Raw genomic sequence first — 144,179 nt, forward strand, 5'->3', positions numbered from 1 at the left:
TGGAGGTATAACTGTCTAAAGCATACATGAGAGTTAAAGGTCTTTGAGAGCAGGAGTCCAATTAGAGTAATCAATAATAGACTCTGAAAAAGCATCTGTTTAATTAATGAATTAATACATGCCTCCATCTGGGCAGTGCTTTGCATATTCTTCCTTATCTAACCAATTCTCAAGGAAAGTTCAGAAACTTTGTTAGGTTCTCCAGTGAGATAGTTGAATTTTAACAAGGGAATATAGTCACTAATTTTTATTGATATATTCATTTTAATCCCATTCACATTCCTGTTCTTGTTCACCCACCTAGGTAATCATACTCTGTTGCCACTTGGACCACTTTTACATGAAAGTGATGGGAATCGAGGTCAAGAGATGTAATGAGGGATTGAGCCTCATAGACTATGGTAAAGGCTTCAGAATCCCAAGCATCAGTGAGTCTGAAAAAAGCCTGATGGGCAGGAGTCTTAAAAATCACAACAACCCTATTGTAGGATTACCAGATGAAGCATTTTCAGCCAAAGACTAGAAGCACAGATATAAGAGCATGATTTAGTCTGTATGTCAAATACAAAGTTTCTGACCCCTGTAGGTTAAAACAACAACAACCACAACAACAACTGTGCCTCATTGGACCCCCTTGTTGCCTGTTGAATCAGTTTTACCTAGCTAACACTCCCAGGCCACACCTACACCTACGAGAAGCTTAGGGAGCAATAGTGAATGTGTTTTAGAACTTTCATAAGGTCTTTGGTCCCAAAGCATAGTATTTAAGACACTTCAAACAAGAATTTTAAATATTAGATAGGTTTCCCCTTGTACTGACTCTCTGCTGTGCTAAGAATTATGGAATTCTTGAGCATTTACTAGTGTGCACATAAATCACTTTGCAGAGGAAAGAGAGGTTGAAAGTTCACACAAGACTTACATGCTCTATGACCAAGTCATACCCGAATGAGCCAATTTGGCCCATGGGCTTTTGAGAATGAGAGAGAGCCGACTGTTTGCCTAAGATGGGACATCCAGGGGAGGTCATTTTCTTGTCCATTTATGTATAAATCTTTAAAATTCTGAAGCCATACACTAGTCTAACTGAAGGAAATAGCCAAGAATTTTTCTTACCATGTAGCAGAGATGACAGACTTAAAATCCGATGGCTCTTTTGATAGCTTCTAAAAGAACTAGAACTTGTCTGGCTCCATTTGTCTGACCAAGAACTATTTCCATGATGTACCCCTGAGGGTTCCTAGCAGAACCTCACACTTACTGTCTAAAATAATGATTCTCCTTTCTTCTGCCATGACACAAACCACTCTACGCTATACACATGATGTTAAAGATTTTGTTTTTATTTTAGCATGTGGACATATTCTGTAAAAGCATTTTCAGTTTCATCATGTAGACAAGCTGCTTCCATTAAATCACCCACCATCATCATGTTCACTTTTTTCTTTTTTGAAAAGTTAGAAAACAGTGAGCATCTCTGAGTTTTTGAGGCATTCACTTTGGCAAAAATAAATCTAGAAAAACATGAGCCTATTCCTTGAAATGGAAAAAAAGATGAGTTATGTCATTCTTCTCATTGACCCTGCTCTTGAATATCTTAAAGATAAGGAAGAAGGCTAGGTCTTTTTTATTTTTTCTAGTAAAATGAGATGTTAAAAAAAATTCTGGATAGAAATCAAACTTCTCTACCTCAGTATTTATTATGTATTATTTGTTATTTAAAATAGAAACTTCAGTAAGTTGAATGAATAACATGAAAGTGTTTAATTCAAGCATTTTTGAGCATTTCTACACCCTCTGATAAAATGTTATTGAGGTCATATTTTAGGTTACACTGGTGTTTTGAATTAGAGATATACCCTAGCTCTCCCATTACTATACTGTTTTTTCTTTTTCTTTCTTTTTTTTTTTTTTTTGAGAAGAAAAAAAATCATCTGATCCTGCTACTGCTGGGTCATTTAAAGCACTGAATGGATGTGTGAAATGAGGGGAAAAACCCACTCAGTATGGGGTTAATTAGCTCTGTGGAGTTGTGGGTGGGTCACTTCCTCAGGACCAAATCACAGAAGAGGCACCACACACACATGTGCAGACTTACAAAATTAAAAGAAAGCTATGAACCCTCAGACTCTGGGACACAAATTGATGATTGCCTTTGGAGACAAGAAAGGAATCCTTATGCAGCACGAGTACATTGGGCTTTATTGGTCAGAGACGAATGGACTTCCCTTGAAGTATCTGGTGCAGGCCACTGTCAGATACTGAAAATGAAGCTGCAGTTGAGAAAGCCCTGGCCAATCTGCACTTTTTGAAATTTACCTCTGCTGGACTCTTTAAAATCATATTATCTTGTGTGGTTTCTTTAACGTGCCTTATTTTCTAGGTCTCATCTTAAAAACAACATAACATCTTCTTGAAAGTATGGACGAACCCTTTCTATTTTCATAATTGTGTTTCACGAACTGCCACAGGTTCCCTGCCTGCTGAGATTAGCTCAGCCCTAGTTTGGCCTGGAGGATCCCTACAAGGATATTTACGGTCTAATCCTTTCATGAACTAGGAGGTGAAAGAGCAGGCAGGAAACATCCTCAATTACTAGATCAGTATTAGGTGAATCTGAGACTTCAGGTATTTACAGGGAAATTTCATAGGCAGGTTTCCTAGGGAAGAAAGATAATGTGAAAAAGGCTCCTTGAGCATATGGTAACAAAGAGCCATGAACCTGTGGTGGAGGTTAACTGTGAGGAAATCACCACTGAAGAACATGCTAGTGAAGTTGCAGTGCAAAACATTTCTGTTTTTTCCTACTTCCATGTAAATTACTCTGGCATTAATAGAAACAACACTCCATGGAGTATATGAACAGAAAAATCCCCAAATATTTCTTATAACTTTTTAGAGGAAAAAAATATATATGATGTAGGCAACTATATGTACATATCTTTATTTGCAATTAAACTATAAGCAACATTGGCTTCTGGAATTGGGGAAGGAGTGAAATTGAAAAATTTGAAAAGTCCAAATCAGAATCCACCACCACCACCACCACATACAAACATAATTGTCATACTTCCTTAATTGCCTCTGCAAACACCTCAATCTAGATCTTGTAAAGACAGTTAAGGAAATGCAGATTCCCCTGAGAGGAAGTATTTAAACAATTAAATTGATAGATTTTTAGATAAGTGAGCGCAAATTGGAGTTGAGGAGGATGGAGAACTGAATGAGAGTGTCCCCACAGAGGCAGTTCCAGTCACATTTGTTTCTTTTTCTTCAACTGTCTGATAGCATATGGATATGGAAATATGGGAATAATAAAAGATGGAGGGAGGGATGCCATAAGTAAGACTTTGATTTTTTTAAAAGAAAGTACATCCATAACCTAATGAAAAAACAACTTCATCACTAGTGAAGTTATTCACTTTGAACTTTTCATTGTTTAATTAATTAATTATTCATTTATTTTGAGAGAGAGAGAGAGAAGGGGATGGGCAGAGAGAGAGGGAGAGAGATTTTTTTTTTTTTTTTTTTTAGGGAGGCTTCATGCCCAGCATGGAGCCTGACTCAGAACTATGAGATCATGATCTGAGCCTAAATCAAGAATCAGATGCTTAACCAACTGAGCCATCCAGGTGCCCTATTTCTTACCATTTTGAAAAGCAGCCATTCTAGTAGGTTTGAGGTGGTAGCTCATTTGGTTTTGATTTGCGTTCCTTGATGATAGTGACGTTGAACATCTTTTCATGTGCCTGTTGGCCACCTGCATGTCTTCTTTAGAAAAATGTCTATTCAAACCCTCTACCCATTTTTAATCAGATTTTTTGCTATTAAATTGTATTAGTCTTTATATATTTATGTATATCTACTAACCCCTTATTGCATATATATTTCTCTAAGTTGCCTTTTCATTTTGTTGATGCTTTGCTGCACAGAAGCTTTTTAGTTTGATGTAGTCCTACTTGTTTATTTTAGCTTTTGTTGCCTTTGGTCTTGGTATCAAATTGAAAAAATTGTTACTAAGACAAATGTCAAGTTTTCTTCTAAGAGTTTTAAGGTTTCGTGTCTTACGTTCAAGTCTGTAATCTAGTTTGAATTAATATTGTATATAGTATAAGATAGCAGCCAGTTTCATTCTTTTGTGTATGGCTATCCAGTCTATCCAGTTTTCCCAACACTATCTGTTGAAGTGACTATCCTTTCCCCATTGCATATTCTTGGCTTCTTTGTCATGAATTACTTGACCATATATGTATGGGTTTATGTCTGGCATCTCTAGTCTGTTCTATCAATCTACATGTCTGTTTTAATGCAATACTGTTTTGATTATGATAATTTTGCAATAGAGTTGGAAATAAGAGAGCATGATGCCTCAAGCTTTGTTCTTCTCTCTCCAGATTTCTTTGGATATTTGGGGTGTTACATATTCCCATACAGATTTTAGAAATCTTTGTTCTATTTCTATTTCTGTGAAAATTGCCATTAGAAATTTGCTGGGATTGCACTGAATCTGTAGATTGCTTTGGGTAGTATGGACATTTTAACAATTTTAATTATTACAATCCACAAGCACAGAGTATCTTACCATTTATCTGTGTCTTCAGTTTCTTTTATCAATATCTTATAGTTTTCAATGTACAGGTCTTTTACTTCCTTAGTTCAACTTATTCCTAGGTATTTTATTCTTTTTGATGCAACTGTACATCAAATTATTTCCTAACTTTCTCTTTCTGATAGTATGTTTTTAGTGTATAGAAATGCAACTGATTTCTGTGTATTGATTTTGCATCCTGCAATTTTTCTGACCTCATTATTAGTTCTGTCAGATTTGTAGGGTTTTTTGGTGGAATATTTAGGATTTTCTTTTTGTTTTTTTAATGTTTATGTATTTCTTTTTGAGAGAGAAAGTGTACAAGTAGAGAGGAAAGGCAGATAGAGAGGGAGAGAAAATTCCAATCAGGCACTGTGCTGTCAACACAGATCCTAACGTGGGCTTAAACTCACAGACTGTGAGATCATGACCTGAGCTGAAATCAACAGTTGGATGTTTAACTGACTGAGCCACCCAGGTACCCCTAGGATTTTCTATATATGGTATCATGTCATTGGCAAACAGTGACAGTTTTACTCCTTCCTCTCTAACAGACTTGCCTTCTATTTCTTTTTCTTGACTAATTGCTATGGCTAGTATTTCCAATACTATGTTGAATAAAAGTGACAAAGTGGACATCCTTGTTTTATTCCTGATCCTAGAGGAAAAGCTTTCAGGTGCATCTATTGAGATGATTATACAATTTTTATCCTTAATTTTTTAATGTGGTGTATGAAACTGATTTGCATATGTTGAACCATTCTTGCATCCCTGAAATAAATCCTACCTGGTTATGGTGTGTGAACCTTTTAATGTACTGTGGAGTTAGATTTGCTAATATTTTGTTGAGAAAAATTTTGTGTCTACGTTCTTCAGGGATACTGGGCTGTAATTTTCTTTTCTTGTGAGATCTTTGTCTGGTTTTGGTATCAGAATAAATCTGGTCTCATAAAATTAGTTGGGAAATCTTCCCTCCTCTTCTATTTTCTTTGAATGTTTGGTAGAATTTACCAGTGAAGCTGTCTGGCTTTAGACTTTTGTTTGTAGGAAGTTCTTAAATTACTGATTTAATCTCCTTTCTCGTAATTGGTCTGTTCAGACCTTCTGTTTCTTCATGATCCAGGTTTCATGTCTCCAGAAATTTATCCATTTTTTCTAGGTTGTCTAATCTGTTGAAATATAATTGTTCACTGTAGCCACCTAGATCCTTTGTATTTCTGTGGTATCAATTTTAATGCCTCCTTTTTCATTTCTGATTTTATTTATCTGAGCCCTCTTTTTTTTCTTGCTGAATCTAGCTAAACATTGTCAATTTTGTTTATCATTTTGAAGAACGAGCTCTTGGTTTTATTGTCTTTTCTGTTTTTGTCTCTATTTCATTTATTCCTGCTTTGATCTTTGTTATTTCCTTTAATCTACTAATTTTGGTCTTTGTTCTTTTTCTAGTTCCTTAAGGTTAGGTCATTTATTTGAGACTTTTCTTATTTTGGATTTTTTTGTATTTCTTTAGATAGGCATTTATTACTATGAACTTTTTCTTAGCTGCTTTTATTAGATCACTTATTTGAGATTTTTTCTTATTTATTTGAGATTTTTTTCTTATTTCTTTAGGTAGGCATTTATTGCTATGGATTTTTCTCTGAGAACTGCTTTTGCTGCATCCATAAGTTTTGGTGTAAGTTTTATTAAGTCTAACAACTGATGTTATTGCTTATTGTACTATAACTTTTCAAAATTCAAGTCGGTAGTTAGCTTGACACCTTTGCTTTACATTTCATTCTCATCATTTGAAACAGCATAAGCAATAGCTACATGCAATGACCATTTTTCTAGTTAGGTTGTCAAAGTTAGCTTAATGTGTTTTTTTGTTTTTTTGGTTTTTTTTTTTCTGTAGTGATAGAAAACCAAAAAAAAAAAAAAAAAAAAGTTTCTTTTAAAAGGTCTTAGATTTCTATCCTTCCAAAGCCTAATCACAGCATAACCAACCTCAAGAAGTCATTAGTAAAGACTAGAACAATATCCTATAACAATTCAGCTATGAAAAAAAATTGGCATAGCTTATCTCTTTGATTTATGTTCTTTTGAAAATAATGTGTTGCAAAATGAAACTATACTTCTTTCTCTCAATTTTTTTAACCAGATTATTACAAGTTACATTGGGACTGATTTTTTTTCCTAACAAAGGTTGAATAACACTCAAAGGCTTTCGTAGCCAAAATTCATCTTTAGAAATAGCTTTCATCTATAATGTACTGCCAATTTCCTATGTGTGTGTATTTTGACCTTCCTGATGCCTCTGCTATGGGCTGCTTGTTGATTGGTACATGTTAGTGCTTTGCTTATAAGAGTTGGGCAATAGTTCAGTGATCCAGTCCAAATGTGGGCCATAGATAGAATAGGCTCATCTTCTATTTAAGAAATGTAGCAAACTGCTTTAAATGAATTTGGTTCAGACAAGGTCATTGGAACTGTTCATCTAACCCTGTGTGCTGTAGGTAGTGGACACTTCTGCTGAGCTCCAAAACTGCAAGGTAAATAGACAAGAAAGTCAGTAACTTGCCACCCCTGTGAGAGATTTCCTTAAGCCTGTTATTAGATTTACATTCTTAATCATATGGGGCCCATTTTGGTCATTTAAAAGGACTTGTTCACTGGTTCTCCTGATGTTTTTGAAGATAGTCCTGGGAACAAAAATAGTGAGTTCTTATATTATTTCCTGGTCTTTTCTAACTTTTTTTTTAATTGGAGATTGAGTTTATATGCATATTCATACCAGGTTTATGAAATATTCAGCTAAATTGCTTAGACATGAAAGAATTAATTGTTAGAATGTTTTAATCTAGCTAATCATTATGTTTAAACTATAGTAGGTTCAAGTACATTTTCCTCAATTCTATTTGTGACATATACACTTGGCAAATTGAATTGAGTGGTAAGTATTGTATATACTATTTTGAATTTAGTAATTTACAGATTTTTTATTGCCTAATCCTCTTCAACTGTATAATGTATTTTACTCGACTGTGTTGTGATTCTGTACAATTTTTAGGACCAACATGTTATAGGATTTTGTAGTCACATAGAGCCAAACATGATGAGAGAAGTTATTGAATCCATCTCCTGACTGGAGGCAGAGCTGCATTTAATCCATCCAAAATAGATGAAGATCTTTCCTATTTTTAAATAGCCACAAAAATAGAAATTTTGTAACTGCTTTTAGCAATCTATTTGATTATTTACTACTTGCACCTTTAGGATGTTCATCTTTAAGTCTTAACTTAAATTCTTTGCTGGACAGTTTAATATCATTATGCCCTAGGACAAAACTGTCGATCATTATCTTCTTTATAACAACTCTTAGAGTCAGAAAGCTGTGAAGATATACCTCAGCATTTTCTTTCTGAAGCAAAATTATCCCAGTGTTTTTTTTAAACATTCACTTTTGTTTTTATAGCTCTTTCTGTATGAGAGTGGCAAAGGGGACTATTTTAAAAAGTTCTGTCATATATGATGCCTCTGAAAAAGACACTGCATATTTTAATTTCACTGTGCTGATGTGGAAATAGCCACAGCTTTTTCATTATATGCTGATGGACGGAGCATTTGTGTTCATTTAACCTTGAGGTTGAAACTTGTTCCCAAAAAAGTAACTGACTCATAGCATTGGCTAGACCCAAGAATAAAGAGCATCAGTTTTCCTAATCTTAAAGCTTATCTTGCCCCCACTCCTAAAACACACTAAAATTAACTTTTCCTTGACCTCTCTGTTGTGCTATTTATTTACTGATTTAACAACTTTTTTCTATCATCTTTGTCTCCTAAAATAGACAGTATTTCTTCAACAAATGTTGGAGTGTCGTGCTGTGTTTAGGACACTACGCTAGGCTTGGGAGATTCAAGTGTGAACTGTTAGCAAAGACTCAAACACAAAAACTGAAAACTAGGCATGTTCAGGGAGGAGTCAATAGCCTGTCACAGTATATAAGGAAGCAGCAGTGGGGGTAATAAAAACAGAAACAACAAACAAAAAACAGGAGAGGTGGACTGGGGCCAGATTGTGAAAGATCTTGGATTCCCTTTAGCAAATAGTTGATGGTGACAAGGACAAAAGTAACATTTTTTCAGTCTATATTGTGGAAAGCTCTTTCCAAGTCTTTAAAACACATACTGTATGCATGCTGTCTTCTTGGTTTAGTATCTAAAAGACCATTGGGTATAAGTACCTGCTTGATTTATATCTTTTGGTAGAAGCTTTATGTCATGATTTTTTTTCCTTTGAATTAAGAAAAAAAAAACATTTGAGGGAACCATTTGAGTAAAGACAGCCTTCTGTTCACACTGATCTGGATGTTTCTTTCTCCTGCTGTGCCCGTATTTATTCCAAAGCCCTCTGTACCACTAACATGTTACTTTCTGTGCTTACACACTGAGCATTCTCAAGACAAGTTTCCCCTGTATTAGGCACAACCTTTTTGTGCCAAGTGTCATTAATGGTGGTCTGTGAGCAGCATTAACCAAGTATTTCTAGTTGATAACAATGCCAGACCTTTCTAGTATCCGCTAAGGGATATCAGTGTACTATATACAGTGAAGGTTCCTGGTATAGCAATCTGCATGGGATCCATGAAGCTAACTTCAGGAGTTTGAGATACAGAAGGAAAAGTTGTTTGGGATCAGATTGTAGGGAGCTCTTGACTGTCATCATGACGGAGTTCAGTCTATTTTAGGAGCTGTAAGAAATCATACTAATCGTATTAAACAAATTCAGTCCTTGACACTGCATCTTGCCCTGCCTTGCACCCTATCTGGCTCCCTGGCTTTTAATTCATTCTTGTCTTTCAGATCCCTCTACCTGTAAAACTCAGGAGGATTTGTATGGGGTGGGGTAGAATGTCGAGTTATATCTTAGCAATGTCTCAGGCCTAGAAACAGTCCTAGACCTAAATGCTGAACTTCAGTTTTTAAATCCTCTCTTTTTATTGATCATTATTTCATCACCTAAATTTTTTAAAGGTAGACATGATTCATTCAGAGTTATAGTAACTCATTTAGAGTTAATATAACATATTGAGGGAGGTAAAGCATTGTTGATTTCCTTTTCATTCTTCTCAAGATGGATCCAAAAAATGAATGGTCTTGAAAATCAGCAGACCCTAAGATACAAATGACCATTTGTGGCATTTATGGTCTTCTTTGGACTGACCAAAAGGAATGAAAATACTTGGAGAGATTTGTCTTCGGGAAACCCCAAAGTACCTAGCGGGAGACTGTGTGCACTCTGAATTACCCTTCCCTCTGACCAGATAGAAAATAGAGAATTAAAAACCTCCGAATTCAGGGTGCATGAAGTGTCATTAAATCTAGCATAAAATTTCTTGAATCTGTCAGATAAAGGAAATCATGTATCCATAGAGAAGATGGAATATCAATTGACAGGAACCTATGAAGCTGGCACTTATTCTGAGAGACATATGAATCTAAAAATACAATAGCTCCTCGGCCTTTGAAAACACAGGAGCCATAGAGGTATTAGGAAAATCAATAAGGTAAAAATCTTCATCCTACTATTTGGAATGACTCCCACATAAGAATTAATTAACACAATGCTTCGAGAACATGAAGGGGATGTTAAAATGTTATCTGTACCCAGAGAAAACAAAGATATAAACCCACCTAACTTCTAGAGAGAAGGTTGAAGAGAAAACACTAGAAAGATGAATGGCACATGTAAGAGGTCATCTCTGCCCTGTTGTCACACCATTTACCCTCTTCATATAGAAGGATAAGTGTTGAACTTCAGTTTGTCTGAATTCCTCAGCTCTGTCATCAATGCTGTGACACATTCTAATTTTCTGATGCATTTATGATGAATAAGCTCTCTCTTTTCTATTCACAGCACTAAAAGTAACCATTTTTTTGTGAGTGAGTTATGATTACCTATTTTCCATTTTTGTATTGCACTATTATTTTCCCTTTTCAAAGTTTCTCTCACTCTTTCTCAGCCGGTGTGAATCCCATGCACAAAAAGCCCTCAGACAGGACTGCAGCCTCGGCTTCAGTCAGTCGAGAAGAATGAAAGACTGACAACCCTATTCCGTTTTTAACCCAGCCAGATACCTCAGCTGGCAAGTGGCTCAGCTTCCGCACCATAAAATGGGTATAATAATAGCTTTCCCTTACCACTGTGAAATATTTAGAATACAAATCAAGCCAAACCTGTCTCCTTCCAAAGGAGAAGCTTAAACTAGCCTACAAAATCCTGAATGAGCCCAGATTTCAAGGGGAAGCATAAAATGGGAAATACCTAGATGGAGTGTAGTTTAGTGGTTAAAAATATGTAGACTTTGGAATGGCGCAGACTTATTCACATCCCAGAAGCTGTGGGATTTAGGGTAAGTTTCCTAATTTCTCAAATCTTTTTTTCTATAATAAATTGGAAGTTAATGGTATTTACTCTTCTTAGTTGGGACTAAATGATATACTGCTAATGCTGCCTTTCAAACTCTTCCACATAGGTGATCCTCAGGTTTGAGCGAGTGATCCAGTACTCAGGGTGCTGGGCCATTGCCTGAAGCAATCTGCCACAAATGAGGCTTTTCAGTGATGGCTGAGTAAATAGTAATTCTTATGTCTCTGCTCACTACTCCTCTATCACACTGTTCCTAAGCCTCTATGGAAATTGTAAGGAACTAGGGAAGTCAGAGACTGGGAGGCCTTTAGAGGAGTCTATGTGCCTCTAGCCACACACACCTGTGCAGAGCTCTATTTTCTAAACATTTTGTCTGCTTCTGGCTTCGGCTTAGAGCAACATGTTAAGCTTCCTAGAGGTGATAAGCAGTGGGAATGTATGAGTAGTTTCTCCCCTCTCTCCCTAGGCCAAGGGCGAGGAACCTGGAATTCCTGACTGACCTTCATGGGGTCTGGAAGATTTTTGAAACTTGGTGTTTCTTAAGAGTTTCTTTGGGAGAGGATTCTCATTGGGATCCGTATCACCTTGAAATGTTGAAAACCATTACCCTTGAATGTTACATAATATAAACTGAAATCAGAATTGATTAATCTTTATTAACAGTCCATTTAAATAATTACACTTAGTTCCTTAGAGATTGACACTATATAATAATTTCTACTAGGATATCACAAAACACAATCAGAGTTCACCACAAAACACCCTTTTCCCCACTCTCTACTCTTGCCTCCCCTACCATGTTTTAAGACCCTGATTCATTTGGGCTTTACAGTTATATATTCTTTGCTAGATGTTTATGCTTTGAGCTTAGCATGCTTAATGCAAATGTTTTCATCATATGCGAAACTATTATAGATAATTCTTTGCATTTCAGATGAAAACAACTTACAGACATATAAGGTAAATATCACTTAGGCAGAAAGGGCACATATCAATAAAATAACAATTTGAACTGAACAGAAATAAACCTATGTAGATTAATACATATTCTCAAAATTGCAGATTGTAATTCAGTCAAGAAGTAGGGGCCTTTTGACGTTTATGAACATTTATATCTTATATAAGAACTCTGAGATTAAATTTTTAGCCTTAATATTAAATTTGGGATAGGTATTATTGTTTTTCATTAATATATAAAGACAACAATTATATCCAGTAAAATCTTCAGTTTAACTTGGCTTTAATTTGTCTTAGACTGTGACATATACACTGTGATTTTTCTCTCCATCTTGGATTCCTGTCATTGACAGCCTGTGTGTCACTTGACATCCAGGAAAGATATTTCTTCTTCATTCCAGACCTTGGATTTATTAGTCAATCTGAGTACAATTTGCATTGATCTCTTTTGATCACATCAAAAATTTAATTTTGACTGATTAACTTTTATGAATAAATGCTCCTTGAAATTTGAAAAGGAAAAGTTATGTGCTTAGATATAAGAACATAAATGCTAAGTGTCATTTTTAAAAAGCATAATGTATTATTGAGAGTTATTGGGTTTAAGTGTGCAACAGAGAAATGATAAGTGAGCATGTTTCATAGATAACCACTAATCATTTTTCTCCTTTTTCTCAAAGGCTGGAGGGGAAAAAAAGCAAGCTCAAAAAAGTTGGGAGGGAAGGAAGAAAGGAAGGAAGGAAGGAGGGAGGGAGGAAGGAAAGAAGGAAAGATAAGAGGAAGGAGGAGGGAGAAAGGGAGGGAGGAAAGGAAGGAGAGAGAGAGGGAAGGAGGGAAGGAAGGAAGAAGATTTAAAAAATAGACTGGTACAATTGTCTTAGGATTTGGGCTTATAGAAGTGACTAGAATGTAGCAAAACTTAGAACTTTAAAGTCTTTGAAGACTAGTCAATCTTTATATATATTTCAAGTTTGTATGTACTTCCAATGAATCATACATAATCTAATTATATTGCTTAAAGTTTTCATTAAACTCATCAATTTTGTGAAATAATTTGAAAGCATTGGAGACTTCCAGCCTTTCTCATATTAGCATACATTATGATCTAGGCTGCAGATTTTCATCTTAACTCTTCTTATTCAAGGAGGAACACCATCCTTCACACTTACATGTGCATTGACGGGGTTTCACCTCAGCCGTAAAGAGGAAACTTTTCCTTTGGAGGAATCTCTATGATAGTGCACTTGTGTAGAAAACTTATTGAGAAATGAAATCTTTTTAATTGACAGGGTTTTTCTTGCTTTTAGCCTTATTCTATGCTAAAGTATATACTCAGATCCCTGTACTTGATCTCTTTTAGTATAATTTGTTTTGCATATTTCTAGAGGCCTTATATATAAGTGGTTAAAATCATAGTGTCACAGAGGCAAGAATTCAATCAGCATATATTAAACCCTTGATATATTTGCATGGGGTGCGGGTAGAGAGACCTGCTTTGTTTCAGTATCCCTGTTTGGTTTATTAATTTCTCATAGATCTTCTGTTATTTCGGCTTTATTTTTCCATAAGAGAAGCTGTCAAAACAGTAGTGTGAGCAGGCCAGTCCCATCATAGCTCATTTGGCTTGTAAGCTGAAGATTACAAAGGAGAATTATCTGATTTGAAATACAGATGGAGAAACTGTTAAGATCAACTCCCTACAAACCTGAGATTTTCATTCTTAAAGCCATGTTTTCGGAGACAGATGCTTTCATTTAAAATCATTTTGTCAGCAGGGACATTCCTAGGCTGGAGATGGCAAATGAGGCAGTTTATGGTCCTCAGTGGGCACCAAGCCAACACGAGACAACATTACACCCAGTCCTCAGCTGAGGGCTGACGATTCATGTACATGTTGAATTTGTCCAGAGGGTCTTCTGTGCATTAAACTTACTGTATTTACTCTTAAAAGTGCCAGCGTTTATCAGTTTTATTCATCTTTATCAAAACTAGCTAAAATTTGCCCTGTGCTATGCAGGACAGCCTTAACTTATTCTCATCAGTGCTGCCCAGTAGATACTTATGGAGCGATAGAAATGTTCCTCCTAGAAGGCAGCCAGTCACAGGTGGCTATTGAGCACTTGAAATGTGGCTAGTGTGACCAAGGAACAAACCATTTAGTTTTTTATTAAATTTTAACTAATTCAAATAGATAAGTGTAGGTAGTGGCTCCTGTTCTGAAGAGCACAGCTCTAGAAAATACCCATACCATTCGGATCAGAACAAAGTTGGTGAAGAAGGAGATTGACACTTCTTGCACTGGGAATGCTGTGTTGGTCATATAGCAGGAGGTCACACCTTTGAAAAACTGTATGGGGATGGATCTTTTTTTTGAGGCGGGGGGGATTCCAGTTAATAAAATAGGCTCCTACTGTTCACCCTTAGGAGTAACCAGTTCTATCTGCAACTTAGATTCGTTCTCCTTCACCTCACTGGGTTTAATTTTAATTCCATGTTTTTGTTTTTCAGTTCCTTGACCATCAGTCTGTGGCCTGCCCCTTGTCTTTATGTAAGTAAAAGTGTTTTTTTTTACTTTTGCAAACAGTGTCATATTTGGGAAATTCGGATCTTTATTGGCATGGTTTCTGGTTGACTTTGTTGTGGTTTCCAGCACTTCTTTGCTATGTATTAGCTTCCTCTGGGTTTGGAATTGATGCTGTTGGTGGTGGTAATAGTTGCCATCCATGGGGGAGTTGAAAAGCCCAGGGTCCCTGGCATTGGATTTACATAAAGACTGTCTTTTACGCAGCTGCAGCTGCTGTTTGCAGAAGTCACTGGTCCTCTAAACCATAGCTTACATTCTTCAGTCAGATATCAGCAATAGCTGGGCCTTTGCTCCACTGTCAATCAATGGGCAATTATTTATTCATCAGCTATACACCCATGTCTACATCCAATAGTTTTTAATTTTAACTTCTGGGTCACAGCTTTCATTTATGAACAAAATTCCATACCCTTTTACTAAGAAATATAAGAGTGAACTATAAGGCTTGACCCATTTAGGCTAAAATTGTGTGTGTAATCAAAAGTCTGGGATGGGGAGGGGGAGAAAAATCCAGGATTACATCTGCTGAGAGGTTTATAGAAGGTACCATTCTTTTCCAAAAAAGACGGGGAGTCATTTGAAAGAGGAGAAAAAAAGAGAGAGAAAACTTGATTTCAGATGAAAAGAGAGAACATTTATTATTTAAAGCCCAAATCAGACTGCACTGAATGCATTGGATAAGTTTTTCCTTTGGGCTGCTTGAAAGAGATTCTGTGGCAGTGAACCCAAATAACCGTAGTCACTCACTGCATGAGACACCGCCCAAGACATGCTACAGGTGGTGGCAGTCACCTTATGTGATAAATAAGCATCAGATCTTCCCAGCTGCTTCTCCCTCTCTGGTGAACATTGTCCCTGATTCATAACATTCTATCCTACCTCACTGACTTCCCTGAGGTATTTCTTGGGTGGTCATCATTTGCACAGAAGGAGGGTTCCCATGGCTCTCTTGCATGTGTGTGGCTTCCACTAACGTTCCTAGAGGCTTGTTGCAAATACACTTAAGGGAGCAGAATCCCCCCAAGGACGAACACTAAGGCTGAAGTCCAAAGTGACAGCCATTTGACAAAGAAGGAGATTGGTTAAACTCCCCAAGGACGACGGGTGCTGTGTGTAATGCATTTATACAGCAGGGGTGGATCCTCCCTGCCCCTGACAGGTCTTGTTATTCCTTATTCTCTGTGTTGATAGAGCGGGTCTGTCAATGCATTGGAGAGTGTAAATGTACATGCTTCTGGTTACCACTTTATGTTTCCATATCCCTCCTTCAGTTACCTAGCACTGCATATTTCTAGTCCTCTAACTGGCAAATCATTTTTGTTGCAGTTCTTTTGTGTAAAAACAGTTCACATAATAGCTCCGTGTTAGACAAGGCATTAATCCTCACATCACCGAGGATGAGTCAGCACAGTGCACTCCTGCCCGCACAGCTCAGCTATTATGACGTCACCACTGTAGGGCAAGCCTCAGACACAAGCAGTACAGGGGACTGGAGACCTGTGTCACAGATTAGAAATCGAGGGAGAGACCTTTGAGATAAAAACATAATTGAAAGGCTGTTTCTGGCTCATAGGAAAATGTGAATCAGGCAGCTTCCAGAGAGATCCTAGTTTTTAACCAGAGATAAAGCTGGGAGAATGACCTGTAATGGGCTGATAGCCTACTCCTGTACCCGCTAACCTTGTCCCACCCCTGGGCCAGGCTTCATGCTTGCTTGGATTGTTCCAAATCATGTGGCTGCTTTTCTTTCAAGGGTGACAGGGCCTGTGACAGCCCTGCTGTCCTCAAGTGACCCACAGACACAGCTGATGGCTCCAGGGGTGGTGCCCCAGATACCTATCAAAGGGAAAAGAAAAGTTCCTTGGGATCAAATCAGAACATTATCTCCCCAGCGCTTCTAGCTCTTCAATGGCCTTCTCAGGACAGGTGCAGAATTCTGCCTTCTCTCTTTGGCACTGCATTTAGTCCAAAGTCCCAGTCTGGATTTGACACAGATTTCAGTAGGAGCTGAATAGCTTCCAGATGTTTCCCCCAAGAGTTTTCCATTCCGTTACTCTTTAGCAGAAACAAAGAGGAGCCCGCCGTAACCTGCCATGCTGCCTTGAAGTAGGTAGCACAGACTTAGCCTATTTGAGAAACCAGGTTATTATAAATTAGACCTCTCCATGATTCAGACTCATATTCATTCTCAGAACAAAACCTTCCAGTACTGAAAACTCAGTGTTGAAAAGGCTGCAAGTTCACTACCTCAGTGACATTCTCTGCTAACAAGACATTCCTCCACCACACCCTCTATCCCTCATTCTTCCTTTCACCCTGTGAGAACTGCCAGAAAGTGCCTTACTGCTGCGATCTTCTGCCTTCCTTAGATTGCTAATAGGCTCCATGCTTAGCTTATAGAAGCTAATGCAACTGCTCAACTTCATTTTGATTAATCATCATGTACAGCTCTTTATTCAGTTTTCAGTCAACAAACATTTATGGAAAGCTAGTTACTGTGCTTCATTCCTGGAACTCCAAGATAAATAAGAAATGTTCCCTGTTGCTAAGAATCTCAGTCTGGTAGGGGTGATAAATAGTAAATAAAGGCTATAGCGTGTGATGGGCACTGGAATGGAGGCATGAACAAGATGTAGCAAGAGGAACAAGAAAGGAGTGCCCACCTGCAAGCTAGATCTAAAAGTCTACAGAATGAATTGCAGTTTGCCAAGTCAGTGTAGGGGATGGAAAAGCAAGGGGCATTATCATCACAAAAAAAAGCAAGAACATTTACAAAGTCAAGAGTGTTGAGCAGCAGCAAGCTCCAGAGGATTCATGTGGTATGATTGGAACATGGTGGTTGAAAGGGGAGCCTGGGAGATGAGGCTGGAGAATTGATAGGAGGCAGATCTCCGAGGGTCTTGTCAGCCATGCAGGGGAGTTTGGATGTGATGCAGGCTTGAGGAAGCTCTGAAGAATTTTAACCAAAGAGGGCTCTGGCTATGTAGAGATGGCTGATTGGGAAAAGGGAGACTGGGTCAAAAGTAAAAACAAAGGGCCCAGACTGTGCAGTGGGGGTGGGAGCAGAGAAGTGAGGCTATCTGGTAGTGTTGACATAGACACTGACATCTACATAATGCCAGCATATCTTGGCCCAGTGCACGGTCCCTGCCTTCTAGGAGAAAGGTTGATGTGTTATGTGGGGCCAAATTTCAGACCAAAACACTCTATACAATAACTTCAAAGGAGACCTGAATTTTAATCTGACCTCACTCTGAGCTGCTGCCTGCTGGTCTCAAGAGATGTGTGACTCCTTCTTCCATAGTACATTTGGGGGAGTGTCAGGCAGATAAGGAAGAAGCCATTTCCAGTGTCCCACTTTTCCCTTCTTTCACCCAAAAAAGGAACGATTTCTCAGTAATGTCCCCCTAAAGCCAAGCAATGCCCAACTTCCTATCACTTGTCTATGCTGTCCTTTTCTGAGAAGTTCCAAGCCATTGCGTGGAATGGCAACATATATACTGCCAGTGTTGAAACTGTTCAGTATGTCTCTTCCTTCTTTCTGAATTAGAGTTCACCATAAATGTGCTTTTCTCTTGTTCACTTTGGGCTGCCAGGACAATTTAAAGGAAATTTTCAACAGCTTATGTTTCATGGACCATGTTCTCTTTTGCAAATGGGAGGGTATGTGTGGGTGTGTAAGTCTTCTCTATATTGCTCTCTGGAGAAAGGTTTGAGAAGATGAACAAGATGAGGAGTAGGGACCTATTGAAAGCCCAGGTCCCCCCAGTGACCTGAGTGTAGACTGTAGGCTGGTGATCAGATGGTCAATTATGTGTTTGTCAAAACATAGTGGGCTGCATTCCAGACTGCCAGCTTTGGAAGCCCAGCTTCTGCCAACCAAATGTCATCTGGGAACATGCAACACTGGGCACTGTGAAGGAGTTTGAAATAGACCATGCCACAGCCAACCTACTGCCAGTCTTATAGCACCAATATGGCATGCACAGCCGGGCCCCATGTTTCAGAGCTCAGGAATTCACTGTACTAAATTCAAGAGGTCAGATGGGTTCATGTTTTCAAAGGCCCTGTTCTCTGCTTTGAACATTGTGACTTGCTCCTTAGTGATTTCCAAGTGATTTTTCCAGTCATATCTCTGTGGAAACCACCCTTTTTGTGATGGTTATGAGAGCCTTGTAGAAGTCTCAGAGGAAAGAAAAAAATATATACTCACTCTAACAATGACTGTGATTCCGACAGAGGGATTCCAACTCTTAGGAAATTACATTAAAGGTGCATAGCTTTTAAAATATCAGGAACCACCTTGGCAACTTATAAAAAGCAGAAGGGCTTTGCCTATTTTATAAAGTGATTTGCATATACCTGCATAAATAATGTCCCCACCTGTACTTTTATGCATTTAGGTTGAATAAATTAAATTCAGTGATCTTTAAAATATTCGCTGTCTTTTATTTCTCAGGTACCATTTTCAGGACCCTTCCTTCTAATTTTTTTTCCTGAGGTGGTAGTGGCTGGTTTTTTTTTCTTCAATCTTTTAACTAATTCAGAGAATTAAAACACACTATAGTCTAGCCTACTACACCTAGGAGCATTACCTCCCTTTACTTGGATTTCTCTTAGCCTTTCTACCTATCAGACCTGAGTTCCATATGTTTTTCATAAAGGAAAATGGAGAGAATATTATCAAGATGAGAACTCAGCACATAACAGGATTAAGCTTCACTTCCTAGATGTATCCAGACTTGTGCTGATACACATCTCAGGAATATACTCATAAACCCCCTCCCCCCCCACCTTTAGTCACTGTGACCACTCCTTCAGAAACTATCAGCCACTACCCTTTTAATTGTAACTTGATCCTTCTAACCACAGCTTGGTGAGTGGGCCAGCTTCAAGCATAATCATCCTGTAAAATATTATTAAGCACTTACTAAATACAAAGAATTGTGTTTAGTATGGGTTAAAACATAAATCTAGGACATTGCCCTTGTTTGCTCTTAAGGAACTCAAAATTGGATTAGGAAAAGAAGTTATACTGTTGAGTATTCCATATGCATATGAGACAATAAGTGACAGTTCCAAAAGGAATGATACAGTCCAGTGAGTACTATAGGATTTCATTCATGAAAGAGAGCCTTGAGGGTTGGAAAGCTTCATGTAAAATGTGATTTAGCTGGGTCTTGAAAAATGGCTAGACTGTAATATATATATGTATACATATGTACATATGATATATGTACATATATCATATATATATATGAGGAGCAAAATAATGATATTCCAAGCAAAAGCATAAACCTAAGTGTTGGAATCTTTGAGAGCGTCCAATAAATGGCACGGCTCTTTTCTACTCAAGTTCTAAACCCATTGAAAAATAAGACAATATAACTGATAACCTAGGGACCAAAAATTTTTGGTAAGGCTTGGTTGAAGGATGTAGGATGGATGAGAGGTAAAATGGGCTCACTGACTCCCTTCCCTTTTATCTATACTTTGGAACAGCCCTCCCAGGGGAAAATTGGATCAGCATAAGATCACTGCCCTTCCAGATCACTAACTCCCATTGTAGGAAAAGAAGGAGAAAGAGGCTAAACTCCTGCCCTTACAAACCTCAATAGATTAATTCCCCTAATTAAGAGACATGGAGCAAAAGCTATGATATCCACAAGATGATTCACCTCCATGGGGAAGTATAAGGAATGAGACAGAGACAAGTTATGTTTAGAAAACTTCCTTCACAACACTAGGAGTTGAGGAGAGGCATTCCAACCAGCCCCCTGATCCACAGTCTGGAAAGCAAGAGAAGGAAGTACTGAGTGAGATGAAAATGTGAACCATATCCAAGAAGCCAAACAAGGCACTCATCTAAAGAGACATACCTAGGGTTGGAGCTTGTAGTCATAGGATTATTGGAGATTTAAACTGAGGGTTTCTTTTTAGATTCTCAAAGTTACCTGAATCAGAACCCCAGGAAAAAGTCAAGAAATTAATATAATGGACTAAAACCTCATTGGGAAAAAAATATAAAAATCTTGTCTTTAGTTAAACTAATAATCACAGCAAGAATTAGCATGTGTTGAGTGCTTGACTTGCTTTAGGCACTGGACAAAATACTTTCAACAGCAACCTGATTTAACCCTTTAGAGCTACTCTTATTAAATATATGCTGTTGCGATCCTAATTTTGAAGATGAAACAGAGATTTAGCATGTTTGAGTAATTTTTTCAAGAATGCCTAGTGAGTGATAAAGATACAATTTGAATCCAAGACAATCTGTCTTAAAATCCTTGGCCAAATTTTATCAAACACAAAGTGAATGTCTACTAAATGCTGAAGATAATGGAAATCAAAACAGATATGGTCACTGCCCTACTCAACTTACAGTCTGGAAGATGGAAGATATTCTAATCAAATGGTCACACAAAAGAACTTATAATTTACAAACTGCACTTGCCCCTGTGAAACAAAAATTACAGGGACTCTAAGAACAAATAGAAGAGGGGAGTCTAAGTGAGTCTAGGAGTTCATGAGGACCTTCCCTGGGAAGTGACATTTGAGATACCATCTGAAGATGAAGAACAAGAAGTGAGATTAGGTTGTGGTAGAGGTTTCTAAGCAGAGGGCACAGCATAGGTGAAGGCATCGAATAGAGCTGGATAGAGAGAATGAAGGGAAGAGCAGCTCAAGTTGAGACTGAAAAGACATATGATGACCTCAGCATCTCTGTAGACCATGTTGAAGACCTCCCTCAGAGAAAGCAAATTTAAGAAGGAATGTGGCATGATCGATTTCATAATCTATATTTTAAGTTTATTTATTTATTTTGAGAGAGAAAGCACATGAGCAGGGGAGGGGCAGAGAGAGAGAGAGAGAGAGTCCCTCGCAGGCTCTGTGCTGTTAGTGCTGAGCCCAACATGGGCTCAATCTCACAAACTGTGAGATCATGACCTAAGCTGAGATCAAGAGTCAGATACTTAACTGCTACCCAGGTTCCCCAATTTTGTACTCTAAAATGATAGTGCTACTCTTACACAGTTATTGTAGATGGATGGAAATATCCACACAAAAACCTGTACACCAGTGTTTATAACAGCTTTATTCATACTATCCCCACACTGGAAACAACCCAAATTACCTTCAGTGAGTGAGTGGTTAAACAAACGGTGGTATATCCATACTATGGAATACTTCCCAGAATTAAAAGGTAACCCTTGATACATACAACTTGGATTAATCACAAAGGTATGATGCTGAGTGAAAAAAGCCAATCTCAAGATTACATACTTTATGATTCTACTTATACAGCATTCTTGAAATAACAAAACTATAAAGATGGAGAACAGATTAGCGATTGGCAAAGGTTAAGGACTAGGGAAGAGATGGAGCTACCTATGTCTATCAGAGGGTAGCATAAGAGCCTTGTGCTGGTACTATTCTGTATCTCAACTGTGGTTGTGATCATGAAAAACTACATAGGAGATACAATTGCATTGAACTAAATACACACACAAATGCATATAAAACTGGCGAAATCTGAATAAGGTAGTTGGATTGTAGCATTGTAAAATCAAGGTCAATCTTCTGATTGTGATATTCTACTGTAGTTATGTAAGATACTGCTACTGGGTAAAGGGCATACCAGATCTCTCTGTATTGTCTCTTACAACTGCATATTAATCTGCAATAATCTTAACATTAAAAGTTAAAAAAAAAAAAAAATCAAGTTAGTCCATTGTGGTGAATGGTTTCGCAGGAGAAAAATAAGGAGGCTATTGTAGTATAACAGACAAGAGATAGACTAGGATAATGACTGGGAATGGAAGAAAAATAAATGGAACCAAGAGATAATACAGAAGCAAGATATACAGGACGTTCTCATGGACTGGATGTGGGAGATGGAGGACAGAGGAAATAGCAACCCTGACTACTGGTTTCTGCTCATAAAAGTGTATGGAGGTTGGTGCCACTCACAATTATATGAAATACCAAAGGAGAATGGGAATTGAGGGAAGATTACAAGGTCTGTTTTTGAGATGTCTAGTGTGAAGTGTTTCTGGTAAAGAGAACTGAGCATATGGACTAGGTAGGTTAATACATACAATTGGATATTAGAGGTACAGCGAAGGCAAATGAGGCTGTTGGCAGGGATAATACTGCCTAGGGAACAGGGTTCCATAGAGGAGGCAACCCAAACCAAGACTTGAGGCACTCTTAATATTTAATCAGCTGGTAGCAAAATAAATGAAGCTGTGAAATACCCTCAGAAGGAACAACTAAGGAGATAGTAGGAAAACCAGAAAATGACACAGAAGCCAAGACAGTGTTTTGAACAGGGTGGTCAGTAGTGAGACGTGCTACTGAGAAGTCAGCCAGTGGCTGAAAATTGCATTTAGTATATTAATGTGGAGGTTGCAGTTGACTTTGGCAAAAGCTCTTTTGTTGAAGTGGTAGAAGCCATAACTTGTTTGTAATGGTATGGGGAAAGAGTGAGAGGTAAAGAAATAGAGAGCAAATGTGGATAACTCTTAGAAGATTTACTGTAAAGGAAAATGAGCTAGAATATGCTTTGGGAATGAGAGAGTGAGGTCAGAAGGTTTGAGAAAAATGGAAATATTGGTATTTTTGCATGCATCTGGGAAGCATACAGTAGAAAGGAGAGATTCAGTTTATGGAAGAGAGAAGTGGTTGGGATGATTAGTAATGTAAGATTCCTGGTAAGCCTAGAGCCATAGAATCCAGAACATAAATGAGGGATGGGAGGAGGGACACCTCTTCTATTGTTACGAGAAAGAAAAAGAAAAGGGCAGAGGCAAAAGTGTGCCACATACTGAGAGGCTGAGTGGTTTCTCAAGTGATAGCTGCTGAGGGTCAGGGTTCTGCTAACATAAGTGAGGTGGAGATATGAGGAAAGTGAAAGTTTAAGATAGTTCTTAGGACAATTGGGACAGTAAGTTGACCGGAGCAAACTAGGCGGATTCTCCTTGAGAATGTGGAAGGCCTAGGTGAGTCTGGTGGGTTAATGTTGATACCATTCTGCCTTAGGTGGTTTCCTCCAGCAGTTCAGTGACCAAGGTGGCAGCACACAGACATGCGTATTTGAGTTCAAATTCAAATGGGGTTTTACCCAGTATGTGTGTAAAGACTTAGGGGTTTTAGTTTCTTCCTCTTTTCTTTTCTCTTCTATTTTCTTTTCTTTTGTTCTTTTCTTTTTCTAGCTTAGGCCAAGATAAAAGGGCAGTAAAAAGGCTCAGTTCAATTCTCCAAATATCTGGTGAGCACCTGCATGACACCAGGCACTGTATTGAATACAGGAAAACACACACACACACACACACGTGAATAAGGCACCATCCCTGTCCTCAAAGAGCTCATAGTGTAGAAAAGTTTGGACGTTGCCATTTGGTCCAAAAGACCAGGAACACATGGTTAGATAACTTTTGTCAAAAGACACAGAAACCCATGTCATTCCTTCTTTCTTCTGCCTGTTCCTTCCTCCCATCCTGGCATTACCTAGTTACTCTCTTGCTTTCTCAAAAAATATCTACTGCCTGCCTTATTGCCAAGCCTCTTACAGGCATCATAAACATATGAGTGACAATTCTGACTTCTCCCATCATCAGTTTGCTAAAATATGATCATTTAGGAACAATTAGATGATCTATTTCAAGTGTGGTATTGGTACTGTGTGAATTTTCTCTAAATGTTCAGAACTGGCATCTAAATGTACAGAAAGTCTATTTATTTAAACAAAGGAGAGAGAGAAAGAGTGGGTAGGCAAGAGGAGGAAGGAAAGAAAAAGGGAAGGAAGGAAAAGGGAAGGTAATGAAGGAAAGGAAACTAATTAGCTACAGAAGATCTTATGTAACAGTCCGTCTTGTTTTTCAAAGGAACTCCCATTTGAAATGAATAATTGAGCCTCCGTTTCTAGCAGTGGCCTACATCCACAGCCTTCCATAAACAGCTTCCAAAACTGTGGACATACCAGAATACTATAGAATAATTAAATTGCAGCTTCTGGCAACCTAAGACAAGACCTGAAGAATATGAAAATTCATAATTTCCAGTAGAAGTAGGATTCCTTACTCAGATTTATTCTGAGCATTATAAAATGGTAACAGAAAGAGGTGGTGGCAATGGTAGTTTTCCTTTATTTGAACACATTCCATTATGCTAGCTAGATTCCTCGAGGAAATGACATTAGGGCCATTTGACTCAAAACTAAATTGCAGCTACATCTGGGGTAGAATTTGGCAGCTGTTGAGCAAAGCAGCTGTATTTTTTTTAATATTTACTTCTTTCATGACTCTATAATTCACACATACTGTAAAATATTAAGAAAGTATAGAGTATAGAGAAAACATCTATAATGCCACTTTAGAGAAACAGCTCTTATTAATAATTTTTCAGATCACCTTCTAGTCTCTTCTCTGGATTTTAACTTAATTGGGCACATAGTGTATGTATAGAGCTGTATCCTATTTTTAATTAAATATTATGTAAGTGCTTCCTGGTATAATTACAAATTCTTTATAAGTGCCACTGTAATGTCTGAGTAGTTTTTATCAACCACATAATCCCCTAGAATTTATCTAACTGTGTCCTCTATATAGATATTTGGGTTATTTCTAGTATTTCAGTTTTAAAGTCCTGTATGGCAAGCACTACAATGTATCAACTGAAATTGCCCAACTTGGAGGAAAGTTGAGGTATGCAGTGATATCACCCATCAAGAAAGTGGTCAGGCAATGATGTCATCCTTTTAAGAGAGATACTAATCACTAATGAGTATGAAACTCATATTTGAATTTTTAAGTAGTTGTTACAGGGTTTATATAAGCTCTCTTACCCTAAAAGTAAAACTCTGATTTTTTAGTTCTAAAGAGTATACACTTAGTTTTGTTTGAATTTGTTACAATGATGATATATAAAAAAGAACATAACATTCATTCAAAATCTCACTCCACAGAGACAACCACAATTAACGCTTTGGGAAATATATTTCCATACTTATTGATTCATCTGTCTCTTTTTCTTTCTCTTTGTCTTTCTCTTTCCGAAATGAAAGGAAGAGCTGCTTACCATCTGGTAATCTGCTTTTTTACTCAACATTGTAATAAGCATTTTTCCATTTCATAAATATAGATCTACATATCTTTTTGATAGCTACATTGTACTCTATGGATTATTCATTGAGTCAATCACCTATTGATGGACATTTAGGGTATTTGGACTTTTAGTCTAACTAAACAATACTACAGTAACTATCTTTAAATACACATACTTTTTTTTTTTTACAAATAGTTTATCGTCAAATTAGTTTCCAGTAACACTCAGTGCTCATCCCCACAAGTGCCCTCCTCCATGCCCATCCCNAATACACATACATTTTTAAGTGCCCTTTCCTATTATCCCCTTAAGATAAATTTCTAGTAGTAGAACTGTCAAAGTAAAATTTATCTACTGCTAAACTATCCTCCAGTACACACGTATCAAATTATACCTCCATCAATGAAAAAAGAGACTTCCCTGCATCTTCACTAATTTGGTAAATGCCAATTTTTGTAGCCTTTGCATATAAGTGAATATTTTCATATTGGGTGTATGGGATGCTTTTTTTCAGGCATGAAACCAAAGTCTAAAAACTTAAAGGAAATATATTAAATTGTAATTACATGAAAATAAAAATCACTGTGGTAAAAAAAAAAATTTTTAACGGGGAAAAATCATGACCAATCCGTAATATTTTAAGAGTGGTTATAAATCAACAGTGAAAAGGTGAATGCCACAATAGAAATTTGGAAGGGCAAATGAGCAGTCTAACACATGTTTAGCTGCTTAGTCTCATTCCTCACTGCAAAGGCAGTGCTCCCTGAACTCCTGACAGCTCACCTCTAACACTGTTTCCTATTCCCCGGGGGGCATCACCCACCCTCACTGCCCCCTGGGAAATACCATGGGGAGCAAAGCACCAACCAGGGAACCTGAGGAGTCTCTGGGTGGAGGATGGTTAGTACTTCCCTTGATTACCTATATTTATATTTTTATTTATTTATATTTATTTGATATCTCCATCCCCCATAGAGACAAGCTAATTGTTCACTCACATGAGTGTAAAAAGGATCATCTGAGCTCTGCCATCAGACTCCAAAATCAGTAAATTATTGAGAAGGGAAAATACACACTGGCAACATTGCCTGATCCATGTCTCCAGGGCAGAACTGACACTATTCTTCTACCAGATGTAGATAGAGATTTCTGGATGTTCTCATAAATAAAGTGCTAGAGGCCATGTCATCAATGTCCTCCACCTTTCCCTCTCTCTTTCTGACTCCCATGTGTATTGCTACATACTTAATGACATGGAATATTTTTCAGCAACTTCAGGGAAAGTGAAAGATGCTGGAGAGGCAGAAATGCCACACTGACAGCATCAGCCTCTGCCTCCACAGTACAAACTGTGACAGGGCATCTTCCCTGAGTTTTGGGATAGGGAGCGAGCGTCTGGAATCTTGGAGTGAGTTCCCCGAGTCTTTCAGAGGAGCAGGAGTTGTACAAAGCTGTTCTGAGTGTAACTGGAGCATTCTTTCAGCACAAGAAGTTCATTTGCAGATGATAAGGGATGGCATGTGCTCCAGCGCATTCTTTCTGCGTCTTTGACAAATCCTTAGTGTCCAGAAAGAAAGAATAGAGGCAAAGCGTGTTAAACACTGTATGGAAGCCCCTTCCGGCCAACCACAAGCTAAGGTGAGTGGTAGGAGCAGGGCGTAGTTAGCAGTCAAACTCCTCAGGAGGTGTAAGGGAGGATATGGTTAAGAGCCAGGTGTCAGTAGTGCCTGGTGCTGTTAGAGGCCATACAACTGGCTCAGTGTACCCAGGGCTCAGAGTGCTGAATATCTGGCTTTCTTATGCTCTTAGAAAACTTCACCAATTATACGCCTGCCTCTACAACATAGCTTTTACTCAGAGGCCAAGTGGGGACACATCAATGATGATTATGTTGAGTGCTATTAATTAATATTATGAATATTTCTCTTGTTCTTTCTCACCCTTCTCTTTTCCTCCCCAAACATCATGGTTGCCTATTCAAATCTGGGGAAGGATATCAATATCTGTATCTATATCCTTATATCTATATCTATAGCTATGTCTATGTCTATGTCTATACCTATACCTATACCTATACCTATACCTATACCTATACCTATATAGTACCTACAAAATCCACTTCTTCAAAGAAGCTTTCCACTAGGGCACTTGCAGAGGCATCTTCTACAACAGATCTTTGTGATAAAATTAAGATTTTTTCCATTAAATTCTTCTTTTATGTATTCTTTCTCTAGCCTCTTTTTAATTCCTCATTTCTCCTAATGTGGGCACATTGGAGACAAACCAGGCATAACTTCCTTATCCAGAGAATCATTTCCCAGGTAATTATTTAGAATGGGCCACCTTACCCCTCACACTTTAGTAGGCTCCAATGGATTCCACATTTAGTACCTCCTTGTAAATTTCTAGGCTTTTGGGTATGTAGAAAATAATTATCACCTCTAAATTAAAATGGACTCTATATTTTGGGTAAGGGAAGCATGTGTCTTATGAGAGAATTTGAGGAAAAGGTACACCTAAATTCTTTAACAATGTCCTTTTTTCTGGTCCTTACAAGCAAGTCAAGGATACGTAAGAGAAGTCATGGGAAATCTGTAATTAAAATCCTCTTCTAGGATTTTTCCCCCTCTTTTTTTTCACATCATCACAAGGCTTAAATAATGTCTATTACATTGGTCCTTCACCAACAGCTTCTATGTACTCCTCTAACCAGTTTTATAACGTACTTTTGGTAACATTACGAAAAATCTTAACACTATTTTTCCCAAAATACATGAAGTATCTGTTAACAAGGTGTCTGCATACTGTCTATTCATCTACATATAAAGAATTTCTTCCATCATCTTACTACCACCAGTCATTAACATCACTCCTCTAGAATATATTCAGAGGCCAGTCACCTCACAGAAGGCAGTGTGTTTACCACTGTGCCCTAGCTGTCTAATATACCTACAGAAAGAGTTTCAGAAATGTACACCAACATCCAGAAAACTACTTCAGAGATCTGAGTCTTGATGCAGGAATCCGAGAGGAATCTTCTTGGCCACTATTATTTGGAATTTTTCCCTTTTACCCAAACAACAAGGAACTACAGCCAAAATACTTAGAGAATTCCTTTTGAGCCATTTTGGTGTATTACTTCTTAGAAAATGGGGGATTACATTTAAATTCCAGATAAATGTTTTTACCTAATAAGAAATGAGTGTGTAATTTTTGGCTATTATAATAAAATGATCTTTCATGAAACACGACATCTAACACTCCTTTCTACTCTGGGATCACCAAGAGATGAAGGTCTTCTTTAGCGAGGAGACAGAGAGGGTAGCCCCCCCAAATGCATGTGAACTTTAACACAGGAAGAGATGCAACTAGAAACCAGAAAACAACAGAGTACTGTGCACATTAACAGTACCAGCAACCCTAAAATGAAGTAGGCTTTAGTTAAGATGAAATAAAAATCATACACTCTAGATACTAATCCATTTTGAGGATTGTGCAGGGTTTAGTTTCTTCTCAACTCTTAGCAAAATTCTTTTTGTAAAAATAACTTGATCTAAGAAGAAAGATTTCCCCACACCACAGTCAGATTATTTCATGGGAACAGTACGCCCATTGGCAGACCACACTGACTTGTGGACCAGCCTGAGGATCCAGGGAAAATAGACTGAGTGACCCAGAGGAACAGAGTCAGGGCCAGCTGTGGACAGGAGTCTTCACCATCTTCCAAAAGCTACCCAAAATCAGCCATTTATTTTCTTTCTCAACAATAGGCATTGGAAAACTTAAAGATCAAAGTTCCTTTTAAGGCCTGAGCTATTGATGTATTTATATAGAGATTATTTCTAGGTCAGCTACAACTACCTTTGTGGCTCAGCCCCTCAAAGCAGTCCCATACAGGAACACATGCACACACATACGCATGTGCACACCCGGTCTGTTGATATGAGCTTTCTGCGTACCTATTAGATGCATTACAAATTTGCTTTTAATGGGGCCTCTCTGCATTCCAACAGAAATATTTCTGGATCTCTCCTGGCTCCCACAACATTTGCTGGATGCACATTTAATATGTTTTAGCTTTACTGCCTGAAGATGGAATCAGGGACATCTACCTGCACATGACAGTGCTTTGGCTCTTGCAGTTGCAGAACTTAATGTATGTATCAGTAATGAAAATCTTAATTAAGAAAGCTGCATCATTGTCCACGAACACTCATTTTTCTCCCCCTGCAAAGCCCTTTGTGTATTGCAGTATATACCTGGTCCAGACAGACAGAGCCCTCGAAGAGCTTGTCTGGCAGATCTTCTCTTGATTATTAACAGCTAGCAAATGACAAAGTCTCACTCTCCTTTTGTCTTGAAGCTGAGGCTTAGAACAGCAGAGCACACAATGTACTGTAGGGTTTGTTTGTGTTTTTTTAAACTCGCTTTTATTACGTTGGTGGGTTTAAAAATCCGACAGTGTTGATCAAAACTAATTTAGGTAACTTAGAGTTGCCAAAACACTAGCAGATGCATATTTACACATATACTCTCAGAGAAATGTAATTTTCCATATAGAAACAATGCACAAACATAAGAAAAGACAACTTTAAGCTGTCTGCCTATGTTTCTGGTGCCTTTGGCCTCCAGTGCTTGAAGCCTGCCATATCCCTATTTATGTGACCTTACTTCTTTCCCTGTGCCAATGAGCATGAGCCAATTTGTCATTTGTGCAGACAGTAAGAAGCTGTGGAAAATGGAATAACTTTAGGGACACAACTAACTGTACCCATAAAAAAATTGAAAGACTTATTAAGAAGGCCTTTTGAAAAGGTGGCCTATAATTATATTTATGAAACAATGGCCAATTATAATATTTTAATAATGCCCAAATTATAATTCCCAAAACATAATTTGTTTAAAATTTCCCTAAAAGCCTCAAAGCATTTCACTCTTTAAAAGTAACAACTCCTACTATTAATTCCATGACCTTGAACCATGACCTGCATCGTGAGATTAGAGACTAATGTCTCTTTTCCTTGTGTATTGTTCAGTCTTCTGCATTTCTAAGTCTCTGGTCTATAGCATTAGCCATTTTCTGGAAAGGCCATGTAAATAATTGAATTGGTCTCTAGCCATATACTTATATATTACTTCTACTGAAATAGAAGGCCAAGGCCACCTAAAGAAGGTCTAGTAATATTTAAGACCTGTCTTCCTACCATAGATAGATAGATAGATAGATAGATAGATAGATAGATAGATAGATAATAGATAGATATAGAGATAGAGATAGATATATATGGTCTTCCTACTATATATATATATACACACTATATATATACACATATATATATACACATATATATACACATATATATATGTGTATATATATACTGTGCTCATCAAGAAGAGAGCAGACACACTGTCTGATGGCACTAGTGTGATCTGTTTATTTACTCTACTCCTTGGAGTTGAGGAAGGCCTTATGATAAAATTGTTTTTGAACATTCTGACACTAAAATCTCATGGTTGCACTCAGTATTTTTAATTAAAGTTAAATATGAAAAACAAATACAACCAGACTTATGATTTCATACTAGTACCACAACAAGAAGTTAGAAGAGATGCCACCAGGGCTCTTGGTTGCTAGATAAGAAACACTGTGAACAGGTTGTTTTACTCCTGAAGATTTTCCTTTTCAACAACCATCTGGCCAACCCTGCCTAAGTCCTAAAGCAACTGTTAAAGTAATTGCACTAGAAATACATTGCAGGTATGTAGTGTAAAGCATGTAGTGGGCTATCAATAAATGTTTAGAAAATGAATAAATTAATAAGTTATGAATGAATAAAGGGAAAATGAACTTGTTGGCATTTGAAAGATTAAACCAGAAGATCAGGTACTTTTCTTAATTTTGGAAAATCTTGATTAGAAGTTTAATGTGTGCTGACTTTCTAGACCTTGGTTTTAGGTCTCCAAACAGTAAAATAATAGAATTATGAGGAATCTTTTAAGATTTAAAATTTGGGTAGATCAGTTACTTTCTGCCTCTGAAACAAACACACACACACACACACACACACACACACACACATCCTTATTTCAGTGAGATAGATCTAGATAGATGAATGGTCGGATGGATGGATGGATGGATGGATGGATGGATGGATAGATAGATATCCATGTATGTATGTATGTAAGCAACCACTGGATCACAGTTTAAAACATACAATAAATAAAAATGCTTGAAAAAAATGGGTAGATCAAAATAATAACTTTCCCTATTTACCAATCTACAATTTGCTTTATATTGAAGAGTGACTAGGCCCATTAAAAATGACAAGTGGTTGGGGCGCCTGGGTGGCTTAGTCGGTTAAGCGTCTGACTTTCGCTTAGGTCATGATCTCGCGGTTCGTGGGTTCGAGCCCCGCGTCGGGCTCTGTGCTGACTGCCAGCTCAGAGCCTGGAGCCTGTTTCAGAGTCTGTGTCTCCCTCTCTCTCTGACCCTCCCCTGCTCATGCCGTCTCTCTCTCTCTCTCTCCTAGAAATAAATAAAAATATTTAAAAAAAAATGACAAACGGCAGGCCTTCTGATGATTTACCCTCATCTCAGCCTTGTTGCTATACCTCAGTGTGTTTCTTCATCATTTTTGTGCTTGAAATACCATATGTTGTATCAACTTTGGCCCTGTCAAGAAGCTGAGGACTCAAGCAGGTTTGGGGCCAACAGGCCTCATGCAAGGAGTAAAAGGTCTTTCAAAAGCATACTGACTGTAAAGATGTTCTTCAGTTCAAACTAGGCCACTCTTTGCTCTGACACAGAAATACATTCACTAGCAGTATTATAAGTGATCCTGTCAGCAAACATGTGAATCAGTGGTCTTCCAGAACATCGTATTTATGTTAGAGTCTAATGAGATGTTCGTAATGCAACACACAGTTTATTATCTTTAAATGCCTAGGACTTCTTTATTTCAAAAGCAAGTACCTTTAAACACAGTAATGTCATTTCTCTATATGCAAACCTCTGTACATAAAAAGGTTTACATTTTAAAACAAACATGTTTTTGAGTTTTTTCCAAATTCAAAAAAAGCATCTGAAAAATTTAACAGCTGAAAAACACTTTCTCCTTGCTGGGAAAACTTAAACCTTGCTAGGCTTTATGCAACTTTAAAAAAAAAATCACTTCTGTGCTGAGAACTAGCATGAGAAATCTCAGCATGAAAGGTTGTTGGATTTTTTTTTTTCTCATGGAGCTAAAACCAATCCTTGGTTTTAGAGTGATGCCACAATATGCATATGCTTTGTCAGGAACAAATATGATCTAATTTCAAGGGCATCCTCAACAAAAATTAGGTGGGGAAAGGGGGGATAATAAAGGCTACTTAAGAAGCAATCCAGTGTCTGAAAGCAAAGGTTGAGAATACCATTTACCATCAAGGTCTAGAAGGGCTGCTATAACCCTGAGCTGGTTGTTTACTGTTTGAAAAGCCTACAGGTATTTGTTTTATTATTGTCTCACTCAATCCTTACTTAGCCAAGAAGATCTCACAAGGAAGTGCTGCTCTGTGATGCTGTCCTGGACTTTGTTTTCTATTTGTTTCAGCACTGCAATAAATGGTCTGTTACCTGCCATCATGACCGGCATGCATTTGCTGAGCAGTTTTTCAAATCAAAACCAATTATATGGCTGTGTTTCTAGAGAGCTGAACCATTTTCAAGATACTGTGGAATTGGAAACACACACAGACATGTCCATGCAATTGTATGTTTATACTGGACACATATGTTCCGGCACATTCAGGAAAATAGGAAAAAAGAGAATAGACCGGACAATGCAGATATAGCAGCTTGTTCAAACACTGGCAGCGCATGTTCCTAACAGTGTGCACATGTAGAAGTGACTTTCTAAAGAGGGCCCACACTCAAACGTAGTCCTCATAATTACTTTCATAATAAAGAACACGATGTAATTTTTAAAAATCACATTGGCTACCTTTAGATTGTGATAGTTTGAGTAGTGACTCACAGGGCCAGAGACGGGCAAAGAGACAACAGCACACCTCTATTATTCACAGGGCGATTTTTGAGAGAAACAAGTCCTTCCTTGAAGACAGGCCTCGATATTTCAAGACCTCCTCAGAAAAAATTTTCAGCACCTTCTGTGCTCCAAATTGAGGCAGTTTGTATCATGTTTCAGTATAACTGAGTAACAGGCTGGCAAATTCCCTGCTTTCTTATTCACCCAAATCCAAAATAGAACTCACAAAAACTCCCTCTTTCAAACCCCCACCCCACAAAAAACACCCCACTGGGCCCCTCCCCCAGGGAGGAACAGACCAGTCAAAAACAACCAGGAAATAGAGCCAGCCCTGAAAGACAAATCCCCAGCTGTAACTGTAGCACTTTGCTCAGTACTGTGAGCTTGCTGGAGCTGGCACATTTTTTATAATACAGATGCATAAATGTGCTGTCTGAGGCAGAGGGGTGGCAGCCGCCCCTTTGGTGGCTCTCATCTAGAGTGTTATGGCGCAGGAGTAGCCTCCCCGACCCAGAATAAAAAAAAGACTTAATTTGCCATGGAACTTTTTTTTTAATTACGACCTGTGACTTAATTTTCATAATCTTTGTAGGAAACCACCTTTTTCAGACTTTCACAGCATTTTCAAAATTCAGGCTTTCACCATCTTTGTCTTACACATACCCGCAGATGAGTGCACATTTCAGGTCACACATTTAAAGTGAAACGTGTAAATATGGACCAGTTTACAGGTTTTCTAAAGACCATGTATAGGTGTGTGTTTGGTAATGGATTGTTTTACAGTGAACATAAGATAAACCAATGGAAAATCATAGTTCAAACCCGAGATGGATATTAATCTTTCCAGACCATGAGATTCACATTCTTCAAAGCACAGCTTATTTTATGGAGTGCCCCTTTTTCTTCTCTAAAAATTATCTTCTAGAATAAAATTTTTAAAATAAATAAGACTGATTAAAGTGAAGGGAAGGAAAAATGTGCTCCAACCACAGATCCAGTTTAAACTTCCAAAATTGGGCCAAACTTTTGTCGCAAATTCAAATCTGGTCTCTAAAGGATAAAGATTAGAAACGCTGAGGTCTGTGCAAAAGAGCCCAAAGTCCAAAGGCCATTTCTAATAGCTCAGGGACAAATTCCAGGGGCTCAGAGTTGTATTTGACAACAGGCCCTGTCTGTTCTTGTGTCCTTTGGGACAAATTAATTAACCTTTAAACCTCAATTCCCTTAGCTATAAAATACGAATAGTAATAGTAATTACTTCACAGCCTCTTGCAAAGATTAAATGAGATAATACTTGTGAAGCATTTAGCCCAGTATCAGCCACATAGAAAAATGCTCCATAATGGTAATTATTAATCAAAATTATGTTGACCTTGGCCGTATCTTTAGAATTAAGTGCTAACCTAGAGATGGAAGTGATGTACACTTTAGTGTGTTATTTCTGCCATGTTTCTCAGTTTATACATGATTTTTTAGAGCCACAACACATACAATTATGCATCCAACATTTTATCTTTTCAAGCTGATGTTAATCACTTACTTATAGTTTGCCAGGTGCTGTGAAAGGTGTTTGATGCACATCATCTCATATAATGCTTAAAACAGTCTTGTAAGTTACCATTATTATACCCATTTTGCAGATGAGGGAACTGAAGCAGAGAAGACATCAGCAGCTTGCCACAGTTTCATAACTATGTAATAGTAGACTTAGACTTTGAACCAGCCAGCTAGTACTAACTCCAAGAAAATCATTACAAATAAGCAGAAATCATTGTAAACAGAATACTTATCATAGATAAATGTATTTTTTACCTTTTTATTTTGGACATTTCAAACATTTAGAAAAGTAGGAAGAACATCATAGTGAACCCCTGTGAGTTCCTCACTCAGCTTCACCAATTTATCAGCTCAAAGCAAATCTTGAAAGATATATCTATATTATAAAACTGGAAATAAACTATATATTCAACTCCAGGATACTGGTTAAGTGTATTATGACATATCCACTAGATAGAATTTTTGAACTGTTAAAGTGTTTATAAAGAGCTTATAATAGCCTGTACTTTTATGCTACATATTAATTAAAAGGTAGCATATCTAATTTACATATTGTATAATCTCAACTATTTTTTAAAAAAATAGATTATGGATCTTACAAATCTAAGATTTTTAAAAATGTTTGTCTTACTTCTTTCCAATATTTCCTAACTTGTCTATCATGAGCATATTTCATTTTTAATGATACAAAAATTACATCCTCAATACTTACAAAAATATATAAATTTACTCCTGTGTGAAGATATATACTCTTAATATATCTGACTTCACTATGGAAAATGGTTTATGTAATAGAATATACCATATAACAGATTAACAGAAGTTTATCTCCTCTTAATTATCAAAGGATTTTTTATTTTATTAACATTGTTTTGATGTATAGTGCCTTAAATTTATCTGCACATCTAGCTTTCTGATAATATGCTTACCATAAGTCATACATTTCTAAATGACTCCGGGTCATCATTTTAGACAATAATTGTGTTGCCTGTCTAATGGAGACGTGGAAGTATAAAAATAAATCTGTATATTTGAATATTGTTTTGTGGTTTCCAAGCAGTTCCATGTAGCATTAACCATTTGGTCCTTAGTCTATAAGATTATTTGCTTCTGTGCTTATTTTCCCCCAGACTGCATAATATTTTTAGTCCTTGTGTCTTCTTTTTATAGTTTTTATTTACCTTCTTTAGCTATCAAGTTACATCTTGTTGTGCAAGGCTCTAAGATCCTCATTCCTTCTCAAATGCACTACTTCTAATCTGGTTTGGGCTAAGAAAACAACCAATATTGTTTCAGTTTTATATAAAGTCCATGCATTCACTCATTCATGTGACAAATATTTGTGAGCAGTGCACTGTGTGTGGAAAGAATGAACAGATAAACAAGACACCAATCCTGCCCTCAGAAAGGTTTAATCTAGCAGCAGAGCTGAGACATGTGCCTACTTTGCTATAATACAGATAATTTCTAGTACTGGAGTTCAGAGAAGGGCTAACTGGGGAATCTACCAGAAGAGCTGATACTGGATTTGCGCCTTTAAGGGCAAGGAGGACTTGAGCACACAAAGATAGAAAAAAAGAAATGAACATTTCTGAAACCATGAGCCACTCCTGGAAGAATCAGAAGGGAAAAATTCTGCCATGTAGTTGAGTTTAACTAGAGCATGCCCTGTGTAGAGGCGAATAGTGGGAATTAAAGTGGAGGAAGCAGATGGAGACCAGAAAGTGAGAGGGCTTGATTAGCAGGCCAAGGAATTTGGACTCTATTCCATAGACAACGGGGAGCCATTGAAAGTTTGTAGTAGCAGAGTAACATAATCAGAGCTGTGCCTCGAAAAGATTAACCTGGCAACAGTGAATAAAGTGGACCCAAGTAGGGAGTGACCAGAGGGCACAGGTCAGGTAGGAGACAATCACAGCAGTGCAGAAGGCAGCAAGGGCCCTAACTAGCGCAGGGGCAGAGGGAGCAAACAGAGCTGCTGAGCTGATTTATGAGACATGGCAGAGAGAGAATTAATCCATCATCTTTGGGAAGCAAGGGGGAAGAAAGCACCAAAGACATCACTATGTTTTTGAGCCAGAGTGGGATCATAAACGGAAGCAGAGGGCTACAGAGCAGGTGCATGTTTGGGAGGAGGAGGCATGAGTTTAATTTTGAACGCACTGAGCGAAGGTACTGACTGGATATCCATGAAAGGTCCGGTGGGCTTTTGGAGATGTGAGACTGCAGCACAGCCGAAAGGTCAGGCCTGGAGATGGAGATGTGGAGTAATCTCTGTCTCAAAGATGATGAAGACAAAGAGGCAAGAGGCAGAGCCCACCAGAGAAACTTACCTGTGATTTACCTGATGCCAGACTGAGCTGCTTGCAAGTCGTTTTCACTTCTTTCCTCTTCTTTAACGTCTTTTGGGTTTTGTTTTTTTTTTTGTATTTCTGAGAGAGAGAGAGAGACAGTGTGGGCAGGGGAGGGTCAGAGAGAGAGGGAGACACAGAATCTGAAATGGGCTCCAGGCTCTGAGATAGCTGTCAGCTCAGAGCCCGATGCAGGGCGCGAACCCACGAACTGCGAGATCATGACCTGAGCCCAAGTCGGACGCCAAACCGACTGAGCCACCCAGGCACCCCACTCCCTTCCTCTTCTTAATGGGACTTGGAATGCTGCATTAGTGGCTTGGAGGTGACGGAATTATTGCATTATACATAGAAACATACAAAATATATTCTAAAGTAATGAAGTAATTTGGTATATAGCTAAAGGGGTCAATTTCACATTATCCACAATCTTTATCTTCATACATAGTACGTATTCCTGTGTGACCTTAGAGAAGTCACTGTTCCTCTCTGGGTCTCAGATGTCTCGTCAGTTAAAAGAAAAGGCTGATCAAGATCCTCAGTCCCCATAACTGGCTGCAAGCAGCCAAAACTGATATTATATCAGATCCACTTGGGGAAGCAAAGGGTGGGGGCCAAGGCTCAGGAATCTGCATTTTTTTAAACCTCCCTAGGTGATTCTAATAGGCAGCCTGGGTTGGTAACCTCTGGGCTAGTCTTCCCAGCTCTTATATTCTAAAGTGTTATCAATATTTAGACAAAATGTGCTTTTTGGGCCACAAGTGACAAATAAGAATCCTAAATAACAAATTTGCTGTCAAGTTCAGTTCATCTGTAACAAAACACACCCCCCCTTCCCTTAAAGTTAGGAGTAAAATATAAGGTGTATTTGAAAATCACTGAATTTAGAAGACTCCTGTGGTGTTATAAAATGTGAAAGATATGTGTATGGGAAAGGCGGAAGGGGATGAAAACCGAGGAGGGTACGACCATGCACACATACAGTATGCTCTCCTCCACCCACGCCCGGGGAGCACCCACATACCCGGATTTCAAGTCCACCTGTGCTCTAGAGATGATTTTATTGTTCTGGCTGTGTTTGTTGAGGCGTGTGGTCCCCGTGCTGCCTCTGATTGTACCTGTCAGATTGTATATATGAGCATTTTTGAAGTACCTGTGCACACTGTCTTAGTTGTCTTGGCTGCTATAACAAAACACCTTATGAAAAACAGAAATGTAACTGTCAGTTATGAAGGCTGAGAGTCTGAGATCAGGGTGCCAGCAAGGCTGGTGATGGTTTCTTCTGTTTGTATCCTCATGTGGCAGAAGGGACGGGGAAGCTCTGTGGGGCCTCTTTTATAAGTACAGGAATCCTGTTCAGGAGAGCTCTGCCCTTATGACCTGAACACCTCCCAAAGGCCTCACTTCCCAACACTGTTACATCAGGTATTACGATTGCATCATGCAAATTTGGGGAGATTCAAACATTCACACCACACCACAGACCCAGCACAGGTCTGGAATGACATAGAAGAGCTTAATGAGATTTTAGTAGGGGCACATGAGCTTTCTCATTAATGGGCTCCTTCTTAACATATCTCTGTTCGTTTTTCATTACACACCTCACAATTTAACTTATATGTAACTCCTTTATGACAGTTTTGCCTCAGCATTCATGGGAGATATATTCTGAAGTCCCCCAAAAGTCTACTGGGCCACACAGGTGGAAAGCAGGAGAGGGCTGAAGTATCAATTCTTTATCCACTTTCTATATTCTTTCTCCCTTCTTCTCACTGAGGAAATAGTTTGCTGAACCTGAGAGGTCAGGCTGGATTAACCTAGACTGCAGAAACAGGTGGGAATTTGGGAAATGTGAGAGCTTCCAACTTTACAACTAATTGTGACATCCCATTTGCTTGACAATTCTTTTTTTGTTTTGTTTTGTTTTCTTTATATGTTAGATCTTTTTTTTTTTACAAATAGTTTATTGTCAAATTAGTTTCCACATAACACTCAGTGCTCATCCCCACAAGTGTCCTCCTCCATGCCCATCCCCCCCTCCCCCCCACATCCATCAGTCCTCAGTTTTTGTCAGCATTCAAGAGTCTCTCATGGTTTGCCTCTCTCCCTTTCCCCCACCATTTCCGCCCTTCTTCTCCCCCTTGTTTCTCTTGACAATTCTTTATTGAGGAAATGTCCCAAGTTGGGCATTCTGCTCAGTCTTTACATCAGAAATTAGCAACCAATTGTGATTTTGATTTCTCACTGGCTACTACCAAAATTCTAAGCATAAGGGCAGAGTAGAATTAATGATAATGATGATGCTAGTACTTTATATTTCCATAAATCTTTACAGTATTTGCACAGAATTAGATGTGGTGCCCTCCTACTCTCCTTAGGGAAATCCTTCTCATTTGTATCACCACCCACAACCCTTCTTCCACGCTTCAGCTCCAGTTATCTGTTACCTTTCCCCAAACTGTGGCTCTGTGACTTTAATTACACTCAGGTGGTCTGGGAACTTCATTAAGGTAATTTACTCAAGGATGTGAATGAGGTTTTAACCCTCTTGGAAAAAATGTGTATTTTAAAAAAGAAGCTTGTGAGCCAACTGGGTTTATTCCCCCATCCAGGAAGTGACATGAGAAAAGAGATGTTTCTAAGAAGGTCTCTCAGACACATCCTCTTTACCCTCTGTTCCCCAACACACAAAGCTTTATTTACGTTGGTAAAAGAGAACAACACAGGCAATCAGCCAAGCATCCCAGTGTATCTTATCTACCACCTCCCAACATACCTACTCTCTCTCTCTCTCTCTCTCTCTCTCTCTCTGCATGGCCTTGTGCTTTTAATGTCACATGACACCCCTATATCAGACACCTGCTGACCTCCACCATGCTGGAGCTACCACCTTCATTCTTACTTTGTCCTGAGTCCTGTTCCATCTCGTATGTATAATCTTATTGCTGCTCTTTAAATTTACCTTTTTAAATTTTATTCTCCTGCTCTTGGAGATCGTTTAGTAAAACAGGTGAAGCTTAAGCACTGGAGGCAGAGGCTAATCACTAGACATGTGAACATAAGCAAGTTATTTATCATCTCTAAGTCTCTGTTTTCACATATGTAAAATGGGCATATGTGAAGATTAAACATGATAGAGTCATCAAGGTTTTGTTAAATGTCCAATATGTATAGTTACTACTATTAATATTATTTATCATCTCCACTCCCCTTACCAACTTTGATTTGGATTCCTTCTACTACTTCTACCTTGGAGGGTCCAATTCTTCAGTGTTCTGTGCTGGTCAGAACTAGGTTCCTGGACCTTTTTGGTTACAGTTTACACTCAAAGTAGATAATGAGAGACCTTATTTTCTGAACAAAGACAGGACATAATTTTATAAATACAAGCATATCTGTAGGTGTAATAAAAGGCAAGATTTGAAACCATGTCTGTTCCAGGAAATCAGAGACTTATGAGACTTACCATATCTTTCTTAGAATGTGAATTTTATACTCTAGATGAAGATGAATTTCAGAATCACAGAGTAGTGCTAAAAATAATTAAGAATGTGACCTCTCTGATAACCCATTTTATCAAGAAAGCAAGGTCGATTACACAAGGAAAAATGTCTACGTTTCAGAGAGGTATTTTTCTCCTCCCCAAACCCCAAAAGAGAAAGCAGAGGCTTTGAAGTCAGATCTGGAATTCCCTCCAAACTTCACCATTCAAAATCCATGGACAAAAAAGACTCCAAAATCCCTATCATTAATCTGTTACTGATAAACTGAGGTTCTAATAAATCAAATAATTTGACCAAGATTAATGACATCCACCTTGCAATCATATTGTGAAGATTAGAAATTATGTATAAAAGCTTGGCATGTTGTTTGGTCTAAATAAATACATTTCCTGGAAACCTGAAAATTTAGAGCCAGGTTTCTCTTCAAGATGAAAAAGGACTGAAATTATACCCATATACCCTATAACCAGGCCTCCTATTTAAAAAACAAACAAAAACCTATGTAGGGTTTAACAATAGAAAAACATTTTACACATTTACATTTTTAATCTCAATTTGCCAAATAAATATACTCAAATAGGCTGAATATCAACTAAGTACCTTTAAACATTGATTTATAAAAAGGAAGTTTTCAAAGGATTCCCAGTGCACTTTAGCAGTATAGAAGTGTGTTTTGTACATAAGGAAAACATAGGGTGATCTGAGTCTGTGTCACAAAAAAAGCCATAAAAAACAGTCACTTAACATTTTATGGAGAAATACAGAGGCATTTAGTGAAACCTCACAAAAAAGAAACTTTGTATTTTGATAGATTTAATGCCTAATTTCTAAGTAGAAATATTACTCTTACCACATAAATCTTGAACGTTTTAGATGAGTTGAGAAATTGTATGCTGACTGGTTTTTGTTTCTTATTTCTAATGAATCAGTAATTTTGACCTGCATTCTATAGGCCTCTTTGATTTATAGTGAATAAAGTCATACTGATTTTTCAAAATTAATACACAACCTCAAGTCACAGAGTTTCCAAATTATGATATTTCCAATGGCAAATGAATAACAGGCTGTCCGTGCAGTTAGTGATTTGAGGCAATTTGAACATCATGATAAGGGGTGGGGGGATTACAAGCAGTGTTATAATTAAAGGTCTGTTGATTCTTCAGTTTAAATGCCATTGTTGAAAGATTTTTCACTCAGATGTCAAAGTCTGTGGCCAGCCAAAACTTGGCATGCTAGAACTCAGCCCAGGGAAACATTGTGTTCTACAGATTTAAAAACCAAAATCTGTTAAGAACAGAAATGTTGGGCTTGGGCTGTTTTCTCATGAATCAGAACCAGAGCATAGCCAAATACCACCTCCTCTTTACGAAAGGAAGTAGTGCAGGTGGATGTTAATGGGAAATGTTTGTTCAGATGTAATACGAAGGGAAATTAGCAGTAGATGTCCAAATACAGAGCACTGGGTTAAACTTTTATGCAATTAAAGCATGTTTCCTTGAGAAGTTTGAAACCTTTTAGAAGCTTCTATTTAGTGGGGAGCAATATTTACCCATCTTCCAAGGTTTGCATATTGAGGTTCAGTTTCTCCACATCACATCCCTTGTTACTAGAAAAACTTGAAGCAAAACTTTATTTGCTTAACTCCCTACATAGACATGTGTTTCCAAACACCATGTTTCCCTTTCTTTAATTTGAAGGTTAAAAACCAGTGGCCTATGAGCTGTGTCTAGCTAACCCATAGATTTTTTTGTGTGTGGGGGGGGGAGGGGGGAGGTGTCTATAGCATATCCTAAAATAATTTGAGAGTTTGAACCAACCTGTAAAGATCAAGGATCTCACCAAAAAAATCCTGCTTCCTCCAGCTTCTCCTGCTAATTTGGAGATCCGGCAGTATTAGACCTGCATTCTTACGTGACACCAATATGTGGGCCTGAGCAGTGGCCGCTCCCTGCAGACAAGGCATCCCCTTTCCAGTTTGACCACGTTCCTATCACCCCATATTCTATGCCACCTCCTGCCTCCTAGAAGCATTTGACTTTTCTTCCTTTGCTTATGGTAGACATATAAAGCAAGTTCCTTTCTTCCTTCGCGTAGTATTGTTTTAAAGCTTCTATAAATTTCTTTCCAGTAAATAATAGCACTGCAAATGCTATGCTCAACAAAGTGTTACTGAAAATGACAAAAATTGGAAGGTAACCAAAAGGTTCAAAATCAGGGAACTGCTTAAATATATGTTGCTATATCCGTGGAATGGAATACTATGCAGGGTTTAAAAATATATGTCTTGAAAGAATGCAGGTTACAAAATAATGTATACAGCGAGATTCCTGTTTTATAGGGAAAATCTTTGCATATAAGAAAAAGTTAAAGTGATGTCTCATGGCAGTATTAGAAAAATACAGACATATGTAAAAAATATATACAAATAAACTAATAAATAGGCCCTAAGAGTAGCTTTTCTAGATTCTCTTCCCCAAGGCTTCTTTATTCCATTTTGACCCAACAGTTGGAATATATACTGAGCTATTTTTCAATTCTCTTTGTAAAGCTGATTTTTTTTTGGCCTTCATACTTTACAGGATACAATCAAGAATAAGATTTCCATAGTTGTTTTAAATACTTGTAAAATATTACCACATACTAGACTGTCATCATGGCAAAGCAGGAAAATCAATTCCTATGCTGGCCTGGAGTGGGTTTGTTCATCTATAGCACCTTTTGCTAATGCCAAAAGTTATCAAAACTTTTAAAAAAAAATCTTGGAACAGAAAATTACACATATATGCACTTAATAACATGAACATAAAAACTCTTAGGGAGCTGGAACTGAAACTCATCATCACAGAGGCATCAGTTTTGTCCCATTTGGCCATCCATAGGAAGCAAAGCTCGTGGTGAAAAAGCCATGTAAGCATTTATGGAAATTCTGATGCCAGCACTTAGCACAGTGCCTGGCAAATAGGAAAGACTCCAACAGTATTTGTTGAATAAAATATGAATAAATTTACACCCCACCAAGGAACAACTGACCCACACATCAGAAATTCAGATGTCTTTTAGGTAGAACTTAAGCAATAAAATTTGGACTTTACTCATAAAACTTCCAGATATAGTTTGAGTTAATAATACCATAATCTTTTCCAAAAGAAGGAAATGTCTGTGTGTGTGGTTGAGGACATGTATGAATTTAGGGGAAAAGCATGAATGAGTAAGAGGTGGTCCTTTCAAGGATGGGTACAGTGATGAAGACTCCAGCTCTTTTACTTACCTCTTCCTCATGGCAGTGTTAGCCCTGCTGTTTCTGATTTGACTGTTTTGGCCATCTATTTTCACTTGTCTAGAGCATTCTTTACTTTTGGACTCCATTGCATCTGTTTTCATGATTCTCTGTTCACATGAATTATCCTTCTTACTCCTTCAATAATTCTCCCTTCATGTACCCACAAAATGTAAGTTTGCCTTTCTTTTTTTATCTCACTTCGTCCTTGAAGTCTGTGGGCAGGTTCATTGAACCCATACAGCTGCAACCAGACATTCATATCACCTCCCTGAAGACTGGAATACCTAGTTCTGGCCTGTCAATCCTAGTACTATGAAGATGGGTTTCCTGCTGCCATTGGACATTTCCACTGGATGTGCCACCCACAACATCTCAAACTCCTGCTGCTATCCTTTGGGTATTCTGGAAGTAATCAAATCAACCCCAAATACACCTTGTGCTTTTCTTTCCCCATGTTTTTATTCTTTATCCCTTGCCTAAAACTTCTCTTTCCAAGTTCTGACTCTTAGAACTTTACCCATATTCCAAAGTCAATCACAAACACTTCTTTCTTCAGGTAACCTTTTTCAGTGTCCATCATTAAATGATGTTACTGAAGCCACTAAACCTACAGAATTCTGTTAGCAACCTTTGATGGTATTTGCCTTATTTCATGTTGTATTTAGTTATTCAGTGTTTATTTTCTTCCAAATTCTAAATATTAGGTTTATGGTTTCTTATTTGTCTTTGTAGCTATTTTCTAGAGCTTAGATCCTAGGAGAGTCCTTTGTTCATGGCAGGTCCTCATTAAATATTAAATTGGTTTTATATAATAAATTGGGCTTATGTATTAATGGCTGTACATGTGTTTTGTTTTTGAAAGATCCAGAAAGTCCACCCACCCAAAGTGTCTCCCCTGTTTTCCAGGCCATAATATCTTTCTTGGAGAACTTTCTCTTCTACAAATGGAGATTTTCCACTAAGTTGTGTCTTTTTGTTTCCTAGCAATAAACTCTTCACTAGTTGATAGTTGAGTTCCCCCATGTCCTAAGATTGTCTCATCTAAGAGGAAACAAAGTCTTAAAAGAATAGACTTGAGAAGTCAGGTATGTTCTCAAGGAGGTAACAACTAGGAAAAGGTTCATGAAAGAGGTAGCCCAAGTTACCTTGGGCTGTGCCACTTATTAAGTTTTGTATGCATTACTTCTCTCATCTGTAAAAGTGGACAGTAATAATGATTTCTATCTTACAGAGATGTGATAAGACCTAATAGTACTACATACCACATACTAAATAACAAAGTACTTAGGATAATACCTGGCACACTATTAATGGTAATCAATGTTGGCAATTAAGTATTCATGTATATGGTATATGCATAGTATATATAATCATATGCATATCAAGTGTATATACACATGCATAATGGATAATACATATGCATATATATATTTAACAACTGTTATAATTGTCATTGCTATTTTACCCCATGTACCCAATGGCAGATCGCAAAGAAACTCCTGGATAGCCAGAGACCTTAAGTGTCTAGGGATAGAACATTTAAAAGAAAAGAAAACTGGGGTGCCTGGGTGGCTTAGTCAGTTAAGCGCCCGAGTTTCACTTAGGTCATGATCTCGCGGTTTGTGGGTTCGAGCCCCGCGTCGGGCTCTGTGCTGACTGTCAGCTCAGAGCCTGGAGCCTGTTCCGGAGTCTGTGTCTCCCTCTTTCTCTGACCCTCCCCTGCTCACGCTGTCTCTCTCTCTCTCTCCTAGAAATAAATAAAACATTTAAAAAAAAAAAAAAGAAAACTAGTTTGTCAGACAGATGAGGATTTGACACACAGCTCTGCCACCTCTTAACTGTGCACGTTGAGGGGGTTACTTAACCTCTCTGAGCCTCAGGTTTTTCATCTGCAAAATCTGAATAGCTATCTTTTACATTTACTTTGATGATTAAACAAGTTTTGTTCTCCCTAATCATTTTGAGATTGAATCTCATTCTTTTGTTGATTCTTATCCTTTTTCTGAACTTCACATTTGTTTTCTTGAAAAATCAAATTCCAGACTTTTTGTTTGGGACCGAGCTTAGGACAAATGGGTAGCACATTGCTTCAGGAAAACGGTGGCAGCTAATAATCTCAGATTATTAATAATTTAATGTAGTAGTGAAATGTTAAAATATGTACCAATTAATATGCACCAAGCCTGATAGAGAACAAATACTTACCAAATTGTGGCTAAATCCTTAATCTAGAACAAACTTAGCAGTCCAACCAGGTTTTTTTTTTTAATGAAATATGTTGTACCTATGGAAATAATTAACTGTACTAATCCACAGCTTTTACAGTTGTTTTTTTTTTAAAGTACAAGAATTTAGATTTTCACTGAAAACAAAAAGTCCTTTCCACACAGTCCTGCTTGAAAGGAATTTCTGGGGGTTTGGGGGGGAGAGAAACAAAGAAGAAAAAAGCTGTCATGAAAATATCTACAAACTCCTGGATATTTGGATCTGAAGGAAAAAGAATCTTGTAATGTACCTTCTCACATTTAGTCCTGTTCTTGTAGTGCTGTGATGTGGCACTTAATGCTCTAGGGGACCTAGAGCAAGTGTTACAAATGCAACCAAAAGTCTCATGAAAATGAGCCTCTTAACAGTGTGTGAGCTGGTCTGCAATGGCCTCAGGAAATCCCCCCAGCTATTCACGTCCTTTTTATCCACTACATTCTCTGACTCAAAGGGAAACCTCACTTCACCTCCTTGACCAGAATTGAGCAGACATTGATTTGGTTACCCAGTGCTTTATTTATTCATTTATTAGTCTTCATCATTTGTATTCCATTAGAACAAAAGAATATATCTTTTCTTTGCATTAATTTAAGTTTAATAATGTGAAAATGTGTGTGGGAGAGTGCATATTTATGTTGGTGTAGTTTTGTGGATAGCTCGCTTTAATTTAAAATATTTTCCATCAAGGCTGTAATACTTAGAGCCTCACCATCACCATCATTGTACTGAATGACTCTCCTCGATATATTAGCTGAATTCCTAAAACACGTAAAGTGAGCTCTTTAAAAGAGAATTGCGTTGTTCTATTCACTTATATAATTAGTCAGGTCAGTTGTCACATGGGAAAATAAGTGGCCCCATGCATAATTTAAAAAAAAAATTAAGAATCACAATTTTTACCTCAGTGATAATGATGCGCTCATCTATGGGCATTTTATGTGTCTTAATTGCCCCCCCCCAAGAAAAGCCAATAAGAAGTGAGCCCAGTTAGACAATAGTTATGTTGGAAGCAAATGCTATGTATAAACCCCTGTACTGGAGACAATGGGAAACGCAGAGAAGTAGAAGTCAGGTATTATCCTCCAGGAGCCTATGGTCTAGTTAAGGGTACATGACAGAAAAAGTGGAATTGCATACAACAACTAAAGATTTAAATAACAGCTCAAGATATTCTACTTTGTTTTTTGCACAATTGCATTAATAATTTATATTAAAATACACCACACAGTTAATTTCTGTTCCATTGGAAGGACTCATTGATTGGGTACCATATATTCATATAGCCACTTAACTAGCGACCATCCATGAGATTTTCATCTAAACTCAATTCACAGATATGTTTCAACAAAGTTTGGACAATTCAAGTAGTAATAACTTGCATTATGGCAGAATACATGTTCCTGTCCTTTTAAATGTTGAATGCCTGTTAGCTTTACTACAGATTTTCCTTCAGGAATACTTGTTGAGCTAATAGATATTTCTAAGTAGATGTTTGATGTCAAGCAGCCAAGGAATGGCTTTTGAAGATATTTTCAGTACTCAATACCAGCTTCGGATGCCATGCTTTCTACAATTTTATAATACTGAATTTGCCTTTACTTAGTGAATATGTTCAAAGTAGAGTTGGCCAGAACACAAATTCTGCCTATTTAATGTATAAGCGATCACAATCAACCCAGAGATCATATAGGGACTAAAAGGAAATAACATCTCTAGTTACCACTTTAGTCATAGCCTAACAAAAAGGTTCATGTAAGTTCAGGGGAAAACCATGAAGGTATGTGCAACTTAAGTGCCTTAAAGTATGCAAACTACCATGCCCAACAATTCTGTACATACCTTTACAGAAATGTAATTATAATGGCTTCAATCATGCCAAGCAAAAGGGATCCTTAGTTTATGAAGCATTCTAGATACATCATCCCTTTTGATCCCCAATGTGTGATCTCAACAACTTGTGAGATTGGCAAAGCACACATTATCCACATTTTACGAACGGAAAATCTATGAAGTCTACAAGGACAGATGACTTCCGTAAGGACACCGAGCTCTTAAAAGGCACACCTGCTTCTAATGCTCACGGTGTTGCTAGCTCAGAGGAGACAGCAACCCAGACAGGATCTTTGTCACACCACACTCTCCTGCAAGGTACACAGAAGTTGCCGAAGTGTGACCAGTAGAGTTAAATCTTTGGAGGATGGAAGAGCCCTTAGGCCAAGAGGCATACCTGCTATGATTTCATGCAAGAAGGAAAAGGATCTTTAGCTATCTTTTATAAAGTGTTTGTTTTCCCCACTTATACAGAGTCCCTGTTAAATTCTGAGAATTCTCATACTTACTGACTGGATAAAATCCTGATGATTCTCCATAAAATCATGGTTGTGTCTGACCTGGTTGTATCAGAGTTTTTTCCAGCCCCCTAAGAGCTTGGGATTCAATATCTAAAAAAAATTTCAATCCTGATCTGGATAGTTCTTCCCACCTGTCAAGATTTATGTCTTTTCTGTTGAAAAAATTGTGAATAAAATCAGTTGTCTTTGAGCTGGCTTCCTGGAGCATCTTACTTATTTAAAAATATGGTATGGAAATGATGGAGATCATGGGCCATTTTACTAAAACTGCACATCACTGGGAATTGATAAAGAAGTGTGGTTCTGAATCCCAGAAGCTACAAGCTTTCATTGGTGATATAGAATTCAGAGCTGTACTAAATTTTGCTACCTGATGAATAGAAAGGAGGAGTTTCAAATCAAGAAATTCAGCACTTAGTTCCAGAAACTAATAACTTCGGTGGGTCCTTCATTCAATACTGCATCCTTACAAGTCTACAGACTTCCAGCCTTCATTTTGGCTCACAGAATTAGACCTGGCACTTGGAGCTTCTTGAACTCTTACTATTATTACTTCAGAGCCCCAGCTAATGCAAAAAAGCAAGGTGATATCCCCAACACCTTGGTCTCAGGACACTCACAGTCCAAATTAATGTTTCTTCCATAATGATAATCCTGCAGTTATAACATGTTTTCATATTCATGATCTTATTAAGTCCTACATTAGCTGTATGCATGGACAGGGAGACTATTATTATTATTGTTATCAACATCATCACTCCCATTTTGTAGATGGGGAGATAAACAAACTAAGAACATGATCTGTGGTCACATAGCTGATGACAGAGCCACAGTTATACCCAGATGAGCAGGTGACGTCACTCATAGCCTATGTTTTTCACCAGACTTGCTGAGGCGTGCAGATTTGCCCTGTGACAGGGCCTCTCAGCCAGGCTTTCCAATTACCTAAAGGGATCTTTAAACCATAGGCATTGACATATCCACCTCTGAGTATCTGATTCACTAGGTCTGGAGTAGAGCCCAAGAATTTATTTTTCTAACAATGTTTTAGGCAATTCTAATGCTGCCAAGGAGCACTGTTTTAGGAGTGCTGTTCTACAGATTGTATGCAGTAATTGAATGACAATGATACATTAAGGCAAGATAGTTTTATAAGAAGGAAGTCTGTTTTGCATGATGCCACCTCATGCCTCATTCTTTTCTCCATTTTTGACCTCCACTGGGAAAGAGCAGAGTGGGGGAGGGGAGGGGAGATGGTAAGAGGGCACCTTGTTGTTTAGAATGAGTTTAAATCTTCTGGCACTCAAGAATTGGACAGCAAAACCCTTTTACTATAAAAGCAAAACCCTACTACTATAGATTAACCTGGAGGTATGATTGCCAACCAAGCAATGAAGAAATGCTCTAAGGATGGACATGAGCAAGTATGATTAGATGGATCTGTAGACAGCTGATCCATTAACCAACAATCTTTAGATAGATTTTTCCATGTCAACCTAGAAGGATGTTCTAAATGGCGAAAGATAGAGAGAGAGATCCATTCTTGATCTATCCTAGTCAAGATAGGAGAAGTGAGAAGACTGGTGAGAAGTTTCTTTTAGCACAGACTCAGTTTGAGTCAACAGGTAATGCATGTGCTAAAATAAATAAATAAAAATAAAGGGAAGAAGCTTGCCTTTTCTAGGTTCTGGAGGCCATCTATACTCAGCCCAAGACCACAAATAACTCCAACCTCTTGTCTCCGCCATCATCTCCTACTACTAGGAGCCACTACTAGCTCTGATCCTTCTACTTCCTCTTATCCTCCTGCCCCTCTCTTATATGAACCCTCATGATTACATTTAGAGCCTACCTACCTATTATAGGATAATCTCCTCATCTAAGTATCCTTAATTTAACCACATCTGCAAGACGCCTTTGCCGTAGAAGCTAACATTCATAGTTTCTGGGGGTTAGGACATGGATATCTTTTGTGGGGTCTTTATTCAGCCTGCAATAGCCCCTTTGTGATATTGTTTCTTGGACTACATTAAGAGCATGGTACTTCTTTCTTGGCAGCAGTACTTAACAAGTTCTGTAATAAGGAAGAGGGCATGGGACCAGGAAACAGAACTAGGTTTCAAAACTAGTTTTGCTTCTACTAAGTTGTATAATCTTAAGCCCATCTGACAAAATGTCTCTGTAAAATGTTTCAGCTCTTCTCTGTAAACTGACAGAACCAAAGAATCTCTTAAACACTTCCTATGTCTAAGATTCTATACTCCCTTAAATCTATCAGTCTGTTTCTAGAGGATATGTAAATCTAAAAGGAAGAGCTTGCTTACAACCTCTAATATTTAGAATAAATCTCGTTCACCTCTCTTTTGAATTCAAAATACACTTAAATTTTGAATTTAGTTGTGCTACCTGAGTACTTTATGCTGTAAAAATCGTGGTGAGGCTAGGAAAATCACCAATACGAGTACTTTTTACTACCTAATTCTTAAATATCCTATCCAATAATACTACTTTAGTCTAAGAATGAAATCATTAGTCTTATACATATTGGACTCTTGAAGCACAGAAAGAGTAAACTGTAATTGCATATGAAGAACTAAGAGAGAATAGTTGTTGCCATCAGCTCATTTGAGATACCATCTACCATCAAGAGCAGGTGCAATACTGGACATTACATTAAATATGCCAAGGCGAATGTAAAGACCTTGTCCCAAAGATCTCAGCCTCAAGGCATGAGTGACAAACGAGGACAGTCACTGAATGACTGCTAGCATTATTTTAGGGGTCAAAGAAATAGAAAAGGGCTGAGATTTATTCTTTTTTTTTTTCAGTTTGTCTTATTCTCAGATAGGGCCTGGAACTTGACCACTGATTCACAAGAGGAAATTGGGCTGGTTTGATACAAATCTCTCCACAGTACTGGAGTCATCCCACAAACACTGATTTTAAATGATGATTTACGGAGGGCCACAACGAATAATTTGGAGGAAGTTTATAGGAAAGAAAGCTTTGAGAGCTGAACCAGAAAAGGTGCTTGAAAGTAAATCAAATTATGGCATACATTGAATTATGGCATTTATTATTATGTGCAGAGTATGCATGGAATTTTGAACTAAAAGCCGAGGAAGCAAAGGTCTAGAAACTCTCATGCATAGTAAATAAATTAACCCTTTATTCTCTTACTTTCTATGCTCCCTATATTCGGTGACTTGTTCATACAAATGTACACTGAAAAGGACTAATAAATCATGCTCTACCATGAGTACACTCAACTATTTGTGCACATGATTCAAGTACATGCCTCCAGTAGATTTTCTTTGGTATCATGTAGACACAGTCCATATTTCAAAGGCCAAGAATTCTTTGGGAAAAGAAGGGTTGTGTGTGTTTATGACTGTCAAACTTTCCTAAGCTTATTAAGTTGGGATCCTTTGTCCTTTTCTTCCGTAATTTGAAGATTATTCTAGTAATATGTTTGGTGAGGAAAAAACTTGCCAAGTAAGTCAGGGTCTAATCGTTGTATTAATGACTATTCTAAAACCCATGAGTTCAATATACTGTACCATTCAGAACCTAGTGTTATTTCTACTTTAAAAGATCAGTTTTCATTGCTAATTTTTATGCTGGAAACTATATAGTATAAGGAAATCAGTTTATCATGAGCATCATGATAAGGTCATCGGCTCTTGAAATATCTGCCCATGAGGAAAAAACTGTGTGATTGGAATCCTGTCACCAAGGAAATGGTTTAAAAATCTGTTTATTTCAAATATTAGCTTCAGCTAGTTATCTTTTTGCGATGACTTTAATTCTTTTGCCTATTCATTCATTTATTACATGGCTCCTATACAGTAATCGGTTAGAAAAAAAAGAACACCCCTTATTATTATGCAAACCTTAAATATAGCTATATGTTTTTGTGTGTTCATATGCCTTTTTAAAGAGCACATTTGTGACAGGAAATGAAGAATGGCATAGTCGGGGAAAAATTAAAGAGACACGATGTAATTATCTGAACTGGAATTAAGCCAATTAATAACCCGTGTGCTAACACTACCCTCAAAGTGCTGAAAATGCCGTCAGATATTTAAATGCCCTGGGTGGTCATGGCCAGCAGTCTTCACCTCATCCATTTTCAGCACCACACGGGGACATGGCTCACTCTGGCTTCTGAGGAAGGGCCACCACCGGAAGTGAGCTACTAAAGAAGTAGAGGTACAGATTGTATAATCCGAGCACAAGTGATTGTGCACAGCCTTTTGCTTATTTTTAATGAAATCAAAACACTGGTGTTTTATGTTTTTGATTATTTATTCAACACGTATTTACTGGATAATACCTACCATGTGCCAGCCCAGCATCATGGCTAAGGATACAAGCTTCAAAGTCACCCTGCCTGGATTTCATCTCTGGCTCCAGACTTACTAGCTGTGTGCTCTTGAGCACGTTACCTCCCCACTCTGTTCCTCAGTTTCTTTTCCTATGAAATGAGGATTTGTAGTGCCTAATTCATAGAGTTGCTGTGACACTAATGTACGGAACAAATATAAAGTACTTAGCAGAGTGCTGAGCACAGACCAAGTACTCAGTAATATGTTTGTTATTATTATTATGAGCTGGGAAATATACAAAGTCTGGGTAGAAAGAGATCAAACAATCCTCAGATGATCTTTGAAGTTTAAGTTCTAGAACTTTGGGATTCTAAGCTTTGTAATCTCTCTGCCAATCCTTTCTAATAGAAATCTGTACATTAGGTCCTTGCTTTGCTATGAGTATCCCTGTCTGGAACCTACATGCTTTGAATATAATATACTCAGCACATCCATAGTATGCAGTTTTATTTATTTATACACTCACTTTATGCCTACCTCAATAATAATTACCACATAATACCCATCCATGGACTTTATATATGTTGGCTCATGTCATGCTCAGAACAACCATATGGGATTAATATTATCACATTTTACATTTTACAGGTAGGAAAACTGAGGCTCTGAGAGTGTCCATGACTTATGCAGTGTTATATAGGTCTCTTTGACTCCAAAGCCCATTCCCTCTTTCACCCAATTCACCCAACATGCATTTACTAAGCACATCACTTCTCTGCTCTAGCCTCTTGCCTATCAGGTGCTTTGAGACCTGTGGAAGGACCAGTGTCAAAATCAGTGGCCACTTCTCCCTAAACTGACTGATTGTGGACCGGGTGTTTTAGACATGTCACAGCAGCCATTGTTAAAGCATTTAATGTACAAATAAACTAAATGACTTTGGCTATGACTTCTCTCAGCTTACTTGCCTTCCAGTGGGCTTCCAGGTGCCTGACATTTCTCTCAATATTATTCTTCCACCTTAAGTAGCAACATCGTCACTGAAGCATGACTGAGGAGTTTTCCCTTTTATATACATCATGATTCTTGTGTTAGGACAGGAGGCTTCTTCTCTCCAGTAACACCTGATGGTACAGCTCTCTTCATAAGCACCTCTTCCCCCTTAAAGAAAAAAAAAAGTACCTTCAATTATCTGTTGTCAAAAGGGAGATAGATCCTTACTGAATATGATCATATGTGTCCAAAAAAAAGATACCATCCAATATATGGGCATATAATACTGCTTTCCCTTTCTCTTTTAGAAGCTCATTTCAATTGAAATATATAGGAAAAGTTGCCCACAGCTAATCTTTCAGGTAGCAAATCTCACCGGTGATTTAGAACGGCATTGTAGGCTGATAGCCTCAATCTCTTTCACCCACAGTGTGCCTATATTTTAGAAATCAGTTGTAGGAGAAAACAGCATCTTCTTACATGGTGAAATACAGTAGATAATATACATAGAGAGAATTGCAAACTCTGGGAGAGGTCTCTGTGGATCGATCCACTGGCCTTCGTTAGCTTAGAATGTGGCACCAACTATACCTTGCTGAGACAGGGCCTCAACAATGCTATATTTTTCTGCTTTTTATCTGAGACTGATTTAAGACTTAAGTCCCTAGCCCTAGAATTCAAAATGGACAGGAAAATATTTCGACTTAGCTATTTATACAATTTAAAAACTAGAGGTTTGTACACTAACTGTAGAGATGGAGGAATCCTGTTATTCTAGAGACAAGGTTGGTATCCATACCTGTTGGGCCAGAGTCTGTAAAGAAAACTGGAGGTTAGCTGGTATGATAGAAAGAGCGCCAGCCTGGTGGGCCACTGGGGCCCTAGGTTCCAATGTCGACTTGCTATTGCCTTTGTGATTTATTAGCCTAGGTCTCTGGACCTCAGTTTCCTCGTCTGCTAAATTAGGGCACTGGGGAGATGGATCTCCGTGGCTTTTTCCGGCTCTGGTATTCTCTGGGTCTGCGAATCGCCTTCCGTGTCTGCCATAGTCTGCCTTGCCAGCTCTGTTTGTCACAAAGATTAATCCATTTTAACTGTACCTTAGAGTGCTCCCGGGAGAGAGGATGGATGGATTGTTTTGCACCTATTATTGCATCAGAACTTTTGCCTTTTTAGATGAGATCGTGCCTTGCCTAAAATCTGTCTGCGTGTCTGCCCACTGACTTTGTCTGTGCTGATCTCTTGCCACGGTGCCTCTTCCAGCATCCATCTCCCTCCAAGATCTAGACTCGGCATCTGACTGTACCTGTCTTGTTCTCTGCAGCATCTGTCTGCTGCACTCCTAGACCATCGTTAATAAACTTTCACACATCACACGCAGACCCTAATATGTTGGCACCTGCACATAAATATCTACCGTTCATAAAGCTAGAGGAGAAAACTCCCTTTTTTTTAAAGACCTCTATCTAGTGCCATTTGTATTTGCACTTTTTGTTTAGTTGTAAGTTTTAATAGTTCCCCCTTTGAGGATTTGTCAGTACGAGCAGTATTGCTTATCAGAACACACCAACAGTCTTTTTGTAATATTCGCTTTTCCCCTTTGGTTCAGCCGAGCCTGCTGACAGATCATTCAAATTCAATTGTTTTATGTCTAAGCCGAACAGCTAATTAAAGTAGGGATGATTAACCTGACTGGCAGTGTCGCTCTCCCTCGCGCTCTCTCTCCCTCTCCCTTTCTCTCTCTCCCTCCCTCCTGCTCCAATCAGTCTTTTTCTCACACACTCTCTCTCTCCTTCCGTGTGTGTCTCTCTCTCCCTCTCTCTCTCTCTCCCCCCCTCCCTTTCCCTCTCTCCCCCCTCTCTCTTCCTCTCTCGGTCTCTCTCTCCCTCCTTCGGTTGGTCTCTCTCTCTCTCTCTCTCTGTCTCTTGCTCTACTGTTTTTTTTCCCTCTCTCTCTCTCCTAAACGTGGTCTGCTTGCTGATGGCAGAATGGCACTCGGAGATTTGTGCATTGTGTCTGGTTTCCTACGGGCAGGCTGACCCAGTGCCTCCAGGGACTTATCAATAGACCACTCAGAAGAGACACAGACAGGAGAGAGGAGGAGGGGTGGGGGGAGAGAGAGAGAATCAATATCAAGAATAGAAGGAGCTCCGAAGCCATTTTTTTTTTAAAGAAGTATCGGGACTTGGGAGAGGGTGACAAAGAAGGTTTTTCAAAGAGGCAGTGGAGGAGGTTCTAATAAATTTGGAAGGAAACAGTTCCCTGTCTTGGGAAAAGGAGAACTCCTGACTGATTAGCATTCACACCAGGTATGAGATGTTCGCTACCCCTTATCACTGTGTCGCAACCGAGATGGAAAAGCCTTTCTTTTTTTTTCTTTTTTTTTTTTTTTTTAGGAGACTAAGGGAGCATGTATTTTGCTGTGTTTGTTGTTGGGGGGTAAGGGGGGGTGGCGTGAGATCTGTGGGCATTTGTGTATGGGAGCAGAAAGAATGGAAGCAGTACAACGGGGGGTGGGAAAGAGTATGGAGTATGTTACTGTCTTCCCTGTCTTTGTGCACCCCTGGGGGGTTACCCAAGTTCATTTCTAGCAGGTGGATTTGGACGGGAGTTACTTAACGCTTGACCGCCAGTTTTGAAAAAAAGGAAAAGAAAAAAAAACGTTGCTTCCTATGTCTATTAAAGGAAGCTCCAATTTCTCTCTCTTCTCTCTCTCTCTCTCTCTCTCTCTCTCTCTGTCTCTCCCTCTGCCCGGCTCCCTCTCTCTCCCACTCTCTCTCCGTCTCTCTCTCTCTCTCTCTCTCTCTCCCCCTCTGCCCCCCCATCCCTCTTCCCCTCTCTCCCTCTCCCTCTCTCCTCTTTTTTCCCTCTTCTAAGCAGACAGCGGGAGGGCTCCTGGCTCCCAGCCAGCCCAAAAGCCTCTAAGTGTTTTGCACTTGTTTCAGGGAGTAGCTGCCCGGGGATTTTTCAGCATTTTCACTAGAGAACAAAGAGTTCTTTACAAAGGGAAGGGGGGGGGGGGAAGTGAGCTTAATGTCTGATATATGTTTTTCTATTTTTATTAGTTTTTCGCCTAAAAAGAAAGAGACAGGAACAGAACATTCACTCTATAATGACACAAAGACATTCAAAAGAAATCCGGTTATCTTTTCTCCCCATCACCCTAAGATATATACATAAAAAACAAAAAGGAAAAAGACTAATGAAGTTGGATATGTTGCTCTTTTCTCCTCTTTTAATCTTTCTAAATCCAACTGTTCTTATGCTCACTCTGCTATTTTTTTCTACTCACAATAAAAGTTGTGCAGGATGCATCTTCTCTTATCATCGCTTTACCCTTTCTGGGTCCCCAAAATCCTGTGGAGGAGAGGAGAGTACACTAAATAATCAATTTAGTGCTGAGAACATCCTCTACTTTTGCCACTTGGGTAAAAAGTTAATTAAGGAATTTGGGCTCCCCAAATACCAATGGGGTGCACTACTTCTTTCAGTCTCACAAGTGTTGATACTGCCCGTGTCACTTGTCAGTTATTAAGAAAAGGTACTAAAGGGAGCAGATATTTGTATTTTATTTTTGTTTCCATCTAATTACGTAAATGCCAAAAACCCCCAGAGAGATTTCTTGCCCCATCCATGATACACTAGTTCAAGTGAAATAGAGTCTAAACAGAGATTTTTCAACAATGCTGATTGCCATGTAGCTTTGTGTTCTCCACTTGATTTTTTGCCTATGCTTGTATATTTTTACCATAAATGTGTGTTTGTAGCAAACATTCCAGAATGCTTATCATTTTCAAATTAATGCTTCAACAAAAGAAAAAAAGAAATCAGCATGTGAACTGTATGTGCAAAATATACTAACCAATTCGATCCTTTCTAAATGCATGTATATCTTTATACTAATATTCTGGAATTACAAACTCAAGAATATGCTTTCTTTCTAAAACTTCTCCTCCTAATGCATTTATATCTTGATTGTCACTTGGAAATCTTTTTAAGGTACCTCACAGACATAAAACAGAACAAGGGGTAAATGCACAAACACCAGAAATATCCCTAAATATGTAGTTTTTACAGTACCTAACTAGAGATAACTATTTTACCAAGTGAAAATGAGCTACAACAGTTGTTTCAAGATTCAGAAACTCTTTTCTTTCTTTTTTTTTCTTTGTTTTATTTTCCCATTCCCTGCATATACAACCTATTTCTGTCCCTGGGGAGAAAAACAGTAGGGAAAATATAGATATATACATTTTTCCATATTTTTAGACTGCATTTATATAACTGCTTCTTAAGAGTGTAACACATATCAGGGCAGAGTGTGATGTCTACTAGTCAGTAAACCCTTCTGGCTGGGAGGTGTGAGCGCCTTATGTTTGAAGTAACTTGATAACAAGGACTCTTCGGGAAACCTTACTTGTGTATGTGTTGCTTCAGTAATGACCTTCAGACAAAAAATAAGAGCTAGGTGGCCACTTGAACTCCCTGAAAGACATTAAATTTAGGGGAACTTTTGACAAATGCAAAATTTTCTAGGGTAGCTCCCCTCTCATAGTTACGTATTTTTTTCAGGAGAATTCTTGTATTGCCTCCAGACTTTTCTTTTTGTAAAGATTTTTAATGCTTCTAATAGTGCTTCAGGAGAAAAGGATCTTTAAAAAGAAAGTCATCAGAATAAGAAAAGAAACTCAGTCTTTAAAAAGTTTTATATTGAAGGAGAGAGCTTCCCCACACACAGACACTTTTGGCTTGTTTCTGATTTTTTCCCCTGAACTCTTTTGTTGCTGTGGGCTGTTGTGTTTACATTTTTGTTTTTTGTTTTGTTTTGTTTTTTTGGTTGTTTTTTTTCTTTTTTGCTCTTGGTTTTTTTTGTTTTTTTTTTTTTTTGGTCTATTTTTTATGTGACCAAAGGGGTCTATGAAGGGGCAGAAGGGCTACGGGTAAGAGTCTGTTACTGAGAGCTGCACTAGCCCCTCTTGATCCCAACTCAGGCAGCTCCTATCAGCTAGTTGTGCCGCCAAGAGTACAGTGAAAGGTGATAGCTGTCATTCTGGGATTCTTCGTGGATCTGACCTGAGAGTAACACATTCACAGTCGAAGAGAAAAGGGAAAAAAAAATAGAGGAGGAGGAAAGAAAAGCTCTTTGAGCTGGAATACACTGGCCCTTTCTTCCTGTAGGCAATCCGCTCCAGTTCTTGGCGACGTGTCCTGCACTATCAGATATCATATGACTTTTTATTTAGATTCCTTTTCGGAGAATGGCCTGTTAGGACTCTGTTTGTTTTCTTTTATTTAATTTCCTTCTCCCCTCACCCGCTAGTTTTGTGTCTCTGTGTGTGTGTGTGTGTGTGTGTGTGTGTGAGAGAGAGAGAGTGTGTGTGTGCGCGCGCGCGCATGCATATGTGTGTGCAATTTTTATCTTTGTTTTTCTGTTGATCTGATGCTTTATTTAAGGACAAAGCTTTAATTATTTCAGTATACTGGTTTAATCATTTGCCAAAAAGAAACCTCATTCTAGGCTTTTTGGGGGGTCCATTTTTAAACACATCCATTAACACATGAGGCTAGAGATCCTAACTGGCTGCCGGTCGGCCCTTGGCCCACTCCCTCACCTTAACTTAACCCCCCCCCTTCCTCAGCATGCAGGGTAGTGTGAGTTAGGAAACACCTGTGCTGAGTTGAGAAGGAAATAAAAGTAGAAGCAACTTCTTCAAATCTGCACTCCTAGTTTCACTTTAATAAACTTTTTTTTTAATCGTTNTGTGAGGTCAGCTGAACACCCCTGCAAAGTAGAGCAAGGGCTGAAAGTCATTCAGAGACTTCAGAATTAAGTGGGAGATTTCAAGAAGATCTGTGAGATCTGGGGAACTGTGCAGGCTTTGGTAATACATGGTAAAATGGTATACTTGGGGATAGTCAGGGAGGAGAAAGAGAGAAATTCCTAGGCAGAAGTAACACAGGCATTCCTGCTGCCTTTTGTACTTTGAGAATCATATTTAATTATGTTTTTATTTTGTGTAACTTACAGTTTAGCCAGTTGATACTGTGATAGCCTTCCCTCCATGCTTACTGTATCAAACAGAGGAATTAAACTAACATTATGATGGGGTTTCTCCTAAATTTTTGATATATTTCTTTTTTCAGTTTTGGAGAGTTCAGACTTTAGTTAGCAGAAGAAAAACATAACTTCTCTAGGTGCGCAAATGGCTGGCCACCTATACGTTATTCTCATCATGATGTACTTTATCTACACATAACATAAAATATCCTGTTTGTATCAGGAGTTTTTAAAGTACAGTAACAAGCCAGACTCTCCTCAATGTTCAGATGACCATTACATTCTTTAAACCCACTGTTCTTAGTTCCTTGTTACTTTCTCTAAAATGGTTTTTCACAGACCTTAAATTTGTAATGCTTATCTTAGCCAGAGGTGAGTTCTGTTGAAACTTGGAGGGAAATTTATTCCACCCCTTTAAGAGTACCCAAAAGGGAAGGGAGAACTATTTTTCGTTCAACAAAAAATTTTAGAAGCCTTTCTTTCCCCCAGCGGAAAACTCCAAAACAGCTTTGTCTCAGAACGTTAAAGTTGGCATGGATAAGAAATGTGAGTTTTGCTTTGTTTGAGGAAATTTGTTTTTGAAACAACAATGTTATAAATATTTTTAAATTGCCTGCTGAGCATGCGCTGTGTCTGACTTTATTCATAGTTTTAAACACACACCAAAGTGCAGTCTTCTGAATGGCCACAGGTAAGGCTGTTGAATTGTATGATCTTTCTCAGAGCAACCTTCAGGGAGTCTACTCAGTTTTCCAGAAGGGAAAAGGGTGAGAGCTGAGTTTAGACCTGGACTCCCTTCTAAAAATCATAGAGCAAAAGTAGATTCCCCCATTCAGGCTTGCACACTATACTTAGGGTAAGTACTATTCAACTTTCCTTTCTTAACAGGAGTCGCTTGCCTTAACTTTTCGGCTTCATACTGGCAGAGTAAATTAAGAAAAAATTTAACTCAGTGAAGTGTTTGACTGAAGTAGAAAATTTGCAGATTTTTAAGGGCATCTATTGTGCATAAATTTGGGGCTACGAGAATTTGCCAGTGAAATGATAGCAGCTCTGTGCTTACAGAGCAAAGATGTGCTAGTCTGAACATGCCTGATCTCATCTGGAATCGAAAGCTAAATCTAGGTGGGCCTGTAATAATACCAGAAAAGGAACACATGTATCTTTTGTGCAACCTTTTTTTTTCTTTTCTTTTCTTTCTTTCTTTTTTTTTTTTTTTTTAAGCCAGGCTTCCAAAAGAGATGACAAAGAAGTAGGTTCTCCTCTTGTTTAATAAGTAGTCATATTTTGCTCCTGGAGATATGTGTTTCCAGTTGGTTTGGGTTGTTTTGTTTTGCTGTTGTCACTGCTGTTGAAGTATATTTTTTCCTGTCAGTGATTGTTAACACTTGCCATTTTTCAGAAGGTTTTATCTCCATTAACTCCGTTTGATGTTTCCTCACTGGGTTACCTTTCTCAAGTCTGCGATGACCCTCCCAGGCTTTGCAATTCTGATCGATTCTTGTCAGAAATATATTTATTCATTAGCTGTTTGTTATAGTTATGGTGGAGATAATGTTGTTTTTCGGGCCTTGGTAACTATCCAAACATTCATTTTGAGGTGAAATTTCTCATAGTTGTTCTTGACTCAGTACTGAACTTGTCTTAGAAAGACTTGAAAAAAATCCAATGAGCCGTTGTTGGGTTTGTTTTTGTTTTTGTTTTTGTTTTTTCAAGAACTAAATATTTTTGTAATTCCAGGTGGATTCTTTTACAAAATACATACTGATACGCAATGTTTTTCTAATTTGTCTTTCCTTTCATACTTTAAAACAGAACCTGAAAAATAAGTGTTTTAAAAAGAAAGAAAGAAAGAAAAAACTGCCAGGTTAATGATGATATTTTAAATGCCCAATTTAAAATAATTCAAAGTTTCAATTTCCATGCAACATATCACCTCTCAGTGTCAGTCAGAAATACTTTGTGCAGATATACATACACACACAGATAGCAACTCCACTTTACATTTATATTAATTTTATTTTTACCTAAAAGAGGATTAGCATTAATGCAAACTTTTATTAATTTATTGTATTCTATTTGTTTATAATTTAGAAATCCAGTTAACTATTGTCTCCATCTGATTATTTAACATACGTATTTACTTATTAATGTCTATTTGTGTTCTAATAAGGTACCTTAATTTATAGAGCATTTTTATAAGTCTTACACACACTTGAATTTTATGCAGCTATATTAACATTCACGTTTATTCAGATATGGTTTGCTTTGTTCCTATCTGTGACTATGTTAAGAAGTTTTCTACTTTCCCAATCTAGAAAGACTATGGCCATTTTTCCCTCTATATGATTTCTATATATCTTCAGTATTCTGAAGAAGAAACTTTTTAGCCTTGAGATCTCATAGAAAGCTTTCAAACAAGTGGGAGAAGTAATCTTTACCTTGCTATTGCCCAGTCTATCTGTTTGCCCTCACTGTGCTACCCCTCACCCCCAGCAACCCTGGAAAAACAACAATAATCAACATGATATGATAATTTTTCTGATCACAGAACCAGGAAATACCAAAGAAAATTGTGGCATATGTAGGAAAATGCCAGGAGCTTCTCCAGTAAGATCAGCTGTTTTTGTACTTTTTTTTTCTCTCCTGAATTTTGTTTGTGACTTTTTTGGCTTGCTGAAGCATATCCCCATAATCTTACGAAGCCACAGCAAATTCCCAATGCCACAACAACACTGTGCAGCTGGGGAGAGCCCAGAAGAACTGATCCTGGGTGGCTGCAGACTTCCCCAGCAATGATGCAAGGCTGGAGGAGTAAGTAGACTTCTCTTTGCTTTTTACTTGGGCTGCTCAACCGGCCAGGTGGAGTGGTTTTCTTTCTGTAGCTTCCCCTTTGCTATCTAGGGCTTTTCCTTTAGTAACCAATGGCTTCCTGCCTCTTTCCAAGGATGCTTTATGTATAGCAAAGCATCCCATTTTTTTCTTTTATATTGAAACATAGAAAGCTTTGGAGATTGGGAAGGGTGAAGGGAAGGGGCTCCGAGTATCCAGGAAATAGTCAAAATGGTCTCGGACTCAAAGCTGTTTGAGGGCTGTAACTTTTTACATTCTCTCCGCGGAGCCTCTGAGAGGTTGAAGTTAGTAAATGGGATAACTGTAGGGTGCAAACTGTGATCTAACTGATTCAGTAGATGGAGCTCTTCCCCCTAAGTCTGTATTTAAATTAATGTCCCACTCTGCTTTGTGGGGCTGTCTGTTTCAAGGTGTGCCATTACTACACATGTAAAATCAAGGGCCTAGAGAGCTGGAGAAGAGATTTCCTGGCACTTTTCAAAAGAGATAAAGCATTTGCTCTGAAACCCAAAACATAGTGCAGGGGAAAAGTAAGGATAGGGTGGGAAATGAAGTTTACATATCTAAATATCTCCCTGTGTTGATAGTCCTAAGTGTGAAGTTAAATCTTAGCACTTACTATACAAGTGATCATTACTTTAGATGCAGAAAAATGTATGGACCGTGTCAGATTTGGGCTGTATTTGTTACAAATCTTCCAGGCTATCTGGACTGTGCAGATCTCCTCTTATGTGATTCTGCAAAGGAATCTTAACACTGTAATGCAATTGTTTCATCCAATTAGTCTAGAGAACCTGACTGAAATGTTACAAATTCTGAATTGTGACAATGCAGAGGAGGGCAAAGCAGCTGTGTTAGTAAGGTGCCTTTGTGGAAGCCAAAATATTTTCAGCAATAACTGAAAATAGATCTCCAGTATCTGTTTTAATATGGAAAGAACTACTTGTTTATTTCTTTCTAAATTAACTGAAATGAATAATTGCCATAAAATTGGTCTTGGTGTTATATTGTTTTCAGCGCCAATAGAGTAAGTTCGATCATGCCCCTTCCCAGTACCAGGAGGGAAAATATATGTATTCTGTATGTAGTAAATTATCCTCTTTGGTGAATGTCTGCTCACAGATTGGAGATATTACTGCATATCTCTTGTTAAATCTTAATAAGATCATTTGGCCAAAGTAGAACTCAGCTTGGCTTTAGTACCCAAAGAAATAGCATTTTTAAGGCACTTGAATTTCCTTTGCATACCACGTGTCTGAGTCCGATACGGTCCAGGAAAATAGAGAGGATGAGACAAAATTATTCCTAAGCAGCCGCCGTAGGCCAAACACTGAAACAGTGCCAACCTGGACCAATCAGGCTGGCTTCTCAGAAGATACATGCTTTTGTCGAACATTTACATGAAGAGAAACAGGGAGGACGCCCTTGAAATTTCATTCATATGAATGATTCCTCACTAATTTCAATAAAGTCCATGGTAATAAATTCATGATTTTTATTTTTTTTAAAGCAGAAAGTGTGAGTTTTCTTGTCCAGCTGGGGATCTCTAAGTGTTGTACTCTGACAGCCTTTGAACAAAACTATCCTTTTGAATTTAAGCAAGTGAAAAACTTCTCACAGAGAGCAAAGAGTAAAATTGATGGAAACTCAAAATCAATTCCAAACCCATTTCTGGCATGATGAGAATAACATTTGTGCTGTGTTTAAAGCAGTTTAAAACAAGAAAATGATAAAATGATCAATATACTTAAAGCCAAAAATAACCAGGAGAGAACGATCTGTAATCCATTCCCATTCCTGAAACCCTCACTTTTGATCGAATATGAAAATAACCAAATAGATCATTTATAAGGTGGCATTGTCAGCCATATAATATAAAGCCACGATGAGATGCCAAACTTTCAGATCTATTAAGCTATGCTCTCATAGTTTAGCCACATTTCTAGCTTTGAACTACTGTGGATTTATTTATTTATGCATACCTTGACCGTAGAAAGAGCAAAGTTGAGAAATACATAGAATGTCGTAGTAACCCACACTGCCACTTCACAGTCTCTGAACTCTATTTATTAAAACAAACAAACAAACAAGAACAAAAAAAACCTTTAAGCTACAGCAAAAAGAATATTTTCAGCTATATCTCAAAATCAGTGAATTAAGTCAATGTGAAACAGGTTGAAGATTTCTCTGAAAATGCCTGACTCTCCACTAGTTTATTAAATTAAACACACACGTAAATATAAATCATGCGTATTTTAGGCTTATTGCCTTAATAGACTGAAAGACTAAGTTCACACTAACAAATTTTAGACCTGTAGATTCAAGGTCAGTGAAACGCCACTGTCCAGGTTTACAAATCCCTCTCTTGATACAAAATTTTGCCCCAGTGAATGATTCTCTGCCAAATTTTCAGAGTCATTTGACTGGCTAGTTACATATTGATCAGGTAAAATAAATTGTCCTTCTGGACGATGAAGTCCTAGCTGACAAAATTAAAATGGCAACAAATTGCATAAGCACGTTTAGTTCCGTTGACCTAGGGGGCAGTAGAAATGATGATAATTCTAAATGAGCACTGTGACGAACATCACTACAAAGAAGCATGTATGACTACATCAGTAAGAGTGAACTCAGTGGGCAGGGTTAGAAGGGTGAGACACTGGGGCTCCGACAGGGTGGGGACTAGTGACTAAAGTTATTGGGGATGTTTAAAGCTGTGGCAGGCTGGAAAATTATCATGCAGGGGAAAAAAAGGAGTCAATCAATTTTAAAAGTAGATAGGAAGGCAATCCTTTTTCCTATGAGATATAATCAAGTGACGAGTTCACTTTTGCTGAGAATTTTACCAACCTCCTAAGCTCTGGCTGTGCAGTGTGGGATACTAGTAAAGAGCTGTTGCACACATCTGCTTAAAGATTCCTGTAAGTGTAATTGTTACAGCAACTTGTTATGCTATTGTTTGAAGTTGAAAAGCTCTGCGTTAAGTGTCAGCAAAGCAAATGTCAGCATCATGGAATCATAATCATTACATCTTAGAGATTGAAGGAGCCTTAGATATCTCAATATGGGTGAGTGGGTTAGCAAACTCTCCAGAAAAAAATACTGAATGTATGGTTGCAAGACCATGTAGAATTTGAGAAAATATGTATTTTCATGTATTACAATGACTTATATTTGGAAAAAATTTAATAGGAAAGCTTAAAAATAGAGAAAATAAAGCTCTACAAATTTCATCTTGACTGGTGGTGCTGCACAATGGATTCTGTGAACCAGGGATCCAAATAGAGAGGAGTGAAAAAAAAATTCAGAAAAGGATAAGGTTTATTTTTATCAAAAGGGACAGGGGTGTTAACAGATTAAAAAATGCTATCTAGGCTTAAACCCTTTACTGGTAAGAAAATTTTAACCAAGAAGTGACAAAATTTTCTCAAGATGGGAAAGGTAAATTGTGTTAGAACTCAGGTTTTCCAGCTACTGCTCCTATACCACATCCTGGCCCTTAAAACATTTTTTATAAAAATGAAAAGTAAATGATATTCCAGAAGTAATTGAGTAAGAGAGCAAAGGAACCAAGCCATTCGGGTTCCTATTGCTGTAACCAGTCACTTTACCATAATGGAGCAGGAGCAAATGGATGCTAAGGATAAGGTATTCTGGGGAATAAAAGAAAATGCACCCAGATCTTGCACTCCCTGGACACACTCTTCAGTTAACACTGCTCCCTGACACTCATATCTCCTCCAAAGTGCCTTTGTATTTCATATCTCTTCTCCCATCTGCCCCCACAATGAGGTAGGAAGGAAGGAAGGGAGAAATGAAGGAAGGGAGGGAGGGAGGAAAAGAAAAAAAAATGAGAAACTATAGTTAGAAGATCTTTTGGAAGGAAGTCCTTCTTCCTAGAAACCTTTTTGTACAGATGGATGTATCTTATTATCTTATCAAAGTATGAGTTCTAATCAGAGACTGCTGACTCAACAAGTTTAAACACATTACAGACTGGGCTACCCCTTGCTTCCTAAGCACACAGCACATTTTCACATCCCTGTTCCTTGTCCCCTGGTGTTCTTTATTTCTACAATATTCTCTTTTTTTTTTTGTAAGTTTTATTTATTTATTTTGAGAGATAGAACATGAGCAGGGGAGGGGCTGAGAGAGAGAGAGAGAGATCATGACCTGAGCAGAAATCAAGAGTCGGACACTTAACTGACCGAGCCACCCAGACGCCCTGACAATACTCTTTTAATGGCTTGTCATGTTCTGTCCTACAGATTAGGCATTTGTGTATTTATTTATAATGTAAGAAACAAGTCTGTGTAATTTGGGGCAATGCATTTAATTTCACTGAGCCTCACTTTTCACATCTATAAATAGAAAAATAACTATTTTGCTGAGATATTATAAGAATTTTATGAAGTGGAGTGTACAAAGCGCTTGGCACGGTGGCTAGGATGTGGCCATCTCTTGATATCATTGTTGTTGTTACTACTACTATTATTAATATTCCTTTGTCTGTAGTTCTTTCCCAACAACATTCTTCTTGAGGTCAAAGATGGACCTTATTGAGTTCATTATCTTTACAAGCAACAATACAAACACAATGACTTTTACACAATAGGAACTGAATAAAAATATATTGAATCTTCTTATGCAAGTCCGTAGGGTCTATTACTTCCTTATAGAGAGCCTTACATTGTTTCCTGGAAGTTTAGAATGGTGGCTGGTTGTGGCCAGTGCTGACCTACATATGCCATAAAGGGTATCTGTTGCTTCCTGTGCACCATCAATGCCGCATTCCCTTCCAGCTCACAGGCCCCCCCCATCCACTTAGGATTGCTCTTTGCGCATCCCCAGAAGTGTCAGCTTATAGTTCTGGTTCGTGTGATTAATAAGCTTGTTATACCTCTGTCTGTAGCCTGAACTAGAAACTTTCACTTTGGAGAGCAGGTCAAGATATTGAATTTAATTTTAGTTGCATCTGTATAAGCCAATTGTGTATTCATTACATTTATAGATTCCCTCTCCAGCCATATATTTTCATGGCTGTTGAGAGCACCTGAATCTGTGTTGAATGTCCTTAGATTTCACTTTGGGGACCTGAAAATGAGGCAGTGAGACAATTTTGATAGTTAGCTATCATGTTTGGCATTTTTTTTTTCCCTTTATGTCTAATCTTGTCTGTTTGAAGAAAGGGGCAAGTATAGACTTTTTCTCTAACTCAAATATGGCATGGTAATTCTGTATTAATGATGTTGGTGGTCAATGCCGTTCATCTGCACATTTCTGTTTGCCCTGGCATGCAACCACATTCTATGAAAAGGGGAAACTTCTGAAAAATGGAAGTGAGGATATAACCTGAGGCAGGTCAGGGTAGAGACATAGCATTAAGTGCACAGATTCCGCTATAGTGCGACGACATGCAAGGTGCACGCAGGGCGTGTACGGATCTTTCAGGTCCTTCAAGGTTACAGCAAATAATGAGGAAAGTTAAAAAGAGCAGGTCATATGACCATGGCCAAAGAGAGACTGACAGCAGTGTATGCTCAAATCAGGAAGAACACTGCTTCCTACTCAGCCAAAAGTTTCATTTATTCAAGAGTGTGCTGGTACTTCGGAGGGGAAAGGGTCACATTTAGTAGAACTGGTAATTCAGTAAAGGGTTCTGGTTACTTTGCCAGAGTAATGGTATTGGCATCAAGAGAAGAAAGTTTTGCAGCTTTCTGCGTGTGCACTTGCTGTTACTGGTGTTCCTGGTGGGTGGCTGAATCATCCTGATGGTATTCAACAGGAACCAGCTGCTGAGAATATTAAAATGCAAGCATTTATTCCTCTAGAGAGACAGTAGCATCTGCAAAGTTTTCCTATCTTGATAGTACAGATAATCCCAGGGAGCATTCACTAGTAGTTTTAACTTTCTATTTATTTATACATTTTCTTTTTATCATTATAGTCAGTATCTCAACTTCTAACTGGAGAGAAGAGTGCCTGAGTCCACACCGGGTTGTGGAAACAGATAGTAAGCACTTGCCCCAGGACATGGTATCGCCTCTTTGGCTTTACCTTGAATTCTGATTCTCCATAGGAGAATTGGGCATTTATTTCTCTCCCTGGGCCTGTCTTCACAGCAAAGAGCTGCTGGTAATCCTTGTCCTCAGAGAGCCACACCAGCGGGAAGGGAAGGCCTCGGACTTCCCCACCCTCCATACAGGCTTCTTGGGAGCTTTCCTTTTCACTTGTAAAAATTGTGAATCTGTTGCTTTTCCTGGGTGATTTGTTGTTGTTGTTGTTGTTGTTGTTGTTGTTGTTGTTTTGAGCTAGCATCAACAGTTGGGGGAAACAGAGGTGCAGGAAGGCAGTTTGGACTCAATAATCTACTAGGTCTTTTCCATCTCTAATATTTATGAATAATGTATTGAACTGATGGAAAAATGTTGAATATGTTCATTATGAATTATATTCACCGGCGTGTTGCCTGGAATATAAAAGAGCAAAGCCGTTGCAGCAAAGCTAGTTCCTTACAATAAACGTACTGGTACGACAGAGCTCCATGTCCCTTCCTGGCCCACTGTGTGTCATCTCCACACACGTTTCTGAGTGGCAGCTGCAGACTGGGCACCTCATGGGACGATAGCCAGCAGAGGTTCTGAGGGAAATGCAGACACCCTGCGTGGAGTCCGGGTCCTAAATACAAGCAGCTTTCTTGAACATGTTGATAGTACAGCCTTCTCCACAAGGAATCACAGAAGCCGGTTTCATGTAGCAGATGTTACTCAGGTGCCATAATGCTGCAGGGGCTATAGTTCTTATCACTGGAAAGGAAACTTATCATTTTGTCCCTTCATTCCAAAAAAACAAAAAGAAGAACCTTCACATGGATAACTAATTTGTCGGCAGCGTTACATTCTGATACAAATGAGTAAGAATGGCAGATATTTCAGAATTAAGTAACTTATCACATTTAGCTTCCAAATTCATTATATATTCTCTCTTGGTTTTCTTGCACAATTAGGTTTTGTTTAGGATGTGTTAAAATTGTATTTCCTAAGCATTTACCAGGTAACATTGGGAAACATGAGAAGAGATAAGAAGCGGAAGATGTTTTTTTATTCCCACGAATAATCAACAAAATGGATAGTAAGGAATTAAAATAAACCAGAATAGTCTTTCTCTGGCCAAATAACAGTCCGCCACCCCCCCCTTTTTTTTTTATCAAATAGAGCACTGTACATGACATGCAAATATGTACCAAAAATAGAGAGAGACTATCTAAGGTCAGGAATTTAGAGGGTGTAGCCCTAAGGTACAGTAGGAGCATGCTGAAGCAGAAAGAGGCAACAGAAAGCTGTGGACACTCGGCTGAGATCCCAGGAGATCAACAGGGTATCAATCAGCAAGACTTGCCTCCAAGAAGCCTCTGCTTTGTGATCTATCACTCTAGAGCTGACTGACTAGCTCTGATGAAAGGGGAATCCAAGACCTCACTTGTACCAATATCTACTCTTATTAGGGACATTAACTCAAACTAACTGTTCTAGCTTTCTTTATGCTTCTAACATTTTGAAGATGACTTTTTTTTATTTTCTGATGCTCTCTTAAGAGCTAAAACCAATCAGAGCCCACAAAGAGCAAATGCAAGCATACAGCAGTCACATATATCAATAGTTTATAATAATCTCAGGGAGGAGAGAGAGAGAAAGTATGAGATAGAAGAAAGAGTTAAACTCTTTTTTCAAAAAATTGCCTGCCCAATCTTTAGATCAGGTAGCCCAAAAACAATAGCTACCTGATTCCAAAGAGGTATAACATGAGATAACATGAGAATAGATGTGACAGGGTTGGGTTTGTTGTTGTTGTTGTTGTTGTTGTTGTTGTTTTTAACCATCTCTACAATTCCTTACAGGACAAATCACTTAACCCATCTATATAGTAGCACATTTGTCAAATGAATAGAAAACCATCTATCCTCATCTCCTTCACAGCAGTATTGCTAAGGCTGATTGTACACATGTATATAAATGTATATATTATAGCTATCTATTTTCAGCAGGGGAGAATGATTTAAAAATAAACAAATGAGAATTTCATATATGCAACTGTTGTGAAGGTCAGTCACTTTTTTTTTTTTTAAACCTTCTTTGTTAATTGTCAATTGTTAAAACATTTGGAAATGATGAGTGAGCCTATGTCACCTCTAGGAGATGGAAGACTTTTGGAAATCTAAGCGTGATTATAGAGATCAAACACATTTCTATCTACTTATGGACACTTGTGGCCTTAACTAAAGGCAGTGCAGCCTACTAAGCAAAGTAAATGATTAGCTTTGCCAACAGACACTGTAAAAAAAAAATCCTAGATCAAGGTGTAGTGTCAAAGTATACTTCTGGCTGTAGGAATGAACTGGTTCTCTCTATTAGACAGTTATTTTTTTTTAGAAAATGAGACAAGGATAAAGAGAGAATAGCTTCAACCTATACAAACATTCTAGGCAGCTGCCCAGGCTACCAGTCTGTCCCAATGAGAATCAGACTCAGTATATATAAAGCCCCTAAGATCATTGGGAAAGAGGCCATTTTTATCTACTGCTACAATTCCTTTGACATTCATTTTGGCTATTTAATCTCTAGTTTCTGTATATAGACCTCAGTAGAATGGCAGTGACATGAGTAAAGCAGGTGAAGATAAATAAATGTGATGTTTTTGACATGACTGGTACCTTCTACTCACTTTTCTTTGGTCCATTCCAAGCATCAAGGAAAGAGAAACTGGCTTGCATGAAAAGTGAAGTCATAGTTCCAACTTAGCATAATAAGGAGAGAGAGAGGGAACAAGCATACTCTTAGTGAAACAAGGAGTTTCTACTGAGCTATGACCAGGTTCTCCTGTTTCCTCTATTTTTTCCCAAACTGAAAAGAGTCATTGTGGTAATTCACCCGTACTTTGAGACTGTGTGCGCATGTCCAGGAACTGCTTAAGGTAAGGCCAGAAAGAAATCAGGGACAGGACTTAACATCCAGAAAACTCAGCTTCTTTTTAGTAACTTTTGCTTGTTTGGGAGTATGTGTGTGTGTGTGTGTTTTCAGGTAAATTTGTGTTTTTAGAAAATATGTTTCAATTCCCAGACATCTCTGGTCATCTCTGGGTTGTGACAAAAGTAGAGATTAGTGTCTGTGAAAAACAGCAGAAGCCAGTGCAGTTACAGTCTATCAAGCATGTTGGCAGACCCCAGATTTTTCTGATCCTTGCTATGGAATTCAGTTGTGTCCTTACCCTAGGAAGACAGGGTTCACTGAGAGTTTTGAGAACAGTGGTGTATCTTTCTTAATTTTGGTCTTGGTAACTATGGGACTGGAATGGCTTAGTGAAAACAATAACTAGAATCAGGACCACCTTCTTGGGCCACATTCTTATTAGTAGGGCCGTGTGCTTGGATTCATGCTCTGCTGTTGCTATCTTGAAATTCTTAATGATTTTTAAATAAGGGGCTCCACATTTTCATTTCACCTTGAGCCCTACAAATTATGTAGTTGGTCCTACCTAGAATTTATGTTCTCCTGACATGCCAACTGAAAGTATCAGGCACATGTCTTTTCTTACTGAAAATGATCTTCTTTTGATTCCTCAGAAGCTAATTCCTGTATTAAACTCAGAAGATTTTTGTCCATATAATGTGGTTCTAAAGAACCCATCACTCCTTCCATCCTCCAAACAACTTGAGATGATTATAATCAAGATGGTCTTGTCTTGTAATCAGAAACTCAGTAGTAGTTGTCTCAGCCAAGTATTTTTTTAAATTTATTTATTTATTTATTTATTTTTTGCTAGAGGCTGATACTTGGGAGAAATAGTTGTGGTACTAAAGTCTTTGCCCTTTGTTGAATGATTAATGTAGACTTCAGCCATTAAATTGAGATTGAAAAAAAAAAAACATCTAACATTCAAGTAACCTTAGTCTAGGGCTTCCCAAGCATTATACCATCAGACACACCAGGGTATTCTAAAAACAAGTTGACCTCCCAAGTTGACTTCCACCACTGTGGCCACTATAGCTGTGTCCTCTGCCCTCTCCACATTCCCTCTTGCCTTTAGCCCATCCTTTCATCCTTCTTACTCAAAACTGGCATCAGGAGGAGGAATTTCCTCTCTAATCTCCACATGGCATCTAATAAGAATGATTCTTGCTAAATTTTGTACATACACACTGACCTCTGCCACCACCTTTTGAAAAGTACAAATGACAGAATCGTAAAGTCTGGATTAGACCCCATGGAGATTCATGGGCCTGTTAACAGTGACAGTTTGTTAGAACCAGGATTTAACCAGAAGAATCCAAGCCTCCGGACTCCTTGCCAGATATCCTTTTGACAACTCAGGACATCCTCACCATTCCTAAAAGATCTATTCTAGATGGCCGGCCCGTAAACCATTTTCTAAGCACCCATAAGCAGGAGGAGGAGGAAATACTCAGGAAAAACTAGGAGCAGGGAGAGTTGCGTGTGAAAAAGAACCTGCTTGGTCACCTTAACCTAGTGAGCTTCTCTGAACCCAGAACAATACTTCCTATCACTTATAATGCCTTCAGAATTGTTGGGAGGATCCAGAGAGAGGCTCACTCAGGAAGGGTTAGCTTTCTGCACCTCTTCCTGCTCCTTCTCCCCTTACCCTCTTTTCTACACATCTACTCTTCCTCTCTAGGAAATGAAAGAAAGCAGGAGGAATCTTGTGGAGATGTCCGAGGCTGTGTGTCAATTTTGTGAATTAAAGTGCAGATTAGAACAGCCTATTCTTGCCTGAACCAGGTAGGCCGAAGTTGGCAAGTTTTTAAATCAGTGCCGATCTCCTGTAACAACAGCACAGCCATGGCACAGCAGAAGAGGTAAAGCTTTATTCATAAACCAAGGCTTCTCCAGACAAGGCCCAGGGCAAAAATGGCAAAGGAAATTGAGTCCTTTTCAGTAGTGGCCACTCCCTTCCTCCTTTCCTCTGCCTCCAGGGCTCAAGGTCCTTGTGTTAATCTGACTTCCTTCTTCTCCCTCCCCATGTCCTCCCCTAGCTCTAATTCAAAACTACTTTTTTTTTTCTTTTCAAAACTACTTTAAACTGGGGTAGTCCTCTTGGGGTTAAAGTGCTTAAAGCATGAGGCACGAATGGCTTCAACCCCCCTACAGGATGTTTGCATTTCAGAAGAGGTGTTGGAAATTGAAATGTACCTCATGAACAAGGGGGCTTACTGTATAGGCGGCCATCTCTTCAGAGCCAAATTAGTCTTCCTAGAATCGGCAACATCATGATGCAACTATACCCACTCACCCCCATCTTTATCTTTGGTCACATATGTGATGTGAACTCCAAAAAGCAAACTCTCTTCCTGGGAGAGAGGCAGAAAAAAAATGTAGGTTTACACAGCGAATAATCAAACCCCAGATGATTGCAGAGGGTCTTCTGTTACAAAAATATGCCACAGTAACATTTTTTTTGATATGAAAATAAGTTTCTATCTTGGATAGTCAAGGCCCTAATGGGTATGGTTATGAAAGTAGAGTAAATAAGTTTAAAACTGACTGCTTTGTGATAAATCAAGGCTCCTACCTCCTGTGAACTCAGAGCATTTTGCAAATTTGAATAATCAGTCACCTTGAGTTTCCTCTTTTGCAGAGATGGGTATTAAGGTTTAGATGGCACCCGGCTTTTTTCTCCCTGGTCACCCAGCTCACATGCAGAGCTGAGTTGGGGGCCCCCAGCCCTGAGGAAAACGTAGCTCTTCTATCCAGCAATCCAGCAAACTCCTCTAAGAGTGCCTCCATCCGCAACCAGCTTCTCCATGTTCTAGTCATTTCTCTTCACTAGTTGTTGCTGCTGTGTTGTGAGAGAAAATGTTAGCAGGAGAATCAAAGGGAGCGATGGAGCATTAGGAGAACATTAGCAACTATTGAAAAGACATTTTGACCTATTTCTGTAGTTATCAATTTAATAGTATTTGTTGCCAGGAAATGCGCTGATGGCGGGTAGGAGGTTGGATTGCACTAGCAGTCTGCTCTCAGGGGCCCTCCAGTTACAGGAGGTGGTAATTCTAGTTAATAAAAGGGTGAACTTCAAACACGTTTTAACCAAATCAAATTGTAGCGGGAAATATCATATTACTGATGTTCAAGCCGACTCACAGCTGGTAACATTAGTCCGTATAAAGGCCCCAAATTCTGACTTTTCAGCATTTCCAGATGAGTTTCTGGCAGCGAGAGAGCTCCCCGGGCACAGTGTTATATAGGAAGAGATTTTTAACTGACGTAGGAGCTAACATGAATGAAAAATTCTTTATTCCTGTTAGACTTTCTATAAGATCATCAGATACTCAAATACTACATACTATGCCAAACTTCAGGTGGTCAATGGTAAATCTCCTAGAGCCAGTTTTAATTTTTTTGTTGTTTTGGGTTTTTTTTCCTATGACACGTTGCCAAATGATAAAAGCGATTCACTCTGCTAACCAGAGATGCTGGGCTGAATTCCCCCAACACTGATTCTGTGCCATGAAAAGCACAAGGCATGGCAAAGAGCACAGGCTTTGTGTCCTCTCCCTCCAAGTGGAATCCCAGATTAGCCCCGGTGAACTGTGTGACCACAGGAGAGTCACCTAACCTCTCTGAACCCTGGGCTCCTCACAGAGAAAAATGAGCAAAATATAACTCTTTCCTAGTGGCTTTGAGTATCAAATAGATAGCATATGTTGAGAAATCCACATATTAAAAAAAAATGCTGGGTATATACCAAGTATTCAAAGGTGATCATCGTTACCTTCTACCCTTTTTGCTTCTATGGTTTGCAAGGCTTTTTTTTTTTTTTTAAACATTTATTTATTTTTTGAGAGACAGAGTGTGAACAAGAGAGGGCCAGAGAGAAGAGTCACAGAGTCTGAAGCAGGCTCCAAGCTCTGGGCTTTCAGCACAGAGCCCAATGCAGGGATCAAACTCACGAACCATGAGATCATGATCTGAGCCGAAGTTGAATGCTTAACTGACTGAGCCACCCAGGTACCCTGGCTTTTTTTTTTTTTTTAAGAGTCCCCCTACGCCCCAACCCCCCTTTCGTAAAATTCACAGCTTTTCAATGATAATAAAAGCAAACACTGCCACAGTTTTACCCTGCAGACTGATCTGGTCAGTTCATTTTGAGTAAAGAGCTGTTGGCCACTTTATCTTGGCCCCAGTTAGCCTAGACTTCCCTTAGTTAGCCTCCTCTGGGTCCATGCAATCCAGTCAGACCACAAGACACACAGGAACTTAATCAGCTGGACGCCCTGGTAACAGAGACCCCAGTTCTCTGTGCACAGGTGAGGAAGTAGATTCCATGAGTGGCTGGAACTGTCCTACTCCAGCTTGCCTGGAATTAGGAAAGATGTCACACATCTTTCTGTGGGATTGCTTCTTGTCTGGATTCTTGTCTCAACTTTTTCCATGTGCCCGAGTCTCCGTTTTCACAGAGATTAATTCTGATTTGGTTCGCCTACACTTTTGAAGCTCTAAAAGCTTTCCATTGTGGGCAGATTGTCTCAAATACTGTATCTGAGGATGGAAAAAGAAAACTCTGCCCAAATGTAAGCACCATTGAATCACAGAAACGGTATTTTTTTTTCAATTGCATTCTTTGAGGATCCAGACAACCTTGAATCCTTTATAAAAGCACATCAGTAATGCCATCCTCCCCCTTAAACACACACACACACACACACACACACACACACACACACACACACCGTGGAAGCCCACTATTCATGATGCTAAGGTCTAGAGTTTCCAAAAAGAAAATTGAAAAAGGTGATTGTATAGATAGAACTTAGACCTAGAAGCCACAACATCCAAATTCTGTTTCCTTCTGCACGGGGGTCTGCCTGCCTTCTTATATGGACCATACTTATATGGACCACCACATATATGGTGCCCCAGATCAACTGCCGTTATTATTTCTAGAGTGCACGCATTCTGACTCATTCTTCTGAGGGGGCTAGCAGGGAATTCATTTGTTTCTGTTCTGACAGACATTGTGATACCTGTACCATGGGCAAAGTGTTTGCTTACTCAGAAGGATGAAACCCTGAATCACACCTTCCATCACTCTGGAGTGGGTAAAGGACTGAAGTTTTCACACTAGTAGGGGAAAAAATCCTGTCATTACAATGCCAACTTTTAACAGAATGTTAATCATTGTCTTAATATCTAGGATGGATGCAGGCCCACTGACCTAGCCCATCATCTATATTAACTCCTCTTTCGTCCATGCATGCTTCTGGTAAACATTAGTTACAGGACAGTTCAGTGTGAGAGGTATTGTCAATACAGAATACATATGCCCCCCCCCCACACACACACACACAGCCTAGCTAAACCACTATGCACATTGATGGCTAGTTGACTTGAAGCTTGGTCCAGGTGCCTTCCTTTTTGTGCATTGAACCATTTTAGTAAGTCTGTGGAAGGGTTGTTCCCATAGCCAGAAGGTCTTACTTCTCTCCAACTGTTAAAGCGCTTATTTATATGTCTCATGTGGCACTGATTACATACTGTTCTATACTAGAGTATGTTTATATGTGTCTCATTCCTCCTACCACTGCACAGAAAGCTTCATAAATACCGAGATTGTGTTTATACACAGTTTGTATCCCCTTCAACACCTAGAAAGTACCGGCAGAACTAAAAGGTACATAGTAAATATAGTAATTTTAATGAGTCAAATTAACAATAGCATATAAGTATTTGGCAGCAAACTCTTTTCTGAACTCCGTAAATGCCTACCCAGAAGCTAGCCTACAGAGAACAGCACTCAATTGTATCTGTAAAGCTTAAGGATTTTTTTTCCCAATTCAATATTTATAGGTTTCATTCTTCCCTACTCTTGGCTGACAGTATTTGCACATAGTAGGTTTTTAACAAATGATTATTTATTTATTAATTTAAACCATAGAATAAAGCAGTGATTTCCCATTTATTTATGTTAAAATAGTCATTTTGATCCCCATCCACATCTTTTCTTCAGACCCTGTCAGCCCCCACAATACAGATGTCCTGAGATTTCATTCTAAGAGGTATGTTGCATAGGCTTAAGAATGGTCATGAGTTTTAATTTGGTCTCTTTATCAAACCTCTTACAGAGCAGAGGAAATTCTTTTTTTTTTTTTTTTTTTTTTTTTTTTTCCCTTCATCCTCATGGAACTGTTTTAAAGTTTAGTGGACCTATGACTATGTAAAAATCTTGTAATTCCAGAACAAACATAATAAATTCAGGGGCACCTGCGTGATGTGGCCAGTTAAGCACCTGACTCTTGATCTTAGCTCAAGTCATGATCTCACAGTGTGTGAGTTCAAGCTCCACAGAGGGATCTGCATTGATGGTGTGGAGTCTCCTGGGGATTCTGTCTCTCCTTCTCTCTGCCCCTCCCCGGCTGTGTGCTTGCTCGCTCGCTCTCTGTCTCTCAAAATAAATACAAAAAAATTAAAAACATGAGATTCATAGTTTCAGACTGAGGAAGCTTTGGTATCCCGGCATATCAAATAATTTTGCGCATCCTATGTTTTGCACATTTTCATGGACCATAGCGGTGAGGGGTTTATTACCCTAAGCCATTAGGTTAGGTGCTTATGATCTGTAGCAGCTACATTAATTGTGTCCTCAGCCCAAGTGAGACAGTCAACTTAATAGATTCTTTCCAGCCTCACGAAAGCTTCAATGTTACTCTCTTACTTGATTAAGTCCTAAATTTCATCCACACAAAATGATCTGAAACCGGTCACTTCCATGCTGGGTCACAAGACGTGATCTGACAAAGCATTCCAAAATAGATAACATTATTCCAGTTTCTCCTTGGTTCTTTCTCAGAGAGTCTGTCTCACAGAAAGCCGGGGGAGCCGGTGCCTCCTAGGCTAGACATTCTGTTGAGTCATGTTTACTGTCCCCCTCAGAAAGGTTCCAAAAGCAAATGCGAGAGGTTGCCGAATGCAGGGACATGTGGCGCACACGCTACCGAAGTGAGAGGCATAGCGCACACCTGCTTTTTGGCTGTGGCAGGCCATCTTGACTGTGCCATGCCACAAGTTAGCATTTTGGATGAGCAATTGCCATTCTGTTGTTTTCTTCTCAACACATGGTGTTCAAAAACAGTTAAAAGAAAACTGTACCCATTTGCTCATCCCAGAAATCTAAAATTTCAAAGCAGCATGCCAAATTAATTTTCACATAATATTTTCCAAGCTTTTTCTTTGCACTAAGAAATGATATTTCACTTTTTGAACTCTTGGTGTCCCGGCCTGAGGTAAATGGGTACAGTTTCTCTTTAAATGGCATTAAACATATCAAAGCAGGATTATATCTGTCACCGTCTTCTTTTTTTTTTTTTTCTAATGGAATCAAAATCCTTCAGGGAGTGTCCTAAATCCACATTAATGTCTTTGAGTGCTAATGTTTCCACTGGGACTTTTACATTAGCAAAATACAAGTGTGTTGTTCCCCCCCACCTCTGCTGTCTGTATAAGAAAGAGGCGACTGCACATCCGTTATTCCCCATGGCCTTCAGCTAACCCGTGTCAAGATGGTCAAAGATGACTGGAGATTTTTGGTGCTAATGCTTTTTTTTTCTACCCTTTCCTTCCCGTGCATGGCTCGCTTGCAAAGCTAAGGTGAATGCTGCTTCCAGCATGGGTGACTCTGGAATCCCAACCACAGCTTTTATTCAGAAAATGCTAGCCTGCAGTAGCTCTCAATACTATCTGTTGATGGCCCATTACAACCTGAATTTCACCTTTGGTTCTGACTGTGGAAAAGTTAAGCAAAGATCCCGGGTTTTAGGCCCTCGCTATTGACATGTTTTTGTTGTTGATTTTGGGATATCAGTCATACGTTCTTATGATTGCAATGCAATTAATTCATGTTGGCCTCAGTTGCTCTTTTTTATTTCTTTAACAAAGCAATGAAAGTGGCATGTTGTCAACACTCGATTAGCAAGGGGCCCTGAAAGCCTGCAGTGTCGTAGATAATGATTATAAATAAATAATTGTCCCATGACAAATAGTAAATACTTCTCACATCACATTTCATCTTAGAGCGTACCTTTCTGTCGCATTTGAATATATTCTGGAAAGCAAGGTATCTCCAGAAGAATTGTTTTTATGTGTGGTGCAGAGGGGGCTGGAAAACTGTAGAGTGTCACTCTCGGCCTTCTGTCCAGTGCCTGCCTTCTTACAGCGGCGTCCTGGCCACAGAGGGCTTCAGCTCCGGAGCACATGGAGGCAGCTGTCCCTGGGAGCTGGGAACCCCGCTGCTGCCTCAGCTCCCGCCTAGCACCTAGCATACTTTCACTTCATGCAACCCTCTGGGGAACACCACCACTTCCCAGGACTCTCGTCCCATCCCTTCCTCTTTCTTCCTCTTCTACACCCTTTTGTGCTTTTCTTTCCTTCCCTTCCTTTTTCTGCTCCACATGAAACTAGGCGGGGAAGCTTGTGTGTGTGGATGGCGGGGGCAGGCAGGAAGGCATCTCCCAATGCCCTCACCTACCACTCAGTGTTTTCACTGAGACAGCCTTTTCCCCCAGCTAAGCCTTTATTATGTGGAAGAAAAACTCAAACCTTTCCCTTCCCACGCTTTACGAAAGACAAGGTAAGCAGAGGCAGTGATGATGTCAACCCTGGACTGAAAAAATGAAGCCTTTAAGTACAAACTGTATGCTCATTGTTAAATATTTTTGAGGATAAATCCCTATCTATTGGCAATTAGTGAAGCATTAACTGTGCTAGATTTTTGTGGGGATTGCGTATGTTTTTCTGGTGTGGAAAGTGTTTCGGGGTCCCAAGTTTGTTTGTTTATGTTTTTTAAGCATTAGTTGCACAAAAGCTTTGCAATGTCAGGTCGACTGTCTGTCTTTATAACTGGGGGAAAAAATACCCTTTTGTACAGGAGCCATTTGAATTTTCCACATGAATATTCTTTTCAGTGGGTCCAAAGTCAGTGTGTTCGTATTATCATCTTTAAATGTCAAGGTGGCAGAAAATGTGTGTTTATATTTGTATAAACTTCTGCACACAACTTACCACTATACAGCAGACACTCACTAAAAATACGGCCAGTGGCATTCATTGCCTTTTCTCCTTTGGGTTCTCCCTCTTTGTAAACTTTGCAGATGGACACTCTTGGATCCACACACGAGTGTCATAAATTATGTTCTGCTTTGTGAGTCTGATCCAACCACGGTCTTGCTGAGCCTTAGATTTTTTTACCTGAAGAAATGGGAATGATAATCTCTACGCTGGAAGGTTTTTATAAGGTTTGAGATGATATGTGTAAAACCCCTAGCATAGTATCTGAATGTGGTAGGCACTCTAATGTTCTTACTCTCCTCCCTTCTTTCTGAAGAGAAATGCCTGGGTGACATGGTCACTTCTTTGGTATTAAGCTTGCTATTAGTGATTTTTCTCCATAACCAGATTACTTCAACCAAGCATATTCCTCAGGTTTTAGCCACTCAGTTTTTGTTTATCTCAAAGGACATCCCTGTGATTTACCAAGTACTGAAATATAACTACAAGTGAAAGGACTTGGAGGTTAGGGAAGTGCTGGAGCTGACAGACGCAGGCTCAGCCAGGTTCTTTGCTTTATCCCCAGCTCTACCCTCATCCTTGACCTAAATACCCTCTCAGAGACCAGGCAGAAGCAGAGCAGCAACGCCTAAAGAGCCCTGTTTCTGAGCTACTTAGGGCGGTGAATTTGGAGTAGATTCTGAAGGGAAAACCATGTCCAAGTTCTGGGAACAGCTAAATTCAATGGCTCAACCTCCAGATTCGAGGTGCTAGGAATATTCCAAATCATTTCCAATCTCTGTCTGAAGTATAATGCAAAGCTTATGCCTTCTCTCATGATTTAAAAATCAACGATTATGTTTTATATTCATCCAATGGGAATGAGTGTGGCTACACGATTATTTTAGGTGGTTGTGCTGCAGATGTAAAACTCTTTGAACAGCACAAACCACGCCTAATCATACACTTTTCACATTCGTAAGACGTGCACATAATTGGAGCTCAGTAAATGTTTGTCTGATGAATAAATGAATCTAGCCAGTGACTTCTTGACCACAGTGGTGACAGTGTTACAATACAGGATCCTAGTTTTACCCCCCAGCAATATACTTTATACACCCTGATCTATATCTACAGATCTCTCCCTCTCTCTCCCTGTATGTATGTGTGGATTTATATATATTTATATATATAACTGTTTAAATAAAAAGCTTCAGGGGACCCAATTCCATTGGATCACCTATAGCCCTGAATCCACCTATGGACTCATTACTAATAAAATTGCCAGCTACATAATTAACTCTGTGACCACTGGCAAGTCCTCAGTTTCCTTATTTACAAGATGACTAGATTAAATAATGACAAAAGTAGGAAAGCCTCCCAACTCTGTAATTGTATTCTTTCTCTCTAGTGAGAAATGGCATGGTTCTTTGAGAGATGTGCTATTGTTTGAACTTAGTACAAACTTTTCCCCTAATTCAGAAATCACAAATGAAATCTAAGGGATGGGAAACTTGTACTTGCTTTTAAAACTCAGGGCAGCCATTGAAATAGGTGTCTTTTCATTTCAATTACTAATATCATTTAGACACAGACTCAACTTTGGTGGGGTCATCCTGACCCCCAGAGGAGTCTGCCCTGTTTCTGTCTTTCCCAAAAGGAGACAGAAAGCTTCCAGGTCCCCCTTCTGGAAACATTAAGTATACTTCCTCCCTGGTGGAAGTGAGGTCTGCCAGTTCCAGTCTAGATACATAGATTCTTTTCTAGACTCACAGAGTGTGCTTGATGCTTGATGTTAATGACAGAGTCAGCCTCAGTCAGCACCACTATATCAAGAGTAGGGTGTTTCCAGTATTGTTTTTCCTTTTTAATACCTGTATGTTTAATGCTGTGTGTGATAGAGCCTGATTGTCCTCATCAGGCAAGTAGGTTTTCCTGTCATTAATACACTGATTTGGTTCATTAAAGAGAGAACAAACTGCCAGTATGGTGCAACACTTCTGGGTTTGTTTGTAGTTGTTTTGTTTTGTTTTTTTCTCCCTCTCCTTTTTTTCTCTCCCTTTACTAGAAGAAAAAGACCCTAAAGTGTGCCCTTTGGATCATTGGTTTCTCCTTGTACATTGGCGTTTCAAACTCCTCTTTAAAAGAACAATTCTCAAGGTGTCCATTAGGGCAGTTGCCCTTGGGCTTGTCCATGGTGACTTTGAGGCTGTGGCAGTTCGAAAGGTCTCGTGAATGTTCTGTGTCCTGGCCCTCTCAGAGTCACACTGGCATTCACATAACTTCTCCCCTCGTTGGTGCTTCTTGATTATCAAAATGACTTTGCCATCTGTACTGATTTACCTCCTTTCCAAATGCCCCCCCCATTCCTGAAGAAAAAGAGAGTCTTAACATTTCATTTCTTCCATGAGAAGTTTTGATAAGTACCCAAGTATTAGATTTTGATGACTGTTAAGGAGAAGACCCAGACAACAGACTCCAAATCTTGTGTTTGGAGACTACTTTACAATATAAATGCACAGCTCTAGGGGGTACCTAAGTCTTGCACATTTGAATGAAAGAACAGGGCTGCTGCCTCATCTGTGTCAGGATCTCCTCCTCTTTGGTCTGCAATGCAGTTCTGCTTTGGTTTAATTAATCCATTAAGGTCTATCTTAACCCTAGTCAGTAATGATAGAGGGGCTCACCGGAGCCATCTAGAATGGGAGAAATTAGATGGATAATGATTTTTGTGCTGATGATGTGTTCTGTCTTTTTATATAGTTGATCCCATGAGGGGCATATTTCTTTGGTGTATTCCTGCTGATGTTCTCAAGACAGATATATTACAGAGAAATAAATCAGGCTATGAGATTTTGCTGGTGTCTAATTCTTGGTGTGTAAATTTAGTGTTTCAAAATTAAAGCTATTTTTAAAAGTATATTTTTATCAATATAATATCAAATAATCAAGAGGATAAGAGAATTTTAGAAACTCTCATCTGGGTATTATTTTTTATTACACTTGGATGTTGTTATGGAATATTTATGCTAATAGTCTTCCGATTATTCCTTCCTTCATGAGTAAACTGTTTAAGATGATTACTCCTCAGTCCAATTCAACAAGTGGTTATTGATACCTACCACATGCATAGCAGTTGACAGTTCCCCAAAATCAGGAGATTTAAGTGGCTTTGTTTATATGTCTTAAAGTAATGAAACAGGACAGTGGGGGTTTTTATATATAGTGATTTGAAATCAAGACCTAAGTTTGCAAGGCAATAAATTAGTCATAACTATTGGTTGAGTGCCCACTATATTTTTCCCATCATTGGTGGAATTTATAAGCAACTACAATATACATTTAAAGCACAATACTTTTTTTTTAGTACGATATGGTGGAAGAAGTCAGTTTTACTTTGTTTTAATTGGCTGATAGTAATCTTGGAAATCTCTCTCATAGATGCAAGGTTTAAGTTATAATTTGAGGGAAGGAAAGCTGTTCTTCTGTGCATGAGGGATTCTGCACATATCTGTGGAACACCACAGATACAAGTTTATAGGGGAAAGGTTCAGAGATGAACTTTTCCCACATGAAGGGGAGACTGTCAGGGGGAAGAAGCCAGATGGATATAAGTGGGCTTTTGTGGCACCATTTTCAGACAAATTAGATGAGCAAACCCAGCAAGGGCTTTCTGTGCTGGGAGTTTGGAATTCACAATTGATCTGAAGTAGGATGGGAATGCACTGGAGAACTGAAGAAGGAATGATGACAGTCAAACCACGGAGAACATGTTTGCTGTGAGGAGGCAATTTTCACATCTTACATACAGTGTGATCAGAAGCTGTCCAAGAATAATAGTTTAAAATGCATATTTGAGGGGCATCTGTGTGGTTCACTTCATTGAGCATGACTCCTGATTACAGCTCAGGTCATGATCTCACAGTTTGTGGGTTTGAGCCTTGCGTTGGGATCTGTACTGACAGCGTGGAGCATGCTTGGGATTCTCTCTCTTCCTCCCTCCACCCCCTGCTCTCTAAAATAAATAAAATGAAAAATATTAAAATGCATATTTGAGTTAAAATCATTATAAGAAATTTTCTAGATTTGATAATTGTCTATATATGAGAAGCAACATATTTTAAAATGTGGAAGCTTATCATTGGATCGTGCCATGGACTTTTAGATAGAATTCGGATTGTAGAATGATTTCAAAGGAAAGATAGAATTCTCTAGATGGAATTTGAGTTAGTAGCAGAAGATATAATCAGAGATATTCTGAAGAGGAAGTGTTAACTAAGTTAACGTAACACTAATGAATAGACATAGGTTATGGGAGATGACAGAGGAGTACATGGACCCCTCAAATACATGACTGTAAACAGAAAATACTATGGGTATGTCAGCTTTTTGTGGGATAACATATTTAGGAAATAGTAAAGGAAGAGTGAGGGAATAATTGGAGATTGAGTCAAGATTTTAAACTATAGAACCAAAGACCAAAAAGGAAGCCATTTTAAGAAGGATTTTAGGGAAAAATACAAGTTTGAAGGAGCCTTCAAGCAGGATAATCTCAGCCAAAACCCGAATTCTGTGTCTGGGGGAAAGGAGGCCTAGGAGAGAGAAGCAGAAGAATTTACAACTTGTAGAAGAGCCAGGACTTGGGCATTGGAACCTTTGATCATAGTCAGGTGCTCCTGCCACTGTGCTATGCTGCCTCAGTGAAGAACTTGTCCAGTCACCTCTTGCAAATGTCAGGAGTTAAGCAAAGAAAGGCTGCAGCTGTACTGGGGCAGGCTAACACAAAATGACTTGTGTAAATCTGTTGATGAGAGAGAAAAGGAGAAAGTGATATTAAAATCTCTGTCACTATTTCAGCTATGGCTAGGATGGTCAACCAGAACAAGGGAAATGAATCCTTTTGAGTATTTCACAGCAACTTCTCATTCCCTCCTAAGTATCCAAACCACATGTGGAAGAGGGCACTTTAAGATGAACATCTGTACATCTTTGTAAGCATAGAGGCATATTTATATTTTACCCAAATATCAACTATCCAACTTGGTCCTTAATAGTAAAGGAAAATTCTAGGGGTTGCTTGAGTTGGAATAGTTAAAACTGAACCTAGACGTAGTTGATTAAAACAAAACAAAACAAAACAAAGCATAAAAGGCAGAAACTGAAGAATCCTTCACTCAAACCTAAGATGAGAAACTGGTTTGCCCTGGAACTTGACTGGCTGTCTTCAGTACAGCCATCCAAAGACTTGGCCAATGCATAATTCAGAAAACATGCTTTGCTTGCTAAATATCTTTAAATTGGCCCCTTTTCTTCAGGAAGACCTCCTAGGTTTTGCCTGAGTAAGGACCATAAACTTGAGTCCATGCTAACTACAACTGTTAAGGTCTTACAAGGGATGGAGGAGAGTCTGTGCAATTGTGACACATTGAAGGGGGCTCCCCTGCATAATGTGATCTATGTCTTTAGGAATAGAGCTTTGCTCCCATGTTAATACATTCTGGAAATTGCTCAAGAGGCAGCTTTGGCATTAGAATAGCAACTTTCAAAGCAGTGAACGTCAGCACTTCTATTTCTCCTTCTTCTTGGCGTGCATTACATGAAGCTGGAAAGACTAATTGGCTAAATGAAGGGACTCAGTGTCGCAGAGTTGAAATCCTGGCATGTAAATGGAGAGGTGGGGAGAGACTTTGCATGCATATCTATATGGCCTCCCTTTGTGAATTATCATAATAGAAATGGTTCTGCCCCTTCTCTAGTTTCCCTGTGAAATGAGTTGGGGTGTGAAGTGCATGGCACAGAAGTTCACCATGCTTCGCATCTATGATTACTTGTCTCTGTGTGCATCTTTTCTACTCCTCAATTACACGTTTACCTGAGGTTGCTGAATAATACATTGTTTTAAAAGATGTGTCCCTGAATTAAGGTTATTATATGACAGTTACAATATGGCTGCATACAGCTGAATACTACAAAGAAAAATATCAGTAAATGTCACTTTTTAAAGCAAACAAGGAAATCTCTTATTTGTTTTATAGGGATTAAGTTTATTTCCTTGACCTCTTCCAAGCTTTTATAAAGACTGACCGATAATGGAATTAAACAGTCCATATGAGATTGGTTCCCTGTGACAGTAGTCAACTTAGCATACAGGCAGTTTCAGTCATTGTGCCCCATATATGCTTTTTGTGAAAGAGTATTTCAAGATAAGCTCTACGACTCATTTTTAACTTTCATAAAAAGCCAAAGTCTAGAACTCATTTGGTTGAGCTGCCCTGCCTTCTAGCAACACTTTACCTAAATTGTCACAGACAAAAGGAGATGAAATGTATTTCATAAAACTTATAATAGGACATCACAGTACTCCGTATGAAGATTTAACATCTCCTGAAATATGTCAGAATTTTTTAACTAAACTGAATCCCGATGCTTCTTAAGCCCCCTTTTAAAATGTTTAATCAGAATTATAGATAAAGAACATCTATTAACACATTATCTTACTGATAACCATTATCAAATCACCTCCTCAAATATTTGGGGCAAGGAAGGAGGGAAAGTTCTTTGACCTTTGCCCTGAACCCTCTCTAAGCTCTTTCCACTTCCATTAATTACAGAACTTTGAATCTCAAGGTTGATAGAAAACACAGGGTGAGTTTAAGTTATCCATTTCTTGTTAACTTTTGTCATCATTTTATTTATAAAACACATTTTATGCTTAGTGCAATTTATGAGAGCTGATCCTGAAACCTGACGGTTTGCAATATAAACACCTCATGGACTAATAATTGTTAAGCTATTGATCACTGAGAAAGTAATTTGATGTCACTGGATACTACTGTATGAAATTTTGTGGTTAAAGAGTGCACCATGGGAGCTTGATGTTGAAAAAGGGTCTTGGTGACTTAACTGAAAGCTAAATGAGTTTTAAACGTTGGTAAAGCTAAACTTGAAAACGCCAATTTTGAGTCAAAGATCAAAAAGTAAAATGTTGGAAGAAAAGGGTTTGCCTGGAGAAGAGTATAGGTAGAGAGAGACCTTTGCAGCCACTAGATAGGAAATGCCATTTCCATGTTGCATTGGGTAGTCAAGAGGGGATAAAATGCAGTGAACTTTGATGATGGTCAGTCATTGGCCATGCTACCCTAAACGTGACTGACCTTATGTATATATAACAACTTTGCATCCAGTAGCTTATCATATCCTTTATCTCATCAGTACATGAGTATGAATGAATACACATATGAATGAATATGAATGGACACATATCATCTTCCCCAAATGGGAAATGGGAAAGCCTCAGTAAGCTTAAGTGCCTTGCTTAAAATTACCTGTACAATCAGTGGTAAAATCAAGACCAGAACCAGGCTTGATGTCTGTCTTCAGAGAATCTACAGAGTGTTGTTTTCAAGAACATGTGGAGCAAGTTATGTTTCGTTTGATTTTAATCCACTTCAGAATCTGGACAACATCGTACAAAATGTCTGATTGTCTCCTGTGTTTCCTGTAGGTTTCTAGAAAGGGAGCCACAATCGGGATGGAGGGTAAATCTATTCTCTGACAATGAAGTGTTTTTGCTCTTATAATCTCATCAGCTGAATTACCAAAAAATTCATATTCTGTGTGAAACTCACATGAGGTGAGTAAGTAATGACAGGGAGTGATATGTTCACAAAATGTACCTTCTTACCTTGTGTTCCTCACACATCAGACCAAAATGGCTTTGACCGAGCTGTAAGTGGTGCTTACATAAGATCCTCCTTCACCCCCGTGGGGTTTGTAGATCTCTGACACCAGAGAAGGGGCAGCAGCAACTCCAAGGGGGCCTCTGTCCTTTGTTGTCTTAGACCAGCTGCCTGCTGCGCTTTGAATCCCATTGCAGAAATCCCTAAGACAAGGTGGGGGAAAGCCAGTTTGTGCAGAGCACACAGTGGTCTAAGCAAAATGTAGCAAGTCTTTTATTTCTCTTCATTCTTTACCCTGCTGCCATGCCAGAGGGAGAGAGAAAACCAATTTAAAAAGAGTAAGAATTCCTCAAAACTGTTCCACAAGGCTGGAGAGGGGCCCCCAGGAGCTATAGGACAGAGACACACTCATGCCATTCCTTGCAGCAGATTAGTCTTGGGGTCATTCTGTCAGAGGCTAGCTGCATGATGATATGGCCAGAGACAAAGTGGAGGTGGGGTGGAGGATAAGAGACAGATGTCAACCAGATGAGGGACACTGAGAGAGAGGGAATATTTTCCTTGAGAGGTTCACCAACCACAGAGAGTTTGAAAAACAACAACTACAGTCTTAAAATGACCATAATGTCTTATTTTTCCCTTTGTCAGGAAATTAGCATTCTGAAAGTTCTGTTTCTGAGTGGGTCTTGATGTATGTCTAAATCACAAGTGCATTTTTACGGCTGGGTTGTAAACCCATCATAATAGTGAGGGGTGAAAATGGAATGCCTTCAAAAGATAACCTATACCTACTGCAGGCTTGAAACTCGATTAGCCCAGCTATTAAAACCAGAAGGACAAACTGTTTCTTCCCTGGATACAAAAGCTGTTAGGCTACGGCCTGACCCAGTACAAAAGTTTTCTGAATCTCTCTCCACTTTACAAAACGTCGGCTCATTGCTGCCGGCTGCAGTGAAGCTGTTTACAGCTCTGTGCTAAGTGGAAAGTTCAAATCAATTATTGTCCATTAGAGTTTAGGTATAACTGATGAAATATCCCCAGAGGAGTATTGTAAATGTATCAAGACGTCCTTCCCCATTATAGAAATGGGGACGCATAGTGAATTACTTACCTTCTCTCTTACCCTTAATGCCTCTGAAAGGCTGCTGGGCAGACAGAGTTTATCTTGTCTTGCTGGGGTTTAAAGCGAGGACTTTACCATTTGGTGAACATGTGTAGTAAGCTGACAGAAATCCCAGGTTCTAGCTCCCCTTTATACCTTATATAAACTTCCTTGTGGACGTAAAGGACTAAGAAACAAAAGATACAAAAGAAACCCCTAAAAAATATATTAAAACTGTAACCCCGAAGTTTCCTACCATCAGATTCTTTTTAGAAATCATAAGTTTCTTATTAACAATCAAATAGGAAAAGTTTTGAGTCCGAATCCTCAGCAAGTGACCATGAGATTTAATGCCAGATAGCTTGTGCCAGGATTCTTTCCGTCATAAAACGAGATCTCTACATCAAGGTCCAGCAGGGCAGAAAAGCAGACCCATTCACTGCTCAGGTGCGAGAGAGGTTCATTTCCCAGATTCTATTCTTCAGGTACAAAATCAAACAGTCCTTTCACCCTGTCAAGACTAGAACTGAGAGGGAAAAGAGGGTCTGATTTGTGATCTGCCATGATAGGAGATGGAATAGGGGGTCTTGACTTCCCTTTAAAGTTGTATTTACTTATTCTCTCCCCTAGTTCTGCCCCATAGCTATCTCTGTGCCCTGGAGATCCTAAGGCTGAAATACATGTGGACTCATCTTGTCATGGAAAAGCTTGGATATTATTTCTAAGACCACTGTGATTTTTCAAAACCAGAAAGTGACAGAGAAAGGTCAAGGAGACATCATTTTCCTAGATCAACCTTGCCTTCATCCACACGTACAGGTGGGCAAGACATCTTTTTATTTAGAGCTAGCCCTGTTCAGCTCCAATGGCTGCACTACGGGGAAGCAGTGGGACACAAATCCAACACAATTCCACAAACCAGTCAGACTGCGGATAAGAAGCATCTTTAAAATGTAGCCCTGATTTCTTTGTGTTTCTTTAACTCCAGGGATGTTTCCCGCTGCTGACAGCTCTGTCCGTGGTGCTAAGTAGGAAATTGGCTGTGCTTTTTCCCTGTGGCCCATACCGCTTACCCCAACTCTCCTGGGGCTTCCAGTCATCTGTCTATAGAGATGCTAATTGTTGTATGGAAATCTGATTGAGATGAAAAAAAAGGAGCTTCCAGAATATTTAGTGGGTCAGATTTCTTCTAGGTCACTCAGGTAATAAGAGATTTTTGTGCTTTTCACCTTTATCCAGGTAGGTCTGTTGCTTTTTTTTTTTTTTCTTCTTTTCCTAAGTTTAAAAGATCATCTTTGGAATCTACCTTTCCTAGCTAAACCATCATTCCTTACCAAATCCTGTACTGTGAAAACCATCCCTAACCAAAAGGGAGCAATCTGGCTCCATGCCCAACTAGATCCCCTCCCCTCAATTATACATGTAGCCCCACATCACCAGCTTCTAATAATTTATGATATTTAAATAATTAGCCCATTTCTTTCCTCCACATTCATAGTAGTGGCCATTGGCTTGCTGCAGTCAGCATGCATAGGATATGTTTCTCTTCGTTCAGATTGCATTCACTCAACACAGTATATCAGTTGTTTTCAAAACTCAAATTGTACCATTGCTTCCTCTCAGTATTTTAGGAGGATTATTTTACAGGCTAAGTTTGAGTCTCAAATTAGTGACCAAAGTCTAAATCCTTTAAAATAATTAATGTTATACAGAGAGACCTGCCTTCAGATTTATCCCATGACTTAATGATAAAATGATCCATATCTTTCTTTGGTGGAGTAGGACATCTGGATTCTATACCTGAAAAGCCACCTAAATATGATAGCATTAAATATATATCCCAGAAAATGTTTACTTTCCTGTCTCCATTCCTATAGATAAGAGTGGGTTCAGTCAGTCCTTTGCAAATCAGCTTTCGTGTTCTGCAGCCTATTTTCCCTGGCCTCTTCTGAGTATCAGCCAGCACACCCATAGATGGCTAATATGCTTGCTTAGATTTAAGGAGCAGTCCTGATTTTCAAGTTTCTTCTAGCCATTATTTGTGTTCCAAATTATCTTACTGCATCTGTATTAATTTTCTGTTTCCAAAAGTAAACTCTATGTATTTCAAGGCAGCACGGTTTCATTTTTACATTTTCCAGGGAACTGGTGTTTTTAATGTCATGTGAGGACAACATTACACAATGGATCTTTGGCAGGGATACCCAGAAATGAATACCGTGTGCGAACAAACATTAAATGGCAGTCTTAATTACAGAGTTTGACTCTGTTGTTTTTAATGCCCTTCAATTTTATAATTTGATGGAAAATGCATCAACACAGCTATTTTCTTTCTACCCTAAATGATTAAGGATTGATATACCCCCAAGCCATAGTAGCTTGTTAGATCCGTCTGATCAGGTAGGTCTTACATTTCATCCACTAGAGGGCAGTAGGGATACACATCCACACCAACCAATATGTGCAACATATGGTCGATGTGGAAACATAGTAGCCATAGCTTTCATGTGTATGAAAAATTCCCATTACAATGTTGCTTCACTTATAATTATATTGAAAGTAAACACTAATTCACAGACGGACTACGCATATTTTATTTCAACATACCCCACTAGTGTTTTGTCTATTCTAATTTAAAATGCCCTGAGTAATGAAACTTCCACTACTTCTCCTGGGAAGCTGTATCAAAACCCAACTGTTTTCACTGCTTGAATTTTTTTTTAATATACTCCACATCTATCAGTCCTCCCTCAAGTTCATCCAGAACTCCATTTGTACTCCCTTTTCCCTTACTATAAGGCCAGTTCTATTCTGGAAAGCAAGAGTTTATTGACCTACTATGTTTAAGGCATCACTAAGTAAATGAATGGCCCCAATTAGCAATAGTCACAGCACTGCATTGGATGGATTTGCATGAATCAGAAAGCTAAAGGAGAAGCTTTCCTGGGGTCAAACATCCAAAAGAATGTTAGTCTAAATTCTAAAATGAGTGACATCCATAATGCTGCCACATCTTAGGGAAAAATTTTCATTTGTGCATAGGTTTCCAGACCAGAACTCAAAAGGTAGTACAGATACATGATAATATTGGATATCACCTAGAGAGCTGTGAGGTGTGCAGCTGACACGGCAGTGGCTTCATGCCAAGCAAATGACCTGGATGTTTACTAATGAAGGTTTGATCCTTCTTCCTTTTGCAGCTGGTTGTCGGATTAGCCTAGCAACTTCTGAACCTATACTGGGGCTCTTTATCCCTCTTTATGAAGGCTGAGAAATGAATCTTTGAATCTCCCCCAAGATAGTGGCACCTTGCTGTATATCATATTGTATCATCTCTTTTCTATCATTGACTTTCTGGGCCTGATCTTAGTCACACTGTACACACTGCACAATGGAAAAGAGGCCCAAGTTTATGTGCAATACGCTGGTTTGCATCATTAGTTTCTTGGCATATACTTTGATTATTAAGTATCTGAGAGGGAGGTTGGAAGAAATCTAAGCCAAGAAAGTTCCTTTAAGGCTAGAACTCACAATTACACAGTTGTTAAAAAGTCTTTTTTTTCTTTACATTAGAGACATAGCACAATTTTTTGCTCTATTGGGTATATTCATCTGGAAGGATTTCCATAAGCTGTCCTGATCACCAAGAGCAATCCCCAGATAGACATGTATGCAAACAAGAACTGTTCAGACTCCAAGAGCAGAAATTGAACATTGCAGGAATTCTAGAAATGATACTATCCTTTTATTAACATCCGTTGAGCCTCTGTAGGAAGTAACCTATTCTCCAGGGTTTTTAAAATAAAAAGTGCTCTCCTTTGCCAATTAAGAAAGAATGTAGTTCCACAGACTGTCTTTCTTTAGGAAAATGGGAGGGAAGGGTACAGAGTCTATGCAATTCCATAGCCCAGGTTTCTCTCACTAACAAAGCTTACACTTGAAATTTATGTCACCTGTAATAAAACCCACACGGGTATTTTATATGGAAGTAATTAAGTACAAATGTGCAACAGCCATTTTTGTGTTTTTGTTTGTTTCAAAATACCAGAGGTGATTAGGCCATATTATGAACTAATTACTTACTTAATTTATTTAAGTTGAAATGAGTTTTTGAGTTATACAGGGGCCAAAAAACAAGAACTCATTAATCCATTCTGCACATCACTGAAAGGAACAAAACAAAGAAGTTAACGCCTTTATTTTATTATGTTACAACACATCAATATTTTGAACTCTGATGAGGACCCAAGTGGTCAAAACATCTGTATTTGGTAAGAAAATAAAACAAACTCTTTTTTTCCCACCATTCGGTCCTCTCAGTGGTGTGCTGAAATTCAGAATGAATCATTAAAGGTATTAAAATGGCATGTCTTTTTTAGTACATTTCCCTATGGAAAGTTTAACGGACTCTTCAGACATATTTGAAAACAGTAAACAAATAAGTTACAAAACTCAATATTTTCTTAAATTTGGAAGCAAACCACAGTCATTCTGGGGCTTGGGACTCTGTTCACCAAGTTTTAAACCAGAGCATATTTTGGTATTTTGATGGTTGAGTTAGCACCCCCTGAAGAGAGGGAGGGAGTACTTGTGTACAGTGAGGACAGGCACCCGCGGAAGTAGAGCAGAGCTACTAAAATAAAGTGTTTACTTGTCACCACTGCCCAGGAGATGTGAGACTCAGTAGGCCTGTTCTGCAGGCCATAAGAGGAGCTCTGTCAACACCATGCAACTAGGTCACACCCTCCACATCCACACTCAGCCAGGTTCTAGAAAGAGAGAAGGGGAGCACAGTCCACTCAGGGAACCAAAGACAAAAGAAAGCCAAGCAAAACCCTAATACTGGAAGCAAAATTGAAGATATCAAAGAACATTTATGACCCCAGACTACTTGTTCTAATGTCTGATATTTCACTTTCCTGGTTCTAATTCCTCTTTCTAATTTGTAAAGAATTCAAATTATGGTATATCTGACCAGATTGATGAGGTGGTTGATATTGTCTCAGTTAATTTACATGCTTACATGTCCTTTTGTGACATGAGTCTCATCATCTGAGGCACACAATTGCTGCCTAAATCACGGGGTATCCTGAACATAGGCAAAGTCTATGCTCAAATACTTTACAAAGAGGTAGAGCTTTAATACCAATTGGCTTGTTTCCCACCATTGCAGAAACTAAGGTGACCTACAATGGAATCAGCCCTCTCTTTTCCCATGAGAGAAATGGAGAGGAAATTATCTGTAATTTCCTTACCTCAGCCAAACGTTGTGAGGAATTGATGAGCTCTTCATGTCATCTTAAATTCAGGGAAGCCTCTTGGGATTAATATCTTTTTGGAAAAGGGTTTGGGGAAGTATACTCTCAGTTGATCAGAGGAGTAACAAATGGTAACCTTGTGCTTGTATCTACAGCAATATCACTGGCTCAACTTTAGTGAGACCCATGTTTTGACTTATTTTTCCCAGGGGCTTGGATGCATTGGTACCAAGCCCTGTGGTCTCTCTTGACAGCTCTCCATTTTAGCCTAAAGTAGAATCTTTGATTATGAGATAGAGTTTTTCTTTATACCAAGACATGTATTCATTGAACAAGTATCTATTGAGCAAGTACTATGTGTGAAGCACTATACAGGGCCATCTTATTTGTATGAGAACTGAATTTATGATGTTAACCTCATGAAACCCACATTCTGACCAAGAAAACCAGCCAGACAAGACTCACAAAATCAGAACTTTAGATCTGAAAGGAGTCCTTCACTTTGCAGAGGAAGGCAGTTAGCCTAGACAGTTCAGTCATTCTCTCCATTTTGCCCAACACATCTAATTAGCATCAAGAGCCAGAACCAAAGCTCAGAGCTGCCGGTCATCACTCTAATGCTCTGTCCACTATATGCCCTTCCCCTCCCCGCCATAAGTCAAAAGGCCTGAGCCAAGCAGAGATCACCCCCAGTAACTTCAGGTTGTCAGGATTCAATCCTGTTGGAGTCCGGCTCCGGCAGGTTCAGGGGTCCCTGAAGGATGGACGGTGTTGGCGAGAGAGTGAGAGAGCCCCAAGATTCTTTCTTATCACCAGGCAGGCATCTCTGTCCTGTCAGTTTTTGTGTCTTGATTTAAAGGTTCAACCACAATATGAGGTCAAAGAAAGGAATTTCTTTACAATGGAAGGTCTTTTGCGATAACAATTGCTGAATTATTCCAGTCATAGTGAACTTCTAACAGAATGCTCTTAGTGGAATACAGGATAACATAGGTTAAGTTGTATATAGATAAGCTAGGAATCATTGTGTCTGGCTCTCAAAAAGATGAATATCCTGGTCATAGCTAAGTCTTGGATCTGCAAGGCCCACAGGAAGAGCGCCTTGACAATGATCCACAGAGCTTTTATCTAAAATCTCTTTTGTAAAGGCAGGAATATGCTTTTCCTTATGAGGTAGCTGTGTTCAGAATATGGGTCTTATATGGAATGTTGTGAGGCCTGGTCAATACCAGCAAGCTTATTTCCAACATGAGCCAGTAGTAGCAGAAAGAGATAGCAGTTTTCGTTTCTCATGACAGGAGCTGTGCAAATACTGCCATTTCCTTGCTGTGACTGCCATCCAGAGAGGCCAGTGTGGCTCCCGGCACAATCCCAGGAGCTGAGCTAACCAATCTTCATTGGGGTCTTATCATTAGGAAGAGGCTATGAAAATTAAGTACTGTAGTCAAGATTGCTGTGTGGAAGAAGAGAGTACAGTCAGTATATGATGTTGTGAGCCTTTTAATATATTTAAGGTCTTCATTGAGACGTTTTTTCTGGGCCTAGACAATAACCCCTGACATTTCCTCATACTCTCTTTTCTTCTTTGGCACTGATCAGTTCTTTCAGTTCAGTTAAGCAATGACATCATGACATAGCCTGGCCAGGGTCAGTCAGTAATGCCACAATCCCAGGCCTTACTTGCAGTGAGATTGTCAAATCAGTGTTGAGGGAATGTAAGTCTTTAAGTGGGAAGTGTTCTTAAAGAATGAAAGAATTTCTTCTCAGGGCCACCTGGGTGGCTCAGTCTGAAGCGTCCGACTTCAGCTCAGGTCATGATCTTGCAGTTTGTGGGTTTGAGCCCCACATCGGCCTCTGTGCTGGCAGCTCAGAGCCTGGACCCTGTTTCAGATTCTGTGTCTCCCTCCCTCTCTGCCCCTCCCCTGCTCATGCTTTGTCTCTCTCTGTCTCAAAAATAATAACTATAAAAAAAATTTTTTTTAAGAACGATTTCTTCTCAGAGAATTATTTCAACCATTTCTAAATAATATCAACCCACACTGACTTTTTCATTTTATTTGCCCATACTGTCATCTAAAAGTTAAAAAAAAAAAAAAAGAAAGAAAGAAAAAGAAAGTTTTCTTTCAGGTATCACTTACATAATATATATATGTATTGGTGATAGTCACTATTTGGAAGAGCCCATTTCCAGGGGTAAATTGGTGAAGGCAATGAATTGTCAGTTAGTGTTAAAGAAACTTGTATGTCTGTAGTAAAATTCTGGTGTTGGGGGTAAGGGGAAAAACAGAAATGTAAAGAAGAAAAAGAAAGAGGACCCTAGAAAAAAGATTATAGATGATTTACTTTTACCTGAATTTTTCATAATACACATAAATAGTTCCTATTCACTTATAAATATATACAATAATGTTGACTCTATTTTTAAAAACTGGCCTCATTTTACAAGGACAGAATTTAAGATACAAATATACCAACATATTCAAAGGCATAAGCAATTTTGAAAGGCTTTTTATTTGTGTTACGAGGGACAGAAAGCTCCTTAAATATGTCATCACAGTCTTTAGGTTAGCAATAGTCTTGCATCAGTCACAGAATCTCCTGCAATTGAATTTAAACTCTTCAAAATATGGCGAAAACCAAGCTCAAGAGAATTAGATCACCCAGCATCTAGGAAAGTAAACTCTGGACTTTAATTACTCTTCCCCTCCTCACCACCCAGAAATTTCTTGTATTTTTCATCTTACATTTTGATAACCCATCAGAACTAGTCAATCAAAAGGCACCTGAGTGGCTGAGTCATGATCGACTCAGATCACGATCTCACCATTCCTGGGTTCAAGTCCCATGTCAGGCTCTATGCTAACAGCTCAGAGCCTGGAGCCTACTTCAGATTCTGTGTCTCCCTCTCTCTCTGCCCCTCCCTTGCTCGCACTCTGTCTCTCAAAAATAAATTAACATTAATTTTTTTTTTAAAAAGAACTAATCAATCAAGGAAGTTGTTGGAGTCCATGATACTTATTCACTTCCTAGATGACACTTTCATTGAAATACATGAGTTTAGGTTAGGAAAACTGAGAATGAATCTCTGGATGAGTCCACAGAGAACATTGCTGTTCATTTACATTGTAGTCTGTGGTACTCTGTAGTAACCCGTAGCTGAATGTGTTGGTAGCTACATGTTTTTACCTTCTCATGATCTGCTTGCCTCTCTTGTTCCCTCTTAATGAGAGCTGGAGACATCTTCATATAAAGCCATAAATATTTATGTGGTTTATTAGCAAGAAGCTACTACACACATTGTTTAGATACTGAAGGAAATGAGAAACAAGACCATATAGCTTTAATAGGTTACCACTGGTCATCTTAAGCTGTTACTACATCAGGCTACTGGGCAGAAAACAGAAGCAGTGTGGTAGCATAGCTGTGGAAACTGATAATCCTGAGTTCAGATCCCAGATATGCCACTTATGAGCTGTATGACTTTTGTTAAATTACTTTTCCTCTCTGAACTTCTCTGATCCTTAGATTTCTCATGTGTAATGTGGAGATAACCACAGTTGCTGCAGAGAGGGACTGGTATGACAAAACTTAGGCAGTATGATCAGTGTGACAGCAGGTTCAAGAATCTGTGGCACTTCTGGGCCCAGCATGCCTACATCAGCATTACATTTGGCCCCTAGTTTCTTATGACCATATGGTTATAAGAAAAACCACCACTGGGTTGGTCCCACGGACCTTTCAGCTCAGCATTCACCTTCTTATTACAGGACCAGGAAATTGTCATGTAAGACACAATTGTCCTTGTTGCTAACTTCAAGAATTAGAGTGACTTTCCTTCAGACATCCTAGTTTCCATGAATAAACCACTATAGAATTTTCATCCATAAGTTTAGCTAAGCCTTTGTGATGCTGTTTGGTGTCAACCTCTACTGAATTTTATAGGTTTACTGCCTACTATGTAGTTTTTTACTTTGTCTTAAACTCTTTTAAAGAAGAATAAGATGACTTCTAATTCACATATTTTAGAATCAGATGAACAAATCTATAGTCACTTTAGCAAGCTTTTCATTTCCTTGTAGACATGTATGACCATATCCCTTTCTGGATTTGATTGTTATGAATGGAAATCCTCATCTGATGTCATGGTTATTTAATGGATTCTGAGCATTCTCCTGTTCATATGGATGTAAGCATGTCTGCATGTAGTAAAGCACTTTATGCAGAAACATTGTCCCACATATCAGTTGCCACTGTCCTCTAGAGTTGTTGTGATTTAACTCTCCCCTTCCTCTGTCAAAATTATATCCTAAGGAGGCTTCGGGCTCAAACCAGAATTATAATATTTGGGCCAAGGCTCAGCTTAAAAGCAGCTGGCAAAATATCTAACCAACAAGACCAAAAGGAAGAATCATCACAGAAAACACAATTCTTTCTGTAGCAAAGTGAGAAACTTGCCTTAAGGAAAAGGTAGAGACTGAAATGTTCACTCATTTTGGAGTTGCTAAAAAAGAGGTACAAGGCCGTGCTTGCCTAGCCCATTTTGTTCTGTTGGAACTGGAAGCTGGACTTGGGGCACTCAGGGGCCCAGGACCAAGCCGAGGTTGGACTGGCTGGCCTGGGTTGCAGTGAGAATCTGGGGCTACCATTTCCACAATGCCAGCAGAGACCTGCCACTAACAAGCCTAAAACTACTTACTTCCACGTTAGCATCACTAGCACGAAGTAAGATTTGAACTTTATATGACTCATTGAGAGTGGGTGGCAACCTACGGTGGCAGCAACCCGTGCACCCAAGGTCAACATTCCAGTGAGAAATCCCTGCTGGTAGCAAGTCATACACCCAGTCAGCACTGAGACAGGAGATCTGTGTCCTCCTCAGCTTTGTCAGAGTCTTTTCTGCTTTGTTTCCAGTTCTGTTTCTAAGGATATTTGGCATGCTGTTCAACCTGTACTGGGCACCATGGTCTTCAGGAAATAGAAATGTCTTACATGTGTACAGTACTTTAGAGAACACTTTCGTATAGATTGTCTCTTTTCCCAACTCTGTTCTCGTGCCCATTTTATGGACGAGGAAAACTGACTGAATTAAACTATGTGCACAAGTGTAGCTAGTAAATCGTAGAGCAAGCTTTATGTCCTTTTCATGTCACTACCACAACAATAACCAGATCATCTCTGGACACCAAAAATAAACTTTCTTCCATGTTCCCCTAAATGCATCGCATTATACTTCTACTAAAGTTGATCTAAACTGTTTTGGACAATGGCAAGGCTCATGAGATCATCCTGAAGATCTGACCTTTCAATGCCCAGAATACCAAGAACACAGAGACTTCCCTGTGTTCTTCAATAGCCATACCATGTGGGGAAGGTCCCATAAGCCTAGCATCTATCTTATGTCTGGACATTCCATCCAGAGAAGAGGCCAGTTTTCTTCTTTTCCTAAACTTCCTTTCCATAGTCAAATCCCACTCCCAGTCCTTAATTTGAACGTGTTCCAGTATTTTTTTAATAACCGAGAGGCATCTGCACCTTACTTCTTTCTGCACCTTTCCCTTCTTCCTAGGGAGCAGAATCCCTGAATGATCCTAGTAAGTTCTGGAAAGCCTTAGCAGGGTAGATAATGGGTAAAGATCATTGCATTTCAGCTCCCTGATCCATTACACTCCCGCCTTTCACCAGCATGCAGCGTGTTGTGTTTTTTTTTCTAACAGAATAAATTAAATATGAAAGAGAAGGACTAATGTAATTCAAATAAACATGTTAATGACCCCATTTTTCCATTTGGTAACTAGACCGGATGCGGTGGAATGCCAGTTTTTTACTGAGCCTGTAATTTAAAACTTTCAACAAGGACACTTTTTTCCCTTTTATTTCCATCCTCCACTCCCACCCCCTTTTACTCTTACAGACACTCCTTACTGTCCAATTAGTTTTGGAACATGAAAACTGTCCTCACTGCTGCCTGGAGTCATAGGGGATCTGGGGTGGTTTATCTCTGTAGGAAGGCTTGTAAATCTCCAGTTTCACTGGCAATTACCCTGCCAGAGCTCTGTGCTGGTCGGGGCTGTGGGCAATGAGGTGCACGTCAGGAACCTCCTCTCTGGCCCTCAACCCCCATTTTGTGGATTTTTTTTTTTGTTTTGCATGTATATGCTTGCTGCTTTAGGCAGTACTTCAGCATTCAAATTTAGGAATGGAAAAGCTTGTCGTTTTTAACTCTGCAAATAGCCCTCCATTCCAGCGACAGTTTTTTCCATGTCCCGAGAGCTTGTTACCATCCAAACTGAAACCCTAACTGATTCAGTGTGCCCCCAGACAGCTCCCCAATTTATTCCCTCTGCTTCCATCCTCTAAGTCACCTGTCCCCCTCTGCACCCCAACAGTACTCATTAGCCCCAGGACCTTCCATGCCTCCTTCAGAAAACGGACCGCTCACAATGAGGCCCTCCCTCTCCTCCAGAATTCAAATTTGCCACCTGTGTGCTACATTAGTTAGCTACAGAGCCTGCTTTTTCTCCCAAGTGTGTGTGTTTAATCCCCAGTTTCTCTTCCACCCCCAAAATCTGGTCATCCTTCGGCATTTTACCTGCTAGAACGAGCTCTCTCATGTTTCTTTCACTTTGGTCACTTTCCAGTGTTTAAAGGAAAACTTTTTGATTTGAACACATTTTGGTTGTGTGTTTTCTGTTGGTGGTAATGGTGGAGGGTTTTTTTGGTTTTTTTTTTCCTAGTTTACCCGGGAAGGAGAAATGGAGGGGAGAGGGGGCTCTGGCCCTGTTACTTCCTGTTTGTTTTTGTTCTGTAGAATGCAGACCATCTGTGTCTCTCACAAGCTAGTCTACAGCCATCACGCTGATTCTGATATGTAACTTCTTAGTTTTTCCCTCGTTTCTCTCTAATTAATTTTCTGTTCCTCATCCCCAAACTCCTCATTAAATCTTTTTTCCTGAAATTTCTTAACATACCTCTGGATACAGTTCTGTCTCCATTAAGTCCAGGATTAAAATTAAGTAAACAATAATGGAGGAGGGAGGGAGAAAGTGGAGGGGGAAGCAGTAGGCACAAGGGAAAAAAAAAAAAAGTAGATTCACTTTTTAAAACTGGATTTCACAAATTCCCAGATCCAATTCCCTTGTCCTCGGGTCAGTTGTGGAACTACAACCTAACCTGTCAGACAGACTTGGCGTTTTTGGAAGAAACATCTGTGGACATTAGGTCTCTTTAACAGGGACCTGGAAGAGTCCCTCCCTCGTATATTTTTCTAGCCATGCACTCTGGTTAAGGTTGTGCTTTCTCATTATAATCCAGATGGTTGTTTCCCAGCACTAGCGGAGATCTCACTTCTCGGCGGGCTGCCCAATGAACCAGGGTGTAGTCACCCTATAAAAAGTCCTGTATTCTTTCTTTTTCGTGCAGTTTCACCAGCCAGCATCTCTAACTAGATCCCCTTTGACCATATGTAACTTCTGAAAATTTAACTTTTTCATGATACAGTTAAATAGGCTGGTTTCTGAGAAGCAAATTTTCTACCTTCATGTCAGATGTCATTGCAACTTAGGACACAATATATATTTCCCCATCCGTATTTAAAAAAAAATATCTCTCTCCAATAATTCTTAAGGTCACAATTTAAAAAGCTTAGATGAATTCCAGGTTTCCAAATCCCAGATTTCTGTTCCAGCTGGTTCGAGTCGGCAGTGTGCTATCTCGTCCACTGGTGAAGTGCTAGTAGTTGTGGGCTGCACCGAGTGCGGGACGTGGTGTAAGCCTTCTGGCTCTTGGGAGCAGGGGGCTTCGGTTTCCCATCTCTGTTCCTTCAGCAGCTCCTGCTTGCTCCGCTGTAGTGCCTTCAGCCATGAACCTGCCATTTAATCAGTGGTGTATTAAAATGGACCTGGTACCGTCAGCAATAGCGAGGCCAAAATCGATTGACTATTTTTAAAAGGAAAAAAAGAGGACAGAAAATTGCTCTTTTAATCTAGGTAAATCAAATGGTGCCTGCCTGCTTTCCACCTGTAGCTAAGTGTAGGCAAGAGCATTCAGATTGATGATAGTACTTCTTTGTGCTTCTTTATTCATACTTATCCACTTGGGGTAAAAGCACCAGGGTATCTTCAGAACTGAGTTTTCACATTCACATGAGAAAGCTTATGCTCTTTTTCTCTTAGAAAAAAAAAAATTATCTTCCCTTTTGCCCTCTCTTAGAAGATTTGAATAAACGCAGAATACATTCAACCTTTTCTGCTGTTTTTTTTCCTACCATGAAATCATATCTGACTGTGACATCACAGTGTGTTGCTTTGGGCAGCCTTGTGATGTATGAAGGCGAGGACCTTAATTGGGTTAACAGAGCACACCGGGAGCGATGGCAGAGGAGCGCTGCCCTCCCACCAGGCAGTTCTCTGAGAAAGAAGCGGAGACCAGCTTGGGAGGATCTCTTGTTCCCACGGATTGGTTTTTTTGTGTTGTTTTTTTTTTGTGTGTGTGTTTTTTTTTAAACTCTGGGGCTTTCTATTCTTTTAATATATTACTAACCAATGAAATTAATTTTAAAGAAGAAAACTGTGCTTTGTTTTTCAAACTGCAAGGGGTGGGGGAGGTGGGAATGTGCTGGCAGGTTTGTTCTATAGCATTGATTTGTAACCAACAAAGGAAATGTCTACTTATGAGACACAAATCAATGCAACCAGACTGCGAAAGTGCAAACAGAGATGTGAGAAAATTATTCAATCATTAGTCTTCTATGGAATTTCAAAACGTGGAATCTTTTGATTGTCCCAATACAAGAAAGAAAGGGGGGGGGGGGGGAGAGAGAGAGAGAGAGAGAAAGGAAGGAAGGAAGGAAGAAAACAGGAAGAAAGGAAGGCAAGACAACTGGTTCTAATTTCATCACGGCCTCTCACGATTATGGAAAGGTCAGACAAGGTTATGAGATTCCTAAAAGATTAACAATATTGTGAATGAATTTCGGAACTCATTAACCATGTCCTCAAATGCTGTTATGGAAAACTGGTAGAAGACCAGTTTATTCCTGAATTTCTGCTTCAGTCTGCAGTAACCTTAGCTGCTGTAAAATCGACACTTTCTTGCAATCTTTATCCAAAAATAATCTGTAAAAAGTAGACCTAGCACTTACATAGTATTTTTTAAGCATATAAACAGGTTACAAGAATTAACAAATCAATCAAACAAGTAAAAAATGTAGCTGTAAGAAGCTTTGCTCTTTATTTTGTAAAACTTCACCAGTTCAGACCAACTAGGAAATAGACAACTGATCTGCATTAGCTGAAACTATGAATCATCATGGAGTATTTTTATGTACTTTGAACTGAGATTTCAAACTGTTAACAACTAGTTTTTTGAGAACTGGCTTCAAAGTAAGAATTATTGCTAGCTTGCAAGATATGTGTATTTTAGAGTATTTTAAAAGGTTTTTTCCCCCTTCCTATAGGTTAAACATGGTTCTCCCTTTTCCTTCCCCAACAATCTTACAACAATTATTTTTCTTAGAAAACTAAAAATCTCTATTATTTTCAGAGATAGGGAAAAGGGTATGTTTCAACACAATCCCTGTCATCACAGATTGTAAATGATGCTGGATTTACCCTTTGGGGGAAAGGGAGAAAAGTGATCAGATGTTATGTTTCTGAATGCTTAAATTATTACAAATACCTTCACAACTTTTAAAGCCTTTTCATTACGTCTAATAAGACCAGAGTCCTGTTCAAAATCTAGGGGGAAATTGGAAGTCCAGAGAAATGTCCTAACTTAGCTATATATTTTTGTTTCTGCCCCTATGATGAATTTCCAAGACTCACCTTACCCTTAAAAGTGTACTATTTCTTTAGTTGTCAAAGTTATCATGTTAGTTACATTGCCTGCAGAAATCAAGGGAGTCAAGTGGAATGGATCAGAAACCTACAAGTAAAGTAATCAAGAATGGATTACTGAGCAACTTCTTTGAAAACATGAATGCTTGCAATAAAAGAATATAAATGTCACACTCTGTGTTACACAATCACAATTTTGAGGTTGTGATTTTCTGGCAGTTCAGACTTCTGACTTACAACCCTCCACAAAGAAGTGAATAGAGACCTTCAAGCATCCAAATGAGTGTCCCAAAGTCTCTGACCAAATCCTTCTTTCAAGCAGTATTGTCTCTATAGCACTCATTTACCTGATTTTCGAACCCAAAGTAGATTAGAAAATATACCTAGCATAGGTGTTTGGAAAGAGATGGCCCTGAAAAACTGGGACAGTGATGCCAGTGAGCTATAGCAGTGGATAATGGCTGCAACTTAGCCTATGGCCCTTAGACTGAGCAGTGAGGGATGAGTCCAAATCTCAAGAAAAATCAGGAGCAATGGGTATTCACAAGGATTACCTTGTATCATATGAAAAAATGTAAATGGTATCCACTTAGTCTGTTAATGAAAACAGGGACATGTAAAAGCTTTGCATTGAAAAAAGTGTAAAATATAGCTTATTGCTTTAAGAGACAAGTTTCTGTTATTAAAATATATATGGGACATTTCAATCCCCAGTATGGTTTTTGTTCTTTTTTTTTAATTTGGAAAAAAATTAGAGAGTTTGGCACTGACATTAAAAACCTAGAATCTAGCTAACACTACTCAAGAAAAGCCCCTTAGAAGGAAGGCTATTTATTCATGAGTATTTTTTCAAGTCCAAACCTTTTAAAATAAAGATGTTCGCTGTCATTGATCTTAGTTATATAATGTATGGTGTCATCTGGAGTAAGGCACCATTGCTGCTACTTAGCTGGTTTACTTTGTAATGCGTCATTATAAGTGACCAAAAACATGGTACAGGAAGTTGTTTGTGTGTTTTTTCATTGCTTATGCAACTTCCAAGCAGAAAATGTTCTTGAGACCAGATGGTAAAGAACAGTCAAGTGCAAGCTCTATTCTCCAGATGTATTGATGTTTCATGTCTTCTTGAAGCCAGTTCAAATACATTTGTAAATTCAAGTCTTAACTTTTAGTAACCCTTTCCCTTCTGCTAGCCCCTATTTCTATCAACAAAGAATTGGGCTGGTATGTTTAATTACAGGCTCTCGAAAGCCAGCTGAACCGTGGAGTGGCAATGCCACGGCCACATACTTCAGCTGAGTAAAAGTGGATCATATGCGCTTTTGCATGTATCTGATCACTGGGCTACAATGATAGCTACGTGTTTATGTTTATGGTACCAAACTTCTTTTCAACTTTATCCTTTCCAATAGTGCACTTTGTTAAGACAATTAAAACACACACACATACACACACATTTACCCAGTGTTTCTACTTGGCATGTGGGTGTGTGTGTGTGTGTGTGTGTGTTTTTAATCTGCTCAGCAATTTAGGAGTTTGCTTGGAACACAGATGAGTTAAGATAAAAAGCTGTTTTTTAAAAAATGTCCCTAGTAAGTAAAAATGAAGATACTATATCTGAATGAATGTGAAAAGTTGTCCCCTTGTATATTTTTAAAGCTTCCCAAACCATCCCCAGTTCTCAGCCAAACGCAGCCTACCCAGATTGTCTTTAGGAAAGTAGCAATTCACAGAGATTTGCAGTGAACCGTGCATCAAACTGCACTTTCTCTTCAGTTCCTGCTCACAGCTCCACCATTTTAGAATATGGTGAGATATGCCAGAGCCCTACCATCTGTTTAATGGGCTAATTATGTTTACCACATGCCTACTTCACAGGAATACCATGAGTGAGGTTGCCAAACATCATACAAATATATATGTTTGTATATAGAGATATAAAAATATACACATAAATAAAATCATATACATATATAACAGCATCCAGCATTTCAGAGCTTCATTCTATCTTTTACTATCAGAATATATCATGGCCCGTCACTTAAGCCAGCTAGGCACTGTCAGAGTTTATCATAATTCATAGTGTGGCCATCAGACCGAGGGGTGTTGTGGGTAGGTCATATTCAGATTCTATACACATATCTCTGTCTGCCTGGTTTTGCTGTGCCCCATATTCTCCCTATTAAAATCTTGACATTTTAGCTTCATAATTAGTACAATCAAACTTTATTACACTATATGTTGCTATATCCAGTGTCTTAACCTCTTATTTTAAGAAAGTTCTTTTTCTCCCTTTATTAAAAAAAAAGAAAAGAAAAGAAAAGAAAGGTCAGGCCATTCTAAACAATCCCAACTCTTATTTACAAAGCTACAGATTCTCTCTTAGGTACCATGGCGTCTATATTGGGCTTGTTCTTAAAGCCTTTTTTCTTTTATGAGCTTGTTCTTAACAGTCTTTTTATCTGGCGTTCTCTGAGCACTTGCTAGATATGTGTTGTCAGTAACTCCCAGTTGTCACATGGGCTAGTTTTCACCACTAGCCATGAAAATTATCACTGGATCCCAAGTTGGGCCAACATACGCTGCTTCTTGGAAATGAGGCTCGAGCTAGGTGGCTCTTGAAAGATAGGAGGAATTTTGGGCAGTAAAGGGAGACAAGCAGAGGGCATTCTAGGTGATGGGAATTAAACAAGCAAAAGAACAGGAGAGAGATGGAAAAGAGCGAGTCATGAGGAACTGGAGTGCCTAGTCAGGATATGATATAAGCTCCAGGTATTGGGTTTTCTGTGTGGCTCCTTTGTCCTTGTAAAGCTAACTCAGCAAACTCTGGGCCTTCTTGGCATTGAGGATGAAGTGGCTTGAGGAATATTGGGAGAAATAGCCAGGTCTGTACACAGACTATAACCCTAATATGTAACATTCTCTTTGAAAAATGAAAAAACATTAACAACATATGAAGCCATCATTGATGTAACATTTTATTTTGTCTTTTCTAAGATACAGGAGCATTTTAAAAAGCTTTTCTTTTTCCCTGAGTGTTACAGTATTTTCTTACATTGCCTTAACTGAAGTAAATTATTCAAACAGAGCTGTTTTCTTTTATTTGTTTGTTTTGGTTTTTTGCAGCTTTATGCTTACCAGGGATTTCAACAAGTTGAAAGAGAAAAAATAGCCAGGACGTAAATATAGAAATAACTCAATCAGATAAGCTTGCATGAGAATGAGTGAGGGCTGGGATGAGGATAAGGAAGAATCTTTCTCAAAGCCTGGATGATCATGTTTTTATTCAATGTGTACATCTGATTGATAAGAGACGTTGATATAGAAAGAAAGGGAGAATTATTCCCCTATTATTTTCCCACATATACGAGGAAAAAATGACATGATTGTTTACTGTGTGACATCTAGAATCCAGAAACCTAACCCTAATGGAAACTACAGAGACACAGATCAGGAGAAAGCAACATACTCGCCAAAGTGAAAGGAAGGGGGAATTGCTCTGTCTTCTTTCCTTACTTTAAAATCAACAAATGTTAAACTGGAAAGAATCTTAAAGACCATCTCATCCAACCACTACCATTGTACATATGAGGAAAATAAAGCTCAAGAAAAGTTTCATGAGCTGTAAGGACATACAGTTGTTAAAAAACATGGCTGGGGACCCAGATCCTCTAATTTACAGTCAGATGCCTTCCAGACAAACCATCCCGTCATTTCTTCAGTTTCTCTGAAATTAGTTTAGAGAACTCTAACTTTGCCTTATTCCACCAGTGTTGCTTTCTGACTCTTAATTGTCAACAAGCTTCTCAAATTGTTTTGGATTGAAGTTTCATTTATAATAATTAATTGTTGGATTCCTGTAAATGATGCTAAAAACTAAGTGGGTTCTCCAAAGTATTCTACAAATAGGGAGAAGCTCACTAGATAAACATATATACCTCTTTTTCATAAGAATCATATCATTCCTGGAAAAATAGCATGATCATATTATAAGATTTTTCAAAGTTTCTGGAGCTCCAGATATTTGTTGGAATGCATAAATAGGTTAGATCTGATCTGCTGATTTACCCCCTCAGAGATGTCCCTGAGATGTTCTTAAACTGCTGTGCCTTTATAAGGAAGTCATTCCCACTGCTATCCATATCACCAGCTCCTATAATCATCAGCATGGCCAGTCACTACATACTGATTGCCTATCAGGTTCAAAAAAGGCTGGTCTTGATACTGATATTTTGTTCAGTGTTAGAGGAGAAAGAACGTGATGAGAGCCTGGCATAGCCCAGCTCCCTTCTGTGAATAAAGAGTACATCACTGACAAGAGGCATTCAATAAATGCTTAAAGAAATGGGGTTGGGGACACCTGGGTTGTGCAATTGGTTAAACGTCCAGCTCTTGATTTCAGCTCTTTTCATGGTTTGTGAGATGGAGCCCAGCATAGGGCTCTATGCTGACAGCATGGACAGCACTCACCATTTCTTTTTCAAAAAAAAAAGTCTAGATCATTTGAAAATGTGAACTCTAAGCTTCTGATACAATGTCATATGGTTTATTGCACCACATATGGTTATTATGATCTAGCTGTCAGCAACAATCCAGAAATACTCATATTATTGCAATGTAAATAATATTAATAATTCACTTGCACATTTGAAATGTGTCTGGCCCACCAAATCCTTGCTCAGGTGCCAACCACCCCACTGTGAAGGAACTGGCTGCCATAGTGCCCTGAAATTTCAGGTATGTGTCATCACCTCACAAATGCATAGGAGAGCCTAGTTTGTGAGTCTAAGAGGAGAAGAGGCAACTTCCCTGCTCTTCCAGAAGCAGGAACCACTCAGCAATATAATGACAGTAGTTAGAAGGGAAAGACTTTTATGAAGAAAACAGTGGTGTCTTGTGGCTGTTTATACGAAACATTTAGTCGACCATTGTACCAACTCTTAAGATCAATCTCCTTCACAAAGTGACTGAAATAAGCAGAAGATTCTAGCCCCATCAGCCACATCCCACCACTGCGGTCCTGTTGTTAGGCGGGTGATTTTGTGGTGAAGATCCCTACTGTTATGCATTTGTGTGTTTGTGAGGAAAACCTAGAACTCATTTCCTCCAGAAGCCACATCCATATGACCCATAGCAAAGACCATCAGAGATCAGCAGTGGAGGTTTTATTATGGACTCCAGCCAGGTTTGCAAGTGCAGTTAATGAACCATTCGTAATTCTCCTTCTTCTTCCTCTTTCTTCTCTTCTTTTTTATTTTATTCTTTCTCTTCTTTTTCCTATTTAAAACTTTTTCACTTATGGATTTGGAAAGCATTCTAAAAGGAAAGAGGCAGAGTAGCCCAGGTGCTGGTCTTCACAGTATGTGTTTCCAAGGATGTTGTTTGTTTTAAACTAGCCTAGTCCACTGTTTCATGTTACTGAACAATCAAAACAGAGAAGAAAGTTTTCCGTCTATAGGCCTAGCCCAAATGAGTGGCAGGACGTAGCCTCCATCTGTAATTTTCCATAAAATCCTCCCCCAGTCCAATTTACACCATATCTAGAGCTATGGGGTTCTGGGGAATGCATACTCAAAAAATAATGCCTGCAGTGATTGTTCTTAGGGTGGCCGTGATGAGGTGGTGAGGAAATGGAGACATGCAAGTTGCAAATTTATATTATCTTTCCCTTGTACACTTTTTAACTTGCTGTCTGGAGCCTAGTCCCCCCTCCCCCTCAAATGGGTGGCTTAAAGAAAGCTTAACTTTATAATTTTTGAGTCATTTTTCAGCATGTCCTGTTATTTGCTTTCTGGTAATCACCTTACCGGGTGGCTGAGTGGGGATCATGTATGAGAAGACCTCATCGTGTCTTACAAGGCAGAGATTAGGCTCATGGGAAAAATACAAGTCTTCAGATGCATGGGTTCTCTCTCCCAAAGAGAGTGGCTCAGGTTACAGTGCCTGACACTGTATCACAGGCATCGTGGGACATTGCAGCCGTGTTTTCAGTTTCTTTTCTCTCTCGAATTTTATGCAGTGACTGTACCCGAGAACCTTTGGAATCTCTCTCCCTCTGGTCAAGCAGAAAGGATAGGAGAAAAAGTCCTTTGAAAATTAAGCCTAGCTGGTGGTAGTGAGCAGCCAGCCCAGTGAAACTTCTAACCCTCCTTCTACCACATATACCTGCTTTCCATCTTTGGGGTTTGGGCTTTTATACACAGCCGTAGAGTGGTAGAAAAGGTGTCTGTCTGGTGTGTTTGGGGTTTCTTGCTGTTTCAAATTATTTGAAGAAGAATGTTTGTTTCCTTCAGTTTATGAAACTAACTCAGTTAAACAGACCAGTCATCAAGCCCGTGATGCATGATTACTCAATATATTTTAAAATTTAAAAAAAATCAATTGTGCTGTCCCCTTTCTCCCTCTGCCTCCTCCCTGTCTGTCTCCCTTTACTGTGAGGCACTGGGAGTAGTGTGTGTGTGTGTGTGTGTGTGTGTGTGTGTGTGTGTGTGTGTGTGTGTGTGTCTGGGAGGAAGACAGACTCCCTACCTGTAAATGGCTTGCTATTATTAGACGTTCAGTTACCAGGGGTTATGTAAGACAATTGAAGCTCTGTTTTTTAACAGAGACATGATTCATGCTGCTTGTAGTAACAGTAACCACCTCCAAACGAGACAGAAACCAGACGCAGACAAAGGCTGGAGAAATCAATGCCGACTCAGTACAGCCATTCTGCTGATACCCTCTGCCTTTCAATCAGAGCAGCACTTAGGTTATCAAGAGAGGAGGCCCCTGCTCATTCTGGGTCTCTTCTGTCTCCCGGGGCTGTCAGGTAAAATCATGCGGGCTAGAGAGTCGTGCAAGGAAAACTAGGCCTTGGGAGCAGTGCTGTCTGACCTTCCTCCCCAGCTCCCTGGACATAGTATCCCCAGGGTCTCCCCAGTGTTTCAGAAACACCTGGAGGAACAGGGATGGTCACCTGCACTGTGGCTCAGAATCCTCTGTTGCTTCTACTCAGAGAGATTGGAACTTGGAGGTTTGGCTCACCCACTCAAGTAACTTGGCTCAAGTGATGCTCTGCGACAGACTGGGAGGGGAGGGGACAGTGTGGGATTTGACTGATTTATTACTGCTGCTCCCAAAACCTGAATGGAAATGGACTGGGCTGTCAGCTCCCACACACACAGGGGACCCATTCCTAATTCTTCCAGTGCTCCTTCTTTGAGACTACAGTGATTCAGTGCTTCACAGAATGCAAACTACTTCCATGTACTCAGCTTACTTCAGCACACGACTTTATCAGATAGGAAAAAACACACATTTTTAATCAATACTCCCTTACAGGTATGAGGTTTTATTGCTGGAAGATAATTATGCCATTCATTGATTCCTTGCACCTGAGTTTATAATGTTCAGAAAAGTTAGTGACTTGACTGTGGTCATATGGCTAATTCCTACCAGATCCAGAGGATGTGCCAGATCTTCTTATTCTCCACCTAGTTCCCTGCTTCTCAGATTTGCTACAAAGCTTGTTGGCAGCCATGGCACTTTTAGGGGAAAAAAAGGCAGGGGGGTATTTTCTTCTGAAAACTTTGGTTTTAAGATTAAGCTTTCCTGCTTTTGGGTTTTTTTTTTTTTTAACTTTTTTCTTGTTTTAAATTTATTTATGAGAGAGAGAGAGACAGCGTGAGCAGGGGAGGGTGAGAGAGAGAGGGAGACACAGAATCTGAAACAGGCTCCAGGCTCTGAGCTAGCTGTCAGCACAGAGCCCGATGCAGGGCTCAAACCCATCAACTATGAGATCATGACCTGAGCCGAAGTCAGATGCTTAACTGAGCCACCCAGGCACCCTTAGATTTCCTGCTCTTTATCTAGGAAACTCAAACCTCTCTTCTCTATCTCCATATTCTCATATAGGTAACTCATGATGGGGAGGACTCATTTTTAGAGAGTGTCCATGAAAGTACCACATAACCATTAATGTGTCTAGATCAATGTCATGCATTTCCAGTAGTTCCCCTGTCTCTGCCACAAGTGACATCCAGGAGAGGGATGCAGAGATCTCAGACTTCACCCAGAACATAAAAGCAAACTACCTATTTTTACTACAAAAAGAAGAAGCTAAGATATTTTACTGTAAAGACAGCCCATGGCTCTCAGAAAACAGCAGCCTCGACCTGGTGGCCTATCACACATCCAAAAGTCAGGCCACCATTCATTTTCACTCTCAAATGTGTAAATTGCCCAGAAAGACAACTCTAAAGGAGCATGGCAGAAAATATCTAAGCCCTATAGCTTTACCGACCGAATAATCTCCCACAGTTAAAAAATCCAGTTTTAAAAATACTTATTTATTGATTACTACTAATAATAAATACTGTAATACATTCTCACAAATTTTAACTAAGGACCAAACATAGAATTTTCTGTTATAGATTTTTACCATTATCCTGCTATTTTCACATATTACATAATACAGTCTATACCTATTTTAAAGTAAACATTTTCATTTATAAATAGTTTTTAACTAAATGTTTGTATAACACTTTTTATCCAGGAAGGTAGCAAAATACTTCACAGACTGTACTTTAAATAAAATGCATGTTCTCTTCTGCTAAAACATGAAAATCATTTGTATCTGCAGTTCTAATGAAGAAAACTATACTCTCTTCCCTCACATAATAATACTCTCTGACTAGACATCAAGAGACCAAATTTCTAGTCCTTGCCTCACTACAAACTCAGTATTTGAGAACCTGTTAAGTCCCAACTTCAAATACCAGCTAATCTGAAAAACTCAAAGCCCTTTAATATCTGGCTATTGCCTGAGACTTACAATAGCTGTTACTCTTATATGATGTGGTGGTAAAAGAACTTTATTGGAAAGATGGAATTCGTTGTTTGGGGGTTGCATATTGTGCTACTGGTAGTAAAGCTGCCTTGACTTCTCCAATGTAATGTATCTCCACAATGACCCAAAAAGAGTGAGTTGGAATATGAGTGGAAGGAGGAGCACATTCTGTCCTTTGACATTCTGCAGGTGGTCACTACATACTCTGGATACCAGGCACATTGCAAGCAGTGGATGTTCACACACGACTGCCCCTGACTTCCCTCTAGAGGAAAATAGCCTTCTCTTTTCCATTAGGTTACCATGATTTGATGATCATGAATGGTTAATCTCATCATTGGTAGAGAGACATCTGTTCCAGTGGTACCTTTCACAGGTCCTTTGATGTCCCTACAGTATTTTACCCTTCTCCCCATTTGGCGTCAACTAATGCAAATTCCTATTTTCACCCAAGAACACAGCTGCCCTTTCTCACCTAGATCTAGTCTTCATCTCCTCGAAGCATGTGTGTAACCATTTGAAGAGGTGATGACAGTAATGGTGGGTGGTATTTCTTCCCAACAAGATGGTGGTACATTCCACCTGGGTCTTTAACATACTAGACTATCCCAATTGCTACCGAAATCAAATTTTGATCTACCGTGCCCCGATGTCATCCATATATATTTAGGGCAACTTTTAATATGATTATAACCCCATACTGTGCACAAAGGGCTGCACTGTACGCTGGATTTTCTGAATGTATAAAACAAGATGCATACCCAAGAGAATAGACATTTTCCCCAGTGATACAGAAAACAGGCATTAGACTACACCCATTTATTTTAGTGTTCAGTGAGTGGCAGAGCTCAATATGGGCCGAGACAGTTCTCTCAAGGAAAAGTTTCATAAGGAATACATCATTTTGCATGGGCCTTGAAGAAGGGGAAAGGCCTAGATGAGAAAAAGTGATAAAGGCATGAAATAGCCAAAATACTGTGTTCAAGGGCTCAGAAATACAAATGTTCTCAATCTTTCTGACACGCTGAAGGTTAACTGGGCTAGACCAGATGGAGTACTGACAGAACGGAAATCGGAGAGGGCCTATTTTGTATAGATTCAGTAAACTTACATACCCAGGCTAAAGAATTTGGAACCAGAGAAATTCCTTAAAGCACCTTTTCTCTAAGTATATTCTGAGGTTGATAAGAGCTCCATTCAAAAGGGCAGGGGAATGGTCTGTAATCTAATAACCTTGGGTATTTTTGGGGTCTTCAGCACCTTTACTATCTTTATGTACATTATAAGTTTGCAAGAGAAACGTATTGCCGTCAGCGTTTCCTATATTTATTTAAGCAAGAAACTTTCTTTGGGCTGCATCTTGAAATTCTAGTGTTCTACAAAACTCATTTTGAGATATACCACTGGAAATATTTTGAAGGGGAGGAGTTGGAGGCAGGGCAAAACACTATATTGTGATGACTAATCTTGGCGCGGTTATGAATGGATATGTCATCAACTACAGAGATGAAGTTACTATTGATGGGACCAAAGGGAAGGAGAAAGATTAGAAGAAAAGAGGATAACCTCCAGCATATGGAGAGAGTGTAGAAGGAGGTATAGATATATCTTGAGGAAACAAAGTGATGAAAATTCAGAGATATCGGAGACAATGAGTGCCAATGAGTTTCCCATACTGGATGGTCTAGATTATCTTACCAATGCAGGAGTCAGGTCATCAACTGAAGAAGAGAATGGACTTGGTGGAATAGAACATAGTAAGAGAAACTACTGGAGATTTGTATTTAGAAGCCACCCTGAGCAGGAGTGAGGGTCCAGATGACATTTGTGTGTCAGGTTTTGTACTGAGAATGAGAGAATGATGGATTCATGGTTGAAGAACACAAGAAAAGACCCTGTATACAGAGGGTTGGGGAGCAAGGAAATCTGGAAGGTTATTTAGAACAATGTTGAAATGGTTTATCATGCAGTAAGGCCAGGCTGGACAAAGACATCCAATGAAGCCAGCAGGGGCCTACAAATGGCCATGTGAAAAGACTCGATTCCTTAGGCATTAAGGAAAGGGGTTCTCGGGGCACCTGGGTGGCTCAGTTGGTTAAGCATCTGACTTTGGCTCAGGTCATGATCTCACGGTTTGTGGGTTCAAGCCCCACGTTGGGCTCTATGCTGACAGCTAGCTCAGAGCCTGGAGCCTGCTTCAGATTCTGTATCTTCCTCTCTCTCTGACCCTCCCCTGCTCATGCCATGCTCGCTCTCTCTCTCTCTCTCTCTCTCTCTCTCTCTGTCTCTCTGTCTCTCTCTCTCTCAGAAATAAATAAAACATTTTTTTAAAAAAAGGAAGGGGGTTCTCAAGCTGGGGTTGGAACATTTGATGTCAAATGTGAAGCCTTAAAAGAGTACATTGGAATGAAGATGAGGGCTACAAAGTCACTGGAGAAGATGGTGGTAGAAGTCTATGGGGGAAATGGTAATGAATTTTGTACTGAAGTAGCAATCAAAGTAGAGAGGGAAAATATAAATCAAATGTAGAAGGTTTTGGAGAAGATTAAAAACAGGTTCAAGAAAGCAGCAGAGAACCATGATGTAGAATCTAGTATAAATTTATGGCAAGCCCCCAATGAACAGGAACGGGATGAAGGCAGGAGATCATGAGCTAGGTGTAGATTAAGATGTAGAGCACTGTCCTTAAAGCCCCACTTTGCTGGGCTCTGGCTTTATTGGCCTATGGTAAATATTTTTTTACCTTTCCTAAATGTCAGTTTTTTTCATCTACAAGATCCTACCCCCAAAGTGATAATAAGAAATGAAGCTAAACAACATATGAAAAGCATACGTATGAAAAGCACCAAGCCCAATACCTCCCACATGGTCAGCATTTAGTTAGCAGCATCCAGGTTACTATGGAGGTGATGGAAGCAGGAAAAGTGGAGTGATGTTCACTCTGGAGACAGTGACAATGTGTTCTCCACGGTAACGTCATTTGATGTTTCTCGGTGCCTGTTTTCTCCATTTAGCCACAAACTGTAGTGACTAGTCCAGAAAACATACTACGTACAAGAAGCAAGGTATAGATAACTCTGATAGAACACAGATAATATGCTACACCATAGATCGTGTCCATGTTGGAGTCCTCATTACATAGTTTCAAATGGCCTTCCTGCCAGAACCTGTGGCAGGCTTTCTGCTCAGAAAGATTCCAGAGTTGAGTGACTTAGAGAAAGAGTTCTCATCACCAGTCATTCACTAAAACCAGAAAAACTATTACTGTCTGTATATGTATGTATACATATGTATATATATCCATATATGATAAATATGTATTGAGATACATATCTCTCACCTGATCGCCAAGACCTCTTATTTCAAAAACAAGAATCAACTGTACCTGATAGCTCCACATCTCCTGGGACATGCAAGTGTTATTAACAGTTTGTGAATTGTCAAAGAGGAATCCGGAGGTCTCTATGGAGAAAATTAACATAGATTTAATGTGACGAACAGCAGGACCTGCTATTGGCAGGGCCATCCCAGGGGTCTTCAAGCCATCAGAGGTATTTCTTCTGGACATGGGTATTAACTAGTGGTTAATTAAAGAACTAATATTTTTTAAAGGAGCTAAAATATTTTAAAGTACAACATTTCTTACAGCATTGGAAAGTTGAAGATGATGGGGTTCCATTCATTCGTCTGGCCATGATGCCTTCGGTGCCTTATTCATGAAATGGTTTTTCTCACCACTTTCCACAGAGGTGGGGTTAGTGATGTAGACTTGGGAATTCATTTCAGGTAATTAGGTAAAAAGTTAAAAGTCAAATAGATTTCTTTAACAGGTTTAATGGTTTAACAGGTTGATGAGCGACTTAATTCCCACATCTTTCTTCTCAGGGGACTATTAGAGTTTTAAGGGCCCTTAAAAATAATAATATCAACATTTTCTGGAAAGTGGTAAATGCTGCACCTCCTTCTTCCAGGTTAAATGACTCATCCAAGGTCATACAGCTAGTTCTGTCATTTCATTTTCCCTCCTCATCCTCTTGCTGTCTTTAACTCTCCCTCCTTTATTCTCTCACCAATATTTTGTGCCCCTTACAACCACCTCTCTGCCAATTATTTCTTGGATTTATCCCACTTTTGTAAAATTTCCTAGCCTCAAATTATGAGACAGTGGGTCTTTGCCAATTAGGAAACCCTCACCACTAATTCCTCACTACATTTGGGGCAAAGAAAGGAGGGAAGTGGAACAATTTTAAATTTGCTGTGATCTTTGAGACAGCTTTATCTACACCTGGGAATTGCTGTTAGACAATTAAGGTTAGTAAAGCACGTTGAATTTCTCAGAGGAAAGGTGTTATTTGAATTATTACCAGATAATTATTGTTAAAAATAACAATAATGTAAAAAATAGGAACTTTACATGTTAGAGGCATTATCATTTTAATTTCCAATGGGGTGTATTACAGCCCTGGGGGATCTAGGAACAATTTTTTTTTCATAATATGCTCTACACCAGAAACTCCTCGAATTCTGTGTAATGCCTGATGACCTGACAAACTGGCCCAGAATCAGAATCCAGTCATGCTGTGTGTACTGTTAGCCAAGTTATTCAGCTTGAACTGCTCCTTCGAAAACAGTAGGAAGGTGAGAGTCAGACATAAGACCTGTGGTACCCAGACCAGTGTCATCAGCATCACCTGGGAGCTTTCTAGAAATGCAGAATCACAGACAGTCCCAGACACGCTGAACCAGAAATCCTAAATGATTCATTTGTTCATTAGGGTTTGAGAAAACCGATATAAGATGTTCTCATCTTCAAATAGAAAGGAGCTAGGGTGAAGCTCCATTTATTGATAGTTTTCTGAAGGAGTTCCTTCACCTGAGGTCTGTACTCTCCGTTTTTTGCTTTTCCAATGGCTCTGAATCATCATGGAAATAGCATAAGCCTCTTTATTGTGCTGAGGTCACAGTAGGAACTAGAAATATGTCCATGCTATGTTGGAACAGTTGTATAATTTTAAAAAATAATGGTAACCCAGATTTAAAGTCAGAGGGATCTGGCTCAGATCTGACCTTAAATTCTGACCTCTCTATCCATGGCTTTCTAATCTTGGAGTGGTTACTTGAGCTCTCTTAGTTTCACTTTTTCTCATATATAAAATGGGTACACTGAGACCTTCAGTACGACATTGCTGGGGGAATTAAGTGAGGATGTATTTACATGTAAAAATTCCCCATGCAGTCCCTAACAAAAATGTAGACCTCTAACAAACGGTAGCTATTACTGTTACCATTAACTTTTTTGTAAGCTCTGGTCACAAAGGCCCCATCTGTCATTTTAGAATGCTTTGGTTTGATTTCCAGAGAATGGGAAGAGCCACACTGAAATGAGACCTCCATAGAAAATTCTGTGCAGTGATCTGCGGCAGTGTGTTACATAACAGCTCTGCTCTCCAGGGGCTTGCAAGACAGAGCTACAGAGACATCAACAATAAAACAGACTGGAGTGGAAATGACCCACTCTCTCCCCTGCCTCTGACACCATCAAGAACTTTGCCAGCTGGGTTCCAAGAGCAGATTCTTTATTACAGTGATGATGTAAGAGGCAGAGAGAACAGCTGGATTTCCAGATTCTGGGAAGCATGCATAGCCCCAGTAGGCTCTCAAGATGATCTTTTGACTTAAAAACTGAGTACACTGGATAAGGAAAGTCGTTGCAATAGAATAAATATGAAACCCCATGAAGTCATTTTCACATAGTCTTTTTTAGAGCCTAACCACCCTGTAAGCAATAAAACATGCCACACTATGCAGTAGTTCTGACTAATAGCCCCTTAGGTGTGTGCTGAGGCACACAGGGTAGTCAAAGAAGGAGGATTAGGTGACAGGTTGCCAAAAAATGAAAGGAAGATTATAGCAGCAGGGTGTGGGGCTGAGAAAGGGAAGTTTGAGTAAAAAACAGAAAGATGGTGTCTCCATTTAATTAAAAAATGCACAACTTAAATCAAATATTAGGCATATTTAAAATGTACACTTATCAGGGGCGCCTGGGTGGTTCAGTCGCGTGAGTGTCCGACTTCGGCTCAGGTCATAATCTCGCAGTTCGTAGGTTCGAGCCCTGCATCGGGCTCTGTGCTGACAGCTAGCTCAGAGCCTGGAGCCTGCTTCAGATTCTGTGTCTCCCTCTCTCTCTCTCTCTCTCTGACCCTCCCCTGCTCACACTGTCTCTGTCTCAGAAATAAACATTAAAAAAAAATTAGAAAATAAAATAAAATGTACACTTATCTAATTACACAATGGCTTTGTATGCTTTCAGGTGATTTTTCATTACAATGTACTAGACATATCAGTCAGTGATATCCTTTATCATTTTAATGTAGTTTCCAGGGGGAGAAAAGAGAAGGAAGCTATATCTGATGAAGTGTTGATAACCTGGCCAGCCCCAAGATGGTTTAGTAAGAACTATAGAGAGCTCTTGAGCCCAATTTGCTGTTTATGTAGCTGCAGGGGTATTGCTATTAATTGGGTGTCTCAATGCATAGTAGGCTCTACCATACTGGACAAAAAGAATATGATTAATAGTACCAAGTTTTTCTTCCAGTGAGTAACAGTGAGTTAGTACTCACCTGAGAGAGGCAGATGAGGTCTTGTAGTACTGTAGGCTACCATTAAAGAGCCGAGTTTTTCTGGCCGAGTGAACACTACTGAGATTCCCTGGAAAAGTCTGTTTTTTTCACCTAGGTGAACACTGTCATCCTCACGTGTTTACTGGGTGGAGATTTTCATCTTTAGGTGAGAGGAAAGGATTCTGGTTGAGGATGAGGATAGAAAGGAGATTAAGCAATGAGTGTTTCTTCTATCATGAGAGAAGAAAGAAAGTTAGAACAGACCTGGGAGCACTCATCTATGCATTTCCACAAGTATAGTGACACAGGAGAGAAAAGTAAGTGACAATGTAAACAAACATATAGGATAAATCCCACACAAAACTAGATGGAAAAAGAAGCACTGATGTGGGTTGCATTATAGCAGGAATGTCAATAGCCTCTGGTTCCACAGGGTGAGAATTTAACCATAGAACTACTGTGCCTTGTTTTCACCAAGAACTTCAGCTGAACCCACTGCTTCTCTGAAGCATGAAAAATTTCTCCATCCTGGTTTTCACCCTCAGTTTATCACCCCAGTGGTATTTGCAATATTGTCATAATTGTCTCTGCTGATCATATTAGAAAGGTTTGTTTCCTTGTTCTTTAAAATCCATCTCGTTTTTTTAACATCATTTATCTATAAAAGGGTTATTTATTATTTCAGTTTATTGAAGTGAACAAGTGAAACAAAATTCTTTGTATTTTGGAACCCAGTATATGCTTGCTGGCTGTGCACCCCATTAGCCCTTCACGCTCTCTGATCTGGTCACTATCAGTGGTCTACAGGGCCTATTGGTGCCAAGCAAGCACTGATAGATATTTAAAGATTTGTAACCTTTTCTATCAGTTATTGAAGCTCAACCAGGAACAAGGATGTGGCCTTGAGCAAGACGGTTCCCTTAATCTCATCTGAAAAATGAGAGGTGATGAACTTTCATGTTTTTCCAATTCAGTCTCCATTTTCATGACTCTAAGCAGGAATCTTGATTCCTTTTAACTTTGGTTCAGCAGACACCAGCCGAGTACAAGACTGTGTGCAAGGGTAGACCAAGTAAAAACCATCTCTGCTTTCTATGAGCTTATAGAGAGGGAGCCAGATTACATAAATAATTATTATAGTCCATAGAATGTGCAAAGGGAGTAGTGCAGAAAGTGCTTGAGGACTCAGGGCACTTTCTTTTGGAAGAGGCTTCACAAATGAGGTGACATTTGGATGCAAATAAGTGGAACTTCGCTGGCTGCCCTGTAGGGCTATAGGAGTAGAAATTAGCCCGGGACTATCTTATAGAGGCCTTGAATGCCAAACTGAGAAGTTTGAATTTAATCCAGCAGGCAAAGATAATCCAAAGATTATCCAAAGGGATAATAGGTTTAGGATGGTACTGAAGAAAAATTAATGTGGTATTGGTGTGAAGGACAGGCTAGAGGTAAAAAAGACCTGAAGGAAGCAAAGCTGTGGGGAAGCCCTGGCCAAGAGCCCTGGCACAGGTGATAAAGGGACAAATAGGTGTTGGGATAGAAAGTAGGTGTTGATTTAGGAAGCACAGCCTCAGCACAAACCATATCTCTTGGCAGCTGATTGGACATGAGAAGCAAAAGAAAAGGAGGAATTGATGACTCCTCCATTGTAGGACCACGTACCTGGGTGGAAAGGGTTCCGATCAATGTCAGGAAATGGGAACATAGTTTGAGGGAAAGCTGTTTTAAACTTTCTGAATTAGACATGTCTGTGCAGTATTTGATGGAGGTGTGAGCTTAGTGCCTACCTTATTCATCTTTTCCAGGTGCCTGATAGATGCTGAGCAAACACACATGAATGAATGAATGAACGAACGAACGAATGAACGAATGAGTGAATGAACCAATAACCAGGGGCTATTAAGAACGTGGATCTGGAGCTCTGCAGACAAGCAGGAACTAAAGATAGCCATGTGGGTGTTCTCTATGGAGAAGTAATTGTTGAGTTCATGGAGGGTGGGTGTAGGCAAAGCCTGAGAGAGAATCTTGAGGAATATCTACATTTAGGGAATAGGAGGAAGAAGACAAGCCAGCAAAGGAGGCAGGCAGAGGAGAGAACTGAGAAGTGGAAGGAAAGTCAGGATAATGCGCTGTCCCAGTGAGAAGGGAGGACAATTTCAGGAATAATGTGGTCGTCAGGGCTTCGTGTGACCAAAGGGACAAGACCTGAGCAAGGACCTCTGGGTGCGAGGCTGGAGACAGTCAGAGGTCAGCCCTGTAGCCTCTTAGGCTGATCACCACAGGTTAGAGGACATGAGAGCAGAGAATCCGTAGTGAAGGGCCGAGTCATGGCAAGAGCTCAGACAGCAGCCAGGTCAGTGGTGGTTTTAGAACAGGTAAGAACTAGGCACCAAAGGGGGAGGGGCTACAGTGAAGTCAAGAACACCAGAAGAGCCGTGTTGGCAAAGTTGAAGGACCACCCCCCCACACACACACTTGCATCTCCCCACCACAAAATCAACTCCATCTGCACAGACAGGCTGCAGTGGAAGATCTCAGATCACCTGGCCGACAGGTGGGCACGCGGAGAACGGATCCTGGGCAACATTCTCTCTTCTTCCTCTGCCTCCCCTGCTGTGTCGCTCTCTGGTGCAAACGTGCAGGACCAGACTCTCACCCAGGTCCCAGGGTTCTATGTCCATCAGCATGAATGATCACCACCACCTATCATTTAACAGCCTATCTTTCTTTCTTGTCTGCTCTAGATGCAGCCGCTCTCTGTTCCCTGCCCCAATGAACGTCTGCACTAGGCCCAAGCCTTGGAGTGATTTACCTGAAGAGTGACACCATTGCTTTGGAAACTACTGTGAGTATACCATGCCTCCAACGAAGGCTTCTCAGTTCACTTAGTTTAGAAAACAAAAGCAAACAAAACCCCAAAACTCACACAATTGTACATGCAGATGAAAATTTAGATGGCTTCGTGTCTGGAACACAGCGAGGTCACCAGACACCAGACTCAGCCCTGAGCAGCATCACACATCCTCACCAGAGGGCTTTGCTGAGCCAGACCCGGGCAGACTTTGCAGGGACCAGTGTGCTTCTACCCAGTCATCTGCACCCTGACCCGAAGCTGTGGAAGCTCCCGCACCATCTCTTTGCCTGTCGTCACCTTCTGTGCTACTCTGTTGAATCTCCCTTCATCTTGTCATTTCATGTCACCATGAGCCAGCTCTCTCATCAGCATCTACCTGTTGTCCAAGCTGCATGCCGCTGCCGGCGCTGTTGCCTCCTTGCTACTTTAAGAGGCCAAGTTCCTCCCTGTGGACTCTGGGCTCCTCAGCCACATCTCTCAGCCATTGCTTCCAGCTCAGCCTTGCCCTCTGGATGCATGGCTGTGTGAGTGTGATTTAGTTCCCTCTGTGTCAGCCATTTACGTAGAAGAAGCACAGCCCTTACAAGGCAAGGTGCAGAAGTAAGTTGGGACGGGAGATACGATGCCTATAGGAACATACTAATGAAAGATTGATATCAAGTATTCATTAACCATTGCTAAAAGTAACAGATGAATATATGCTTTTTTTTTTTACTGGAAAAGCCAGAAATTTAGATTATTTAGAAGCTATGCCTGCAAAATAACTTAATTATACATTTTAAGACAAAACCTTGTTCTAATTATACTTTCGAGCTTTCCTGTACGGTATGAGGCAGGTAATGGGATGGTGTCTTACATCTCTGTTACTGGAAAACGCTAACCCTGGGAGACTAACATCCCTCTTAGGCTTTCAGGTAGGATTTTCACATTTCTATTTTCTATGTCCTTACTTATTCTGGCATAAATCATACCCAAAGGGATAAAGCTGGGGTTTTTGTTTTGTTTTGCATTGCTTTTCACCTTTAATGCTTTCAGTCACCTGGATGGTAAATAGTGGTAGTAGATGTGTAGGTGACAGGCAGACTTGCCTGGCCAGTACAGAGATGGGGACCATTAGAGTGATCTGTACTACTGGCTTCAAGGGGGCTGGGGACTTAAGACATGACAGAAGACAAAAATAGTTTCTTCAGGGGTGCCTGGTGGCTCAGTCGGTTAAGAATCCAACTCTTTTTTTTTTTTTTAATGTTTTATTTATTTCTGAGAGAGAGAGAGAGAGAGACAGTGTGAGCAGGGAAGGGTCAGAGGGAGAGGGAGACACAGAATCTGAAACAGGCTCCAGGCTCTGAGCTAGCTGTCAGCACAGAGCCCAACGCGGGGCTCAAACCCATGAACCGCGAGATCATGACCTGAGCTGACGTCAGATGCTTAACCAACTGAGCTACCCAGGCGCCCCAAGAATCCAACTCTTGACCTCAGCACAGGTTTTGATCTTAGGGTTGTGAGTTTAAGCACTGCATTGGGCTCTGTGCTGGGCAAGAAGCTACTTAAAAAAAAAAAAAAAGTTTCTGCATATCCATGCAAGGAACTTACTAGCGTGAACACCTTCATTCATCCTTAAGATTTAGTGAAAGGAGTGCTTTAAAAATTCCCACATCTGGATGGTTTTGTGGGATTTTCTGCATCCCAGCTAACTATGCGGGTACCAGTAGCACAGCTGTGCTAAGGTGTAGCTGGGATTCCCAGTTTCCATGTCCTTTGGGAGAAGAGTCTTTAACCACTCCTATCTTCCTACAGAGAACTCCCCCTCCAGACCCAGAAAGCAAGACCTCTGGTCTCCTGAAAATCACAGGGAGGCCTGCAAGTGAGCATCTGTTTCTGCCCTAGGAAGCCTTTCCCTGTGCATGACACATGTTCAGTGCTTCACAAGTTCTACCGTGGAAGTATTGGGCTCTAACCTTTGCAGGCTCTGCTTTTCCAAAACTCAGCTCTCTCATATATAAAGAAGAAACAGCAATAAAACTTACATACTTGCTAGGTACCAAACCAGTAAGGTGAATACCATATAAAAATGTGGACAAAAATGTGTCAGTCCAGTGGGTTGACAGTGCCCTGGGCCAGTCTCAAGGGTTGGGGTTGGGTAGCGAGGAAACAAGTGTTAGAAATGAAAATCTGCCCACTCCCACACCACCGGCCCTGCCGTGCTCAGCAGCCTTGACTACCTATCTGGATTATTGTGATAATTGAGGTAATGTTTATAATGTCTGGCACAGCATAGGAGACTATGTTTCCTCAACCAGCTGAAATTCACTGGGTATTTACTACATGCCAGACACAGTTCTAGGGACTGGGGATGTGGCAGCAAACAAACAAAAATGCCCACTCTAACAGAGCCCGAATCCGGCTTTCTTCCCCTGCAGGCAAATAGACAGATTAGGTGTACAGATGCTGAAAGAACAGATTTCGCTTTACTTTGCCATGTCTCTCTCTCTCTCCAGAAAGTAAAAGCAAGAGGAAAGGGTGAAGGAAATGGAGAAGGGAAAGAACAGATAGGCTGAAATCTCCCTGCTACACACATAGCAAACCCCCACCGTTCTCTGCCCTGATAAATGTGGCCCAGGAGCCAGCATCTCTGGACTGTACTCCTCAGGCTCTCTTCTACTCTGGCTTCTACTTTGGCTTGAATTTGGCAAAAAGGAGACATCAGCAAGGGCTGTGTGAGCAGGAGCAGAGTGAGGGCAGGATATTGATTCATCCAGCCCCCTAACTACAGTTCTGACTAGACCCAATGCCACGCCTTCCTTACCTCTTTCATGTAAGTTTAAAGCTGAGATTAGCAGCTTTCCCCTGGTGCCAGCCTGGTGGTACCTTGCCATCCTTCAAATGCCCCTTTACCTCCTCTGTACCTCAGTATACAGTCCTTACAGTAAACTTTGTTGGGCTTTGAGTGTGCCAGCTGTTTCTTGCCAGGATTCTGACTGACACGGGGGGGAGAAATACACTGAAGAATATTATAAATCACACAGGTTAAAAAAATATCGAGAGAATAAAATGTTTTAATTATGAAAATATCTTAAATTGATCAGAGAACATTAGAGTATTAAAGGGATAAATTGTAAGAAGACATGATAAGTAAGAGTCTCAGGCATTGACCTCAACACATAGACCATAGTGCTCAGGTTTGATGGGCTTCTATGGCCCCAGTGTAGCTTGCTTAACCCTCAGTTTCAAGAGGAGCTCTTGGTGTAGGAGCAGCAATGACACACAGGTAAACAGAAAGATGATGTCAGGAGGGTAATACGCTAAAATCAAAGTGTTGAAGGGGAGATTGCTTATCCTAGCATTCTTTCTGCCTTTGCGGTGATTACAGTCCATTTGTCCCTGCCTAAGTCTAGACATTAAAGAAGATTACTAAGATAAAGAAGTGCCTTCCTATAGCTGAGATAAAGAAAACCGTAGAACCGATGCTCTCTCAGAGCTACCATCATTGGGCATGGACCATGTGCCATCACTCTGCCCATCACTTGACATGAATTACTTCATTTAATCCTCACATCAGCCCAAGGAGGTAGGTATTATTACTCCATTATTTCCACTGAGGCCCAAAAAAACTTAGTAATTTGCCTAGGGCACACAGCTACTTGATGGTAGGACTGTGTTTCATTGGTTGATTTGTTACACCTCCCCTCTGCCCCCTCCCCAAACATTCTCCTGATCCTTTCCAGTGTTGTTTGTTGTTGTTGTTGTTGTTGTTGTTTTTAAAGAGAGTAAGGAAATGGTTACCATTCCCCAAAAAATGGGGGTTTAAATTGTCATGATTCAATGACTGAGAAATTATTTATCGAAAGGAGGTTCTGACTAATTCTTTCCTATCCAACTAGGCTGATAAGTGGAAGGCGTGTTAATGTGCAGGGGAGGGTGGGAGCCCAGTGAAGAGAGAAAATTGGGAGGGAGAGAGAGAAGAGAGCACTCGCCTCTCAACAGCCCCGGGAGCCTGATAAGAGCTCACATGGATAAAATATTTATTTTCCATATGTTGCAGAAAGCATTGCCATCACTGTATGTGTGCAATGTGTGCAAAGAAGTGTGAAATATATACATCAAATGAAACCGATGTAGTTAATTTCCACGCATTTAACATGCCTAATACCTACCATCTCATCAATATGTTTCAATGCATATTTCTTTCCACACGCAATATGTCTAGTAAGGAAAGAGCCAGCATCATCCACAACCTTACCCATTGCTACATTTCAGCCCAAAGCTTGAAGCTTGTTGCCAGGGCCGGCACAATGAGAGTTAAAAACCAGCCACCAGTCACCTTAAAACGCCTTTCCAGTTCTTGAAGCAGCCCTTTTTCTTGTAAGAGAAATGTTTGCAGTGGGAAGAGAAAATGTTTTTGTTCTCTTTGGACAATTGGGAGATATTCAGTGAGAATGTCAGGACTGACCGTTGAAAGGCAGGTGCCTGCAGCCACACTTTTTTTTTTTTTTTTTTGAATGCAGAGCTCTACCAGTGTGGCGGGAGGAAGTGCACAATGATTGGTCTGTTTCTCTGTGGAAGTGTTCAGGGTACACCCAGTTTTGCTTTGCATATATTTACGAAACATCTGCCCTTTTCTTGTTCTTAAATCCTTCCCCCTCACCATCCCCCTTTCCCCTTTCTCCCGGTTTCTTTCTTTGTTGTTGTTGGCTTGTCTAACTTTTTCATTGGAGCTTTCATTTTCCGGTTGAGGGGCGACTTCATCAGAGTGTATAATTTTAACATGGAGGGAGGGAGAGAGGGAAGAGAGAGAGAAAGGAAGAGAGGGAGAGAGAGAGAGAGAGAATGAGAACTGAAAAGAAAGAAAGAGGCTGAGCGGCCAGAGCTTGGCAAACCAACCTTTGGCATGGTGACCGGGAGGAAGGTTCTGGTCTGGTAGGGAGTTTGCATCTCTGACATGCTGCCCCAAGTCGCCTGTGTGCTGCTGCCCTCTAAAGGCTCCAGGGAATAATGCAGAGCCACAGAGGCTTGGACAGAGTTGCCCTCAGATGTGTCATGTTTATATAATTCTTTTTAAACAAGCAAAGAAGGTATTTTCGATTAATTACTATAGGACTTGCTCTTTCCTCCTTAATAAACTATGAGCTGAAAAATGGGCTCAAAATAACAGCACCCGTGTGTGTCTAGACACAGCCTGCTACTACGTTTCAGTGTTTCTCAGCTCCAGGAAGAGGAGTGCAACAGAACTATTAGAGAGGGTGAGAAGGGAAACGGGTTGCTTCTAAAGACAGTGAGTGGCTCTCTGTTATCCGTGAAGTTAGAAAAAGCCCAGTATACGGATAAACAAATGAGGGAGTGAGCCCAAAGTTTGAATTTTCAATATTTTCATTTGTAGAGGTGGCTTTCAATGCCCGTATACTGTGAATGTTCTCCAAAGGTGATCCTTGAGACAACAGACAGGAGGGTGTGGTGCCAAATGTCAGGTAGGAAGCAGGATCAAATCTAAGGAAGGAAGCAAGGGCATTTATAAGAAGTACAATAACACTTTTGCAGCATTAAAAATGAAAGAGTGATGTTGGTTGTTCAGTCATATACACGTTTGAAAGAGGGCTTTCTCAATTGCCCAAAACACACATCCAAAATTAGCCTAGGCTTTGTCTATAAGCAACGCAGCTATATCTGTCATTAGCCTTCTGTCCTGATATTTAAATGACTCATGAAGACCAACCTAGCTTCGGTGAACAAAATTGTCCTCTTATCGAATGCCCTTCATGGATTCAAAGGAAAAGCAAGCCAGTCAATGTAGATTTCACTGCTGCATAAAGTGTAGGAAACTTAATTGGGATTTAGACAAGGACTGTTCTCAAAATATACCTACATCTCAATTCCGCTTCATTCCATCAACAAACAAATAGTGAATGACAGCTTTGTCTAAGCTACTCCGATGAACAGTATGCAAACTCTGGGAGCATAGCAACCACACTCGTTGCATCCCCTAACCTATGCAGACACACCATAGGTACAGGATATTTGTAAGATGACTACATAAATAGAGGGATGGTGGGAGGGAAGGAGGACGGAAGGAAAGGATGAACACAGAGGATTTAAAAATCTCTAAGACATTTCCCTCAGAGAGTTTACAGTCTCATAGGAGTGATGACCACATAAATAACTATCGTTGAAACAAAATTTAGTAAGTAAAATAGGGAAAAGTAAAAATATTTTTGGAATTTCAGAGAAAGGTGGGAGGGAGTTGAATCTCAGAGAGAGAGAGAGAGAGAGAGAGATTCTATCTGGTAGAGGGGGGAATCAAGACAGTTACGAGATAAATACAATTTCAACAGAGTTGAAGAGAAATCACTTGAACAAAGATGTAGAGCCAAGGATATAGATTCTCCAAGATGCTCTACAAATATTCAAGAAATTTGAAGGTCCTGGGCATCTGGGTGGATCAGTTGGTTAAGCATCCCGCTCTTGATTTCAGCTCAGGTCTTAATCTCGTGGTTCGTGAGACTGAGCTCTGCATCGGGTTCTGCACTGACAGTGTGGAGCTTGCTTGGGATTCTCTCTCTTCTCTCTCTGTGCCCCTCCCCCTGCTCATGCACAGACACTCTCCCTCTCTCAAAATTAATAAATAAACTATATTTTAAAAAAAAAGAAAAGAAACTTGAAAGTCCTGTATGGCCAACATGTAGGGCATGTGAGATAAGCTAGAGCATGTATAGAATTCATCTGGGGTATCGGACTAACCTGGTTATCTCAGAGGGGGTCAAGGAGGATAGAGAGCCAATAAAAATAAAGAGCAGTATGAATAAAAGTGTTATGGTGAGAGTGGTGAAAATGGAAAGGAAACATGGATGGGAAAAACATGAAGGGAGCAGTATTCTCAGGCCTTAATGAATTGGCTTTAAGGCAGAGGAAGGTGTTTTTAACCTAGGGTTTCTAACCTGATGACAACCCTGGTAACGGACAACACTGATGGAAACAGGGACCTCAGAGGAGGCACTCGTTTTCAATGATTAAAAAAGAGTTGAGATTTGAAGACTTTGAACTTGATATTTTCTTAAACTGAACCCCAGAAACTAGTCCTTGGATGTGCATGTAGACACTCAAGTCTTGGAGATTGGTTCCATAGCCACCCATCCAACAAACAGTTGGTAAAGCATTGCAATTTGTTGCTTCTCTTATATTGGCTTCCTCCATACTGAAAAATATGTCTGAAAGCTTCCCCTCTCTTTTCATCTTTACCATGCCATCTCTGCCTCCTGCCCTCTGAAAAAGCAGATTTGATTTCACAACCTGTTGGACCAGAAACACAGCATGCTAATCATAACACCATATTCTGCGAGGGCAGAATTTAACTACCCGCTACAACAAATTTTGATACAAAATATTCTGTATGACAAGTCCATTGCCAGGCTTATAGACACAAGAAAGACATGGCAACAAAGCTACTTATGGCAAGTTCTGTGGCACACATAATCTTCTACAAAAAAATCAAATCAAATAATTTCTCTGGTCACCATCCACGTAATGATAGAACAAAGGCACAGAGCCATGGAAATTGGAGGGCATGTTCAGGGTGTGACTGATAATCCAGAGTGCCTGGGACCTAGAGCACATGTAGTGTAAGCTAAGTATTTTTGTGTTTATATCAGTTTCATTGTCCTGGGGGAGGACACCAGAGCTGAACCCTACCTGAGTTCTTTTACTTCCTATTCCTGACCCCACATGGCAGTTAGCAATAATTAGTTTCTAATTCCCTTCGCCCATCTCTTCCTTAGGCCCCACACTCACAGTCACACTCCTACACTCCAGAGTCATGATGTGCCAAATCAGCAAACAAAGGGAATCTTAAGCTTTGGATGAGTAAAGAGTTGGAAGAGAGGATCTCCGTGTGACACGTTACCGCTTTACCTGCTAGCAGCTAAGCTCATCTTTTCACTTTTCATTTGCTACTTTAACAAAAACCTCCATCACTACCCTTTCATCTCTACAGCCTGCAAATTTAGATTGTGATTTGAAATTATGTGTTCATCTAAAGTAAATCTAATAACAGCAAGAAAGTTGAATGTTCCTTAATGTATTCCATGAATAGAAACTTGAAGCTGGAAGGAACACTTAAGGCCTTCTAATCCAAGCCCTTTATTTTACAGATGAGGAAACTGAAGCCCAGAGAGGTGAAGTGAGGTGCCCAAGGCCACACAGCAAGTTAGAGGCACAGCTAGTACCATAGCTCAAGTCTCCTGACTCCCAGTCCAGTGCTCCTCCCATTACTCCACGGGTCCTGTCTCTAAGCTTCCTGACAAATGCTAGAACGGTAAAGCTCCACTAGTATTTTTCCAGACCATGTTAAAACTCTTAAGGGGGAATAAAGGATGCTTTCTTGGATAATGTCAGCCATACGTAGCTCAATCTGTCTAAAGTTCTGGGACAGGGTCTTTTTATGCAGCCAACAGAGTCCAAATGTGGTGCTGTTTGCTTGGCCCATATGCTTTCATGTGTTCCCAGTTAGGCCATTACTGGAGGGAAAAAAACAAGAATCGGCTTGTTTTAAAACAAGGGACATACTGGACTCCCTCCCATCCCCCCTCAGAAAAAAAAATCAAGTTATCTTTAACAGATTCTAAAAATGCCTTTTCCCAAATATGCAGTCAGTTCCTTCAAAGGGCCCTTTGTTTATTTTCAGGAAGAAACCCAAGACAGCTGAAAACCAGAAGGCATCTGAGGAGAATGAGATTACTCAGCCGGGTGGATCCAACGCCAAGCCGGGCCTTCCCTGCCTGAACTTTGAAGCTGTTTTGTCTCCAGACCCAGCCCTCATCCACTCAACACATTCACTGACAAACTCTCACGCTCACACCGGGTCATCTGATTGTGAGTACACCAGTAAGGTGATGGTGTCTTCGCGGCACTTGGAGCATGCTTCTCCCCTGGGTTCTGGCTTTTTTTTTTTTTTTTTTGCTTTCAGAACAAGCTGTTTCCATTTGGTCTTCTAGAGTAGTCAAAAGTAACCTGCCTCCATTTTGATTCAGCCAACATCTATATTTTCAAAGCTAGATTGTATTTTAAAACCAGGTGTCCAGCCATTTGGCCTCAAAAGGCTGATTAATTACATGAACCACATTTTCTTTCATAGCATTCACTCAAAAAAAAAAAAAAGAAGTTGTGTTACTGTTTTCTAATTATTCTTTTGTCCCCACAATCTGAATAATGGCACTTCCACCATGACTAAATTGAACCACCAAATATGGACCTCAAAAAGCCAGTTAGACACAGGAAACATCCATTTTGAAATTACATAATACAAGTCAGCTTTGCATTAGTTATTGGAGTCTCATTTGGCTTGGCTGAATTTCTGTCTTTCCAGTTTTTAATTTATTTTGAAGTGGTTAAAGGATAGCATAAATTTACAGAAGAAAAGAGAATGGCTTCCAAGAATTCAGAATCCACCCAGACTTCACGTAGCCAATAAGAATTCAGGTTAAAAATATTTTTTAATTAAAAAAACTGCCTACGGGCTAAATTTGGAAATGGGCAGCTTAATGAGATCGTCACTATTGAAATCACTCCATTGCTGTTTATTTTTGCTGTCTTCCCACTAATCTGAGAGTCACTTCTTCAAATTCTATTTTAAGAAAGTTGATAAATCACGTTTAGGAGCTTTTCTCTTTTTGAAGTGTAACCCAGTACTTCAAAGAGAAAGGAACATGTGTGTTGACAATAGAAAGGAATGGAATAACTTTGGGGTCCAGTCTGAAGGAATATTCCTTTCTGTCTTAAGATACCCAACAAGTATTCTGAACTGATCTCATAAAGAATATCTAGTAACAGGCAGAGAGCTTGTGTGTTCTTCTTTAGAAAGAGGAAGATAAGACCAAGAAAGTTTCATTTTCAAAAAAGGACTCCAGTTATTTTGTTCATAAACATAAAGATTATTAATTAGGAAATGAGAGTCTAAATCTCCTATTGTTGTGTTCCTGACTCTGCAAAGTGGGCACAAAGCGAATGAGTCTGGGAGATCCCACTCCTTACTTGCTTCATTGTCATGGTGTCTAGCTATAGGGACAAAACACAGGGATCGAGTTTGGGGTGAAAGGACCTTGTTCCACTCGTGGCTGGGCTGAGACCCTACTGTCACTAGAAAATGACATGAGAAAGAACGAGACCCAAATCTCTACAGCCCGTGTGACTTGTACAAAGTTGCTGCCTCTATAGAGAAACCTGGGGGTCAAAAGCAAGGACTGTGTTCTGTGGACCATCATAATAGTGACATCCCTGGCCCTTCTTGCCTGGCAGTCTCCAGCCTAATAGTAATTACAGGAAGAATGGGAAAATAGCATGGCACAGTGCCCATAGACATGTGCACACTGTCCCTACCTACCAGGAAGGTAACCTGTTCCTGTGGAGAAGAGCCTGGAGCTCCTGCATGCAGACCTTCATCGCCTGGCTTTCAGCCACACCTTATGGGGAAGATTACTTAAAATGGCCTTAGCCCAGACATCCCCTGTTACAGCAAAATGAATGTTTTGCTGAATAGAGAAGGCACCAGGCTTCATTTATTGTACTTTACCGTAAGCCTCCTCTGGCCAGGCCTTGGCATCAGCATGGATATGTACATGACACTGTATGAGCCTGCTGCTGCCGTCCGGCTTCTCGGGGACCCTGAGGGAGCCAGTAGATCTGAGCTCACAGCGAGGTGTCTGAATGCGGTTGGAAGGAGAACAAATAGGGAGGGGAAACCTAATCTCCAGCTGCTTCGAAAGTCACTCTGATTTTGCCATTAAGATGTGTAAGTCTTTCTCTGCTCTAACCTGTTGTTTCAATCGATTATACTTTCCTCCAAATATATTTGGATTGTAGTTTGTCCTGATTTGAGCCTACACTTAGAAGAAAATTGTTTTTAGGAAAGATTCACAGAAATCTGTCCACTTGGAGATTGCTTGAGAGAAGACAGGAAAGAGGTTTATTTTAAGCTGTTAAATTTTTTGGATGCTCTTCTTGCATTCAAGATTTTATTTTATTTTATTTTATTTTATTTTACTTTGAAATGTCATTCTTGCCATAGATTAATTTAAAAGCCTAATTTCTTTAAGGTAAAATATTCAGCTCCTATTTAGAACTAACAGATTTGGGGCATTTAAAAATAGTGCCCTTGACTTGTTAGTCTCTTTAACTTCAGAAACATTCCGCCAGTGTGTGGTGTTCCAAGCTTTCACAAGTGCCTGAATTTTTATAGCACCTTTTTATTTGTTATGTGTTTAGCAAAAGTATTCTTAGTCATGCCTTAATGCCCATTTCCCGTCAGTCATTATAATTCTTCCCAATTTACAGATGAGAAAACTGAGAAAATTGACACTTCTATAGATGAATGACTTGCTCAGTCATTAACTCATTCAGATACTGAGGGATGTTTATGGATTTGCTCTCACTGTGAGCAGCCTGAATTTTCTGTTCCAAGCCCATAAATGGCATCCTTGAAAATGTGCAACTACTCATATTGGTGGCTGAATTCTAAAACACAGTGGGTCAGCATCCCCGCAGACGAGTCAGCTCTACATATGAACCGTAAGGGTGGGCTCGACGTAGTGTTGTTGCTTCTGAAGGACACAGGCCAGTGTTTTAGACAAGTCTGACCCCCCTGAAATTCTCAGATGGCTATTTAACCTGCTGAGACACTTCAGATTTTGCAAAAGATCCCAGTAATATCCAAAACAAGAAGAAACTTGATGGAGAGAGGCTTTCCTTTGTGAAATAATGAGGTTATTACTGCTACTGAACTGTGTGCTACTTTGCAGTGCACCCACTGGCAATGGCCTCTTAGCAGTATTCCCCCATGCCCTCCTGGACTTTTACCCCCTCACCATTTCTAAAAATCCAACAGTAAACATACTCAGATGAAGATAGCAGAAGACCTTACGAGGAGTTTTGGAATGGAAAGGGTACTAAAGCCCTAGGTGTTTGACAGAACAGTTCCCTGCTGAACAGGCTGAGCTGGGCTGAGCCAAGCTCTCTCTTCAAATGCGTCAACAGGCCTAAACCAAGTCAGCGGAGCAGACGAAGCCCTCCCTATCTTGACAACTATCAAGCTGTGGCACGTCACAGTCATATACATGTGACAGACTCGGCCAGAACGTTTACTTGCTTGCTCCCTCCATTTTGCTTTCCCCCAAACAAGGGTCCCAATGAAGAGAGAAGTGATTCTCCCCCCACTCCTTTGGCAGAGTCCTCCCTACTTTTGGCGATAGATCCACCTCTTCTGATGTCTTTGTTTTGTTGGAAGCTGACATCCCTGGTTACTTACCTTCCAGTGTTTCAGACCAGCCTCATCAGGCTGTCTCATTTCTTGTGTCCTTGCCAAGATGCACTTATGCATTAACAGTTTTTATTTATTTTTAATTTAACCTTTACACATTACCAAACTGTTGTGTGGGTGGGTTTAACTTTAGCTCTGTAGGTAGCATGACTCTGCTGGGGCTGAGCACCGTCGAGGAGCCTGCCTGCCGGGCCCCTCCTTTCTCTCTCTGGCCTTCTACCTTCCTTGGTCTTCCCCCTCCCAGCCCTCTGCTTACCACCACTCCCTGTCCAAGTCCCCAAGATTAAAATTTTTAGTACACTCGGTTCAGTTTGAACTTTTAAGCAATTTTTTAGAGAACAAAACAAAGAGGATTTTTTATGGCAAACTCCATTAATGCCACATTAAGGCTGACATTTTAATTACCCCAAAGTCAGGAAATGCAAAGTTCAGGTTCCCACAGCAACAGCAACTGTCCCCTTGAGTGCAGGCAGCACAGCAGATTCTTTTCATTCCCTGAGTACACAACACCAGGCATGGGGACAGTGTTTTTTATCCACGTATGTGGAAAGGAGCACAGATTTTATCCTTTGTGTTTTTCCTGTAACTACAGTTGAGGATGTGGGTCTTTAGCTTCCCTCCCCAAACCATCTATATGTATTATCCTGGAACGGAGGCTGTTACGGCCCTACATGTGCACACGGACAGAATTAAAGTTGCTGTGGGAACATTAACTCTGATTTCCGGACTTCCGTGCCAGTCACATTTAAACCATAATGTTGTAATTTTTGGCATGTAATAAATGTGCATTTCATGTACACAGACAGAAAGAAGCATAAAATGTATTTTAAAGAGCAATTAATTACTAACTTTGTGATTAAAAAACATTTGGTGCATGTTCCTTCCCATTTAGCATCAGCTGCTGGTCTTAGCCAGGCCTAATAGATGACATACTGCGTCTCATCCTGTATCTCAGATGTACTTACTGTATGTTCCTGTTCTTCTAGATAATTAATTCCCTTAGTAAAGCTGTAGGGGGAAAACAAAATGGAAGGAATATGCAAGCATGTAAATAGGGTAAAGGATATTTTGAAGGAAATGATTCATTTCTGCAAATAAACCTCTTAGTCCCTGATAAAGAGCCAGAAATCTGCTAAGTGGGTGTAGACAAAGGTTTCTGGCCACCTTAGAGCATCTGGTTCAGGGCTATATGAACAACTTGGAAGCAGATTGCCCCCCTGAATCCTCGGCATGCCCATTGAGGGAGTGATTTTACTCTGTAATAACTTTTCAGGCTTAAGGATTAAAAAGTCATTTTACTCTGGATCAACTTCTCAGCTTCTACTCAAACTAGAAAAGAAAAGTTGTAGGGAACCAGGTAATATACGGGCTTTGCTGACCAACCCAGTTGAGAAAGTAGTATTTTCTCTTCCTAGATTTGAATCCTGTTGACCCATTTGCATTGGAGAAAGAAGTCTTTCAAAATAAATGTTTGAACAAGTTTGTGAGTAAAAGGGATCAGTAGCAATACTTTAAGTTATAGTGTTTAAAGTGACAAACTCTTGGGCATTTATTCAAGACTGGGTGAGATAGCATTTTACTAAGAGGATGTGCCGCTTAAACTCTCTAGTAACGCTTTAAGGGGAGCACGCTCATGAAGAATTTGAACCTCTGTCCTTGCTATCAATTCGTTCTCTCTGCTGCCCATTCCTTTTTGTTCAGTTTAGTCACGTATGGTATTTAACCTTTAAGAAAGATACTTCAGTTTTACAGGGCTCTGATTTGCTTTTACTTGGGCTGTCTGTATGTGTGAATGTCTGTCTGTATGAGTGAAAACTGCTCAAGCAAGTTTGAAGGTCTCCTTGGCAAATTTGTCTATGTGTTCAGAAAGTTTCCAATCAGAAAGCTGATGCAGTGTAAAACCTTCCAAAAACTTCCTGAGACACCTGTTCACATGAAAAGATTGGATTTCTGCTGGAGGTGCTCCGAAGGCAGTGTTTATAACTGAAGATCTCTGTTTGGAGTGCCAAGAAATGAAAAACATTTTGGCCCCCAAAAAACCTCCCTAACTGTTCAAAATGTATAACCAAACAAAAGCTTCATTTGGATTCAAATGCATGTATCTCAGCAGATGTGTCTAAACTAACTGGAATCCCACAGGAGCAGCTGAACTGGATTTTGGTATGTCTTGATAACTGAGAGAGTTATTCTTAGGCTTTGGAAGGACAAAAATGGTCCATCTGTGAAGAACCGTAATAGAGACATGGCAAAAAACAGCATCCTCTGAAAGAGTTTATTTATGGAATTTAGGACAAGTTGGACAATCCTGAAAACATTTTGGGGTCACACACTAATTTGCAGAAGAAATATAATCAAAATGGGAGGGAATGAGCATCCACAGATAGCTATTATCCTATGGCTTTGCTATTAATTTTCTACTAGAGTCCATATCAGTTAAATAGTAAATAGAGCATCTTTGGTATAGCTAAGTGTTCTCATTGTCCCCAGAGTGCCCTGCACTCCTCTTTATTCTACTTCCTATACAGAATTACATATTTACCTTTTCAGATCTAACAGTTTAAACTGTCTTTCTGCTATATCATTAGCCAAGTAAACCTCTTACCTATTAAGTGTGGATTCATTTCTTTACAGATAGTCACTCCCTTTATAAATGGTCACCTTTCTGCCTCTGAGCTAATTGATACATAATCTCTTTGGAATTATTTTTATTACCTTTGATAGCCTCTTATTTAGAGATGTCAGTGCTTAGTCCAGCACTTGCACGTTAGAAGCCCAGTTAGTTTTCTTTCTTTCTTTTTTTTTTTTTTTAATTGCTCTAATTCCTAGAGTCCCTGCTTAGTATATCTGGGGACACATTTATTTTTAAAAGTCTTTTTCTTGAAGTTTCATGTCACAGTTACCTCTTTTATAAAATGGTCCCTCTTTTTCAAACAACTTTTTCTTTCCCTACAACACTAATTTAACTGGGTATCTTCCATCGCTTAATGTAATAATTGCTGGTAGTCCTCTACCTCATTCATTCATGCATTCCTTCAGTTACTCATCCATCAAATGTTACTGAACCCCTGCTTCTACGCCAAGTTCTCAGTGAGGACAGAGGGTCAAGATAGCAACAGGATACTGTCCCCTCCCTTTAGGAACTCAGTGTTCCCAAACACCCTGCTAAAACCGTAAACCCCTAAAGGGTGGGAATGGAAGGATGTACAAATGTAGTATTAAAGTATTCTGCAGGTGCCTGGGTGTCTCAGTCGGTTGGGCGCCAGATTTCGGCTCAGGTCATGATCTCAGTCGTGGGATCAAGCCCCGTGTCTGGTCTGGCTCCATGATGAGTGTGGAGCCACCTCAAGATTCTCAATCTCTCTCTCTCTCTCTCTCTCTTTCTCTTTCTCTCTCTCTCTCTCTCTCTTTCCTGCCGCTTTACCACTCTTGCTTTTTCTCTCTCACAAAATAAAGAAATAGGGGCGCCTGGGTGGCTCAGTCGATTGGGCATCCAACTTCGGCTCAGGTCATGATCTCTCAGTTTGTGGGTTCGAGCCCTGCGTCGGGCTCTGTGCTGACTGCCAGCTCAGAGCCTGGAGCCTGCTTCAGATTCTGTGTCTCCCTCTCTCTCTGACCCTCCCCTGCTCATGCTGTGTCTCTCTCTCTCAGAAGTAAATTTAAAAAAACATTAAAAATTTTTATAAAAAAACAAAATAAAGAAATAATAAATTTTTAAATATAAAAATAAGATAAAATGAAATAAAGTGTTCCTGAGGAGGGGGTCTGAAGCAATGAGAAGGTGACATTAGGCCTGGATCATGAAAGAGTAGATGTGTGTAAAGGAAAAGAGGGAGGGAATGGCATTCCAGGCGGAAGGAACAGAAGTGAAGCCACAGAGACATACAGAATACAGTGTGTTCAGCAAACAGAGCAGTTCATGATACTAAAACCTTCTTGGGCTTTACTTCATTTAAATATAAACCCATAGGACAGTTTATATTTGAGTAACATTGCCTGTCACTAAAATTTGGTTGGGCTGAATTGTATATTCCTTCTAGAGACATTTCCTTCCCAAATAAAAAGTAAAGCAAGATGCCCACTTATTTTCTAAAAGGTATTTGACCAGTAGATGTAGGAAAGTATTAAGAGGGAACTGTTAATAATTTTCTGATGAGTAGATTTCAAAATAAATTTCCTTATTGAGAAAGATTCATTCTTGGAGCCACGGAGACACCTATAAGTGTCACACTGGAACCCTGTCACTGACTCACAGTCTCCCCAGTTTCTAACAATGTGTTCTTTGATGACATCTTCCCGGATCCCCTGCCTCAAGTTACTCCATGCCGTATTGCTCTCCCAAATATTGCATAAAAGTGCCTATGATTGGGGCGCCTGGGTGGCTCAGTTGGTTAAGCAGCCGACTTCGACTCAGGTCATGATCTCACTGTTTGTGGGTTCGAGCCCCACGTCGGGCTCTGTGCTGACAGCTAGCTCAGAGCCTGGATCCTGTTTCCGATTCTGTGTCTCCCTTTCCCTCTGAACCTCCCCTGCTCACGCTGTCTCTCTCTCTCTCTCTAATAAATATTTTTTTTAAAAAAAGTGCCTAGGATTGTCCACATAGAATTGTTAAGACTGACTGCTGATTTTCAGGACTCTATTCTTTCATCTTGCCATCTCCTCTCTTGCTAGAATACATCTTTAGTTCTTATTTGCAGCTTCTAGTGCCAGTTTCATATGTGTTCCCTCCACTAGTGGCAAATTTCATTACATAAAATTAGTATTCCTCCATACCTGTCAGGGATTCTCCTGACTTAAAAACAAAAATTTGCCTTGGAGCTAGATCATTTAGGATCAACTGAGACCATGTATGAAGATTCTATAAATTTCTTGCTCTAAGAAATTTCAAGTCAAACTCTTCTACCAGTCACCTAATATCCAACTACCATAGTCAGCCCCACCCCCTTGTTAACTCATCAGCTGAATAAGCATGTTTTGCTTTTCTTCTGCCTCTGTATCCTTTGCTTTCTCTAGGGAATGTGTACCAGTTAGTACTTTTTATCAGCACTGAAAGAGATTAAGGCTTATCCAATCTAAATCCATTATTATTCAGATGAGGAAACTGAGGCCCAAAGAGAGCAAGTATCATACCAAAAGGTTTCCGAATAGTGAGTGGAAGAGCCAAACACAGAACCTAACTCTGCCTCCCACCATACTGTGCTGCCTGGTACCCAGTCGGCTTTGAGAACAATTTATGTTTTCTGAACAGAGAGTCAGGACTATTCATCTGTCAATTTACTGAATGCTTTCAATGTGGAGGACTGGGCCTCTGTGTTGTGCAGGATAGTTTTATAAACTGGAGCCCTATGCACAGAGACTTGGGATCTCATAGAGAAGATCATATACATTAGCAAACAGCTACCCTGCAGAATGATTAAAAGTATGCCCCCATTTACCTGGACACACCACAGCATTGATTGACTCACTTGGCAAGCATGTGTAGGGTATGTCTTATGTGCCTCGCCCTACCCTGAGTTCTATGGGGATACAAAGGTAGGGGCAACCAGACCCTGCCACCGAGAATCTCCAAACTTAGTGCATATTGTTTAAGTTGCCATTATACGAGTAGAAGTTAAAAAGTTCATAAAATAACATTATAATCTGGTTAGTAGTAATATCCAGTTCAGTTTATCAGAAAAGGTTCCATTTGAACTCTCTTGAAAACAAATGGAACTTCTTTGGAGGCATGGCATTAGGATAAGGTGTAAGGAGTTAGCATTTTGGTACAAAGCTGTGGACGGATTTTAAGTAGGGGTTACCATGCTCAAGGCTTTGCCGTAAGAAGATCTAATTTAGCAGCAAGGGTGTGGAGAATGCCTGGATGTGGGAAGGGGTGGCTGGGTAGGGGGAGGAGAAAGCCTGGGAAGCTTTGTCAGTAGTTCAGACTTCTGGTAACCTGAAGGGAGCTAATGATGAGCCAGGTTCAACAGACTTTGTGGATGAGGGTGGACAGCTCCAGGACCTGGCTGTTAGTTACGAGAGAAGTCATCAAAGATAACTAAAAGATATCAAAAAGAGAAGATCCAAAGGAAATGTTTAGAAGAGTAGAATACAGTTCAGTTTTAAACAATGCTGAGAATGAAACACCAAGGGTAAATCCAATGGAGACAATTAACAAATTAGGGTAGTGGAGTACAGCAGGAAGATTTGAAATTAGGACTAGATAATCTTTCACCAAGAAGCCATACTTTACACCATGAATATGGGAGCAAATTCAAAGGAGACTTTGTTGAGATGAAAAAAGAAAAATGGAATATTTACAGTGAGTGATAATAAAGAGAATGAGAAAGGGCGCCTGGGTAGCTCAGTCGGTTGAACTTCCAACTTCGACTCAGGTCATGATCTCATGGTTCAGGGATTTGAGCCCCGCATTGGTCTCTGTGCTGACAGCTCAGAAGCTCAGAGCCTGGAGGCTGCTTTGGATTCTGTGTCTCCCTCTCTTTCTGCCCCTCCCTCCTCTCTCAAAAATAAATAAAACGTTAAAAAAAAGAAAAGAAAAGAAAGAGAATGAGGAGCCCGCAAAAGGAGGAAAAGAAAGGAAGGTTGAGATATAGGAGGAATACGAGGATCGTACAGAAAGACCCTCAGGGAGGAGAAAGGTCAGCAGTATGGGGTGCTGTAGGGTGGCTGTTAAGACAGCAGAGTCAGATGCATCACAAAAACACCATTAAATGGGGTTCAAGAGCAATGAGAAGATGAATGAAAATGTAACAATTTTGCACTACTTTTTAAAAAAGTATAATACTTTACAAAGGAATAATGAACAGGTAATACAAAGGCAGGGTAGGGAATATTTTTATGATACAAGAGTGCCAAACCCATTTACAGACAAAAGAATAAAAACCAGTGTTATGGGAGACTCTGCATTAAATAGTCAAGGTGAGAGAGAATTAGATCTTCCACGTACATGGCAATTGGAATGATAAATATATGTAAAAGAAATTTGAAGCCACTACCCAAGCCCAACAAACCAGTAATTGTATTATATTAGTTCTTTCTCTACTCTGTTCCAACATTGCATTCTCTTCCTTTCAGCTATTAAGAGCTAATGCCATCCAAGAATTGTACGTGTCTTCCTTGGACACCTTCACCAACATTCACTCACCCTCAGTAATCTCTAAGCATTAGCTAGAGGACAGGTACCATATACGTTGAGCCTTAAAATTTTCTAAAAATGTTTTAAAACAAGTCCTCTTAAAGCATAATCTTCTTTTAAATGCCACATTCTTTATTTTAATATTTTATTTATTTTTGAGAGAGAGAGACAGAGTATAAGTGGGAGAGGGGCAGAAAGAGAGAGAGACACACAGAATCCACGAAGCAGGCTCCATGCTCTGAGTTGTCAGCACACAGCCCGATGCAGGGCTCAAATTCAGGAACTGTGAGATCATGACCTGAGCCAAAGTCAGATGCTCTGTGACTGAGCCACTGTGCCCCTTAAATGCCACATTCTGTGAAATTCTTTAATGATAGGTTCAATTCAAATAGCTCTGCTTTACAAATAACAACCGTACATGCTGTTCTCATGTACTTCTTCGTTTGTCACAAGACCTCCTCAGGTTCATTATTTTGGGGAGATTTTTTTAAAACTTTTTTTTTTTGGTCTGATTTGTTCTCTGATGACTAATGACATGCCTAAGGCCACTGTCACCTGGACACACAATATCTGCACTTCCTTCTACTTCAGGTTGGTTCTCTGAAACAACTACATCAAATGCAACTCTTTGCTATAAAATTACCTCTGAAACTAATAAGAAAATTATTTTGTCACTACCAGAATTTATATAAACAACAACCACATGGGAGAATTTTGAATATGAGTCTTTATCGTTTCATAAGAATGAATTAATAGTTGATACCAAAATGGACTGTGAGTTTTGCCTTTACTATCAGACTCCAAAACAGAATTTCTTCCTACTCATTTATTCTCAGTGGTTTTAACTAAATTAAATTCATATTATTGGTTTTATATCAAGATCCCATGCAGTATTCAACCAGGAATACATAATTTGTTTGTTTGTTTGTCTGTTTCAGAAGTAGAATTTAGTGATTCACCACCTACATATAACACCCACTGCCCTTCCCAACAAGTGCCCTTCTTAATACCCATCACCCATCTAGCCCATCCTTTGCCTACCTCCCCTCCAGCAACCTTCAGTCTATCCTCTATAGTTAAGAGTCTCTTATGGTTTGCCTCCCTCTTGGTTTTTATCTTATTTTATTTTCAAGAGTGCTTGGCATGGCATGAAGAATTTCAAGAAGTGGTAACTAAATTACCTTTGTCATTAGTTGTTGTTTTTTTTTTAATAATCATTTTCTTTTCTGTATAATCACTTATTGTCTCTTTGCCTCATACCTCAACTGGGTACTTAGATATAAATGAGACAGTAGAAGAAAGTTGTATATAAA

At 39.5% G+C, this 144,179-nt stretch overlaps 1 protein-coding gene and 1 long non-coding RNA gene across 2 annotated transcripts in view; one reads left to right on the forward strand and one right to left on the reverse strand.

Moving 5' to 3' along the window:
• Positions 1-53,432: 53,432 nt before the first annotated feature.
• On the reverse strand, positions 53,433-120,659 carry LOC144238133 (uncharacterized). The gene is made up of 4 exons (XR_013337024.1): positions 120,586-120,659; positions 117,351-117,427; positions 57,592-57,656; positions 53,433-54,467 (listed from the first exon to the last, which is right to left on the reverse strand). It is a non-coding gene; the product is annotated as an uncharacterized LOC144238133 (long non-coding RNA).
• An 11,037-nt stretch (positions 120,660-131,696) lies between these two features.
• ZBTB20 (zinc finger and BTB domain containing 20) overlaps positions 131,697-144,179 on the forward strand; it is a 45,234-nt gene continuing 32,751 nt past the window's right edge. The window contains exons 1-2 of the mRNA XM_077771856.1: positions 131,697-131,738; positions 132,108-132,295. Of these exons, the coding sequence (XP_077627982.1) occupies positions 131,728-131,738; positions 132,108-132,295 (199 nt within the window). The 5' untranslated portion in view covers positions 131,697-131,727. The remainder of the gene's footprint in view (positions 131,739-132,107; positions 132,296-144,179) is intronic.

This window comes from Crocuta crocuta, unplaced genomic scaffold, assembly GCF_008692635.1.
Source record: "Crocuta crocuta isolate KB4526 unplaced genomic scaffold, BGI_CrCroc_1.0 scaffold56, whole genome shotgun sequence".
NCBI classification, from domain to species: domain Eukaryota; kingdom Metazoa; phylum Chordata; class Mammalia; order Carnivora; family Hyaenidae; genus Crocuta; species Crocuta crocuta.